Raw genomic sequence first — 144,179 nt, forward strand, 5'->3', positions numbered from 1 at the left:
GATAGAAAATAGGGATATTGTTGGCCCTAGCAATACAGAAATCCAGAATTGTTAATTTGCACACAAGGTTAGAGAAAATATGTGTAAATCTGATGGAAAGTAGAAATCCAGATACTAATAAAAAATGATAAAACAATATGAATACATGTAAAGATAGCATGTTCATAAGTGGAAAGACTCAATGTAATAAAGGTGTCAATTCTCCCCAGATTGGTATCTCCATGATATTGCTGTGAAGGCAGTGCCAACACCAACTAGAAATACCTAATGTGGCTGCAGGTTATCTTCCAGTCACGACCTTTAGGTCATTATAACGTCATGAAAGTAAAATAACCATAACAGATACTGACACACTCCTATTGGGCACCAAATCATGCAACACACTTCTGAGATTGATCAAAAGATGGGAAAGAATATGGGTGATTCTCAAGCCCTCCCAAAATCCCACTTGCTTTTAGCATTAAATCAAGCCCCATCTCAGATACCACCCGCTATGCCTTTGGAGAGTATGTGTGAAAGCAAAACTCCAAACCTTGTTAAGGGAAGTTAATTCTTTCTTGTGCCTACAAGTACTTATTGCTGTACTTTTGCTTCAAATAAATCTTGTCTCTCTGTTCACCTTTACTTATGTCTCTTTTTTGAAATTTCTTTTTGCAACACAGAGAAAAACCAGAGAAAGCATAGTCAGGGATCCCCCGACAATTACACACAATAATCACCCTTAAACAAAGGACATGTTTTACAATAATGAAATGAGACAATAAATTCAAGTTCATTTAATTCACTTGTCATGCCACAAGTTCCATCTCTCAGGAGATGTCATGGTGACTGATCCAAACTGCATTTAAAAATTTAGCTGTGAAAAATGATGACTATATCTGGACCCAGAGGATTTTATTGGCGCACTGTAGTGCTCCTTTGAAACCAAAGGGCAAAGTATTGAAGATCGGATCAGCAAGCATTCAAATCCAATGTAAATGTAGACTCAGAGCCCTGGCTAGGAGAGGACGGAGGACGGAACAGGTCAATCAACCACCTCAGCTAAACGTTGGGCAGAGAAATACTGGGCAAATGAAGACTCTGTGATGATCTATAACAATCAGTGGATTCTTCAATGACCTAATCGAGCTGGGAGTGATGTGACTGGCAGCGATCCATAACTGGAGGACTATTAAGACCACTTGAGCAAGTATCTCAGAGCATGCCCCACATCCGGGACTTTGGGCGGGTGGGAGACTGGGTGGGGATTCTCCCTCAATATCCCCCTTCACCTCAGATACATAAATAGTATAAAAAAATACAAATCCAATGTAAATGAAGGTTTAGGAAATGACATTAGATCAGTAATTCCAACTGGCCAAAGTGCTGCCATTTACTAAGGGGTACGTGGTAATGGAAGAAGCAAATGTAAATCTGTATTTAGACTTCATACAGACATCTATTGAAGTAGGTCTGTAACAATTTTATGTCCTAATACTGGTTTCATTTTTCCTCCATTTTTCCCACTTACGGATATGCCTAGAATTTTAGATTTCACATTGGAGCAGTTACAAATTGGAAATAGCTTTAGAGATCAAAACAGCGGGTAAGACGTGGTCCGCTGTATCTGCATCATATGTTTACATGAAGTTTCCACATCACATGTGTCTCCCTATACTCTTATTTTTTTTAATGTTAAAGCCATAGTAGAGTGATGATTCCTGCCTCATAATCCAGAGTGTTATTTTCTCTCATGATTTCCCCAGTTTGTCCATACCTTCCTAAATGCCCCTGCTCCCATAGAACCACCCTAAAAGACCTGAGTTGAGGCTCCAATTTTTCATTTCAGGACTCAGAAAGTGAGCTCTGCCATCAAGTACATCTCTTGGGCTCTCTTCTAGATTTGAATTATGCATCTAGCATTGGCATAGCTGGACTAAGCTAAGTGTCTTTCACAAACTACTTCCAGTAAGGCACAACACAGATCGGTGCCCAAGTCCCTCTTGTCTCCATAAAAGAGCTGTTCAGAAAGTGCCATACACAGCACACTCAGATCCTTCTCATGTCAGCACTGAAACTTTGTCTTGTTTTGTTTTTTCGATTACTCAAAAGGTTCATGTTTGTGTTTAATTTTCTAACTCCGTGCATGTGCCTTCGGCACTTTCACGGTGATTTTCTGCTCTTCATTAAAGAAAGCTCTTATCCGGTCTTAGACACATTTAGCACACATGGAGCCACTGCAGGTCTTGCCGACATGTTTTTCTGTTTTAGACAACCTCATCAGAACTTTAGGTTCCACAGCATGAATCCCTTGAAGTCTGCCTGAGAACACACAATATGCAAATATTGTTGCCTTCTCGATTTTCCTAGTGTAGTGTAAGCATTTCTGTTTCCAGGAGTTAGGAGAGTTTGGCTTTCTTGGAAGCTGCATTGCAGGAAACCTATAGCAGTATGTACAACGCTGGGCCATTCTGACCTCTAAGCATTGTCTCAGAAGAGAAAAACAATTTTTCTGTGCAAGAAAAATAACAAGCAATTAGAGAGATAAGTGGTGTCAAATTTGACAACTCTGTGTATAAGAAAATGAAACTAGAGAAGTGGAGGCTTTCCCTAACAAACCAGGAACATGAAAAATTTTACTAACCAAAAAGAAAAACATAACAGAAATGATTATCTTTCTAGGTGGCATAGTAAATCTTATTCAATGAAGTCACAGGTGTCATGATTTAGTTCTAAACATTAACTTATTATGGAAATGTCAAACTTCCAATTTGGGGGTTTTACGCATTTTCCCAACTCAAAAGGCAGAATAACAGAGGGCAAGAGAGAGAGATCTTTTATCTCTTGGTTTGCCCTCCACCTCCAGCCACTTCACCAAACGATGGCATAATCCAGAGCTGGACCTTATGGAAGCCAAGGGACAGGAACTCCACTTAGATTTCCCGCATGAGTGGCAGGATCTAAGTACTTAAGCCAGCAACTGCTAGACTGGAAGCAGAACCAGATTTGGGGGACTAGGCACTATAACATGGGATTGAGGTGTCCCCAGATGTGGTTTGGCCTGCTGTACCATAACACAATCACAACTACCCATAATGAAGAAAATATTAGTGTTGTTAACAAATAGGGCTCACTATGTGCCAAGCAGTATTTTAGGAATTTCACATAAAACAACTACTTTAATTTTTATAAAGGCATATGTATTTTTATTTGAAAGTTAATTTTCAGAGAGAGTAGGAGAGACCAAGAGAGATATTCCATCCACTGGTTCACTCCCCAAACTGGCTACATTGGCTGAAACTGAGATATTCCAAAGCTGAAAGCTAGGAACTTTTTCCAGGTCTTCTACATGAGTATAGGGAGGGGTCCAAGACTTGGGCCATCCTTGGCGGCTTTCCCGGAGTACAAGCAGAGAACTGGATCAGAATTGGAGTTGCTGTACCACAAACCATATGGAATCGGCACCTCAGGTAGAAGCTGAGCCTACTATGCCACAGAGCAGGTCCTTATTTAATCTTCATAACAATCTGATGGAGTGTATGATATTACCATTTCCATTGATAAGTGAGCAAACTGTGTATCCAAGGCCAGCATGTCAGGATCTCAACCACTCTACAAAACATTTCTTCTAATTTACAACTCATTCTTGACACAAACAGAATACAACCTATTTCAGTTATTTTTCTCCCAAGGATTTGAGGAACATAAATACTATAAAGGGAATGAAAACAAACAACAGAACTGATAGAAAATACAAATAGGGTGTAAATCATTACAAATCCCAGAATTTGTTTTAAATAGAACCTAGATGGGTATATTTAAATCTAAAATAATAGATACAACCATAGGGAGTCAAGATTCTGTTCCATCTTTGAGTTTCCCGAATGTTTAGGAAAGATTTAGAGATTTCATGGCCGTGAAAGGGCAAATTCCAGGCTGACACTACAGCCTGGCCCCAGCAGCCTATTTAAGGAGGTGAAGTTGTCTGCTTAGGATTTCCCAGGGAGATAAGCAACCCAGACCAAAGAAGGAGTACAAACTCAGGCTGACTGCTGCGAAACCTGGGACGGCATTTCAGCAGCGAGCCAGAACCACAGGAATGTGGTGCTTCCCCTGCAGGAAGAAAGAAAGGATTATTCCTCTGGCGCAAAAATGTCAAAAGCCCTATATACTAGGATGTAACATAAAAGTCATTTCCTCTCTGTTTAAAATATTTCATTGAATATGCCTGAAATTGGCAAACAAGTGAAAGACTGAGAAAAAACAAGAAACACAAAATGTGAATTGCAACTGCTTTTAACAACATGTTTGGGAGATGTTTTTAGTAAAAATATAAATATTCCTTAGCAGTAATTCCAAAGCTATTTTATTTATGTTGGTCATTGCTCTGTCCTTCTGTCATCATTGTATAGGATATTATATTGAGAAGATGCTCAATTACATAGATAAATAGATAGATATAAATATATACACATGTAGATATAATTTAATACAGGATTAGATTACTTAAATTAATGTAATTTTTTCAGGTTCTGCCTTAAGTAAGGTAGACTAATCATCCACTTGGGTTGCCTGTATCCCATAATGGTGCCACTTCAAGTCCCTGCTATCCTATTTTCAATCCAGTTTCTTGTTAATGCTTTTGGGGGTTGGGGCCTCTGCACACATGTGGTAGACCTGGAAGAAGCTCCTGAGTTCCAGCTTTGGACTAGTCCAGTTCTGGCCATTGCAGCCAATTGAGGCGTGAACCAACAGATGGAAAATTTCTCTCTTGCTCTCTGTCTTTCCCTTCCTCTCTGTAACTCTTTCAAATAGAATAAATAAATATTGAAAAAATATTTTAAGTTGACAAATCAAAGTAGTATGGATTTATGGGATACGATGTGTTGTTTTGCTAAAGCAAATAATGAGGAATGGTTAATAAAGACATATCAGTTACCTCTCTTCATAGTGAAGACTAACATTTTTCATCATCCCAATCATTCGAAATAACATTCATTTTTATTATAGTGAAAAGACTAGTGCTGCATTAATTAAGAGTTCAACAAGCTAAAAAGTGAAAATATTGTGGATCAGCAGGAATAGAGATAATCACTACAAATAATTAAAGATATATATGTCCGTCTCACTAACATATATTGAATTTTAAAATATTTGCTGCTGGCATGATGGCATAACAGGTTAATCCTCCAACCTGTGACACCAACAACTCATATGTGGAGTGGTTCATGTCCCTACTTTCCATTCAGCTCTCTACTTATGGCCTGGGAAAGCACTAGAGGATGGCCCAAGTCCCTGAGATCCTGCTTCCATGAGAGAGATCCTAGCTCCCAGCTTCAGATCAGCTCAATTCTGACCATTGTGGTTATTTGGAGAATAAGCCAGAACATGCTTCTCTCTCACTCAATAAAATCAATTTTTCAAATAAAAGTAAATAAATATTTTGTGTCTTCAAGGCTATAGTAGTATGTCATTCTTCACAATTTGGCAGATATGAAACAAAACAGACGAAAGTGTATTTGCAGCAATGCTGATATTTATAGGCACTTATTGCTTTTATTGCATAAGGTTATTTTTTTTCTTTAAAAAATTTTAAAAGATTTATCTGTTTTGAGCACAGCACAGTAGCCTAGTGGCTAAATTCCTGGCCTTCCATGTGCTGGGATCCTATGGGCATCGGATCGAATCTTGGCAGCCCTGCTTCCCATCCAGCTCCCTGCTTTCGGCCTAGAAAAGCAGTCAAGGACGGCCCAAAGCCTTGGGACTCTGCACCCACTTGGGAGACCCAAAGAAGCTCCTGGATCCTGGCTTTGGATCGGCACAGTGCAGGCCATTGCCGCTGCTTGGGGAGTGAATCATCAGATTGAAGATCTTCTTCTCTGTCTCTCCTCCACTCTATATCTGATTTTACAATAATAAATAAATAAATTTTTATAGAAAAAATATATCTATTTTATTGGAAAGGCAGATCCACAGAAAGAAGGAGAGACAGAGAGAAAGATCTTCCTTCTGCTGATTGGTCCAAGTAGCCACAATGATAGGAGCTGAGCTGATCCAAAGCCAGGAACCAGGAGCTTCTTCCGGGGTCTTCCAAATGGGTGGAGGGTCCCAAGGCATGGGCCATCCTCTACTGTTTTCCCAAGTTCCAAGCAGGCAGCTGGATGGGAAGTAGAATAGCTGGGACATGAGCCAGAACTCATATTGGAGGCCAGTGCTTGAAGGTGGAGGATTAGCCAATTGAACCATTGTAGTCTCTTCTTCTTCTTCTTCTTCTTCTTCTTCTTCTTCTTCTTCTTCTTCTTCTTCTTCTTCTTCTTCTTCTTCTTCTCCTCCTCCTCCTCCTCCTCCTCCTTCTTTCCCCTTTTTTCCCCTGTTACCCCTTCTTCCCCTTCTTTCCCTTCTTCCTCTTCTTCCTCTTTTTCCTCTACATTTTCTTAATTTAAATTTTACTTTCCATCTGTAAGGGAGAATACACAATATTAGCCATTCTGTGTCTGATTTATTTCACTCAAGACAGTGTTCTCGACCTGCAACAATATTCATGTAAATGGAAAAATTTTACTCTGTTTTAAAACCAAATAAAATCCCATTGCATTTATGTATATGCACACTCACACACACATAAGCATGTTTTCTTTATCCATTCATGTGATGATGAACACCTTGGTTAATTCCATATTTAAGCTATTGTGAGCAGTGGAGTTATACACATGGCATTTCAGGTTTCCCTTTGATACGGTGCGATTTTGTCTTTTGTGTATATAAGCAGTAGCGGAATTGCTGGATCATTTGGCAAGTCTACTTCTAGCCTTTTATTTGTTTCTTTGTTTACAACGGCTGTACCAAACTACACTCCCAATAGTAATACACATGCTATTGTGTTAATTTTAAAATAACCAATGTTGAAAGAAGAAAGGAAAAAGAGTAGTCTTACTCATTTATTATCCATTGCACCTATTTGCCTAAAATCATTGGGATCGTGTGGATGAAGCTGGTGTTTTGAATCTAGTTTTTGTCCTGATATCAGTTGGTTAAAGTATTTTTAGAATGACGAAGCTTCTTTTTCTTTTATAAAACTTATTGTTACTCTTAGCACAATGCACTAACCTTCTTGCATCCTCATCCTTAAATCTCTTCTAGTTTAACTATGGGAAATTTACCAACAACAATAACAATACTCCATTCTCATAGGCATGTGTCTACATTCCAATGTCTGGTTTCTTCATGTTAGGGCAAGAAACTTTACTCTGTCAAGTGTTCTTTTCCATTAACCCCTATTCACAGTCAGGTCCCCCATTTATTCAAGCGTCATTTATCTGTCCAAAAGAAGAAAAGTTCGGGGCATTGTTGAAAACCTGCAAAAACCAGCACAGGGCTACGTTTGAAATTGTCTGCTCCAGACCCTAAAACCACTGAGTAAAAGCATGTAAATCAAAGCTGCATGCTAAACTTCTCTGTCCTCTTAAATATAGCATGGTTTAGTGTCTGTGCTATTCCCAGAGGCTTCCCAGGACCTGCCAATAATAACCTGGCAAAGCTAAAGAGTCATTCCTCTCTGTTAATGCTGGTTTTAAATGAGCTAATGTGAGCACCATATCAGGTACAGTATCCGGTACAAAGAAGCACTTTGAGAATTCTTTCTCTTCCCAACTCTACATTCCATTTAAAAGCAGTTCAAGTACAAACAAACAAAAGCTATATATTTTAAGTTAATTGCAGGTGTCAAGAGATGAAAGACAGTGGTTTGGGTCCTTTGAATTTTGTTTTAGCATTTTGTGACAATGCTCGTTTATGTAATCAAACTAATATAGGCTGGTTAGATGTTACTTGAATAGTAAAATGAATGTATTACTTAAACACAATTTAAATGGAAGAGAGACAGTAATTTTTTTCATCCTATGATCTGAAAAGAAATAATGAAAATTAGCACTACAGCATATATTAGCATAGTATCCTCCTTACTCAATTGTGCCTGATCACTTAAAAAAAAAATTCTCATGGCCTTCTTTGGGACTGTCTGTGTTGAATGATTTTAAACCTAACGGTCATCTCTATATTCCAAAGAAAATTCATGGAAATCTGCACTATGACTCTCTTTGTTGTTATGTTATTGATAGTTCTCTTCTAAAACCTATACACTAAATACTCATGTTTCCTGATGTTTAGATATTTAAAGACTCCATTATCTGGCAAAATTAACCTTACAAAGAACTAACTATACAGCAAATTATTGCTCCATCAACATTTTAATTTAGTATCTAATATTTTAACACTAGCCCTCCCAAAACTATGTTTGAACAAGTTTTAATTGCTTGGCCTCTTTCCATAGTGTAAGCATTAGATCAAAAGTTACACAGAATTTTGTAGACATATTTGGACATTGTATAAACTGAATAAAAGGAACTTCTTGAAGAAATCTAATAATTTTCAGTAAGGTACCATGAGAGAACTTTGTAGAACTGAGTTGATGCCTCTGTTTTTTGATCTTGATATCTTTATACAAGATGTCTAAACCATCATATTTGAAGCCCTGCTTCCCTGAGGACGAGGAAAGATGGAAAAGAGAAAAAGAACATGAATCAACATCTGGAGAAAAACTTGGAGACACATGATTCCAAACTAAAGCCTCACCAGGGAACATGCTGAAAAAACATGAAGAGTTGTCTACATCAAAGTCTCTTCCTGTTTTTTAACAGTTGACCTTGGGGCTGCCTGAATATTAACACTTAGGCCCAGGGTTTAAGTCCATTTTTTCATCACTTCTCGGCCTTTTGGCTAAGATCAAGTGAAGTCCATTTTTTTTCCTTAAAGCAATCAGTCTCAAAGAAACAAAAAGCCTCATCAGTTGCTACTTTCCTTCTCCACTTACAAGAGAATGACAGTGGCAAAAATTGCTAAGTATCAAAAAGAAATTAGAAAATACTAAAATGTACAATTATATTAAATTAGGGAAAATCTGTGGGGGGGTGATTTTGGGTGGGGGAGGGGGAGGGAAAATCCCAGTACATATGCGATTGCAACATAAAATAATAAAATGCAAAAAAAGAAAATACTGAAATAATCTCTAAATAAGTCTATATTTCCAATTCAGCAAATTTATCAAATGCCATTGCTCATTTAAAACTCTTCATGAATTTCATATTTTTGATTGACAAATACGTACTATGGAAACTGTATAATTTCAAAATTGATTATTTTTCATTAAGAAACGTAAAATTTCATCAATTGTCTATGCTTAGTACACATATGTTTTTGAACTCTCATTCTCATGCAATTCAGTTGTAATTAGTTAAAGCAACAATAAAATCATAGTCTTCATTGTGGGCATATATGTACTAATAATACAGCTGCTGTGGGTTTGTGCTACAGAAAGTTAAGCGCACATAAAGGTGCCTGTGATCATCCCACCTCCATCTCCTACCCAGCTCCCTGCGATTGTCACAGACTCAGGAGGAGATTCTGGATCAAAGAGCTCTTTGCCTAAGCCTGTGTCTGGCAGTTTCCCCGATGTTTTCCTCTGGTGATCTGATGCTATCAGATTCACTAGGAGTTCTGCTTTAAGGCTTTTGTATAAGGTGTAAGGTAAAGGTCTCCTTTCATAATTCTGCATGTGGAGATTCAGTTTTCCCAGTATCATGGTTGCCGACTGTCCTTTCTGTAGGAATTGGTTTCCTGCTCATTGGTCAGACATGAGTTCCTTGTAGATGCTTAGATTCATTTCTGGGGTTTCTAATCTGTTTCATTGCTCTACACTTACTGTGCCAGTAGCTGGCTGTTTGATTACTACAACCCAATAGTAGGTCTTGAAATCTGGCAATCTGATGCCTCAGCTTTGTTTAAGTTGTTTAAGATCGCTTTAGCTGTTTAAAGCTTCTTCTATTTCCATATGAATTTTAGCATTGAGTACTTCTAGTGAGAACAATGTCCTTGATATTTTTTATTGGAATCCCATTGAATCTGTAAATTGCTTTGGGTAAGATGGACATTTTGATGATGTTAATTAGTCCAACCCAGGAGCACAGTGGATTTTTCCATCTTTCTGCGTCTTGTCTGATTTCCTTCTGTCCTGGCTTCATCATGCCCCAGCTCCAGATTTTACGGACATTTGGGGAGTGAACAAGCAGCTCTCATCCTCTGCCTCTGTTTCTCTGTTGCTCTGCCACTCTCTGTGTTTGTGTTTGCATATGTGTGTATGTGTGTGTTGCTCAAATGGATGATTTTTCATCAAGAAACGGAACAATTCATTCGGTTTTTTTATGCTAACTACACATATGTTTTCAAACAATAGTTCTCATACTGTTACGTTGTAGGAAATTAGCTAAAGAAAATAACACAACAAAAATCACAAAATAATGATATTCCTCATGATAGACATATGTATTTAGATTATTTATTTAGTTTGAATCTTCAGAGCAACCCTAGAAGTGAATCATTTACATCATAAGCATGAGGCTGTTCAGAAGCAGAGATGTTGAACAATTTGCCCATCGCCAAGCATTGCACAGAGCTGGAATGGTCAACCACCATCCATCTAACAGCCACCAACTCTTCCAGCAAGCCAACTTCATCAGGTAATGCATCAGAGCATTTGGAAGCAATCTCATTTTAGAAATAAGTACAAAAGAATTGAGAATACTATTGCTCCATTCACAATCAAGTGCTGAGAAAATGCACCAGCGAAATGCAGTTTTGACTGACACAGGGAATCAGTTCTCACCAGTGCCCCCAAAGCGTCATGGGAGAGCATTTAAAGCACAGGCAATGGAAAACAGAAAAAACAACAAGCTAATGAAAAACTACACGATTGACAATGGAAGCAACAAGCAAGACAATTGAATGCTTCTGATGACTTAGCAGGTTTACCAGTGTCTCTGCCAGTCTCACTGGAATGACTTCATTTTCTTTTATTTATTTTTCAAAAAGAAATAAAGCTTGTATCAGTAAGATTTTTTTTTATATTTATTTATAGTAACTCATATGTATCAGGGTATGTCATATCCCTACAGTGTGAGATGATCAGGTAAGAGTTACTGACATATCTGTCATCTCAGGCGTTGGTCATTTCTTTGTGTTGCAAACATCCAAAATTGCCTCCACCCACTATTTCTTATATTCAATTAATTGTAAATTCTGGTTACCTTGCTGTGCTACAGATCCTTCTATGTAACTGCAGCACATCACGTGTCCCCCCTTTCCCCTTCTCAGGCTCTGGTTAAACACTACTCTATTTCTGTGACAGTAACCATTTAGCTTATGCTTCTAAATGAGAACCTGTGATATGTGTATTTTGTGGGAAAACTTCTCTTATAATTTCAGGACATTATACATGTGTTTGGTATATTATTATTAGCATCTAATAATTATAATTTAATGCAAAGGGTTTTTTAAGATTTATTTTATTTTTATTAGAAAGTCAGATATACAGAGAGGAGGAGAGACAAAGAGGAAGATCTGTCTGATGATTCACTCCCCAAGCAGCGGCAATGGCTGAAGCTGATCCAAAGCCAGGAGTCAGGAGCCTCTTCCAGGTCTCCCATGCAGGTGCAGGGTCCCAAGGCTTTGGGCCGTCCTCTACTGCTTTCCCAGGCCACAAGCAGGGAGCTGGATGGGAAGTGGAGCTGCCGGGATTAGAACCGGCGCCCTTATGGGATCCCGGGGCTTTCAAGGCGAGGACTTTAGCTGCTAGACCACACCGCCGGGCCCGAACAGTCTAATTTATGATGCAGGTATCCAAACAGTAGATTCACCCATGGTGTCATAACACTTACCACAACCTAACATTTCTTTATGCATATGAACACACACAAAACTCAGAATGTCTTAAATTATAATAATTTTTCATTAGTATTTTAAATTCAATTATTAGTAAAAATCATTAAATTCAATAACATTAATATAATAGGGGTAATCATGTGATTCTAGTATGTATTTTTGATTATTGTTAAATTGAGACACTAATTAAGAATTCGTGACCCCATAATCTGCGCTCTCAAGTTTTATTTCATCCCATAAAAAGAGGAAAGGAAACAGACAGAAGCCATACAGATGTTTGTTGAATTTCTGGGATACTGATCTCACCCCGTTTTTATTTCCTGAGGAAATGCTGCCTTTGGAAACAGTTCTCTTTCAGCATTAAGTGCCTATTTATAATGTGCCAATGAGTCTCTGCTTACACTTAGTATGGGAAAAGATACAAAATAAGCACTACGTAGGATACTTGGCAAATGAAGCAAAGAAGCAATTGTGTGGCAGTAGTTGTTTCTAGTGTCCCAGACAGGAACTAAAAGAAAACCACATTCTTCAAACTAATAGTCATTGGAGCATTAAGAATAAAGATTCAGGAAAGCAAAGAGTTCATAAATAAATATACTTTGTATTCTAAGAAAACTATTCAGTACTGTCCTGAACTTGCCAATTTAACTCCCTTGATACTGTCACAAATATACATAGATTTTCAATCTCAGGGGCTATTATTGAATCTCATTATTTTTCTTTTTAACTAAATTTACATTTATTTCAAGTTAATTTTTAGGTAGTTAGAAATGCCCCATTGTTCCAACTCATTGATGTTCGAGGCTATCAGAAAATGGATATGATATTTCTTTGGCTTTGTATTTTCCATAAACTATATTTAAAGATTGTGGTTCCTTAAAATGTTTTGGTAATTCATTTTTTGTGTTAGCATCAAGAAAACTGAAAACTTCTAAGGAAGAATATTGCATGTGAGATCTACACATTTACCCTGATTGGTAATTACACAATGTATTTACATATCAAGATATTACACAGTGCCCCGTAAGTATGTTTAAATGTTCTATGTTCATTAAAAACTGGTTAAGTTTCACAGATTTATTTAGTTACTTGAAAGAAAAAATTACCGAGAGGAAGAGGATGAGAAAGAAGAAGAGAGGGTTTGCTCTCATCTGCTGATTCACTCCTTAAATAATCACAATGTCCAGCTAGGGGGGACCAGGACACTGTCAGGAGTCCAGAGGTCCATCCTGGACTCCCACATTAGTGCAGGGTCCCAATTTTCCTGGCTAATTATCAGGAAAGCAGATGAAACTTGAATTAGCACCCTGGTGGGACATTTCTGTTACAGGCAGTAGTTTAACTGATTGTGTCACAATACTGGTTCCCATGAAAGTATTTTAAGGGAAAAACTACTGAAGGGAATCGCAGACACATTTTAGACCTGGCAGGCTTTGGCATATCAATTGATAATACTTGCATGATAAGACAATTGTGCTTTATGACATTTTGGGAAAGATAGTACAATTAGGAAAAAGAAAGGACAAAATTTATCAAGAAATAAAAATTTCCATCCTATATTATTTTGTATTGACCAGCTTGTTTGAAAAACAACAACAAAAACCAACCAACAAACAAACAAAAACCAGAATGACGGAGAGGGAGACACAGAACTCCTCCACTCTTGGTTCACTTCCTAAATGAGTGCAACGCCCAGAGTGCGCCAGGCTGAGGTCAAGAGCCAAAACTCTACCTGTCTCCCTCACAGGGGGCATGAACCCAAATGTCTGGGACATAATCCACTGCCTTTCCGAGCTGCATAAGGAGGAAGCTTGATTGGAAACACAGATGATAGTGAATCTACAACATTTTGATACGGCATGTGGGCGTCCCCAGCAGCAGCTTAACATGCTGTGTCACACACACATCCCTAACCAGTAGGTTTAATTCTCCTTTGTTGAGTACAAATGAAGATACACTGAAATTGTAGCAAATAAAAATGAGATAGATGTCATATCACTCTAGCATAGAATAGACATTGGGACCAACATTGTGCTACAGTGGGTTAAACCACCACCTTTGTCACTGGCATCCGATATGAGCACTATTAAGAGTCCTGGCTGCTTCACTTCTGATCCAGCTGCTTATTAATGTGCCTGGGAGAGCAGAGGATGATGGTCCAAGGACTGGGCTCCTGCCACCCACAGGGGAGACCTGGATGCACTTTTAGGCTCTTGGTTTCATTCTGCCCTGGCCTTAGCCATTAGGGAAGTGAAAATACAGGAAGGAGATTCTCTCTCTCTCTCTCTCTCTCTCTCTCTCTCTCTCTCTTTCTCCCTCCTTCTGTTCTCTCTCCCTGTTCCTATCTCACCCTCACTGTCTCCAGCTCTGCCTTTCAAATAAATAAGTAAAAGAATAGACATAAGCAAAACCCCAGAGGGAGGAAAGCTTCCTCCAAGGCAAAATATTTGCAAAAAGAAAGAAGAGTCACACTTGTACTGCCTGTCCCCAGAAAGGAGATCTGGGCCCCATATAAGGAAAAAAAGGTCTTAAGAATCAAAGCTGCAACATTGTGGACTTTGTGGTCATATTCGTCAGACCTTTTCTGCTTACAAGTAGAAAAACAAGAAAGAGAAGGGAAATTAAACTATCCCACACTCTTGTGAAACCCAAGGGTGAAACTAGGCTGGTAAACAGATTTAGAAGTCTAAACAGTTGTCATTAACTTCTTCATAGTTGAGCTTTGCTTTCTTACTCAAATAATCTCTTCATATAAAAAAGCCAAGAGGGCAGATGGAAGTGCCAGGCTTACCAAAGCTTGAAATCACCTAGAAAAGAAAGTAACCTGCTCACCTTCCAATTCTGAGTGGCAAAGGGGAAATATGCTTGGTTCCAAAAGTAGTTGTATCGAGGCACAATGATTATGGGCAGGGAAGACATGCTGTAAGAGACCTTCCTTGGGCCATATGTCTATTCTTAAATCCTGATGGGGGATGGCACCTTGGATCATCAGCCTGGTGCCCTGACCTGTAGCACCAACATTCCATATGTGCACAGGTTTGGATCCTGGCTGCTCTACTTTCAGTCCAGCTTCCTGTGTGTGGTCAGGAGAGGCAGTGGAGAATGGTCCATGTCCTTGGGATTCTGAGCCTGCCTGGCAGACCCAGAAGAAACTCCTGGCTACCAACTTCAGCTTCAGCTCAGCTCTGACCATTGTGGCCATTTGGGGAGTGAACAAGCAATTGGAAGACCTTCTTTCTGTATCTCATGTTCTCTCTGAAAATCTGCCTTTCAAATAAAAATACATAAATATTTTTTAAAATATACCCTTATACTTTCATTTTTGCCTTGTCAGTGGTAATTATCCTACTGTATTCTATCTGTTCAATGAAGACATTGTGAGATGTAAGAATTTATAGTTCATCCATGGAGCACAAATACTTTGGCTTCCTTTTGAAGGTTTTTTAAGTAGTCAGTTAATTTTCGGAGGTCGGGGGAAGCACAACACTGGGCAAGAATTAAACACTTGTTGGCGAGGTTGTAGGGAAAAGGGAACCCTACTTCACTGCTGGTGGGGCTGCAGGCTGGTACAGCCTCTATGGAAATCAGTATGGAGAATATTCAAACAACTCAAAATCAACATACCGTATGATCCAGCAATAGCACTCCTAGGAATATATCCAGAACAATTGTTTTATGAGAAACCAACATGCACTCCTATGTTCATAGCAGCACAATCAGTAATAGCAAAAACATGGAAACAACCAAAATGCCCATCAACACAGGATTGGATAAGAAAGCTATGGTTCATCTACTCCATGGAATACTACTCAGCTATTAAAAAAAACAAACTGCAGTTCTTTGTGGCCAAATGGGCCAAACTGGAAACCATAATGCTAGGGGAAATGAGCCAATCCCAAAGGGTTAGATACCACATGTTCGCCTTAATTTAAGAAGATATGATGTTATGCATAACATGTTATGTTATGGATGTTATATCATATGTAGTATATAAACTAAAATGGAAATGTGAATGGGGTGGTCACAGAATGTGGTTAAGAAATTGCATTTATTTTTAACATGTTGGCTGCTCAATACTATGTCAATTAACTCCATACCGATGCTAATTGTTGCTAATAATATGTTAGTGCTTTTATTTGATCGGGATGATACTCTGCTGGCTCTGCCTTCAGACCAGAGAGGGTCTCCCCAATAAGTACTTGGACTTGACTGGACTATAAGATGCTGGACTCTATGCTTGGCATATGCTTGCTAAGAGGGAATCTCAACTGAACTTGAACTACGGTTACGCAACAGGGTGGTGGAACCCACCATGGGGGCAGGGTGTGGGGAAGTGGGGGGAGAATCCCAGTTCCTATGAAATTACAACACAATGTAATTGATGAATAAATTTAATAAAAAAACTATAAAAAAAAGTTGCTCACCATCTTCAAATCTACTACAATTATATCACTTGCAGTCTTTCTCAGAAACCTCAAAAAGCAATGTTGTCCCCTGATATATGAGAGGAAGTGGCCAGATCACAACAAACCTCTAAATCAAACAATGTTTCCCCCTAGTCTAGTTTCCAAACCATCTGATGGTAAATTTGGTTTGGTCAAAGGTTAAATTTGTTCTACATATGATCCTTTACATATTTCAGTCATCAACCAAGAGGGGATTTCCATATCTTCAGAATATTGATGTCCTATCTTCAAAACAAATAAACTGAAAATACTCTGAAGAAAGTTCATCTCATCTAAGGACTAAGGAAGCAAATAGGATGTAGAAATTCTGTTCAATAGATAAACTGTCTAGGAACAGTTGCCAAAATAATTTCCTGATGGGGGGATTCCCATGCAATTTAAATGCCTATTTTGAAAAAAATTACTTTGGCAACTATTTCTAAAACAACCAATCTAGTTGAGAAATGGGAAATCCCAGGAAGCCATGTCATTGGGGCAGATGGCACAAGGGTATAAGGAGGACAGCTCCCATGTTGATAAGGCTATGAAAGTTTCTGGTTACATGGCAAGGCCCAGCAGAATGTCTTTCTCATTACCTCATTGCTGCCTCACCCCATGGTAAGGATACACCATCACCTCCCCGATACTTCAAGGAATTCTCTTGAACGTGTTTTGCTGTCTTTCTGCAAATGTGAAATGGTTTCTGTAACTGCTGCAATACCTGAAGCTGATTTTATCAATCAAGTTGTGGTAAAAAGGTTTTAGCAACTTAAGACAGTGGCACATAATTGAAAGCATACAATATTGAGCCTATATTGTTCCCAGATGTCTTATTATGTGCCCACCTTTGTCCTGGAGCTTACCCTAAGTTGTGTAATGTTCCATTAAGAAATGGCTTGATAATATCTTAGAAACAGATGGCAATTATGGAGATACAAAGAGTTTATTTACCGCATAGCCTCGAACTGCTGCAAAACATGGAATGATGCCGTCATTTTGGCTTCCCACCATGTAAAGCAAAAAGTATATGTGGCATCTTCTAAAAGGGAAAAAGTGTTGTGAGATCCTAGCTGGAAGAAAATGGCTTGAAACGTATACCTTATATTAGCACTTACATTTAGGGAAAGAAAATAGTTTGAAAAGATAAAAAGAAGTTTCTTGTGAAGGCCTTCCATTCATAGAAAGGCCAAGCCACCCTGATCCTTCTCACCGCCCTTTAACAAAAGAACAACAACAAAAATACAATTGATTTAGTAATAGGTGAAGGTGATGGTAGTTAATATATGATCAATTATAAAATTTAAGAAGTGTTTATAATACTTGCTTTCATAAATTCCTTTCATTTATAACCTTTTCAAAATTTTATATTCCTGATTTTTTTAAGTAATGTTAGTTTAAGTTTAGTGAAAATTGATTTTGGATATATGTAAATCACCTGTCACTATGTAACCACATGTGCTGCCAACCATGGAGTTCCTGGCTTCAGCCGGGTGACTGCAGGTTTGAGTGAGTGGTGGCTTGCTGAAAATGTTTTCTTTAATGTAAAATGATCATAATGTTCTTTAGAATTGTTTTTACAATCATTCTTTTAACCATGAAGTAAAAATGAAACAACTGGATGTTGTGCAAAAGCTTCTGATGATTTCTGTATAAATAAAGAAGGCAATTTTTCTGAGTTGCCCGTTATGAGCATCATGCAGTTACTGAACAAATAGGTAATGTTACCCCTGGCATGGCATCTACACATACGCACACACATATGTATGCACTATGTCCATGTGGATGCATGATGTGAAACAAAAGCCATTTTGTGTATTTATAAATGTCCTCTTTAGTGAATCCAAATTTAATAAAATGTCATATTGAGTAGAATATTTTGAAATAAACATTAAAGAGTATTATTTTCTCAGGTGCTTTCCCTAGCAAGGGAAAGAACTCTTTCCAAATGTGTAATGATGTTTAAGATGGAGTCTACAAGAAATGAAAATACTTCTCAGGTTCTGATATTATCACAATGAAACATGTTGCTCTCTAAAATGCCCCTGTAAAATAATTGCCAAAATCTGAATACAGAGAATATGAGCTGTTGTTCCAAATACAAATATTCTTATCCTCATAAGGTTGAAAGAAGAGAACATAAAAATACCATGAAATGCATGAGATGGAATCTCACTTCATCAGCAGGCCCAGGGGGCTGACGTCTCTGGGAAACCCTTTGTTGTTCTTGCCAACCTCAGACTCTCCAGTGAACACTTGTCTGTCTTCATTTTTAGTATCATGGTTTCCAGTGTAGTTTCTCAGCTAAATGGAATGTTTCTTCTCAATATTTTTATACCTTCCCTTCTGTGTGTTCTAACAATTCTCCATTCAGTCTAATCATTACCACTTACTGTTGATATTCTGTTTAGTTCCTGATTGTATCATGAAAAAATCTTTTATCTTTGTCTACTTGGGAGCACTGCTTAAAACTCAGAAGATTTCGGAGGGCTGCGGGAGAGGACGTCTAGCTCGGATCCCGAACCCAGTCCACCATGTGCCCATGGCTCATGGCGGGCTGGGACCGGACATGCCTGGGTGCGGCCTGCTTCCTTCTGGGAGGCGAGCCGAGGGCTGCGGGAGAGGACGTCTAGCTCGGATCCCGAACCCAGTCCGCCATGTGCCCATGGCTCATGGCGGGCTGGGCCCGGACATGCTTGGGTGCGGCCTGCTTCCTTCTGGGGTGAGTACGCCGAGGGGGGAGGCCTCCGTGACTGGGCATGTCCGGGACCCACCCACCACCCTCATTGGGTGGTGGGTGAAAGGGATTGGGGAGGGGCGCAACCTTGGGCCTGCAGGATTTAACCTCCGGCTGCCAGAGGCGAGCCGAGGGCTGCGGGAGAGGACGTCTAGCTCGGATCCCGAACCCAGTCCGCCATGTGCCCATGGCTCATGGCGGGCTGGGCCCGGACATGCCTGGGTGCGGCCTGCTTCCTTCTGGGGTGAGTACGCCGAGGGGGGAGGCCTCCGTGACTGGGCATGTCCGGGACCCACCCACCACCCTCATTGGGTGGTGGGTGAAAGGGATTGGGGAGGGGCGCAACCTTGGGCCTGCAGGATTTAACCTCCGGCTGCCAGAGGCGAGCCGAGGGCTGCGGGAGAGGACGTCTAGCTCGGATCCCGAACCCAGTCCGCCATGTGCCCATGGCTCATGGCGGGCTGGGCCCGGACATGCTTGGGTGCGGCCTGCTTCCTTCTGGGGTGAGTACGCCGAGGGGGGAGGCCTCCGTGACTGGGCATGTCCGGGACCCACCCACCACCCTCATTGGGTGGTGGGTGAAAGGGATTGGGGAGGGGCGCAACCTTGGGCCTGCAGGATTTAACCTCCGGCTGCCAGAGGCGAGCCGAGGGCTGCGGGAGAGGACGTCTAGCTCGGATCCCGAACCCAGTCCGCCATGTGCCCATGGCTCATGGCGGGCTGGGCCCGGACATGCTTGGGTGCGGCCTGCTTCCTTCTGGGGTGAGTACGCCGAGGGGGGAGGCCTCCGTGACTGGGCATGTCCGGGACCCACCCACCACCCTCATTGGGTGGTGGGTGAAAGGGATTGGGGAGGGGCGCAACCTTGGGCCTGCAGGATTTAACCTCCGGCTGCCAGAGGCGAGCCGAGGGCTGCGGGAGAGGACGTCTAGCTCGGATCCCGAACCCAGTCCGCCATGTGCCCATGGCTCATGGCGGGCTGGGCCCGGACATGCTTGGGTGCGGCCTGCTTCCTTCTGGGGTGAGTACGCCGAGGGGGGAGGCCTCCGTGACTGGGCATGTCCGGGACCCACCCACCACCCTCATTGGGTGGTGGGTGAAAGGGATTGGGGAGGGGCGCAACCTTGGGCCTGCAGGATTTAACCTCCGGCTGCCAGAGGCGAGCCGAGGGCTGCGGGAGAGGACGTCTAGCTCGGATCCCGAACCCAGTCCGCCATGTGCCCATGGCTCATGGCGGGCTGGGCCCGGACATGCTTGGGTGCGGCCTGCTTCCTTCTGGGGTGAGTACGCCGAGGGGGGAGGCCTCCGTGACTGGGCATGTCCGGGACCCACCCACCACCCTCATTGGGTGGTGGGTGAAAGGGATTGGGGAGGGGCGCAACCTTGGGCCTGCAGGATTTAACCTCCGGCTGCCAGAGGCGAGCCGAGGGCTGCGGGAGAGGACGTCTAGCTCGGATCCCGAACCCAGTCCGCCATGTGCCCATGGCTCATGGCGGGCTGGGCCAGGGCGGCCAGTGCACCATTTGGCGCCAGGCTGTGCCTGCTGGCCGCCTGGCCGGGGAGCTCTGGGGTATTGGACATCTGAATCGCTGCTGAGATAGCTCTAGAGTGACCCCACTGTTTCTGGGATCTGAGTCAATCCTAAAGATTCCCAATGCCAGTAACTCTTCCTTTGAAGAACTTCCAATCCCTTAATAATGCTGAGCTTTGAACACCTATCAAGTAAAAGATAAGCTCCGGCTTGTGTAGCAGGCTGGCACCTAATGGTCCTCGGAGCAACCACGTGCAGGTGCGTGATTTACAGCTAGGAACGGTCCCAATCTGGGATGCCACAGCTGGGATGAGGTTCCCACCAAGGGGTGTATGTGCTGGAATGGGGGCTGCGTTCTATCTAGGAAACAGTTGCAGTCACCCGAGGCACTAGTGTGGGCTGGGATTGGATGCACCAGGCCGGTTCAGATCCCAGCACCATCTGGTGTTATGGAGAAACAGGGTAGATGTGGAACTGACTAGGCTGGGTCTCAATCCCCTTCTGAGCCATGTGTGAGCTGTATGTGGGTATGGACGAGCCATGGTTGGGCTGAAACATCCAACAACAAGAGTCAGAATGGGGTGAAAGCCAGCCAGGAAAAGCCACTGTTCCTGCTAGGACAGGAGGTGAACTGAGTAGGGTTGGCTCAAGAACCCCCTGGCAAGCGCAAAATCTGGCATTGGGAGGGGTTCTGATGGAGGAGCCTGGGCAACTCCTCTGGCAGGACACAGTCCCTGCAGGTAAGCGCGAGAAACATGATTGGAAACAGCCCAGAATAGGCCATGGAAAGTTTCCCACTGGCATGCATTCGGCATGGGTCAGGAGCAGACCAGGCTGAATCAGTTCATGTCATCCTCTGGCAAATCCGATCACCAGAACAGAGTGTGGAATGGGCCGGGTTTGGTTGCGACAAAACCAGTACACATTATGGAACGCCAGGGCGTGGTTGCCTGTACTGGATATGAATGCAGCACCCATCCAGCACACGTGAGATCCAGGAAGGGAGGGGCAGAGCTGGCGGGGGGGTTAAGGGGCTGGTCCCCTCGCTGGACAACCACTCCCACTAGAGAGTGTTGGCTGGGATAGAGACAGACACGACTAAGCAAGGCTACAACACCTGTGCGCTGCATGTGGACAAGATCAGGGCCACAGCATCAGCTGGCAGAAGCTGGCACTGGGGACTAATTCTGTCGAGTCAAATCACAGGACCACCTAAAGAGTTCATAAACCGGGACAGAGAGACCTGGGAGGGAAAAAGTGGGTTCCCCCTTCTTGGGTCACTATTCCCGTGGGAGGGCATGAAAACTAGGACGGGGGCTGGGATGGCTAGATAGAGAGGTACTCAACAATATCTGTGAGGGCTGGATGGTTTAGTTGGTTAGATAAAACCAAGCTTTAATACCCATTGACAAGTACCAGAGCCAAATGGGATGGGGGACAGATTGGTCTTCTGCTACACATACTGGCAAACCAGGGTAGGGGGCGGTCTGGTGGGGGTTATTGTGGGTCGCCCCAACTAGGCTACAGCTCCCACTGGTTGATGTAAGGGCCGAACCAGACTGGACTGCAACACCCATTGGTTCCAGTGCAACTCGGGACTGAAAACAGAACCAACACAGCAATTGCAACCACCAGCTGATCAGGGTGATGGACTGTGCCGGGCCCTGTGCTTGCTAGAACATACAAGAATCTGGTCTGGGAATACCTCAAAGTATCTTTGGAGATCTCCCCACTTGAACTGCTGGACTCAGAATTCTAACCAAGAAAAGACAGAAGACAGAATAGGACAATCATTCATCTCAGCTACATGTTGGCAGCGAAATATGGGACAAATGGAGACTTCATGATGGACCATATCAATCAGTGGACAACCTCATCGAGCGAAACTGGCAGTGACTCATAACTGGAGAACTATTAACTCCACTTGAGCACATATCTCAGAGCATGCCCCACATCCGGGACTTGAGGTGGGCGGGAAACCGGGTGGGGCTTCTCCCTCAATATCCCCTTTTACCTCAGATACATGATGGAAACAATATGGACATAATAGCATTGCCCACCTCCCTATCCCCCTGAACCTTTTTTTTTTTTTTCTTTTCTTCTCTTTCTTGATTTTCCTTCAACTATAGTTAACTATGTAAAGATTGTCAACAACAATACAATAAAATGGATTATAAAAAAAAAAAAAAAACTCAGAAGATTTCATCACCTCCCTGTTTATAAATCAGATTTCTATCTCCAGAGTCTCTCACTTCGCCTCCCAAATCACCTTTTGTAATGGTATTTATGAAGTTGAGTATTCAGCTTCTGAGTCCATCCTTGTTCTATGAGCAATGTCCTTCCATCGTGCAGATATTTCCTTTTGTGAAAATGACTGATTCATCATAGCTAAACATACCCATATGGCGTACCTAACACTGCCTTAAACAAATGGGTATGATCAAACACAGAAAAAGTCTGTATAGCACATTGGAACTCTAATACAAACGTTTCAACAAATAACCAGACTGCGGTTTTATTGTAAAGTACAGTGGTTAAAAAACAGAAATTCAGAAGGAGTGGTCAGGTTTCCAGGGCAACATCAATCTTTTCATTAATCCATCCATTCCTTGCATAATGACAGTAATATAACATTTTTATGAGTCACATGACCACTAGATTTCCACTTCCCTTTGCAGGTGGTTGTGACACATGCCAAAGTTCTGGCTAGTTGATTGGCTAGAACTTAAAGTGGAGAGGCATATTGTTGCCTTCCCCACTCCTCTGTCCAGCTTCCAGGAAAGCCTTGTGGTGGTCATGGAGGATAATGTAACCACGCATGATGAATCTGCCTCAGTCTCCAACATCTGAGCAGAATTACCTTCCTCCAACTTTTCCATGAGAAAAAGGGAACTCTGTTTTGTTTAAGTTTTTGCTATTTTAAGTCCTAAGTAGCTGTAGCCATGGCCTAATTCTTTCCATGACAGTCAGGACAGCATACTAGGTTTCAGATGTCTGAGAGTCACAATACACACAGTTCTGGCAATCTAAAACATCTGGAATTTATTGTAAGCATTAGTATTTATTTGAAAGTCAAAGTTACATACAGAGAAGGAGAGACAGATATTTCATTTTCTGGTTCACTCCACAAATGACATCAAGATCAGGTAAGAGCCAGCTCAAAACCGGGAGCCCATAGTATCTTCCGGGTATCTCCTGTAAAGGCATGGGCTCAAGCACTTGGACCACTCTTTACTACCTTCCCAAGTGCATTAGCAAGGAACTAGATCAGAAGTGGAGTAGCTGGGACCAGAACCAGCAGCCACATGAAACATCAGCATTACAGGTGGTGGGTTAATGCACTAAGCCACAGCACTTGCCCCAAACATCTGGATCTTAAAGCTGAACTAATTTAAATCACTTCTTCAGTGCTAACCACTCAATTGTGTGATTGACACACACAAGAAACAAGGATATGGAAAAAGGGGCCAAAGGCAAGGTGTATGTGGTAGATCAGGGACAGTTCATACTGATAATTACATTAGAAGTACAAAATACTTCAACAAGTTTGTAGACAAAAAATAAAGTTCTCCCAAAGCACAGCCTCATGTGGGAATCGTGAAGCTGCCGGGTGGCCCTTCTTCAGTAGATATGTAAAGGAAAAAATCAGGGGCCTGGTGCAATGGCTCAATGACTAAACCATCAGCTTGCAAGCACCAAGATCCCATATGAGTGGCAGTTCAAGTCTTTACTGCTCTGCTTCCCATCCAGCTCCTTGCTTGTGGCCTGGGAAAGCAGTAGAGGATGACATAAAGCCTTGGGACCCTGCACCCACATGGGAGACCTGGAAGAAGTTCCTGGCTTCTGGCTCCGCAATTGGCTCAGCTTCAGCCATTGTGGTCAACTGGGGAGTGAACCAGCAGACAGAAGACCTTTGTTTTTGTAAATATACCTTTCCAATAAAAATAAATAAACCACTTGAGAAAAAAAAGAGAACGATACAAATCAGGCACAAGATTTAGTTATCTGTGATACCTTTGTGTAGTCTTTCCCAACTTTTGCTTTGTATCCACTTCATTTTTCATACACCATACTTTATTTATATAAGGTAAATGAATTTAATGTATTTCACAATACAGATTTAAGAGATTTTACAGATTTCTCTCACGTTGGTGGCAGAGACAGTTACTTAAACTGTTATCTTCTGACTCCAAGTAGAAAACTGGGTCAGAAGAGAAGGCAGGACTTAACTCTCAGCACTCTGAAATGGGATAAAATATGGCATTCCAATCAGGAGCTTAACATATTGTGCCACAGTGCCTGCCCCAGGAATTTGCTCTGGTTATGAAAACAATTTAACATGATTAACTGTATGATTGAGTAGCCCAACTCAATAAATGTCCTGACCTCTTCCTCTTTGTCTCTCCTTCTCTCTGTAAATCTGCTTTTCCAATAAAAATAAATGAATATATTTAAAACAAATCAGGTCTTATCTAAAGTTTCAGTCTCATTGCTCCATAGACCAAAAAACAAATCAAGCAGCTCAAATATCTTCAAATGTCTTCCCTCATCTTACTTTTCAGGCACCCAGTCAAAGGATATCTCATAGCTTTGACATGCATATAATGAGTATCTGGAACTCTAGAAGATTGCAAAATTAGTATTTCCAAAATGCAAATATAAATCAAAGAAGTCTTTTATCTATTATCGCAAAACTATGAACTTTCAGAATATCATCATGTATACAAGTGATTAATAGGGAATACATGCAATTCTGAATGCTATTAAAAGAAACAGTATTGCTGGCCTGGTGTGGTAGCCTAGTGGCTAAAGTCCTCCCCTTGCATGCACCAGCATCCCATTTGGGCACTGGTTCTAATCCGAGCAGCCCCTCTTCCCATCCAGCTCCCTGCTTGTGGCCTGGGAAAGCAGTCAAGGATTGCCCAAAGCTTTGGGAACCTGCATCCATGTGGGAGACCTGTAAGATGCGCTAGGCTCCCGGCTTTGGATTGGCTCAACTCTAGCCATTGCAACCTCTTGGGGAGTGATTCAACGGACGGAAGATCTTCCTCTGTCTCTTTTCCTCTCTGCATATCTGACTTCCTAATAAAAATAAATAAATCTTTAAAAAAAATGCCCAACTGCATGACCTAGCTGCTGAAGTCCTCACCTTGAATGCCCCGGGATCCCATATGGGAGCCGGTTCTAATCCTGGCAACTCCCCACTTCCCATCCAGCTCCCTGTTTGTGGCCTGGGAAAGCATTCGAGGATGGCCCAAAGCCTTGGGACCCTGCACCTGTGTGGGAGACCTGGAAGAAGTTTCTGGCTCCTGGCTTTGGATCAACATATCACCGGCCATTGCAGTCACTTGGGGAATGAATCATTGGATGGAAGATCTTCCTCTCTGTCTCTCCTCCTCTCTGTATATCTGACTTCCCCCCCAAAAAAAAAAATCTTTAAAAAATTATATAAAAAGAAACTACTAAAAAGGAGCAAAATGCTGAGAGTATGTATTTTCAAGGACTATGTGATCTGAGCCACACTACAGCTATGATTTGGGCAAAAAAAGACATGGAAAAGTGGATGTTTTCTAAAGACAGAAAAATTTTGAGCAAAAAAGGTAGATACAGAACTACAGAATATGTTCCAATGTAACAATTAGTATCATTAATAAAATTCCCTTAATTTTGATAAAGAATAAAACAGGATAATGAGGTAAATAAATAAAATATACACCTGAGTCTCTAATGTTTGAGTAAATTCCTTATGTTTTATAGAGAGCCACTGATGATTTTCAAGATCTAAGGGGCTCAGGCACATCAGTCTGATAGCCATATACTGGTATAATAAAGGACAAGTCAGAGGTAGCTTCAGGATTCACTGTACTGTCCAAAAATCTGACACGGAGAGCCTAAAATACTCTGTAGGAACAGAATAGGAGAGGCAAATACATACAAGAGAAATGTAGAAAACAATGTTCTTAGCAACTTTAGTGGATTTGGGGATATCCAGTGAAAAAGAGAGAGAGAGACTGATAGAGACACACACAGAGAGCTAGAGATAGATATGGAAAGACTGCTTCCCATCTTAAAATTGACATTATTCAAAATTTATTGAATGTGTAATATTGATGTTGATGTGCCTCATTTTCTAGTTTAAATGGAAATAGAAATTAATAAAAATGTTGAAACTATTATACAGAAATAGTAAACAAATTGAGTGAGCAAATTCAATAGGGCAAATTTATGATAAGATACAATGCTCATAGTGTCCTAATTTAAAAATGTAGTTTTCTCACAAAAGGGGTGTTTTATTTACAATGTGAACATTAATGAAAAGAAAAAGCATACACACATTGTAGCAGGCAATAAATTCTGAAGACACTAAACACTCAACATTCATATAACTTTGTAACTTCCAGTCGAAATGATGATACAGAATTTATTTCCACAGGTAGTTATGAGCTTAATGCAAGACTAAGGCACCAGATGTTAAAATAATTAAACTTAAATCAGTAAAATAAGTTAAGATACTAAATCATTGCTTTAGAATAGTAAAAGGAGCAAACATGACAATACACTTTCAAAGTTTCTATTTTCTTTTCATTTTTATTATGAAAATAACCTAGAATTAAGTATACATCTGACTGTAGACAAAGTAGGCAATGAAAAACCTACATTCAGCTTTATTTACAGATGCAATATTTATGCTTAAGTCATTTTTCTATTATATTTTGAATAATTACTTTAAAATAAAGCTGTCTTCCAGATATTAAAGTATAGCCCTAGTTAATTTCCAGGAGGACAGTTCAGTGGAATTTCAGGATCACTATGGTATTTGAGGCCACAGACAAACAAATGGAAAGCTTGTTCACTATTTAGGTAGACTCAGAAGCTGAAATGAGAACCTGATGCTAAAACAAACGTACAATGAAAAGAATAAATAATATGCAAAAACAAATCAAGACTCATATACTGCATTTATATACCTCCAATACAGGGAATGTATAAATGTCCTTTGTGAAACGTGATTTTGCATAAAAATATGATTTTGGAAATATGTGGTTTTGTGCTGTTTGGTTCATATTACAGTTTTATTACTATGTGGTTTTTATTAACGTTGCAGACAAAGAATTATAAAACTTAAACAGAGAAGTGATATTGCAGGCACTCTATCAGAACTCTTCATGAACAAAAAACCTAAGGCAGAGGAAAGACTTTTTCCATCACTTTTTCCTTTATGCCCAGTTGTCTGGTTAACAGTCTAAGCTATCATTTTTACTTGAAAAGCAGAGTTAAAGAGAGAGAGAGAGACCATCCATCCACCAGCTCACCCCTCAATTGACGACAACTGCTAGAGCTGGGCTAATCTGAAGTCAGGAGCCCAGAAGCTTTCTCCATGTCAGCCCAATGGGTGCAGAACACAACAACTTGGACCATCTTTAGATACTTTCTATGGCCATTAGCAGGGACCTGTATAGGAAGTGGAGCAGACAGAATTAGAATCAGCACCCATTTGAGAAGTCAGCCCCACAGGTAGAGGCTTAACTCAGCAAACAATGGTTTTCAAACCCCCTATATTTTGACAGAAGGAACAAGCAGGAGTGGAATGCTAGCTGGTCTCTGAGATTTGGAAACAAACCCTGCATCATTATCATCTTTCACCATGAATGTCCCTACGTTACTAAAGATTCATTAATCAGTCTTTATTGCGGCTTCTGTGCCTTTTCCTGAACTCTGAATCCATCTGCTTTCTCTCTTCACATAGCATCTCTTCTGTGTCTTGTATATTAATATCTAATCAGAAGGATCTTTGCCTGTGAATATTTAAGTTGTTATTAAACTAGATCAAAGAATGGGAGAAAGCTATGGACCTAAAACCATGCTGTTCCTCATAAAAGCAAATGCACATGTACAGGGAATGCCAAATATTATAGATGGCAATCATTTCAATAAAACAGTATGAGCTTATAGCACACATTAAGTGGAGAATTTCCTTTCAAAGACAGGCCTAACCCATGTACAAACACCTAAAATAGAATAATTATACAAACTAATTTAGAAATATAAGGGTGTGGGAGATTACCCCTGGATCTCCACCTGGCTAGCCCCTATGGGAGCCCATAGGCACATGGCACACTGTTCCCTTGGCTAACAGACCCTAACATGGCCTGTTCACTGGACATGCAGAAGAGTGATGGACTGCACCCCAGTCTTCTCTGCTAGGATTTCCTTTGTAAACAACTTTAGGAAGTCAAATGTTACCTTAATCCTGATTTTTAGCAGGTAACCCCTCAGATAGAATTTCCTGTGCTTCCTGATCTTTAACTTCATTGGAGGGTCCAAAAATATAGGAATATCTGTTAGCCAGTCACAATGTTGTTGTTGGCTGAAAGTACTGTCAGGGTGCCCTTCTGCCTTCCCACTTCTCCTATATAAGTTTGTGACTTCTCTAAAATAAATGGACATTCTTCACCACCAGTTTGTCTCCAGTGTTTCTGCTGCAGAAGAGCACTGTCATCTCACCCCTCAGTGGTCTTGGGGCCTGCTGCTCAGAAAACCCTGAGATAAAGGCAGTCTTTTTACAAATGCTGTGTGACAAATGTATTTCTTTAAAATCTTTTGGCTGATTATCACTAGTTATAAAGTGAAATAGCTATGTCCTTTTTAATTATGTCTTTGAAATAAGACAATTTTAGAAATTGCGTGGCATACTAATTCCAATTCAGGGACTCATTAATACATTTCAACAAAGACATCAGTGTCTGATTTTGATATTATTGCCAAATCACATCACACCATAATATGAATTATACTTGACAGGTGATTATTATATTTTTCCCTTTTCCTAATCTTATTTCTATTTGAGTAACTGTCAGCAGGCAAGAAGAAGTGTGTTGACAATTCTAGAGAACTAGTAGGAAATTGGTCTTGCTGCTGACTGCATTGTTTTAATTTGCCCTAGAAAATAAAATAGTGAAGTTGGATGAAGAGCTGCATCCGTCAGACCTTTTTGAGCCAGTGTACCTGTAGGCATAATTAAATTGCCTTGCTTGAAATCTGCACTGTTATGTGAATATGTTGCATGCATTGCCGTGAATAATCATCACCAAAGATCCACAACAGGCTTCAAATGAGACAGACTTTCATTAGCCAGAGTATATTTTCCAATTGAAGACAGCATATCATATTTTTGAGTGAAAAAATGCTAGATCCTAGATAATTCAATGTCATTTCCTCAGACGTTGACAAAAAATATCCCTAGATAGAGGCATATTTTCTACATATTCATGGATGCACAACCCGTCTATTCCTTCGGTCAATGAGAGTGGAAGACTTCCCAGGAACCTGAAAAAAATTGCTGTCTCTAACCAAAAACGATTACATAATATTGTACAGTTTACTGTTTTAAAATTTCATCAATTTAATTTCTCTAAAACTCATTAATCCCTTTAATCATTTTTTAATTAGAAGATAGGACTTTGACTATTCTTACCATAAATAAATGTTAAGTATTTAAGGACATAAGTAACATTCCTCTCTTGGTTATTACAGATTTTATACATATTTAGATATATCAAATAGTAAGTCATCAACATGTACAATTTAATAAATGTGTTAACTTTTTAAATAAATGGTAAACTGGATTCTAAAAATAAAATGTCTACTTTGTAAGATTTGTATTCAGCATATTGAAAATAGTCTTCCTCCCTCTCTTCCGTCGCAGCTGGCTTCTCTGACCAAGATGGTCTCAAACATCCCCTTAACTAAACTTCCGATATATCTTCAATGCTACAGACCCTTGATCACCCTTTTCTTAGAGCATTTACTTTAGAAAATTCACAAGGTAGGAACTTTTTTTTGACTCCTTGAGGCTTAAATCTTACGGCTTCCATCTAACTTTATAATCTAGGTGTGTCATGCTCAAGTTCATGGGGATCATGCTTTTTAAACATGGTCAATAAAGAGTCTCTGTTTTCTAGTCTCTATGAGAGCATGGGAGTCCAGGTTCAATAAGCACCAATTAACAAAGGTGAATTTGTCACCCCTGTATAATACTCTCAATCCTATTTCTGAATCTGATAATCCAAGCCATTTATTAATTCTTTGGCGATGTACAGTCCGTTGTTTTATCTTGTACATTCAAAATACACAGTTACAAACTTGTTTTGACTTAAACATTATTGAATTTTTGATGGTACTAAATTCATATCTATTCAGTAAAATTGTAACTTCACATTTTTGATCTTAATCTTTGGATTGATATGTTGTCTGATCTTTGGCAATATTGGATAATGGGCAGCAGACACATCTCCCAGCTAGTTGTTCCTACATAAAAGCTCTGACCAGACTACAGAATAGCCTACTTTAGGAACTTTATGTTTTCATGTCCTCTAATGTCTATAAAGCACTCATTTTTGTGAATACGTGAGTTATTCAACAATCCACTGCAAAATATCCTTTATGTTAGATAATTTTGCCCAACTGTGGGCTAATAGAGTGTCCCATGCATGTTTAAAGTAGGTTAGGCTAAACTACAATGTTTATTCAACTAGGTTATTAAATGATGTTTTAAAACATTTATGTATCTGAAAGGAACATGTATAGAGAGAAAGATAGAGGGAAGCCAAAGGGAGAGAAATTGTCCATATCCTGTTTCATTCTGCAAATGATAACAACCGCCAAGGCCAGGCCAGCAACCATGGTCTCCACCTGGGTCTCACGTGAAAGTCATTTGGGTCAAGAATTGGACCATAGTTTGCTAATTCCAAGTATGCATTAGAAGGCAGCTAGATTGGAACTGTAACAACTGTTAAACTGGAACTCCACTGTCAGTTTCAGCTGTCCCAAGCCATGACTTAACCCATGGGCACAGCACCTGCCCTAACCACACATTCAATTCAATGTTTTCAACTTGTGATCATATCTCCATTGTGACAAGAGAAACACTTGTATTATACATTTCATTCCTAATATCTCCTTGTTCTTCACTACTATTTTGCTCAATTCCATATATGTAGTATTTTCTCTTAATCCTGACAGCTATTAATTCTGTCTTGAAAACCCTTATACTTTGTGGCCATTTAAATCTTCTGCTCAATAACATATTTCACTTACTTCTTCTTCTTCAAATGCTACTGGACTGCAATATGTTTCCAGAAATATCCATAGAAGTCAATGCTATGCTTATTTGTTTCCAGGGAGTCCTATGGGAAATGGTACTTTTCAGGGAGTTTCTACTGTAACACTGGCTTCTAGGCTCACCTATGTTTATTGGCTTCCCCTCCACTGGAAGAATGCTCTTTCTCCACTCCAACTTCTGTCTTCAGCTAGCATCATTATTGGCTTTACTCAGTAATTTGATTTTTTCCACACCTATCTAACTAACAAATCTGTGCAATTAAATCACGATGCATAAGCCAACTGAATCCTTTCCTTTGTTGAGTAAGCTTATACTTTAACTCTACTAGGGTCAGATTTTCCTGTCCCAGGTAGTTACATACACGTATCCACGTCTCCTGGAAACAAAGGTCCAAATGTAGGATATTTATCCATGAAAAAAGACCATGGAAAAAAATAGAGAAATTATAGAGGCTGGGAGAGCTGGTCAACTATTGTGTTCTGATATTTGTAATGAAAAAGGGGAAGGAGCAAGCATTTAGTAAAACCTTAAATATCCTACAAGTGCTTTTGCCATACTGAAGAGGAGACACCTGAAGTTAGAAGATTCTGCTGCTTCCCAGGTACACATCTGGCTTATTAAACCAATCATGTAATGATTGGTTGGGAGCAACTCAGGGGGAAAAATAAGTGGAAACATAGAGTGTACATTGTCAGAAAAATAAAGGAGGGATTTTTCTAGAAAAATGTTTCAAAAAAGCAGTATATCTTTACTGAAACGTGTGCTAGCAATACATGCTAAAAATAAATAACATAAATAAATAATAAAAAACAGATTCAAGTATAAATCAGATAGTTCAGAGAATATGAAAGGAAAATAATTTATAAACGTTTGCCTTTAAATTAAATAAAAACTTCCAAGATACTAAAAACTTGTGAGACATTTAATCATAGCTACATAAGGCATTGCTTGCAGATAAATTAATTTTTAATATATAGCATTTTACAATTTCTAAGTCATTTCCCCACTTCTAACAATCTACTGTATTCTGAGAGTGAATAGAAACACAATTAGATATCAGAAATCTGTTTGGTAAATAACAGGATGATATATGAATTTATCCTTACATTAAGATTTTATTATTAGCATTTTAAAATTCGATTTTTGTTTACTTTTGCCTTATTTTCTTAAGCAGAAATACTAACGTGTGCAATGAGAACGTGATTTCTGCGTGGATTTTGTCTTCCATGTCTCACTGAGGGCAGTTCCTCAGTCATGCAGTTCTCGATTCACACACAGGCACATTCTAACTAGGATTAAAGGATTTGGAAATGCCATCTTGTTTTATCACTTATTTATCTTCAGCAAGCATTACAAGCCAGACTTTAACTTGGTAACCATTAATTTACCTTGTCATGTTTGAGAACAAAGATTTTCCTTGGGGACTGCTGCAGAAACATCCCAAAGATTAGAACACAAGGCAGCTCCCTGTTAAAGGATGGCAGTTGATATTTCATTTCATGAATTCTGCCTTGTGTTCTATTATTGTGCTTCTTGTGAGGAAAGCAATGATATGATACAGATTTTGCTACTTGGTAAGTTACAGAGTTTCTTTGTAGTACAACATGGAATTCTTTTTCTGTCGTAAATGTTTGTTACACCTAATTCCTGGCTTTTCCTTCAGAATCTCCAAATTATGGAGAGACATCTGTAAAAGAAGAGAAATAAAGATTTCACTGGTCGAAGGCTATGTGCAAATACTATATGGGATGACTGAAGATAAACTGGACATGGATCAATCTAGAAAAGAAACCTAGACAGCAACAGAGAAGTGGATGATATTTAAACCATGTGATGTGACAATAAATTCCTGAGTGTGACACTATTGCCTGGGTAAAATTTTAAAAACAGACAAAAGTGACTGCATTGATCTGAAAATATTCTGTACAAGAAAGCAAGTAATCAATATAATAAACTATTTTTTTGCTATTTGCAAACCTCATATCTGATAAAGAGTTAGTAGTTAGGATATATACAGAACTAAAATTCAACAGCAACCCTTGTCCCCTAAAAGAATCCAATACCGTATCAAAGGTTTTGAATAGGTATTTGTCCCAAGAAATAATTACTGGATCGTTAGGAAAGATGGCCCACATGACCAGTCATCCAGTGAATGCAAATAAATTCACCTCAGACCTGTTGGGGTGATTAGTTTTGCAAAAAGCAGAGAATCAAAAGTGTTAATGAAAAAGAGGAGAGCTTAAAACTCACCTGCAGTCCTAAAGCAATGGCTGTGTGGCCAAATCCAGCAATGAAGCCACCTGTGCAGTGAGCCAGTGGATAGATCTTTCTGTCTCTGTCTCCATAAATCTGATCTGCTTTTCCAATAAAATAAACAAATCTTTTTTAAAAATCCTCTTGTGCTCCTTGGGGTAATGTAAAACAGAACAGCTACTATAAAAAATATTATGGAGATGCACAAAAATGTAAAAGAAGATTATTACATGATTGAGCAATCTTACTTCATGATGATTTAACAAACAATTTGAAAATAGAATATTAAAGAATTTTTGGCACACTGAAAATTCTTGCAGCGTTATCCACCTTAAGGGAGAGGTAGAAGAAACCTGGCTTTCTACGAATAGATAAAAAAAGAAGATAATTAATACATACAAATAATATAATAGCTATTCAATCTTGACAAAAGAAATTTCTGTCATAGCTTGTCCTGGTAAACCATTAGGACGTTATTCTAAGTGACATAGTCATCAAAAGTAATAAGTGTTTTGTGATTTTTAGTTACAGAGTGTATCAAAGGGTCAAACTAAAAAGAAAAAAACTCAAAGCAAAAAGTAAAATGGTGGGTTCTAGATGCTTAAAACAGAAAGAAAAGAAAAATTTTCATCAGTTAAGCATAGGATTGTTGTTGCTGTTTTGCAAAACAAAAGTTCTGGAGACCTGTTGTAGAGCAGTGTTCATGCAGTATATGCTATTTCACTACATAGATATAATTAATGGCATAAATTTTCTTACATGATTTTATGCAAGTAAAAACATATTGAAATATGAAGACTTCAAATGGGCATATTTTGTATAATTTAAATGTGAACATCACAAAATACAAAGCCTGTGATTAAGGAGTGGGTTGAAATTGCGGTTTTGCAAAAATTTTGAAAAACAAAAAAGGAAGCAGAGAGGGGAATGGAGGGTGGGACAGAAGAACAAAGGGAAATATGGTATCTTTTTAGAGCTGTGCCTACGAGATACATGAAAGCTATTCTCTTTATATTAACAGGAACTTTGAAACAAATAACAACATTAAGAGTCCATGCTTAAATAGGAACAGTTGAGTCAAAGAAAGAATCTGAAAAAGGGGATAGATAGATAGATAGATAGATAGATAGATAGATAGATAAAAAGCTAGAAGTATTTCTCCTTATAGAATACTATCAGCTATGAAATATAGAAAGAATGTCTGAACATATTTTTTTAAAAAATATTTATTTTTATTGGAAAGTCAGATATACAGAGAGGAGGAGAGACAGAGAAGATCTTCTGCCCGATGATTCACTCCCCAAGTGATCGCCAAGGCCAGTACTGCACATATCCGAAGCCAGGATTCCCCCAGGTCTTCCATGCGGGTGCAAGGTCCCAAGGCTTTGGGCTGTCCTTGACTGCTCTCCCAGGAGCTGGACAGGAAGCTGGGCTGCCAACGAATGCCCTCTAGTATGTTCACACAATGGCAAAACCACCTAATAATGTGCTTCTTAGAACTTAGCATCATTGTTAAACAGCAAAGGAGTATAACCGACTCTTCAAACATGTAAAAGTACTGGGTAAAATGTTGAAGAATTTTTACATGGACTCATAGTACAGTCATAAATTTTTTCATTATTAGAAACAAAAGAAGATTCTTTTATAGTAGAGAAACTTGGCATTCAACTACTTAACCAACTGACCATTATACATCTGGTCATCATTTGGTACAATAAAAGTTACATAATGTTACTTAGAATCTTATAAGAACATTTTTAATGTTAGTCTAATCATAAGGAAGCAATAATACAAACCCAGAATTGCTGTATTTTGCGTGACAATTGTCTGAATATCTACAAAGCCCATGTCTGAAAACTGTCATTGTGGTGTGATGTGGCAGCTGAATTTGCCAGTTGTGATGTCAATATAGAATATTGGTGCTGAATCATATCCCAGTTTCATTACTGAGCCACATTACAGGTAATGGACTAGAAAAAGCAGCTGACGATGACCAAATTCTTAGTTCCCCATGTTTCTTGGAAGACCTGAAAGAAACTCCTGGCTTCAGCCTGATTCAGCCCTGACTGTTGAAGCCATCCAGGGAGTGAATTTGGCATAGAAGATATCTCTCTCTTTCTCTCTCTTTCTCTGTAACTCTGATTTCCAAAAAATAAATAAATATTTAATAACAAAAAAAAGTCAAGTGTGCAGCATGCTGCTTTGATAGAAAGACTACAGAGACGCAAGTCCAATGAAAGATATAAGATGAATCTGAACATCAGACGCATTTAATTTGATTTTTGTATTGTAACAATGATAGTGTGGGAAAATCTTCATTCCTAGGTGCTATTTGGACTTAAATGATTCAGCAACCATTGTGTATACATGGATAGAGAGAAATACTAAGAGAAATGAACATAAATGTAGCATCATTTTAAAATTCATTAGATTTACGGGAGAGGTATATGAGTTCTTTTTTTTTTTTGATTTTCAAAATTTAACAAATGGAACAAATAATGAAATGGATTTCTCCCGTCTCGGGGATATTGTGTAGCAGGCCCTGAGACCACCAAGGGTGAGGCAGCAGTGTCATTCTGCAGCAGAAACACCAGAGACAAACTGATGGTGAGGGATGTCTGTTTATTTGAAAAAATTACAGGCTTTTATAGAGCAAGAAAAGGGGGCAGGAGGAAGGGTGATCCTGACAGTACTTCCACCCAAAAACAATATTATGACTGGCAAATAGGTAAGTCTATCTCTCTGGACCCTCCAATGAAGTTAAAGGTTATGAACCACAGGAAGCACAGGAGATTCTGTCTCAAGGCAGACTGTTACCTGATGAAAGGCAGGATGGATGTAACATTTGACTTCCTAGAGTTATTTACCAAGAAGTCCTAGCACAGGTCATTAAACAGGCAGAGAAGAGAGACTGGGACGCAGCCCATCGTTCTTGGTGCATGCCCCGTGAAAAGGCCATGTTGGGGTATCCATTAGCTGAGACCCCCATCAGGGGTTCCCCTAGATATATGGATATACCGTGTGCCATGGGCTGACAGCCTCCCACCTTGACTAGGCAGGCAGAGATCCAGAGGCGAGCTCCCACACTATGATAAACTGTTTTGGGGAATAATGTGGGGAAATACAAGTACAAAAGCAAACTTCTCAGATACACATTTTATCTGCCTCTTTTCATTCACACTATTATAACTAGAATTGATTCCTATCATTTTTCTCTTTTCTTTCTCCTTCCCTCTTTCTTATGCTGTATCAAGCTCTCACCAACATGCAGCCTACACCCACATTCACACACATATCTACACCCCAACTACACATTCTTTCCAAAATCCACAGATTGCCCACACCCTACACAAGTCTTAAAACCTCATATAATATGAGCATTAAAAGAAAAAGTGAGTATAAATTTCAAACTTTTTGTAGCAAAATAAACATGCCTTAAGAAAAATAAAGAAAGAAAGTAGGAAGGAGGAGAATGAGTGGGGAACACAGATGGGAGGGAGGCCAAGGAAAATCACCATGCTCCTAAATCTATATTCTGAACTGCATGAAACATGTTCACTTTATATAAATAAAATGGTACAAAAATGAAATTGCCTTAAGTCTCAAATTTTTCTTTCTGTAGGACAGCACCAACCACTTGGTAGAAATTTTATTGATGATGATTCTGATTACTAACAGAGTAAAAACAATTAAAGTATTCTTGGTAACATTGCATTTAGTGTTCTATGAGAGGACATTTTTGTTAATGAGTACCTAAGAAAACATTAAGCTCTAGTTAGCATTCAAACTATCGTTTTACGATTTAATTTGTTGTTGGTTCAGCTGTTTGTTGTGTATATGAGATGTGTCATAATCTGTTTGTTTAAATTGTTGATTCACATGTGTTGATTACATGACAACTGAGTCATCTGGTGTATTGTTGTTTCTTCGTTCACATAGATGCAAATTCAGAAATAGGAAAACGGGTCCATAAAAACATTGAAAATAAGTAGAAATCACAATCAGTCTTCAAGCCAGCCAGGATTTGCTCTTTTAGGACATTCCTTTTGCATCATATCACGATAAAGCTTTGTAAGAAAATGTTTGTACCAAAACTCTAATCTAGGCACGCTGATAAGGAATGCAGTTGTCCTAACTGGTGTCATAATCACTATGCCAACAACCTACTTCCTGACTTCTCTTTAAAATCATTTCCCACAAACATTTGAAGTACCTTTGTGTGAAAGTAAAGCTAGGAAATTTTCTCAACAGCTATATTACAGCATGACAATGAATATTCCTTAAAAACAAATTTAGAAGGTGAAGAAAAACCTTATCCACAAAGACAATAGCATAAACTCACAGGCAAGGGCCCAGCGGCATGGCCTAGTGGCTAAAGTCCTCTCCTTGAATGAGCCGGGATCCCATAAGGGTGCTGGATCTAATCCAAGTGCGCCCACTTCCCTCCGGCTCCCTGCTTGTGGCCTGGGGAGACAGTCGACGATGGCCCAAAGCCTTCAGATCCTGCACCCATGTGGGAGACCTGGAAGAGGCTCCTGGCTCCTGGCTTCAGATCAGCTCAGTTTTGACTGTTGTGGTCACTTGGGGAGTGAATCATCGGATGGAAGACCATCCTCTCTGTCTGTCTTCCTCTGTGTATCTGCTTTGCAATAAAAATAAAATAAATATTTAAAAAAGTTCACAGGCAAAGCCAGGTTCCTGCTCTCTCATCCCATGAGCAGCAGACCCCAAACCATGGCTACTCTTCTGGGAATCTGAGACCAACTTATAGAATAGCTGGAGGTTGAAAAGTTTGACCTTCAAATGCTGCCAAACCACTGACCAGCTAGATTAAGAATAGTTGTCATTTAAAAGTTATCCTCAGCAGCAAAGCAAAGAAAGAAAGACCTTAAAATGAAATAACATCAAGGGCAAAAATCTAAGCATAAGTAGTGCCAACACTGCAGCCATTACCTCTGGGCTGAAGATCATGGTGATAGATAGGCAGGCACACTCCTTCCCCCCTGTCCATGACATTCAGAATGGGGGTCTAGTGTGAACACTGCACACTGGTTCTTCCTCCTTCTAGCTTTTTAAAAACATGTTTACAATGGTGTAGTTTCATTTCAACATGCAACCACAGACTTAAACACTCCATTACATAAAGATTTCAGTATATAACCAGTAGGAAAGCAAAGGTCCCCTACTATTCCTCAAGGAGATAAACAAAGACTCTGAAAAATAATCAGATTTTAAAATGTCAGTCTCATTACTTTCAATAGTATGCTTATTTGGAAATGGTGTTTATAAAGCAAATTTTGTTTAAAATAACAATTATTATGCCAATAGTAAACATGTTAAAATATTAAACAGTAAAAAGTATGCCAAATCAGCTAAGTTTCCAATTTATTTGCAGAGGTAAATTGAGACAAACTGCTCTTTAGGTAAAACTCACTGAACATTTTTTTAATCTTCCATAGATGTAATTCTGACTTGAAACACAGCACAGCATGCCACATTAGTAGTCATTATATGTTAAGATATCTGCAGACCAGCAATTAGAAAAACACATTTGAGCGTATAAAGGCATTGTAAGTTATCATAAAGGTTATTAAAATCATCCAGCATTTGAAACATATATTCACAACATGAACTGCTTTGGGATGAATCATTTGTTAAATTGAAAACAACATTGGAAAGGCTTCAGTTTATTCCAATGCAGCTGCGTATACTGGGAGAAAAAAAAAAACTCAAGAGATTTTATAATGAAAAAGTGGTGTTTCTGTGATCACATGTGAAAGGAAGTTTGAGAGACAACTTTTTTTTAATGGTACATGGTAGAGTTCCAGGAGCTATTTGGCCATAAAACCCTCCTTTGTGGAACCTCCCGAGGGACTAATGTTCTGAAGGCACACACCACACATGGAAAAGCTTTATTCTGGAAAAACAGTAGGCTTCTAACAGTAGTTGAAACACTGCATGTGGATAAGATGCTGATTTGTTTGCTAGGGCTGCAGTAACACAGCCCTAGTGACTCAAACAACATGAGTAGTTTGTTGACTCATGATTCCAGAGGTGTCAGAAGCGTCAGACTCCCTTCAGACTCCCTCTGAAGATACTAAAGCATGGTCTACTCCATGCTTGCCTCTTAGCTTCTAGAAGTTTTTTGTTTTCTTCCCGTTTTAAACCATTGAATTCCCTAAAGAATCCAAAAGGTCTGTTCTTGGAGTTCCCACTATGTGCATGTCTCTGTTTTCTCCTAATTTTAAGCAAGATTTATTTCATTTAATTGAAACACAGGGTTACAAAGAAGAGAGTCTTCACCACTTCACTTCACCAATGGCCACCAATAGCTGGAGTTGGGTCTATTGAACACCAGGAGCATCTTCCACATCTCCCAAGCGGATGTGAGGTTCCAAGCACTTGAGGCATCCTCTGATGCTTCTCAGGCAGTGGAAGGGAGCTGAAGTGGAAGTGCTGCAGCCAGGACATGAACCAACATGGCCACAAAGAAGTAAATATGTTTTTCAGGAACAGATTACAACAATCAGACCAATTAACTTCGAAAGGGGATACACTGGGTTACAAGCAACTAATGAGGAAAGAGGCACAGGGAGGTGCTGCTCATTCCCAGCCAGCGAGGCAGCCACAGTCCCACCCAGGAAGGCTGCTTTCTGCTAGCACTCTCAGTCTGCTAAGAGTGTATGAGTTCAGGGGTCCTTGGGCGTCCGATGGACTGTTAGAATGTTTGAGTTCCAAATTTGATTCCACTGCAGGTTCCAGCTTCATGCTTATGGACCTGAAGTAGAAGAGACGGCTCAGGTAACTGGATTGTGGTCATTCATGCAACTGAGTTGAGTTCTCTGCTCCAAGATTCACCCTGAGTCAGCTATTGTAGGTATGGTAGGTATTTAAGGAATGAACTAATACTCGGTCTTTTAAGTAATTTTTGAATCAAATTTATTAAAATTCTATCACAGGAAGGCATTTTAATATTTCCTTTGCTGTGATCAAAATATTCTAATGGACTGTGCGTCAAATAGTGTGCATTTTATGTTTTGAATCCAAAAGCAAACTCTTCATTTTTCTAATCACAGAATTCCCAAAGATATATGATTTATAAAATGTGGTTCTTATTTATTTTATATGATATATAGCATGACATGTAATGTATGTTTTATATTATATAATACATGGTACACTTCTAGTAATTAAAAACTGTAAATCTCTAGAGAGCTACATGATATATTACATTTCTTTTCTGAGATGTCATCTCTCTTTTTAAACTTTTTTTTATTATTATTGTTATTTTTTATGATGCAGTTTGACACATATAGGGGTTTCTCCATCTCTCTTCTTTCTTCCCTCTCCATCTTCCCCTTCCACCATTTCTCCTCAATTTAGCAAAGAGGTACAGTCCCTTAGTAACAGTTATAGGTTTCAGTGTCTGTTATTTAAGTGTTTCATGGAATTGTAGGTTATAGGAAACGGCAAGACATCTAGCATCATACTGTGAAGACACATTTAACTGTTTCACTGGGAGCCCTCCTTTTTTTTTTTAATTGTATCTTTCATGATGTTTGCATAGTTGATCATAGTGGGAAGGATCGAGGTCTAGAGAAAAGTGAGTGTGACCATTGTTTCCAAATTTTCTCTCTTCTTCCTGTCTCTGGGGGAAGGGAAGGAAATAAGGGGAGAAGTCATTCCCAGGCTCCTAACTGCCCCAGTATCTGGACACGGGGAACAGCAGCCGATATCAGGGTCCTGATGTGGCACATACGCCAAGGGTTCTGCCCAGGTGGTTTCAATTGTTCAGAAATGCTGTCGATCTCGCCAATTCAAGGATGAAGAAACCCTTCCCGTGTCCATTGGTTGACTTAGTTGACCCTAGAATTTGCTTGACCAGATTTTTCTGTCATCATTTGGCTGGGGTAGTTGTCCAGTTTGCTCTGTTTACGTTCCTCTGCTGTGGTACCGCATGTTCTCTGCAGGCACGAATGGGCTTCCAGAGCCTCCATGTTCATCGGAGCCTGACACTCACTGCTCCTTTTCTTCCCCTGAGGTGGACCAGTTCCTGCAGGCAGACGTAAGTACCTGGGCCATGGGACTCAGGCCTGGCCGGGTCCCCACCCTGGGGCTCACAGATCCAGTGCCCACTGTGCAGACAGGCCCATGGACCTGAGCCAGACAACCCAGACCCTGACAGATTCCCTGCCCAGGGGGCTCATGCACCCAGCACAAACCAGGCAGGCAGGTCCAAGGACCCAGGTCACATGACCCAGGGAGTCCTCCTTTTACGTAGGAAGAAAGACATGCACTGCAATGCATTTTCACTTCCCAGTATGCTACATTACATTTTAAGAATTAATTCTTTGTAATTTAAAGGACGGGGTTAAAAAAGAGAGAGAGAGAGAGAGCTGCTATCCTTTGGTTCACTCTGAAAATGGCTACAATGGCCAGGCCAGGACCAGACCAAAGCCTGAGGCCTCAAAATCCATCCAACTGTCCCAAATGGCTTTAGTAACCCAAGGATTTGGTCCATACCCTTCCCAAAAGGCATCAATGGGAAGCAGAATAGGAAGTAGAGCAGTGGTTCTGGAACTGGTGCACATAAAGCATGCTGGTGTCATGGGTGGAATCTTCACCTGTTCCAGCACAGTGCTGCTGCCTAGGGCACTGCAGTTTTTACAAGATTTTTATTGGGCCCAGTACAGTAGCCTAGTGGCTAAAGTCCTTGCCTTGCATGCTCCAGAATCCCATATGGGCGCAAGTTTGCACCCAGCTGCTCCACTTCCCTTTCAGCTCTCTGCGTGTAGCCTCAGAAAAGAGCAGAGAACAGTTTAAAGCACTGGAACCCTGCACACATGCAGAAGACCTGGAAGAAGTTCCAGGCTCTTGGTTTCAGATCAGCTCAGCTCCAGGTGTTGCAGCCACTTGGGGAGTGAGCCAGCGGATGGAAGATGTTTTTCTCTGTCTCTACTTCTCTGTAAATCTGCCCTTCCAATAACAAATAAATGAATATTTTTAAAATTTTTTAATTTATTTGAAAGGAAAAACAACAGAGAAAGGGAGGTAGAGATAGAAAAAGAAAAGAGATTTTCTATCTATGGTTTACTCCCCCAATAGCTACAAAGGCCAAATTTAGGCCAGGTCCCCTGGGAAGTGAGAACTCCATCCAGGTTTCCACATACATTGCAGAGGAGTCCTATTCGGCTGCCTCCCAACATTAGTACATTAGTAGGGAGTTGGATCAGAGGAAGAGGAGCTGAAATGGAAACCAACCCTTGAGTTTGAAATGCCAGTGTCAGAAGTGATAGTTTAACATACTTCGCCACAACCCTGGCTACCACATTCTGTTTTTCATCAGCAGCATTGCTTACCTTGCATCTCTGTGCATAGTTCACGCTTAGTGGAATCTTGTTGAGTGAAGTAAATTATTACTCTCCAAGGAGAAATATCAATAATTGCAACAAGCAAAGTCATCAGGAATCTTACGTAGACAAAGGGAAAAAAAGATTGAAAAAAGATTACTCCAGAAGGCTTTAAGATTTTTCTATAATCATTATTTTTCATAATTGAAACTCTAACTAGTTCATGGTTTTTGCCTCCCTACCCAGTTGCTTTTTCTTCTATACTTTGTTTCTTCTTTGTTGGTTTCCTTGGTCAAGACATATCCTATATTCCCCTTAAGTATTGCCTTCCTGCCCTCATGAAGTGTCTATGGTTGGTCTAATTCAGTTCCCCTACTTCTAAATTATCTCTGTGATGATACCCCACACTTTGGTTGTTCTGTGCTTAAACTCATCAACATCCCTAAAAATATCACCTCTCCCTATTATAACTTACCTGAGCACCTTGGAGAAAAAATGATTCAAATTTCTCCCATTTGTCTCTCTCCCACCATATGAACAAAACATTATTCAGTCCATCCCAACATGCCTTCCATTGTTAATAATGATGCCTGGCTTCAACTCCTTAGCATTTTCTCCCAGGACTGTTGAAATAATGTCCTTCACTATCTGCTGGCTGACTCATTCTCTTGCCAACTAAAATTATTTTTTTCTTTTTTTAATTTTTATTTTTCATTATGCAGTTCCACAGGCTCAGGGATTTCCCCTTCATGTGCTCTTCCCCCACCTTGCCACTTTTTTCCCTTATTATTACAATAGGATAGTACTTCAGCAATACTCTTCAGTCCATCATTCTGTCAATTAATGTATCGTGACATTGATAGTCAATGTAGAATGGCAGCAATTATTTTTCAAATTGAAGCTATACTTATTTTGTTATCCCTTCAGATATACTCTCTACCATCTCAACACTATTCTGTTCTAAAAGCTAAAGAATGATGACTATATCACAAAGGGTTCCTGTCATTTAGCTTCTAGTTGAGTTTAAACACTAGGAAATAGTGGGAGTTAAAAGGGTACACAAAATGGGAAATATAAGTTATTTTTATCAGGTCACTTGATTGTACCATGTGATCTTACTATATCTCTGCCTCCCAATCTTTTCATTTAAACATGTGGATAATGAAACCCTGTCCCCAGCTCCAGGATCACGTGCCAAGTCACGCGCTCTTCTGATTACCATACATTCTGTCAGCATTCTTTCCAGAACCATGTTATTAAACTTTCTCAAGTTGTCTAACTTGAAAGTGACATTTGTTTTCTAATAATACTCCAAGTGCACTTATTTACCAAAACATCTAAATCACATTACTTTCTTTTCCCAAATCTCTAACTTTTATTCAGTCACCTAAATTCATTTACAGTCTTCCACAACATCACTGTACCTTTCTCAACACAATTCTATATCCTTGGTCTGTGCTCAGGTTTACTGAGCTTAACCAACTCCCTGAAATAGCCAAATATTTTTGTGTGAGATACTTAGTAAAATACTGTTGATTTTTCAGTGCCCAACTAGAAAATACTATTGTGATGATAAGTGGCTAAATCCTCACCTTGCACATGCTGCTGGACTCCCAAATAGACACCAGTATGTGACCTGGTTGCTTCACTTCCCATCCAGCACCCTGTCTGTGACTTGGAAAAGCAGAAGAAGATAGTCCAAAGCCTTGAGACCCTGTACCAGCATGGGAGAAAGGTTCCTGGCTCCTGGCTTCAAATTGGTTCAGCTATAGCCGCTGTACTCACTTGGGACTAATTTTCTAAAGAAATTACATTGTAATTTCAACACACAAAAATATTAATGCATGACCCATCCTTTACATAGCAATAACATAATGGTGTAAATCAAAATACATAGTAATTCAATATATTTCAAAGAACAGAAAACTCTCAACTGAGACATCTTCATTGCACAGTAGATTTTTTAAAAATATCTGTTTATTTGTTTGTTTATATCAGAAAGGCAAAGAGGATAATCTTTCTTTCAGTTCATCTCCAAGTAGTCGCATACCACAAGCAAGGAGCTGAGGGGGAAGTGGAACAGCTAGGACACAAATTGGAGTCTAGATGGTATCCTTGCATGTACAAGGCGAGGATTTGGCCACTGAGCCATCATGTCAGGCTCACAATGTAAATTTTGATATGTCTTATTTATAGCACTGATAATAGCTATATGTATTCCAAAGCTTCCAATAAGAATATGACCTGAAATGTGTGCCATATACAACTGTAATTCTGTCATGAATACAAAACACTGTACTCGGTGAAGTAATGATCTCCCTGTCATTAACATCATCTAAACTTGATAAGATGGAAGAGAAATGCAGATGGAAGTTCTAAAACAGGAGTTTAATATGTAGTTCTTTACAAAAAAGTCCCAGAAAATAATTAGTAGAATGTTATCTTAGTTTCATTGAAGGAAAAAAATTGAGGACCTGAGCAAGGTCATATATGGAGCCAAGGTGGACCAATGTGCTGTGTTTTGACTCATACATAACCCTGAGAATTAGGAAAGGAAGTTGAGAAATAAATCCCTTGGTATTTCTATGCTGAAATATTAAATAGCTGTTATTCATCTTTTTTCTAATTGCAAATATTCAGATTCCCTATGTTGCTGCGATCATAGTCAATTTGGATGCATAGATATCAACAACTGCAAAAGATGCCAATGAAGATCCAATTTCTCCCTCAGGCCAGAGTTAAACCAAGGTCAAGTTAAGCAACTGGAGTAAGGTTCAAAGTATATTTACTAAGCATACTAGTGCTTACATTACTTGGATAGTAATGATGAAATTTGAGAAAATCTTTTCTACACTAAGAAAGTATAACAAAGTCTTAGGGAAGTTCTGAACTTGAAGCTATATTTACTTAACTTGGTGAACAATCAAAAAAATAGTTTTTCACATGTGTATCTGAGCTATATGATGCAGTGCAAGTGAATATTTCCAACAATAAGAGTATTGAATAAAGCTTTCACATTCTGTCAAACTCTTAGGTGCCTTTATATTCCTAGTCAAAAAAGCATTGCTTAAAATCAGTACTGAAAAGGGTAACAATTATTGTCACGTACATAAATTGTTTTTTAATATATCTGGCTTTTTATTATTTATGTAATGAGCAAGATTCAGTGTGGAATTAAGGGCAAGGAAACAAAAATTATTAGTAAAGTTAAGAGTGGGCATTTTGCCTAACAGTTAGCATGCTGCCAGAATACCAGTTTACCACACTGCAGGGCCTGGGTTTGAGTCCCCAGTCTATTTTCTAATTCCAGCCTCCTGGGAGACACCCTGGAATGACACCCCGGGATTCCTACTGTTGAGTCCTTGCCACCCCAAGGGAGATCTGAACTAAATTTTCAATTCCAATATTGAGGGCATCTGAGGAGTGAATCACAGTTGAGAAACCTCTGTGCATCTGTACTTCTCTGTCTTCATTTCAAAAAACAATAACAATTAATTAATTAATTAAAATGACACAAAAAGGAAAAATATCAGCAGTGCATTTTGAACATCAAAGCTCATCTAGAATTTCCCTTCAATCAGGCCTTTCTTAAAATATGGGATAAGCATCCAAGTCACTGTGGGAATGATGACAGCATTGCATCCAGACCAAGGATGGTGGGAGAAAGCACACAGGCAGAGGGAGATCCCTCTCCTTTTACCAACCCAGGGCATTGCCATCTCTAATTTTGTGGAACTCATTCTTGCTTTTCTAGGCATTTATCCTCCCACAGTTTCCAGAGTATTCCACAAGCCAGAGCACTTCTTCATTCCCCACCCAAGCCACTGCTGACAGAACAGAGGATTAGCTTGAAAGCAGACTCACAAGTTGAACTCAGAGGTGGCCACACGGAAGTGACTCTGATAACTTTCACTGTAACAATCTTTTTTTAAACTGAGAAATCATAATACTTAGAGAATAATAACCAAAACATAAGATGCCCAGGAACCTAGGTCAATATAAATCTAGATACACACACACACACACACACACACACACACACACACACACACACACACACACACATGTGCTTGTGGTAGAAATTCAGTTGATGGTATTGAGGGCAGTAGTTACTAGCACTCATAATTATTTCTCTACGTGGGGATATAAAATCACATTTTGTGGAAGCCTGAATTATATCTTCTTCTTGTAAATGTGTAATTAAAACTTCAACTTGGAAAAGAAGCATTGCTTGAAAAAGAAATAAAACTGTATTTTAGTTAGAAAATAGAATAAAATCAGTTTTATGAACGCCAGCTATAGTCACTATAAAATGTTTTTCTTGAAAGCAATTGTAACACAAAATGTGAAATCCATGCATGGTTTATCTAAACAGTTACCTTCTTCTCAGTTTTCATAGAGTCTAACTCCCTAACAGCCAACAGAACAAGTTATCGCTGCACAGGTTTAGCATTTACTGTAGGAAAAGTCATTTCCATGTTTAAATTGAAAGAATACAAACACAAACCATTTCATCCATTACTTTTCCACTAATCTGCAAAAGCAACTTTGTTTTCTCAGAAAGAAATTCTGCTTTCTAGTTTATGATCACTTAAAACAACATTACTTTGAATTATGGTTATAAACAAACTAAAATATGCCTGCTTCTCTAAGGTCAACATATTAAAATATTTAAAAGTATGCGGCCACAAAAACTAAAAGAAAAATAAGAAAGCAAGGAGTATGAAGGGGAACAAGGCTGGAAAGGAGGGCTGAGTGGGTGAAGAGTGTCATTCCCCTTTAATTAAGTAAAATCTATATCATCTTTAGAAAAAAAAATGTGTTTTGTGAGCAGTGACTTCGTTTTAATTGCCAGAGAAAAATTCAGTGGTTAACACAAATATTACAATATTACAAGTGGATAAGTCTATCCTACTTTAATTGTATCATTATTAGACAATTGAAAGGATTTGAATTTTTTCTTTTGGCTTTAATTCCTTTGTTTGTAAGTGGGAAATCCTAAAAAAAAAAAAAAAAAAAGACACTAGCTCTTTCAGTATGCATCATCAACTGTGTTTTTATGGTGCTTAAACGTAAATAAAAGAAGTAAGATTACTCCAGTCTAAGTTTAATTTAATTCACATTCCATTTGGGGACTGGTGCTAGAACATAAACTGTAACAGCACCACATGTGGTGCCAGAATCCCATGAGAACACAGGTTCAAGTCCCAGCTGCTCCACTTTCAATCCCACACTATGGTAATGTGTCTGAGAGACCAGCTGAGCCTGGCCCAAGTCCTTGGATCCCTATACTAATTGGGAGTCCAAGAAATTCCAGGTTCCTGCCTTTAGAACACCCAACCTTCAGCTGTTATGGCCATCTGGGGAGTGAACACAGAATGGAAGATCTCTCTGTCTTTCCCTCTCTCTATATGTAACTTCGCTTTTCAGATGAATTAATAAATACTTTTAAAAAATAATGGGAGATTCTATAATCATTACATTTTTAAAATGCAATTCACTCAGATTGAGTGAATTGCTAGGGATGGCACAATTTAGGTAAGCTGAACCAAGTTGATTCATCTTAAAAGCACAAAACAAAGATGGTGTTATCCAGTGAGTTGGGCAAAAGATGTAAGGTCCTGAATTATAAAATCTATACCTGCATTTTACGGATAAAAATGAAATATCAGAGAAAATTAAAAGGACTATCCAACTTCCAGCAATGAAGATCTAACATGGTGAAGTAATTCACCATCCAGACATCTGTAAGCATGCACAGGACTGCAATTATTCAAGGAATCTGGTTAGAATTCAGATGCTGGCAGCCTCCCTCATCAATACATGTGTTATTTCAGGTAGCCGCATGGGAAAGCATCCTTAGTGTGAGCACTGTTCTCCTTGATAACAATCACCTTCACACAGTCACTAGAGCACCATGTAGTAGATACATATGCCCAGATAATTCATCTAGTGAAGATTAGGCTAAATAAACAGGAGTTAAAAAGGGGAAGTGTGTAAAGAAAGATACTGTTCCCATGGATTTGACGTTCTATCAAATTATCGTTTGCTATTTCAAGAACATGGGATGCAGGGGAAAGGACTTCACACTTGATACACTTGGGGAAAGCTGTCCAAGTTATACAGCAGGAGCACGCAGTAGATGAGAGCATGTTCTGGTACAAAGTTGAAGCCTTTCCCACAGGCCTCTTTGTTTTCTTGCGCTAGTCTATAAATGTCAAAGAAGAATTGCTATGTGAGTCGTAAAAAGTCCTGTAGGAGAGCAATACTTATTAGCACTCTCTTAAGGCACAAAGAATATCAGCCTGACTCCTGCAGGATGATAAATATTCTTAAAACCTTCATTAATAGGATATGGAACTCTTGAATCACCCCAATCTTTCTAAAATACTGAGAGAACATATAGTTAACATGTGTTAGTGAAGCTGATTATGGTAGTAGGATCTGTAGTGAAATATGGGAACCTTCCTCTAAAGCCATTCAAAATTATTTTTTATAGACTACTCAGGTTAGACTTGGCCAAAAGGCCACCAGATAAATAAATCTTAAAAGGAGAATAAGAAGAAATAGCATCTGGGTATCCAGATGTGTGTGGCTATAGCAACTTAACACCTCTGTGGTACACCTTCCTAAACTTTAAAATATATGAGTAACAAACTTTTATTATTTGATAGCTTACTAGACCATGTCTCATATCACAATACCTAGATTCATTATCTGACTCCTACTTCCACTGACTCCACTCATTGGAAATCAATGTTACTGGTTTAAGTATTAAGGTTCTTACCACACACCTGAGACTATGTTTCCCAGCTTTGACCCCATCTACAGGCATTGATACAATGAAGAAACAGATAGCAACACTCTCTCTCTTTCTAATTCTCTCTTGTACACATGCACTCTTCTCAACTAACTTTAAATAGTGATGCCAGAGTTGTGGCGCTGCAAGTTATATGTGCATCCCATGTGAATGTTGCTTCAAATCCTAGCAGCTTCAGTTCCCATCCAACTCCTTGTGCCTGGGAAAGGAATGGAAGATACGCCAATTCCTTGGACTCTGCATGCTCATGGGACACCAGAAAGACGTTCTGGACTTAGGACTCTTGCCTTCAACCTAACACAGCCCTGGCCATTGTGGCCCTTGGGGAGGAATTAATGTATAAAAGTCTCTATCTGCCTCTCTCTCTCTCTCTGTGTGTGTGTGTGTGTGTGTGTGTGTGTATGTGTCTCTCTCTCCCTTCACCTTTCTCTCTGTAACTCTGCCTTCTGCCTTTCAATTAAATTTAAGAAACAAATATTTTAAAAGTTAAACAGTAAAGCAAAAGAGATTGTATAATATGTAACTCCCAAATTGTCCTATCTGCAGATACAAACATGCACTTGCCTTCGGGGATAAGTGAAAGTCACCTGAAACAGCCTGGTATCAGTGCAAATATGATTTAAACTTTATGTTGTATTTTGAATATAAGCACCTTTTATTTTTCATAATGTTTATTTAAATATAAAAACTAAGCCTTAAATAAACTTTGGTGTTCCAGGAATATGAGTTACGGCTATCTAACTCTTGGAACATTGTTCTTTTTTTAAGATTTATTTATTTTATTGGAAAGGCAGAATTACAGAGAGAAGAGGAGGCAGATAGAAAGATATTACATGTGTTGGCTCACTCCCCAAGTGGTCTCCAAAGCTGGAGCTGAGCTCATCAGAAGCCAAGAGCCAGGCGCTTCTTCTGGGTCTCTCACACAGGTTCAGTGTCCCAAGGCATTGGGCTGTCCACTATTGTTTTGCCATACCACAAGCCGGAAACTGGGTGGGAAGTGGAGCAGCTTGGATACAAATGAAACAGAGCCTATATGAGCTCCCAGCGTGTGCAAGGCGAGGATTTAGCCGTTAAGCTATCACTGTTTTTGATCTGGAGATACTACAGAAGAAGACACCATATACAAAGAAAAGACTACTGTGACAAGCCTAGTGCACATTTTTGAACATTTAACCTTAGGCCAGACACAGTAGCCTAATGGCTCAAGTCCTTGCCTTGAACGCGCCGGAATTCCATATGGGAGCTGGTTCCAATCCTGGCAGCCTGCTTCCCAACAGCTCCCTGCTCGTGGCCTGGGAAAGCAGTCAAGGACAGCTCAAAACCTTGGAATCCTGCACCCTTGTGGGAGACTCAGAATAGGTTCCTGGCACCTGGCTTCGATTCGACGAAGTTCTGGCCATTGTGGTCACTTGGGGAGTGAATCAACGGATGGAAGCTCTTCCTCTCTGTCTCTTCTCATATCTAACTTTGAAATAAAAATAAATAAATCTTTTAAAAATAAAAATAATTTAACTGTAGATAAATGTTAATAATTTGTAGGTAATTAACAATTTAAAATTTCCTTTAATTTTATTAATAACATATTATCAAATAATTCCCCTTTGAAAATTGAAAGTTTCTCCTCTGCCCTCATACCTTACCACTGACATTCACAAACCCTGCCACTTTCCATTCTGGATATTCTAGTATTAATATGAATTTCAATATTGTATCTTAAGTAGCACACATTGGGAGCTCTGTCTCTCATACAAGTTACAAACATATGTATTGAGTATGTTCTTAAAGCAGATATTTTAGGTTTTCACTAGTTAACAGGCTGTTTTATCCATTTTATTCCAGTCCAAGGAGGTTTAAAAATGGGTAGGATGTGAAACACTAGCTCGGGACTTCAGAAGGGCCTTATTTGAAATTGTCCAGCTCTGGGAAGACAATGAATCCAATCAAACCTCAGGCAGAACAGCACCAGAAAGCGGAGGACATCAGGGAACCCAAGAGGTCGCGGTCGAACAGCATGTTTTGGAGACTTGGACAATTAAGCATAAATATTGCTGGGACATTCAACTTTGTCCAGACAAAAACAGAACGTTTGCAATTTGGGCCTCGTTGTTTGAAAACGGAAGGCTGAGCTCAGGATTCATAATCAGTGACTATGCTGCTGCTTGTTACACAACACTGGGACAAACCATAAAAGCACTAGTTGGTTCTTTCATACTGAACCATAAACACATAGTATGTTATGCGTAATGAATACCGTAGCATTGCACATCTTTTGAAGGGCAAGATGAAAGTTGTAACAGAATTTTTTTTACCTAAAAGAGTCTGGTTGTCATTTCAAATTAAAAACAGGAATCCATGATAGTACTATATAACTTGTACAAGGTATTAGCATTCTGGAGTACAAAAGCAAGAAAACTTTTGAGATGACCTAATGCAGCTCTCTCTCAAGTGCGACTTCAGGCTTTTTATCTCCATTCCACTGATTTTTAAATACTATGGGAGCTCTGGGGACCACCAGTCTTTCCTTTAGACGAAAATTCTGAACTATAGCAACGTCTGTTTTTTTTTTCTTTTGTGGGTTCATTTCTTTTTTTTTTTTTACATTTTATTATTATTATTATCATCTTATGATAAAATTCCATAGGCTCCTGGCATTTCCCTTATCCCCTCCCAAATTCACTCCCCCCCACCTAGTTCCTCTATATCATTACTAAAATATACTTCTTCATACACAGTCATACGTCCATCATTGTGGGCATGGACAATAGCAGAGTCCAGAATCCTATTGTCAAGATATAGTAAACAGTTTCATTGTAAGTCCGTCTTTGTCTGGAAGTAGAAATGCATACTACATTGTGTCCTCACATCTGGATATCAGTCTCCATTTCACAGCTACTGTACATCCCCTCAAATGAGAAGTCATAATACAAAATCAACAATAGAAAGAAAAATAGAAATTTACAATGCCATGAAGTTAAATGACATGTTACTAGATATGACAGTCTCCATTACACAGCTACTGTACATCCCCTTAAATGAAAACCCACAAAACAAAATCAACATCAGGGAGAAAAAAGAAATTAACAACACTATGAAGTTAAATAACATGCTACTAAATGACTAACGTGTAGCTGAAGGAATGAAAATCAAGAACCTTCTTGCAGAAAATGTCACTGTATGATCTATGAGTCATTGAATTATTTAATCAGAAGAAAGTGTTTTGAAGAGATGAAACTAACGAAACAATAAGACCCATGTGATACAGTTTCCGCTGATTTTTGTTGGGGAAGTGTGTCTCTTCTAGACAATAAATAGATGGGTTTTGTTTTTTAATCCAGTCTACTAATCTATGACATTTGATTGAGCTTAAGCCATTTACATTCAGGGTTAATATGTATGGATGGTACTTTGGTCCTCTCATTTTAGGAATGGGTTGTTCATTGGTTTAGTCTTCTGTTGTCATTTTACTGGGATGTTCTCCCTGTTTGCCTTTGGTTTTGGTAGGTGCTATTCCTCTTCTCTGTGAAGAGAACATTTTGAAGTGTCATTTGTAGGGCAGGTTTGGAAGAGGCAAATTATTTTACCTTTTCTTTACTGTGGAAGAATTTTATTTCATTTTCAAAGACAAAAGAAAGCTTTGCTGGATATGTTATCCTAGGCTGACAATTTTTTTTCTTTTAAAATCTGGAATATGTCACTCCATTCTCTTCTTGCCTGTAGAGTTTCCTGTGAGAGATCTCCTGTGAGTTTAATTGGCAATCCTTTATATGCAAGTTGATTTTTTTCACATGCACATTTAAGGATCTTTTCCTTATGTTCAATTGAAGAGAACTTGAAGATCATGTGTCTTGGTGAAGATCACTTTTGATCAAGCCTGTTGGGAGTTCTGTGCCCCTCCTGGATCTTGTTTCCCATTCTTTCTCCAGATTAGGGAAATTTTCCATAATTATTTCATTAAATACATTTGCAAACTCAGCTTCTCTTTCTGCACCTTCTGGGACTCCCATAACTCTTAGATTTGGCCTCTTAATAGTGTCTTTCAATTCTTGAATACTTTTTTTGGCCTGATCCAGCTCTGCTTCCAGCTTTTTGTTTGCTTCCCCCTGATGACAGGAAATATCTTCCAATTCTGAGATTCTTTCTTCTGCTTGCTTCATTCTATTTTGGAAACTCTCCATTGTGCTTCTGATTTGCTCTACTGTGTTCTTAATTTCTGATATATCAGCCTTGATTTGCTTTATTGCTTCCTTAAATTCTTTGAACTCTTTCATGAGCTTCTCATTGTTGATCAAAAGCTTTAAAATGAGTTTTATGAACTCTGTGTGCCCCATTTTCTCGATGTCTTCCTCATTTAACTCTGAGATTGGCATAGGGTTTTCCTCCCTTGCAGGAGAGTTTTTGGCAATATTCATTGTACCTTTGTCTCTTCTTTTGTTCTTGATCATTGCACTTCTGGCTAGCAGAGTCTTGGGGCAGGTTTCTAAGCTGTGTCACCCACAGGTCTACAATGTGATTTTACTTATTGTGGTTGGTACACAACTCTTTGCTTGCAGCCACTTGTGCCACAACCTCCAGCAAGTTCCAGGTTTGAGTTCTTATGTTAGATTTCCACCGTGGTCTCCACAGCCCCGGCTCCTGGCTCACCACTCTCTACCTCCTGTGATACCATGCTGAGGCTGCACCGTTGTCTCTGCAACCTTTATCCCACTTTCGGTTGGAGCAGGTACCAGGATTAGCGACACACCAAGCATCCTATATATTTAGGTTGTTGGTGGCACTGATCTTGTCGGAACCTTGTTGGACATTAGGTCTGGGTGCCACACGGACCTATTTTGACCCGAACGATGCCACAGTCAGTATTATTTTCCTGCGGGACCAGTGCTATCCACGGACCTCAGTGAGTTCTCGCGAGCTCAGCACATGTGCAGTTCACTGTTGTCCCCTGCAGTCCTAAAGCTATTGCCACAGTGTACAAAATGGCACCTGACATACCACTACTAGAGTTCTTGATCTGCTGACTGTCAGGTCTTAGGGCTACCCAGGCCTGTCTTGAGTGGAACCTGTAGACTGCCACGTTGCTGCAGTTCACTTAGTCAGAAATGAGTTCATTCCCAGCTCAGTGTATGCTCAGTCCTTTCCCTTGCCTTTGCCTCCTTACGCAAAATGACTCCCAATTCGGCTCTTGGGGGCTGACCAGGCTGTGAAATCCACCCTGTTCTCGCACTGTCCGTCTGGGATCTGCTGCTCTGTATCTGCTCCTGGTCAAATCAAACGTACCAGTAGAGCAGACAGTTCTTTGTCTGGGTTCACCTCCCAAGCTCCCAGTGAGTCTCTTCCCACCTGGTTTCTGGTGGTTTCTGGTGGAGTTCCAGCTGCTGGTGTAGTTCAGATCACCATTAGCTGAATGCTGCTGGAGTATCAGCCACTGCAACACTACACCGTTGTGCCCGCTGCTTTCCTGTGTCTGTCAGTTTCCAGGTACCCCCCACCCCCCGCTGTTGTTTTGTCCTTTCCTATTTCCTGGAATTTGTCCTCTCTGCTTCATCCTGATTAAATGTTTCTCCATCTATTTAAACGTGTCCTTACCCTATTCTGCCATCTTGATTCTCCACAATGCCTGTTTTAAAAAGAGGGAGGAGAAAATAAAAACTATAAATCAATAAACCCTCATGATAGTGTCAGTATAAATAAGAAACCCAAATTTGCTTATTTGTAAAGGCAGTTTACACCCAGCATTTCTCCATTACATTTAACTGGGACTTTGCTCTTTGGAATTACCCTACCTTATCTCCTCAGGCCTATGGGTAAATGCCTTTAGTTGAAACAGAAAGCAAAATCACAAGCGTTATTAATCCTAACTTTGCTGATTCTAGCAGAAGGATCAATTATGAGCTAAGAAGAAAGCAGTGGGCTATAGTGTATTAGTCATGTGTTCTAGTTTCTGTGTGTGATGCTCGAGATTTTGTAGCCCTTCAAACTCCAAAGACACTGTCCATCCCAAATCTAGCCAATCCTTGTAAGAGTGAATGGTGGACCTTCAAGTGTGCTTTCATAGAAAACCCATCAATTTAGAACTCACATCCCAACCATTTCCTACATTTGGCCCTTCCTCTTGGGTACTTCCTGTCGCCTCAAGGACAATATCAGACCGTTGAAAATAGCACCTAGAGCCCCGGAATCCTAAGACATGACCCAAACTATCAAAACCTAGGCCCATTTGCCTGTTCTTTCCTGTAATGTCCAAGGAAAACACAACTAAGACTCTTGCCCACATTTTCCCCTCATTCTTTCTGTCTCCTGACCAACCCAGGTGTTCACCATGTGACCCTCTATGATGCAACATTTGCTTTCCTCTTTGGAACTGCGAGTCAACAGTTTTTAGAAAGCATGCATGTCCCCTAGTTAATGGCCCTCCTTATATCTAACATGAAAACCTACATTTCCAACACAAAAGTTAGACATCAAGAAAGCTGAAGGCACCAAAATTAGAGACCTTTTTAATTAGGAGGAAACAAGAGAAAAATTACTAGTAGAGATAATCCTGTCTAGAAATATTTTCAAGAGTCTTTTTTTTTCATTGTGCCCTCTTCCTAATGTAAGAGTCAGCCATGCTAAAGAGGCACAGAGACAGATTTTTCAACTGCTGGCTCACTCCTTCAAATACCCACAACAGTCAAGGATGGGCCACGCTGAAGCTGCCACCTGAGATGCTGGTATCTCATATAGTTCTAGTTTCAGTTCTGGCTGCTTCCCTTCCTTTCCAGCTCCCTGCTCATAGTCTAGGAAAAACAGTAGAAAATGGCTCAAGTGTTTAGATCCCCGTCACCCATGTGGGAGACCTGGAAGAAGCTTTCCTCTTCTGGCTTTGATCTGGCCTAGCTTTGACCATTGCAGCCATTAAACAATGAGCAAGAGAGTGGAAGGCTTCTCTCCACCTGTCCTCCTTTCTCTGTAAGTTTTGCTTTGGGACATTCCAAGCCATGCCTGAACAATTGTGCCTAACCACCACCCCTGACAATTTCCTTTTGAATACACTACTTGATAGTATGTGGGCATATCACAATTCCTAGACACAAACTCATTCCATTGGAGTCCAGTGACCAGTTCCCTGGCTTCAGTCCACAGCACAATATTAAAATAGCATCTTACTCACTCCCTGCTTTCTCTTTGTTCAGCTTTAATTCATTTTCCATCCCTTTCTAGTCTCAGCTTGTATATTTATAAAAATCTCCCATAAATCCTCATATTTTTCTCCATTAAATATTGAGCACTTACCAATATGCTGAGTTCTAACCATTGCATCCAAAGTTCACCAGGGTGTCTCCCGTCCAACTCCCAGCTTCAGCTTCCATGATTGCACAATATTCTGTCATGCATTATCCTCAGCACATTTCTTTTTTCCATTTTTTCCCACTCAATTACCCACTCCAATTCTGGAAGAAGAATAAAGCATATTTTATAATACTGTCTTTGACAATAAACATGCTATGGTTTAATTCTCAGTTTCTACCAATTTTTGTTGTGTCCTTAGAATGCTACTTCTTTTTCTCATTATTAAATGCAATTAATAATATACATGTTACAGTATCATGAAACACAGTAAATATTATGATATATGCAATGATGTCATCACAGTTTTAGAGCTAATTAACACTAATAAATTCCAAGTATTCTATAATTAGTCACTTTTAGGCATCTGTTAGTTTTGAACAACATCTTGTGAATTATGTCTTTTCGCATTCACAGAATTCTGACATGTATTATAACTACATTTCTATCAACTACAGTGACATGCTGCAAATCATACTGCCAGTTAAGAATTGCAAGCCTCGGGCCCGGCGGCGTGGCCTAGCGGCTAAAGTCCTCACCTTGAATGCCCCGGGATCCCATATGGGCACCGGTTCTAATCCCGGCAGTCCCACTTCCCATCCAGCTCCCTGCTTGTGGCCTGGGAAAGCAGTCGAGGACGGCCCAAGGCTTTGGGACGCTGCACCCGTGTGGGAAACCCGGAAGAGGTTCCTGGTTCCCGGCTTCGGATCGGCGCACACCGGCCCATTGCGGCTCACTTGGGGAGTGAATCATCCGACGGAAGATCTTCCTCTCTGTCTCTCCTCTCTGTATATCTGACTTTGTAATAAAATAAATAAATCTTAAAAAAAAAAAAAAGAATTGCAAGCCTCACAGCCTTCTTTCTTCTCCACACTAAGGCTGACATCATACCAAAGACAGGGGCTGGTGCCTTCTCACAATACTTAGGAATTCAGCAGAATTTTTATTTTGTTTTGTTTTTTGTTGTTGTTGCTGCTGATGTTTCTTAAAGACTTATTTTTATCTTAAAATTCAAGAGTTACAGAGAGAGAGAGAAAGGAAAAGACATAGAGAGAGAGATTCCATCTGTTGATTCAGTCCCAAAACAATTACAATGGCCAGAGTTGGGCCAATCTGAAGGTGTGAATGAGAAATTTCACCTGGGTCTCCCACATGGGGACAGGTGCCCACAGCCTTGAGCAAATCTCTACTGTTTTTCCAGACAACTAGCAAAATTTGATGACGGCAAAACAAAATTTCCTGAAAGTATTATTTTATTTGTTCAATGGAAAGACAGACATACAAAGAGAAGGAGATACAGATAAAATGATCTTCTGTCCACTGATTCGCTCACCAAGTGGTTTCAATTGCCAGAGTGGAGTTGATCCAAAACCAGGAGTCAAACACTTCTTCAGCATTTCTCATATGAGTCCTAAGGCCTTGGGCCATCCTAAACTGCTTTCCCAGGCCACAATCAAGGAGCTGATGGCAAGTGGAGAGGCAGGATATGAACTAGCACCCATATGGGATGCCAGTGCATGCAAGGCAAGGATTTGCCACTAGCCTGTCACACCAGCCCCAATAGAAATATTTTGAAGCACTTTTATTGAGTGTTTCTATGTGTTCAACATTATATTTTGCATAAATTATGTTACGTAAACGTAGTGCATCAATGAATTATATGTGATTACATTAATGTTCAGATAAGGAATTGGAGAAAAATTAATTAACTTGTTCACATAATGACTCTCAACTTCACACTCAGCTACAACAAAAACCAACTCAAGATGGAAGACAGGCAAGCAATTCATCTCCATTCAATCACATTTTAATTCACACAGAAACCATCTGCCCCTCCCTGTTAGAGTGTAAAAGGCTGAGATTTATCTAGAATGTATTTATGTATATGTGTGCATGAACACTCTCTAGAAGATTTCCTTAAATATTCAACCTTTCTCTACACACAAAAAAAAATAGAAAGTTTCAGTTTGCATTGGGCTCAATGCTACTTAGAAGAGGAAATGAGTGGTATAAACATGATATCTTCAGCCTCTCCTATGCTAGCTGTGACCATGTGCAAGGCCATGATCAAGGAGATTTTAGGAACAATAAAGTAAATAACTTATAAACTGGACAGCAAAACAGATGCAGTCCATATTCCCCTTCTCCAGCTCTGCTTAGAACTTGGAAGTACAACATCGACCAGAAGCAAAACTGTTTTCTTGGAATACTACCATGAAAATCAGAAGTTTTCTGAATTATATACAATTACTGAACTCAAAAAACTCAGGCCCCCAAAACTTTAACTTTCACTGAAAAAATACGAATCTATCTTATTTTGTTTCTCTGTAATGTATAACCAGACAAATTATAAGAATTCTGATTTCTCATCAGAAGAAAGGTAAGGAACCCAGCACAATGACTCAGTGACTAAATCTTTGCCTTGCATGTGCTGGGATCCCATATCGGCACCACTTCCTGCTCTGGCTGCTCCACTTCCCATCCAGCTCCCTGCTTGTGGCCTGAGAAGCAGTGGAGAGTGGCCCAAAGCATTAGGACCTTGCACCTGCATGGAAAACCAGGAAGAACCTCCTAGCTCTGATTCGGATGAGCTCTGTTGAGACCACTATGGGAGTGAACCAGCAGACAGAAGACCTCTCTCCCTGCCTCTTCTCTATGTATCTGTCTTTCCTATAAAAATAAATAAATCTTAACAAATAGGAGTAAGATAAAACTTAAAAAGAAAGAAAGATTTAGGCATTTATTGCCAAGCTATAGAATGAAGAAATCTCAGGGTTGTGATGGATATTAACTGGACTCTGACCTGTTTGTAGAAATGATCCTTAAATCCAATAAAAATTAGAAAAGACAAGCCACAGGCAAACCTCAAACAAATACATTGAATCGTAGAGCCAAATCTATGTAGTTCAATAACGCTTACTCGAGTTAAATATGAGTAAGGGCAGTGATAACCAACTAAAATATGTTGAACAAAACGAAGAGCTATAGGAAAAGCAAAACTAAAGTCATTGTGGAGGACCAAAGGAAATAATAATCAAAAGGAAACTGCCAGCTTTGCTGCATCTAAAAATCCTTCATATAATTAACCTACCTCAGAAATTTTTGTCTGATTTTAGGGATTTTAGGAAGCGTCATCACCCACACTTTCATAATTGCACATCTTTCTTGGGAAACAGGACCAGATCACATGAGATTCATTATGGTTTTTCAAATGAGTGTGCTAGAATAATTATATTTGCATTGTTATGCAGGCAAATTGGGAGTGAAGTCATTGTTGCTGTTTGAAGAGAAATTGTGGTTTATTCTCATGTTTGTGAGAGCAGTTCAGAAGGAAAACAGAAAAATCAGACACACTTTTTCATAATGGTTTAGGTAGCAGAAGGTTCAGTATCATGATCGTGCATGTTGGTGTGCTTTCTCTTCCCAGAAGGTTGAGATGTTGTGATACTCACGTGTAGGCAGAGTTCAAGATAGAAAAACTAATTACTTCTATCTGTCCCTTTAAGGGACAAGGTTGGATGTGAGGAAAAAGCAAATGTTTCTGTATGGCCTCAGTTTAACTTACCCCTTATCCATCCTCAGCCCCACACCACCAGAGCAGGGCTTCTCTCTCTTCCTGGAAATGTCCTAAAACACTCATCCAAAACGGTCGGTTTAAAAGATGCTTTAAGTGGTGTTGAGAATTCAAGCATTTCCTCTAAAGCAATTTATTTTCCAAGCATAAGTAGGATAAGATGTCTATCAGTATAAAATAAAGATTTTATACTGCTCTCAGAACCCAAAGAGCATGCTAAGTCCATAGTTAGTCCAAGAAAGTAATAGTAAAGACAGATTATAAACAAATCAAGTATTGTAAAAAAAAAAAAAACTAAAGATTTAGATTTTGAGAAAAAATACAGTTAACAAAACATTAGACTGACCAAGAAAAAGAAAGATTAAAATAAATGAAGTCAAAAATAAAAGAGCAAATATTACCATGGATATGTCAGGTATTATATGAGTCATTGGGACAATTACATTATTTGTCAACAAACTGCACATCCTAGAAGAAATAAATACCCAGAACTGTGACTCATACCAAAACTGAATAATAAAGGAAAAAAATCTTGGCAAACTTACAAACTTTTAGAATACTCAATCAGAAATCAGAAACTTCCAAACAGAAATGACAAGTTAAATTTATAATGCAATGCTTATTAATATGACTTGGGACTCCAGCTTCAAGTTTCTGCATTAAATGTTACTCTTCCACCAAATGTTTGCTGTAAATGTTTGCTGTAAATGCTCTTTAGCTATTAGTTAAGCACACTGCATTTACAATTGAATCCACCGCTGTCATCTAAATCCTTTTATTTTCCACTTCCCAAATAATGATATTTAAATGTATTCAACAATTAGTATACATGGGCAATAAGCTGCTTGACGTCATTCATGTCTGAGAAGCTCTTAATGTTGAATATCTGTATTAATAGAAAATCAGTTGTATATTAACTCCTTGATTCAAGGAATGTGTTTTGCTTCAGTAGCAAACTTAAGCACAGATATTTTATTCTCTAATTATTTTTTAAATATATCATTAATTCTTCCCATGGGGGGACCTGAGTTTGTATAATATGAGAAAAGTTTATAACTTGACATCCACCTTACTTCTCCCTTAATGCTTGAATTATCTGTGACTTTTATGCAAACAGTGACTAAACCACCTGGCACAAGCCATGGGAAGTAGTATGTGAGTTTATCCCTGTGTAATAAACAGTAAGCTGAGTATATCTGTCCGAATCTCTATTTGTCTATTATTTGTAAACAAACCATGCAAAATAATTCCAAAAGAACACGATGTATTGTGCCAATCAGTAAATGTGGCTGTGCCTATATTCCTTCTCAAACTTAGAAAATAAAATTATTTTTGAAATATAATTTATTTAAAAATTTGTTTATAATTGCCTTTTCTGCATGATGCCTTCAGGTCATTCTGCTTACGTAAAATTTACACAAAAAAATGTTATCAGGCAGCATTAGATGAGGTCAAAAATTATCATATTTTATCCAGTAGGCACAATAAGTAAATGAATACTTGTGAACCCATTACCCCACGGTAGTTCTGGGACCTTGTGTCTGTATACCCCTGCCTGCTTCCTCATCCTTCCACCAACTTCTTAATTTTATGTTTGACAATCCTTTTTTTCATTCTGAGTGTAGCCACTTTAAGATGCAGTCTAATGCATCAGCTTTATCCAGTGAGTTTTGCCCAGCATTTACTCACCATCACAGTAAGGGTGTAAGGAACATGTCCATGACCCAGAGGTCTCTCTTCCCCTTCACAATCTCGCTTTCTGATTCTCTGGTATCAGAAACACTGGCTTGTTAACACTTTCCAATTAGCCTTTTCTGAATTCGTATCAATGAAATGGGCTGTATATACCGTGTGTGTGTGTGTGTGTCTGTGTTTTCACTTACCACACTGCTCTTGAGGATTGCCTACAATGCTGCATGTGTCCGTAGTATATTTTTGTTGTTGAGTAGTGTTCTGCTGTGTGGAGATGTCCTCATTGCTTCATCCATTCAGCTTGTTAATACAGATCTGGATATTTCCTTTGGAGACTATTATGAATAAAAGATGATGCTAGGAACATTGAACTAACAATATTTTATATGGCTTTAACAAATTGTAGTAGGTATTATAGATGACCTAGAGCTCACTTAAAGTACGCAGGAGGAATGCTTAAGTTGTATGAAAATTCACCATTTGTTTAAGAGACATGAACTTCTGCAGATTTCCCCACCTACAGGGCATCCTGAAACCAATCTCGTCCAAATATGAAGGTATGACTGTGCTTGGATATTAAGGTCTCTGGTTAAGATACATTTTTACTTATATCAGTTATTTCATTTTACTTTCAGTTTGCATGTTTTAATATTTTCTTAAAAATTCATGATTACATTATTGCCTTTGGCATATCAAAACGTCTGTTAGCAGGTCGAATCTCTATGTGTACATTCTCAGCCTTCAAGTCTTGGGTAGTTATCCAAAAGGCAGACTTTCAGAGAAGGCAAATCAGAGAGAAAGAGATGCTGATTCACTGCCCTGCTGGCTGCAATAGCTGGGCCTGCGAGGACAGAACAAGGAGCCAGGAACTGCATCCAGGCCTCCCACAGGGAAGGAGCACTTGGGCCATCACAGGATCTGGATGGGAAGGGAGCAGCCTGAACAGTAGCTGGAGCTCACATCAGTAGCCACTAGCAGAAACTGTGGTGTAACTGGCTGTACCTCAAGCCTTCCCCGCTCATCAGCCTTGCTAAGCTGAGAATTCACTTTCTGGTAAGAACGTAATTATTCAAGCCTACTTTTGGTACTCTCTTGGAAACCATACCCATTTCATATTTTTTAAGGTAGCTCTTTAATGTATATTCTTTCAAATGGGTTTCTTGGAGTAGCACATGACAAGGATTTGTTCTTTATTATTTCAGATAATTGCCACCTTGAACAACCCAATTATAAATAATGTAACTAAGTTCATTCAATCATCTTTCTTCCCTTCTATTCCATTTTTTTCCTTACCCCTTTTCTCCATTCTTTGATATATTAAAATTAAATGATTTGGCTTTTTATTTCTTATTCTGCTTTTTAGCTTCTAACAAATGTATATTATTTTTATTACTATTTTCCATGAAATAGTTTTGTAGGTGTAGGAATTCCTCCCTCCCCATCACCATTCACCTTCCCTTCTTTCTTTCCCACCATTTTCCCCTATATTATCACTGTTAGTATAGTCATTCAGTAGCAGTGCCAAATTTAATATTCTGTTATTTAAGTGTTTCACGGCATTGTAGATACAGACAAAGATAGAAAACCTAGGATTGTACTGTTCCAGTATATTTAACTATTTTACTGGAAGTCCTTTTCTTTGCTCTTCTCGTTTCAAAGGCGATTATCCTTGATGGGCCAGCACAGTGACCTATCAGAGTAGGGCTCTATCTGTAGTGCTAGCATGCCATATGAGAGCCATGGCTCAAGTCTCAGCTGTTCCACTTATAATCCAGGCCCCTCCTTATGACCAGGGAAAGCAGCAAAGATGATTCAAGTCATTGGACGTCAGCAGCCATGCAGAAGATGTGGAAGAATTTCCTGGCTCTCTGCTTCAGACTGATCCACCACTCTTGGCTGGCCCAGCTCTGGCTATAGGGGCCATTTGGGGAGTGAACCAGCAAATGGAAAATCTTTCTCTCTCACTCTCCATGTGCAATTATATTCAGGTAGAATAAATAAATCTTTTTTTAGAAATAAATTAAGGTGGTTACCTTTGAAATGTAATTATGCATGTTTATTAATGGATTCTGTTTGAAGTTAGTATCTTAAATAAGTTAGAAGCTTAAATAATATAATCTTAGAACATGTTAACTCATTAGAGGAGTGACTGCTGAGACTCAAAACTAGAAAGAATATGATTTAAAAATATTTTTTCAAGGCCTGGCATATCTCATTCTCTGTAAAATATAAATCTCCCCAGATATTTATCATTACCATGTCCCATCATATTTAACACATATGATGGTTTCTTTATGCCTATCACATTAAAGTGTAGCTTGAGGATTAAAAAAAACCCTTTTTATTACATGTGTCACATACGGTAATATACACTTTGTCAAGTAATTTAAGTTTTTGAAGTAAGCCATCGCAGATTCCTATACATTTACTACTTTTCATCCCCTTCCTCATGAAGATAATACACTTCTTATATTAAATAAAAGAAAAAAATTTGAAAGAACAGAATTACGGAGGAAGAGAGAAAGAGATCTTCCATCTGTTATTCACTCCCCAAATGGCTCTAATGGCCAGGGTTGACCAGAGCTAAAGGAGAAATTTCATCCTGTTCTTAGGGCATCTCCTGCTGGTTTTCACAGCAAATTGGATTAGAAAAGGGGCAGGCAGGACTTGAACTGTATCCACTTGGGATGTTGCTGGTAGCTTAACCCATTATATTATAACACAGATACATGACAATTTTAAAAATAGAAAGTATTATTTAAAATTTATTGAGCTCCAAACAGCAATTCACATCTTTTTTTTTAAGAATTTTATTTATTTTTATTGGAAAGGCAGATATACAGAGAGGAGGAGAGACAGAGAGGAAGATCTTCCATTCGATGGTTCACTCCCCAGGCTGCCGCAATGGCTGGAGTTGTGCCAATCCGAAGCCAGGAGCCAGGAGCTCTTCCAGGTCTCCCACACAGGTGTAGGGTCCCAAGGCTTTGGGCCATCCTCGACTTCTTTTTCCAGGCCACAAGCAAGGAGCTGGATGGGAAGAGGGGCTGCCAGGATTAGAAACGGCGTCCATATGGGATCCCAGTGCATGCAAGGCAAGGACTTTAACCACTACAGTATTGTGCTGGGCCTGCAATTCACATCTTTTTATCATATATAATATGCCAATCTCTGGTCATTAATTAGAATTCTGATAGTTGATCCTAATTAGTTCAACAGTCAGCTTGAGTATAATGAATTTGGTGTGAAAGGAATGGGATTGGGCCTTTTGCAGAACTGTTCTATAAAATTAAATTTGTGTCATAAGAGTTTCCATGTGTTTCAGCAACAAAGAAGGAGATGACCTAAGTCTGATTCATTAAATGAGCTGTGGTTATTCTTATGTTTATCCAAATTATTTTGCAATAAAAATGATAAATATCACATGCTTTCTTAGAACATTCTCCTCTTCAGCTATTCTTCAGATTTTTTTTTTTTTTCCATTTTGGAATTGTCATACCGTCTTCGTTCTCAAAGTTTTTCCAAGCTTCCATATGGGGGGAAAAATCATGTAACACAGGATTCTGCAGACTTCCAGACAACCAACATAGCAGGCCGTGGGTCAATTTGTAGTCACTGTGTCGATGAACAACTAAAGGCCAAGTGAGAGAAGGAAAGAAGGTATAAGAGAATAACTAAATGCAACAGCCTCACTTTTTTTACGTTTTCATTGCTGTTGTTAATAAAAAGAGAGATTTTATGCATTCCAAATGTACAGTTCAAAAGCACGCTCACACTGCCTTCACTCCTCCATTCCTTTCATTGTTTCAACTAGCACTTTTATATAGTCTTTTCTCTAATTTCAATATTATTTAGATGTTGAATTATTATTTAAGTGTATATACATTTATTTAAAATATTATTTTTTAAAACATATGAGTCTTTTTTTTGGTTGTTTGATTGCTTTTAGCCCAAATTTTTCAAAATGATATACATTAAGTCTATGAAAGCATTCATTAATAAATATTCCTTTCTGCCTACTAGAAATCAAGTTGATCGTGCAATCATGTTTTGAAGAAAAATCAAAGGACTGGACAGAAGAGAAATTTTGGAAAAACAAACAGAGCCACGGTTACAGATGGCATTTCAATCTCATTGAATCTGGGCACTCAACTCCAGGTAATCTTAAACAAAAGTTACTTCACAATATTTAAAATCTGCTTTTCTTCAAACAATTCTAGCAAATCAGGCCCAACACTATCTGGCCTAATGAAGTTGAAGTGAATATAATATAAAATATGTACAAATGTATAATATATGTATATTATTCACTGGCTGATAACCTGTCCTGAAACCACTGCAAGGGGAAGAATGGAGCAGCAATGACGACCCACTGTTAGTGGCTTTTAAGCTTACACTAGCATGAAAAACTACCAACTCTAAGCTAGTATTGGCGCAAGAACAAGACTATGCAATGAACTAAGCTAACAATGGTGCAAAGTGATGAAGGAGAAACTGGCAGGAATTCTTGTTTTCTCAAGGTTGGGCACTTGTCTCTCCCAGGGTTTCTCCTGGGGTCTAATCGGATGCATGGGAACACCCAAGACCTGTGTTTTTCCCTGGACTGTCAAAGAAAACTTTGTAGCTAAGTGTTAATCTGAGGCTAAGGGGAAGGTCCACCACCTGCAACCCAATCGCCAATCACTGATAGGAGAAAGCATGAAACTTGTATTTAGGTAACTGTGTCTGTAATCTCTCTTGTTCTCCAGGAGGCCTGTGTCAAGCAGGATGTGACTTTCAGAGGCTCTGTCAGACAAAGAAAAGTGAGATTCCATCCTGGAATGAGATATTTTCTTGGAAAATACTTCTCCCTTGGAAGTTCGCTCCCCTAGAAGTTGAAGTCATGAGAAGGGTCAAGTCAGGGACATAACAGAATTTTTTAGGGAGTCTAGCTTGACTGTAGCTATTTTCTATTGCCAGGACCGCCAAAGTTATGAACAGGAATGGCTTCCCAAAATTCTCCTATATGAGAAAAAGATAAATGGACTGATTCTCTGACAATTGCCTCCCATATATAGTTCCATTTATTTCTCAAAATTCTATGATCTATGAAGAACAGAAACTAAAACCTTAAAGAGTCTATAGAATTGGTAGAACCAATGTCTGATTTAGGAATTATGACATCAAGTTCTGGCAAATACTATTTCTCTAAGATTTCCTTAGCTGTAATATTAATAACAGTCTTCTCTGCCATCTGAGAGTGTAATTAATCAACAACACAGATCTCCATCCCCACAATTTAATGGGTATTCATATATATAAAAATATATTTTAGAGAAGGAACAAAACAGGGATAAATTTTAGCCATTGCTTCTCCAACACCCACCCCGGCTTTTTGATGACCTGGGCAAGCCCAGTATTAATATACAAAAGCAGGTCTTGGATTCCCACATTTTTAATCATCGATGCCATTGATGAAACCAATGTAGATATTTAGTTGCCTTTTTCAACATCTTACCAGCAATTTCCATTTCAAAATACCCCTTTCAGCTTCTAAAAATAGCTGATCCTCCCAGAGTAGAGCAGGTGGACAGGAGGAGGCTTGTATCCCAACCCTGAAGACTCCCAGATCCTCACCAAGAACTATCAGTACCGGCACCAAGGACTACATCCCGACTGCCAAGGAGACCATGGGGAATTGGAGTGCCTTCAGAGGCCGAGAACTCTGAGGTTACCCACCCCCATTTGGTTCTACCACATGGGATGGAAGAAGCCCAAATTCTTCCTTGCAGGATCCAAGGTCATCGGAACAACAGCCAGGAGCCCTGAGTGGTCTGCAAAAATAGAAGAACAGTAAACTTCCTTTGGGACTAGGGAGAGGAGCTTTCTCTGGTCCTTGCCTGGTTCCAGCTTTGGGTCCCCACCTTCTCTTGCAATGACCATCAGGATCGCTCCTGAACCCCCTCAAAACAAACAAACAAAACTAGAATAGATAGACAGAGAACAAAAAGGAAAGCTTAGAATCAGATGGGAAACGGTCAGCGTGGATTCACATATACCTTACCAGGTAGGACACAAAGATTAGTTACTCTCAGTGGCTTTTCTCAAGAGAGTCATTATAAACTACAACCATTCGAACACCAAGTAATTCTGTAATTGAATTTCTTCAGACATTGCTTTTTTTAACCTACTGATTACTCAATACCATGTCAATTAATTCCATAACATTGTAAAATGTTATTGATGTTATGTTGGGGCTTTGAATTGATCGGGATGATACTCTGCCAGCTCTACCTTCAGACCAGAGATGGTCTCCCCAAGAAACCACTGAATTTATCTGGACAATAAGATACTGGACTCTATGCTTGGTATATGCTTGCAATGAAAGAATCTTGACTGAATTTGAACTATAATACTGCAACAAAGGGCATAGGGAGGGGTCAGGGGAATCCTAGAGCCTATGAAACTGTGTCACATAATGCAACTTAGTTAATAATAAAAAATAGCTGGTCCTATGTATGTGATAATTTTAATAGCCATGTATTCCCTTAACATCTCCAGGTTTAATCCATATATTAAACTAAATACCCATAAAAACACAAAATTAGAACCTGTTGTAAGCTGCTTCTATAAAAATATAAAGTGAATCATTTACTTTGCAAATATTTCTGTATAATAAATTTCTCTCTAAATTCAGGGAGAAGCTAAGAATGCAAATATATGTGTATATGTTCGGCTTAGTAGTTGAACCACCTGTTGGAAGCCCCCAACATACAAGAACACCTTGGTTCAGATCCCAACTATGCTCTCAAGTCCAGCTTCCTAAAATAGAGATTGTAAAATGCAGCAAGTCATAAACTCAAGTGGTTGACTCCCTGACATCCACATGGGGCACCTGTATTGATTTTATGGCTACCAGATTTAACTTGACCTAGCTTTGGCTGTTGCAAATATGTAAGGAATAAAAAGGCTGGTGAGAGAACTCTCCTCTCTCTCTCTCTCTCTCTCTCTCTGGGTTGTGTCTTTCTCAATTTCAGATTGATAAATAAATAATTTTAAATAACTATGTGTCTCTATATATGCACAAGCTTACTTGAAAACTGCAAAGATTAACATTTTTGTGTATTGAGAGATTTATAACTTTTACAGCTACTACGATAAGACTATAAGTTAATTTTGAATCCAAATACTTCAGCTTTCCATCACCATTTTACCTTAATTATAGTAAATAATTTGATGCTTATGAAATATTTACCTTGTTTTCAGGTAAACCAATAAAAAATATATTCATGCACTATTCGCTGGCTAACTCAGAAAGCACCATGCTTGTGATCTCAAGTCTCATGCAGCCATTCAGCATTCACATGCTCGTGCCTATGCCTCGTCTAGCCCATCAGTTCGCACTTTGCTAAATTACAGAAACAAAAAAACCATTCCTGATATGGTTTCCAATCCTGAGCTCTAGCTTTCTGACACATCCCCATTGCCTGTTTGCTGCCCTCCCATTTTCTCTGTTTTTGCATTGAATCTACAGTCAGCATCGTCAGTGGTGCACCAGTCATTTTCTGTAAACACATTAACAACTTCACTGTAACAGTTCATTTTAAGGTTTCCAATGATTTCCCGGTTATTAAACGTAATGCTTGATTTTCAAACCCTGCCTTTCCGTCTTCAGCATGTAACACATGTGCGCAATGCCTCTTCCTAGATATGTGCCTCTCAGAGCCATCTGATCTCTTCATTATAGCACCTTCTATCACCTTGCTTGACTCTTCACCTCCCTTGATAATTGAAGAATTCTCCAAAACTTACTTTTTTTATCTATATGCCCTCCCTGATAATCTCATCCAGACTCAAGGCTTGAAATGCTATCAATCTGTCAGTGGCTTTCCTCAAGAGGGCCATTATAAACTACGACCATTCGAACACCAAGTAATTCTGTAATTGAATTTCTTCAGATCTCAAACTTTTGAAGCCATCCCTGTGTCTATTCTTTCTCTTGAACCTTGCATCCAATCTCTTGGAAAGCACTATTGGCTCTAACTCAAGACAGATCCCACCATTTCACTCAATTTAGACCACCACTGTTTTATTTCACATGGGTTGTCACAGTATCTGCTAACTAGTCTCTTGCTTTTGTTATTCCCTACTTCATTCTATTCTTGACAAAACAAACTCATAGTTTCTTTTAAAGTGTTAGTAAGACTGTGTGATACTTCTTAAAATTTTGCTGTGCTCTATTCAGCTGCAGTATTAGCCAAGTTACTTACAAGAGTGTATCATTTCCTCTATGGTCTTGTTATTTCACCTGTTTTGCATCAGTGTCTGCTGTTTCTCCAGCACACTAGGTAGGTGCCCACCTAAGAACTTGTATAGAGGCTCCCATGTTTCCATGGGGTGGATTAATTTCTACTTTTTAAAACCATTGTTTAATCTTTTCTGTGTAATGAAGGTATATCTAATCTATAAAATAATCTAAAACTTCAACCTAATTCCTCAGTATGATTTTCCCCATTTTCTTAATCTATTCGTCAATTAAAATTTCCTTCATAGTAGTTTTAAGCTTGTCAAATACAAATTGTGATGCTATACAAACAGCTCCCATAAATCATACAATTAGCTTCCTTCTTATTCCTATGTGGTATTATCACATTTATCACAATCTGTACACCACACTCAACATTGTTCATTTTTTAAAATTCAATCTCCCTAAATCCTTTTTAATTCTCTAAGCCTCTAATAATCAATATTTTTATTTATATTCAGGATTTTTCTTATCTAAGTTCCATCATATATGGGGAAGCATGACATATTTATACTCACATGTCTGAATTATTTCACTCAAGTTAATGTTTCTGGTTACATCCATTTTACTACAAATTACAGAATTTCCATATTTTAATTTCAGTATCTTAATAACTGAAACGTATTCACACTGCATTTATTTATCCAGTGTCTCATAATGGACACTTTTATTGACCCCCTTTCTTGACTATTGCAAGCAATGGCTTCACCAACTATAGTACAACACCGATATTCTTTTGAGATGTGTGTATGCAAATGATTTATCTAGCTTGAATCAGATTATTATTATTTCCTGCTGTTAGAGTTACTTATATAATTTGAATATTAACCTCTTATCAGTCACATGGCCACATACATTTTTTCTCCGACTTTGGATTGTCTCTTTCCTGGTCAACTGTTTACTTTGCTCTGTAGAACATTTAAAGCATTTTAAATTCACATAACAAAATGATTAAACTGATTTTATAAATCTAGAAAGATAGCTACAGGAACATAAAGTAACCAGCAACATCTACCACCCTCTGTATACACTGTACCATGTAATTTTTATAACTAATATATGAAGTAGAATATACATTTGGACATTTTAAGGGGATAGTGTTGAACTCCCAATGATTTGCTGGAAGGATGCTCTCAAAACTCATGTAAGTGAAGAAACAACACAACCAAGACTAAATAGGGTAACTAAGGGATTAGAAAGAGCCTACTTCTCTGCTGGTGGGAGTGTAGACTTGTGCAACCACTATGGAAGACAGTATGGAGGGTGCTCAGGCAACTGAAAATCCATCTAGCATATGACCCAGCCATCCCACTCTAAGGGATATTTCCAAAAAAGTGATACCTACATCCAAGAAAGCTACCTACATCCCTATATTCATTGCTATAAAATCAACAATGGCAAAGACATGAAAACAACCTAGATGTCCATTGAAAGAGGATTGCAAAAAAAAAAACAAAAACTGTGGTGCATGTACTCTATGGAACACTGCTTAGTCATTAAAAAAGCATGAAATGCTGCCATTTGTAACAAAGTGATAAATACAATATGTTCTTTCTGATATAAGACAACTTTCATTCAAAACACAATATGAAAACATATAAAGGTAAACAAGTGTGTGTGTGCATGTGTGTGTGTGTGTGTGTGTGTGTGTGTGTGTGTAATCTCATAAACAAATCATGTAATAGAGACAAGGGTAGCGGGAATCAAAGAACAGTAATATGCATCTCTACTCCTGAATAAAATAAGACCCCAAACAAAACTATTAAATACACTTTGACAACAATATACTGGACTCTACCATTGCTTATACCTACAATGTCATAAAACTGGCTTGTGCCATTAATTAAGTACCTCCTCAGAACAGTGTGTATAAATGAATGAAATGATCTATGAAAAAGTTAAAAGAAAACGAAGGTATGGCTCTCTCTCCACTGGCTCCCTCTATTTTTCAACTGTGCTTCCTGAAATGTCCACACATCCTTATAACTTCTGGTCCTATGACTCTACATGATTTCCTTAACTTCTCTGAACCAAAGTTACCACAGCTTGACGAGGATTCATTCAGAGGTTCTTTCCCAGTTCACCTGAAGGCCAGGTAAGTTCTGGTACATTCAGGCAGGTAATTCAAGAGGGACACATTGCGGAGGTCCAACGTTTGCCTTCTCCACAAAAACAATCCAAAGGAGCTCTATTTTTAAAGACTACATTCTCACAGGGTAGAATTGAGTCCTCTGAGAACAGGTGAGCCAGACAGGGAAATAGCAGTCCCCGGTAATATTCTGAACTACAACAGGAAGAGAGGCTAAAGTAGAAAAGATAACACCTAGTAATTTGGAAATAAGGAGGATGTTCTGTTGGAATCAATAACTGTCCTTATTCTCATAGCCTCCCTTTTCCTAGCAACTTGACAAATTGCAGGTTGCCTCTGGGTTCATATGTACCTGCTCCATCTGACTGCAAAAACTCAGTCCCTAAACACAGCAAATGGATTTCACACTGAGATTGGAGCACACGGTATAGATTCAGTTAGTGCACTAGATGTGTTCACACCACACCTGTGTAGGTCAATTGTGTGTCATCATGAGCTTACCATAAGCTTTGAATCCACCAGTTCTTCCTGGCACAGAGAAAAATTGGAACCACAAACACTCCGGATCTAGAATCCACTCCCCTTGCTGACTGCAGCCAGAGGCATTCTACCACACCCACCTTGGGTGTTACTCTGGGCAACTTTCCCAACTAAAAATGACAGAACCCAGACTCCACCCCTGGAGCTCAAGTGTAAGCCTTAGGCATTCAGGAATAAAGCGCTGAATCAGAAAAAAAAAAAAAAACAAACCTGTCCAGAAATGATAGAGATAAGGCTCCCACAGGTGCAGAAAAAGAAACGCAGAAACATAGTAAGCAAGAACATGGAAGACAATGTAACCACTCAAAATGAACACAACAAAGCATCAGTTTTGAACAGGAAGAGAGGGAGATTGAGGAAATGCCTGAAAAAGAATGTGAAGAATGATTGTAAGGTTACTCAGAACTAGAGAAACAATTCAATAAAATTAAGAAAACAATATACAACATGCATAAAGAATTCAGCAGATATTGAAAACAAAACAAACAAAAATTTAGAAATGATGTATTTAAGAAGTCACATTTTAAAAAAATGAAAAGACTTAGCAGCAGGTTGATGAGACAGAGGCACAACATCAGATCTGGAAGACAAGTCTTTGAAATGTCTGTCACAGACACAATCAAGGCAGCAACAAATTAGAAAGAATGAAAACTGTTCAGAATCTAAGAGATATCAACAAAATACCAAAATAAACAAATCTTAGGAGAAGGTATGGAAAAGAAGAATGGCCAAGAAAATCTATTCAATAAAATAGCCAAAATTTTTCTCAATTTGGATAAAGGTAAGACATTGAAATATAGGAAGTGCATGGAACCCTAAGTAGGATTGATCAGAATACAGCCTTAGCAAGACACAGTAAAGTCAACATTTCAAAAGTGAAACAAAGACAATATTGTAACATTTGCAAGAAAGACAGGGTAACTCAAAGTTTGAGGAAGAACAAATTTATCAACAGAAAGCCTACAAGCCAGAAAAGAATCCACAGATATAGTTCAAATTCTAAAAGAAAAACAAAATGAAGCAAACAAAAGCCTGTCAACCCAACTAGAAAAGAACTCATTTATAAATAAAGGTGATACAGGGCGCAGGGTGATGAATCCCATATGAGTGCTGGTCTGTGTTCTGGCTGCTCCACTTCGCATCAGACTACCTGGCTGTGGCATGGGAGAGCAGAGGAGGATGGCCCAAAGCCTTGGGATCCTAGATTTATGTTGGAGACTGGAAGAGATTCCTGACTCCTGACATTGGATTGGCTCAACTGCCATGTTATCTGTGGTTAAAAAAAAAAATTAAATTTTTAAAATGAAGAAGAAAATTTGGGAGGTAATCAAGAAGAAACAAAATGGCAAGCAGTAATAATGCACAACTTTTATTTGGTGATATTCAGGCAAGTTTCCAGGGGTGAAGGTGGTCCCTCACAGTAGCAGTCTGTCCAGATGCTGAGATGCAGCAGCCTCACGCGGGAGTCAGGAAGAGGCACTGCACAGTGCACTCAGGGGTCAGAGGGATGGAGCAGCAAAGGGTGGAGTCCCTGGACCAAGAAATTCCAAAGACTAACAGCAGTGTGGAGTCTTTCTGTCCTGGAGATTTGCAGACTGGAACATGCTAAGTGTTTCAGAAAGCAAGCAAGAAAGCAAGTTCTGAATATCTAAAGTTGTTCTTTTCAGGACTACTTTTTAAAATAATTAAATATGGATTTTTAAAAATCTTATTATTATTTAGCTTGCTACCTATTCTCAGTTTTCCTCAAAGAAAGTAACAACCTTGGGACTAACACACAGAGCCATCTTTGCCACATTTATATTATTTCTCAACATTCCCTGACAAAGAATTTTCTTGATCCCATCAACTGAACCTATTTGGCTTTTCCAAATGAGTGTTTTACTTTCACACATTAGTACTATTGCTTAAAATGTTATCATGGGGCCTAGTAGTTAGCAGAGGGCAAAACACATTGAGATTTGAAATCTCCAACAACTATTAATTGCGAAAATTTGCATTCAGGTGTAGTTCTCAGTAAAATCTAATCAGTGTACAATCCCAACATGTTTAAGTAATGCCTAATGAAAGCAGTAGAGGAGGCCTTGGTTCCAAGCTGTTAGTAATTCTGTGAAGGTTCTTGGTCTACTTACAGGGATAACAATATAACGAAAGGTTCCATTTCTGGTAACTAAGGAAGTAAGGAGGAAAAAAATCTAAGCTTTATAGCAGCGGAGAAATACACCACATTTTTTCTTCTCAACACAATAAATTAACTTTTTATCTTAAATATAAACAGAAATAGTTAAAGTATTACAGCATGAAAGTTCCCAGTTGAATCTATGCTTATGTGTATTAAGAATACAAATAATTTTGTTCCCAGAATTTAGAGACCTATGCCTTGATTTGCAAACAGATTGTAACTGGTTTCAGAAATTTCAAATCTTAGAAATACATCTTCCCAAACTATTGTAAAGTCACAGTAGTGACTTAATGTTTGGAAGCAGCAGTGGAAAAGAATCACATCTCCAGAAACTTTTACACAGCGTGTCAAAGTGTTGGTTCCTTCATTCATCTGGAATGTACGATACTGGATAAATGTCACAGAATATGAAATGATTTTCTCTGCAAAGGTACTTTCCATGTCTGTTTTCTTGAAAAGTACCTCCAAACACACAGATCTTTTGAAACTTATCTTTTAAATATTAGGAAATTGTTAGCAACAATAACTATGTATAGTTATATTTAATTCAACCATCAATTAAGCATAAGGCTTTTCTTTATGGGGAGATCTATTCTGGGTGACTCTTTTGGAAAAGTGCAAAACCGACAGAAATGTCATCGAAGACCTGTCACCTTTGTCCACGGTATTCTGAGACAATATACTGCAACATTAACAATGGCTCAACATCATGAAGATGGAAAACAGGCAAGAGAATTATTCTTACAAGGGGGCCTCTTTCTGTTATGCTTCTGGGTGCTCATAGGCTTGTGTGATACTCTGATTTAATCGTTCTGGTGAGGTAGTAGAGGAAAGTTTATAGTAGAAGGGCATTGAGAGAGTCCAGGATTAGAGTTACGCTTGTGTTTTCGTTTTTCTCCTTTTTGAGAAGTAGTGCAGCCATGGACAAAACACAGAAAACATATTTTAGGTAGAAGAGAATCAAACTGGGTTCCTCATGGCCTCCTTACACTTGATTTCAGACGTAATGAGTCCTAGACTCATGTTAGTATAACAGAATATGGTCTCTTGGTTTCAGAAAGGCTCAACTCTGGCCATTGCAGCCATTTGAGGAGTGAAGCAGTAGATGAAAGATCTTTCTGCCTCTCCTCTTCTCTGTAAATCTGCCTGTCAAATAAAAATCAATGCATCTTTAAAAATAAGTAAATAAATAAATATTAGAAGCATTAAAAAAATAATTATGCAATGTATTATTAAATGTACAATTTTCCATTTTCTGAGAACTTCCTCTGCTCAGTGCAAAAGTACCTTGAAGTTAGTGGAAATAGAGTTGAAACACATTATTTTGGTGTAAAACAATTCTGAAATACATGTATACTTTTTCATAGTGCATTTTTCCATAATCCTTCTGAACACCTCTCACATTTGAGGAGTAAAAACAATAATAGACTACTTCTGTACTTTTTAAAAACCTGATTAAGTAAGTTGTGTGTGTGTGTTTATGTGAGTGTGTGTGCGTGTGTCCAGAATTCAGATAATCTGAAACTTGGATCCAGGAGCTTCTTCCAAGTGCAGGGGCATGAAGAAATTCAGCCATCCTCTGCTGCTTTCCCAGGCCACAGAGAGCTGGGTTGGACATGAAGCAATCAGGACACGAACCAGTGCACATATGGAATGCCCATGCTACAAACGGAGAGTTGGCTTACTGTATCCCCCAAAACTGGTCCTGTGTGTGTTTTAAAGATGTTATTTATTTGAAGGGCAGAATAAAGAGAGAGAGAGAAGAGAGAGAGAGAGAGAGAGAGAGAGAGAGAGAGAGAGAGAGAGAAAGAGAGAGAGAGAGAGAGAGAGAGAGAAATGACTAAAATAACCAGGGCTGGACCAGGCTGTTTCCAAGAGTCAGGAACTACTTCTGAGTCTCCCAATTACTTGAGATATTTTGAACAAGAAGGTCCCTATGAAAGGTAAACTGACGTTTTTAAGAAAGTTCTGTTAGTTTCAGCTCATCACTTATCTCCAAACTAAATAAATAGAAAACATGAATCTGTCAAATAAGTATTCAAATAAGACTTTGAATACTGTAAGAGTAAAGATGCATTTGGGGGATTTCTCAGTATGATACCTTTTTTGTCATCTTTAGGGAGAAGAAATGGATGGCTTTAAACTATGAAAAAAAATATGTATTTTGCTAGGCATTCTGTAAAATTTCAAGATTGTTTATACTAGGATTGGTCTCCTTTCCACAAGATACACACTGAGTTAGTCAATTGCTATAAGGCACCATTGCAAGGAAAGCCTGTTATTCTAGGAATGGCCTGTACTTTCAACGCTGTGTGATTTTCTTTGTGGTTAAATGAGGATTCCAAACAAGGAAGATGCCCTGAGTCACCTGAGTGGACTTGGATGAAGGGAAGGTCGTGGAGGTCTAAAAGGATCCAGCACAAATCTTCAAATCCGTCCACAAGAATCACAGGAGTCTTAACAGGAAGATTGCAAGTAGTTAGCAAGTATCTCAGAGCATGCCCCACATCCGGGACTTTGGGCGGGTGAGAGACTGGGTGGGGATTCTCCCTCAATATCCCTCTTCACCTCAGATACATAAATAGTATAATAAAAATATATATTAAAAAAAACAATAGTAGGTACCCATCATGTCAAAGGAACTTAGGGAAGGTCTTTCAAACAGTAACACATACTCCCTTAGAAACAACAACAATAACAACAAAAATCACCATCATTTTGAACCAATAACTTCCAGTAGACATCAGATATAAGTCAACGAGATCTTTTTATATATTACATCTCTTCTCACTCCTGTCTTAACACAGAAGAGCCACAACCCTACAGAACAATGAGTAGAAAGAATTTGGAAAGACAGAAAAAACAGTGATGATGGTGCCTCCCTTGAATAACAGCCTGAAATTCACCTCCATTGTAGCAGAGAGGAATCTGTAAATGCTCAAAAGTAGGGGACACTGTGATGACACTGAGATGGATTTCTCACAGTTTAAGATTAACCTGAAATATCCTACTGGCTGAACAAGAGGCAGGCAATGAAAGAACTATTTGACAAAGAGAGTCTAGTGGAGGGTTATGAGAAAGAACAATATTGCTATCTTCTTGCAACAGGTATCCAACTTGTTCATGAAGTGATAAAGGTCCAAAGACACCCTCTGCCCTACAGCCATCATAACAAACTACAAGTGAGATTCAAAAGAATCCATTTTGTAAATCGCTCTCTCTGGATTCATTCTTTTTCTTTTTCTTTTCCGGTAACAAATGAACTTTTAATTGCTCTCAAGTAAAAATTACTCAACGAAGTCCAGGAATCCATCGGACCCTCATTCTGTTAAGAACCCATGCTGCAGAGTCCTGGAGTGCGGACTGGTTTAAAACTTTTCTTTGATTATTTCCCTCATGTTTGCACTAGTCTGATCTTACTTGGGTAATTTTGGTCATGCAGAGCTTTAAATGGATAAGAAATAATATTCCCCAAGGTTAGAAGTCGTGATTGATTAGGATTAAATCTGTGGGAGAAGGTGCGCAGAACAGAGTAAGGACTTTATAAAATCCAACGGCCCCGCGATATATTTGTATAGGTTCTCCCTATACAAGCTCACATTGAATTACAGCAGTTGCAACAGAGCAATAAAAAGTGTTTTTATTTATGAGAATAAACACTAATTTTTGAATTAAGGAAACATCACCCAATGCCCTCAACCCAGGCACATGAGAGCATAGGAAAACACAAGAAATCCATTGTGGCTGGAACTTGAGATTACTGGCAGTAACGTTTCCTCTCCACGCCAGCTTCAACGACAGGATCTGAGATTTATCTGTGTCTTATGTGACTATTTAGAGAACAGTAACACCTCTCAGTGCAGTAACAGGCAAGGACCACTAGACACACATTGTACCAAAAGACAAATAGAAAGCAGTTACTAGAATTGAGTCATAGGTCAGGCAGGCATTAGAAAGCAAATATACAAACGCCTCTCATTCCAAAGTAAATGTATTTTCTAGGTCACACATTTTTCTGAAACTGGACCTTTTGTTTCTAACAGGTTAGCAACAGCTTAACTGCAAAAGCTGAGAGCTTTTCCAGTTATCGTTGCATGTTCTTGGTTTCATATTATAATCAATCATTTGAGAGACTATTTTCTTAATGTCTGCCTCCCCACAGGAGAACATAAGGTCTCCAGAGGACATATAACTCTAGTTAATTTATCTAGACCCAGCACGAACACCATCACACAATATGAAACAGTATTAAAAACCAAATTGTTAAATAAACAGGAACCTTGTGGGCTACATTGTAAAGAGTTCTGAGTATTGAGCTTAAATCAAAAATCTTATGGAAATATGTTCTAACCTGTCCAATGGGTTCTGTGGGTTAGAAAAAAATGTATCAAATTGATCTTCAGATTTGTAAATGTCTAGAAAAGACCAGAGCATTTGTCCAATTTCTCTTTCCAGTAATTTTATAACCTTTCAAATAGAAACTCATTAATGGCTCACTTTCTGGACTGGACTGGACAATGGCCTCTCCAGGACAGGAAAAGCCTGTCTGGCTGGCAGCACTCTGGCCGCAGGCTTGGCCGTCCCTCAGGAAACAACCTTGTTACAGGAGAAAATGGGCCAGGCTCTGGATCAGTCGCAAACAGATTATGACAGGTTTATGCACGGCAAATAAACATTGCCATCAATATGCCTTCATGTTACCTCCTGCTCCATCCCTAAAACTCCTTCTCTGTTAGAAGCTCAAGTTTCTTCATCCCATTAGATTTAATAAGGCCTACCTTGTCTCATGAGTTACGAAACCATACTTATAAACTAAATGGAAAGGTAAAAATGCAATTAATTTCTTTTCAGTCACTCTTGGCCTGAACTATAATCAATTGGCTCTCATTTCTCCAAATTTTATTTCATAAAGACAATTAGCCAAGTATTATAAAGCCAAGTTTTCCTTGAACCTTCAGCATTCTAAGTCTGGAAGACTAAAATAAAATATATCCTATTTCCTGTTATTTGAAAATAGTTGATTTTTTTCAAAAATACTGAGCTCTACTCACAGCTTTAACATATTTATTTTCAAATATGATTTCTACTCAGGTAATCACTGTTTTATAGTCAAAACAAGCATTTAGAGCCATACATTAGGTAATTTCAACATCACATTATTTGCCATTACCCTGTAAAGGTGCATAAGTTAAGAGACAGGAATTATGGGTGAAATAAATCTATTAAGTTCACATTACTATCATAGTGGACTTGTATCTTTTAATTGCACTATAGATGGACTTTATAGTACAAAACCATTCACACAAGCATGACTCTTGTCCCTCATTGTGTTCTTAACAGCTGACGCTGTGCATGATGAACACTAAATACGTATCTAATGAGTATGTAACTCAGTGAGTTAGAACAAATGAATTGCTGATTTTATACGAAATAATTTGCAAATAATGTGAGATAAAAACACCTTTTCCTGCATTTTTATTTTACTCACAAACTGTTGTCATCCGAATTTCATGGTCTGTGAGCCTTCCAGAGACCTAAGCTAGCCCCCCAGCCTTAGTCACAACCTGAACACACACTACACCCACTCCAGGTGGATACTTTTCTTGAATCTTCACAATTATACATCTAACTACCCACCCAAACATTTCTATTGCCTTTAAAAGATTTTTCGATATTATTTTGAAGGAAAAGTGATGAAGAGAAAAAAAGATTCAGAGAAAGAGATATTTCATTCACTGGTTCACTTCCTAGATGAGCATAAAAGTGGGGGCTGGACCAGGTTGAAGCAAAGCTCTGAAACTCCATATAAATCTCCCACAGTCAGGGGCTTGTGACAGAGACCAAGGAACTTGGATCACCTCCACTTAATTTTTTGATTCCATTACCAAAGGGTTGGAAGGGAAGCAAAGCAACCCAAACTCAAAGTTGCATTATGTTTTGGGATGCCAGTGTAACAGTCAGCAGCATGACCTGATACATTACAACTCCAGATCCACAAAACTTCCTTTTATGTATGCCTGTGTATATGTGCAAACTTAATGCACTCAAAAATGAACTTTTTCTTTTTAAAGATTAATTTTATTTATTTAAAAGGCAGAGTTAAGCAGGAGGGGTTGGAGAGAGAAAGAGAGAATTCTCCAACATTGTGGTCCATTCCCCAAATGGCCACAATGAACAATGCTGGGCCAGGCCAAGCCACAAATCAAGAGTTAGCTACATTTGAGTCTCCCAAAGACTTGGGCCGTCATCTTCTGCTTTCTTAGGCACATTAGCAGAAAGATGGACAAGACGTCTAGCCACCAGAACTCAAAACAGCACCCATACGGAGCCCAGTATTGCAGGTAGTGGCTTAAACTTATGCCACAACATGGATCTCTGAACTCTTGATTTCTAGCCATGCCTCAGACTTCAACCCCTCCTTTTCTCAGTGTTTTCTTATAAGCAAACTATAATCCCCCATCTCAGACAAAACCCCAGGACTCATTATGACTCCTGTTTTCCATGCATCCTGTATCCAACCATTCAGCAAGTCTTCTTGTTGTATCCTCAGACTAAATCCATAATCCCACCACTTCCCACTCCAACACTAATCATTTTCATCCAAGGTAGTTAGCTACTTGGTTTGGATTACTACAACAGTTGCCAGATGTTCCTCTCACTGGCACTTTGCTCACTTACATCCCACAATACAAAGATTCTTGCAAAACTCAAATCACATTCTGATCACATGCTTTCCTCCCATACCTTCCCCTTCTTTGTCCTCAAAAAGACCAGTTTTCTTTACCACTGTCTTAAAGGTCTTGCAGGATTGGATCAGTAGCCACAACTCAGCATCACCATGTATCCTTCTGCCCCTTATTCACTATATTCCCATTGTTTGAGCCAGTGTGCCACTTTTCAAGATTACCAAAAATTATCCTGCCTTATTGCATATACTCATCTTTGACTGACATCGAATTCACCCAGGTATTTCTGTGGCTATCCTTGTAAGTTCATATCTTACCCCATCAGATCACCCCACATAAAAAATCACTGCTCAAACAATTCTCAATATCTTTTTCAGCACTCTTTGTAGTTCATTTTGTATATTCCATACTTAACATGGGTATAAACAGTTATTCAATAAAGATAAATAGAGGGGTTAGCACTGTGGCATATCAGGTAGAGCTATTGCCTATGGCACTGGAATCTGACATAAGCACTAGCTCAAGCCCTGACTACTCCACTCCCAATTCAGGTCCCTAAGAACTTGCTTGGGAGGGGTCAGGCATGCAAACCTGAACCTCTCCTCCATCAGCCACTTTTGGCTTACAGGTGAGAGTTAGGGTTAGGGGTGCATAGTCTGAACCAACTGCTTAAAAAGCAGCCAGCTCTATCGTAGCTTGGGCCAGGTATGCGGACCAAAACCTCCACTCCATCAGCTGTTTTTGACTGATGGCCAAGAGGTACAGCCTGACTCAATTGCTTAAAAAGCAGCTGGCTCCATCTTAGCTCAGGTGGCCAGTGCAACTATCAGCACCGGGCTCTGCCCCTGGCTGCCCACTGATGAGCTCTGGGGACTTGAGGTTCAGGAATTACTACTACCTAAGGACATCTATGGATAAGGCCATAATATGTGTAGGTGAGGAATGAATCCTGAGAGACACCCAAAAAGAGGGCCACTGTACTTGCAGGTAAGTGAAGGGACTGAGACCTAGTGGTTTGGAGGGTAGAAATTGGAAGATCTTTATGGGTCAGACTGATTATGAGCCCACATGGGAGTCCTGAGATGGGCTTTTTAGTGCAGAATATCACTGACCACCACGCACCAGCCCACGCAAAATCTAGAGCTGTTGGCCTGTCTGGCAGAACTAGATCCCACTACCTATCAGAACAAGGGACAGGTCACATTAGGCAGAGCCATGACACTAACCAGCATATAAAAGAACGAAGTCCGGGGGTAGATTCTGCAAGTGATAAGTGGACCCAACCCTGTGGAAATACAGTTTCCACTGGTTAGCTCAAGGGTTGGTTGGTGATGGGCTGAATTAGGTATGATCATGGAACCCGCCAACACTCACAGGTACTGGGGCCGAGAAGAGGCAGGGCAGGTCCAGGCTGTAGCACTCACATTTGCATCTTAAAACAGGGTATGTAGTGGGCTGGGCTGCAACATCTACCAGCTCATACAAAAGCCAAGATGGAGGGGCAGTCTATGCCAGGCAAGGGCCTAGCACCTGCTAGCACATGTGAGAACTGGGTCTGGGAGTGGGCCAGGTTGGGAACCTGGGGAACTCCCCTGCAGGGTCATAGCTCCCACTAATGAACATGTAGTTCAGACCTGAGGGTCAGGCAAATTGGGAAAGGTAGCTCCATTGGTTGGCAAGTGTGTAGGTTGATTTTGGAAGGGGACAGACCAGGCAGGACAGAGCAAACCTTAACCCACTGGTGAGTGCAGAAACCAAGCTGAAATGCAGGTCATGTAGGGCTATGTTGTCACACTTGCCAGTGTGCGTGAGCCAAGAATGGGAACAGACTAAGTAGGGCCAGGTGCCAGCACCCACCAGCAAGGGTTGGGACTGGGGACAGGCTGGGACAAGCCAGGCCGCAGCATTCAAGATGAAAGCCAAGAGAGGTAACAGACTGCATCAGCTGGGTCAGAGCAACCACTGTTGTATACAAGATATATTTATGTTTGGGAACAGGCCTGGTTGGCGAGCTAAAGGGATGTCCTGGTTGGGTTGTGGTTCCCACTGGATAAGTGCGAGAGCCAGAGTGGGCATTACTGTATGTTCTGGACATGACTGCAGCATCCCTCAGCACAAATATGGACCGGATCTGTGGTGCGCCAGACTGGGCTAGACTCTAACACTCACTGGTGCTCATGAGAACCAGAGTGGGTATAGGACAGGCTGGGCTAGTGTCCACCCCTGCTGAGCCATGTGTGAACTGTGTCTGGGTATGGATCAGGCTTGGATGGGCTATAACACCCAGTGGTAAAAACTGGAATCAGTGAGGGTCAGTCAAGAAAGGCCACTATTCCTGCTAGGACAGGAGGTGGACTAAATATGGCTGGTCCATGAACCTACCGGTGGGCATGAGATCTGGCATTGGGAGAGGTTCTGATGGAGGAATTTGGGAAACTCCTCTGTTGGGACATTGTCCCTGCAGGTGAGCACAAGAACCATGATAGGGAACAGCTCAGACCTGAACAGGTAATGGTACCCACAGGAATACATTTGGCTCAGGTCAGGGACAGACCATGCTGGGCCAGTTCGTATCACCTGCTGGTGAATCTGAGTGCCAGAATGGAGTGTGGATCAAGCCAGTTCAGGCCATAACACAAGCCAGTTCACAGGAGGTCCAGGACTAGGGCACGGCTGGGCTGGGCTAGGCTATATCCTCCACCAGCATGAGCTGGAATTGAAGGTAGGCTGGTCCCAGCCAGGCTATGGCACTCACTGGTAAATGCCAAGGTGAGATGGGCCATGCCAGATTGGGCCGCAGCACCCAACTAGCACACATGAAACCAGGGAGGGTGGGTGCAAATCCAGTAGGGGGGCTGTGTGGGACTCCCCTGCTGGACCACCACTCCCACTGGAGAGCGTGAGAGCTAGGATGGGGGCAGACCAGGCCAAGCAGGGACACAAAACCTGTTGACCTGCATGTGAGCTGGATCATGAGAAAGCCAGGCTGGGTTGACTACTCCTACTGGTGCATACACAAGCCAGAGTGGGTGTGGGTTGGTTGGACTTTGCTGCAGCATCAGCTGGCAGATGCTGGCACAGGGTGTAAATTCTGACAAGTTACACTGCAGAACCACCTGGAGAGTGCAAGGTCCAGAAGTGGGAGTGGACCCATTAGGAAAATAGTGGCATCTCCCTCTTGAGTTGACACTCTGACTGGTGAGCATAATAACCAGGACGGAAGCAGGCATGGCTAGAAAGAGTGACAACCCCCAACAGCTGTGTGGGATGGATAGTGGGGCTCATTGGGTTGAACTGGGCCATCAGTGCCTATTGAGAGCTGAATGGGATTGGGGACTGACTGGACCAGTCTATTGTACAAACCAGCAAGCACAGGAACCAGGGCAAGGGGTGGGCCTGGTGGGGGTTATTGTAGGTTGCTCCGAGTAGGCTGCAGCTCCCACTGGTTTGCGTGAGGGCCAAGTGTACAGTAGGCAGGATCGGGCTGGGCTCCAACACTCAGTAATTTGCCTAGAAGACAGGGCTGAAGACAGAACTGACCCAGCAATTGCAACTACCAGTGTGTGCAACAGACAGTGCCAGACCCTATATTGGCAAGCACACACAAGAATCAGGTCTGGGAATACCTCAGATGAAGTTTCCTGTGAGGATTCCCCCAACTGAATCACTGGATTCAGAACTCAACCATGTAGAGAATTGCAGGTTCCATGATCTTACCGCGGAGTGCATCTGTCAGAGCTGAGCCTCCTCAGTGGCTTAGACGGAGCAGTGGACAGCATATCCAGGTGCACATGGGGATTACAGCAGTGTGTTGAAGCTTGCAGAGGACATCTGATACAATAATAGAGGACAGAGGATGGAACAAATTGATCAACTACTGCAACCAAGTGTTAGCAGTAAATATCCGGGCAAACAGAGACTGAAAGGTGAACTATATCAGCCAATGGATTCTGGAAAGATTTCATCGTGCTTGGAGTGGCAATATCGACAGTAATTCAGGACTGTGGAACTATCAAACCCTCCTGAGCAGACCCTTGGAGCTTGCCCCACATCAGGCACTCTGGGGTGATGTTAGGTGGCTGGTCTCCTTCTCACAGCACAGAGGCCTTTGAGAGGCTGGGGTGGCTGCTCCCCTTGTCTCTTCAGTTCCCCCAGAGGCAGGAAGAAAACAAAACAGAATGTGGAAACAATGTCTCACCCACTTTCCTGTAGCCCTTGACCCTTTACCCCCTAATCATTTATGTAAAAATCACCAAAAATAATTTTAAAAATTAACAAAAATCAATGACCATAAAAAAAAAAAAGAATTTGCTTGAAAGGCAGAGGAGGATGGCCCAAGTCTTTGAGTCCCTGTATCCATGTGGAAGACCCAGAAGAAATTTCTGTTTCCTAGGTTTGGAATGGTCTAGCTCCAGCCACCTCTCTCTCTCTCTCTGTCTCTCTCTCTCTCCCTCTCTCTCTCTCTTTCTTTTTGAATTCTCTTTTAATTCTGTATTTTTAATGAAAAAAATGAATAGGTTTAAAAAGATCAGTTGAATGAATGAATCTATTAATCATGAGTACTTAAACCTAAGTTCACTGAGGTGGTAGTTGAGCAATAAGATCAGATGTGATCCCTAGTTCAAACAAAAATCCTTGCTCTTGCTTGTGAGTAATGGATTGTTTAGAATCAAGATCTATCTAGGTTGTAGCTCCGAAAGAGAAACCCCCATCCTTGCCAGTACATGTCAGACAGCCCAGATCTATGTTTTGGACATAATGATATTCTCAGTTTGTCTTGAATCTGACCAAAATTACAGTGGGTTAATGATTTCTCCAGAATTGTCTAGGTTTTCAGAGTCTGTTTTTCCAGCATCTTCAACCATGGCTGAAGACTCATTTTTCACAGAAACTTATCCTGTGTTAACCAAAAAAAAAAATGTGGAAAGTTTTAGTAACTTTACGGACGCACTAGTTTCTTACCTCTGATGCTCATGTTGCATTCATCTTACTAACATTACCTAAAATCATACCAAATCAGTTACTTGTGACTTGAAAGGAAATAAACTTATTAAAAAGGCAACTTTAAAAACTCCTTTGAATCCTGTTTATAGTGTCTAGCATGCTGGCCAATCTTTATATTTATTTGTTACATTCAGTCACATACTCTAACCAACAATTCTTAGAGGTTTAATTTTTGAGAAGTTTGTTCTTTAAGAATTAATAGTAGAAATAACCACAATCTGAAAATAATCTCCTACTCAAAACACACTAACATTCTCCATTATACTCATTGGAGAAAATTCTGTAAAATGTTAATGTACAGGGCCCAGCAACATGGCCTAGCGGCTAAAGTCCTCGCCTTGATCGTGCCGGAATCCCATATGGGCGCAGTTTTAACCCCGAGAGCTCCACTTCCCATCCAGCTCCCTGCTTGTGGCCTGGGAAAGCAGTCGAGGATGGCCCAAAGCTTTGGGACCCTGCACCCGTGTGGGAGACCTAGAGGAAGTTCCTGGCTCCTGGCTTCGGATCTGCACAGCACTGGCCTTTGCGCTCATCGGGGAGTGAATCATCGGACAGAAGATCTTCCTCTCTATCTCTCCTCCTCTTTGTATATCTGACTTTGTAATAAAAATAAATAAATAAATAAAGTTATGTAGACTATCTACACAATGCAAAGTTTTCTTCAATATCTGCGATAGGATTATCTCTCAGGAGAATTTTTTAAACCTCAATTTTTCTTATGTGATCTAGACTACATACCAGAACATGATTGACCAACCGAGCAGCAATTTTTTATAATCCAACAATCCCTTTAACAATTAGTTCTTTTTTAAGATTTATTTTATTTTGATCACAAAGTCAGATATACAGAGAGGAGGAGAGACAGAGAGGAAGATCTTCCGTCCGATGATTCACTCCCCAAGTGACCACAATGGCCAGAGCTGTGCTGCTCTGGAGCCAGGAGCCAGGAGCCAGGAGCCAGGAACTTACTCCAGGTCTCCCACACGGGTGCAGGGTCCCAAGGCCTTGGGCCGTCCTTGACTGCTTTCCCAGGCCACAAGCAGGGAGCTGGATGAAAAGTGGAGCTACCGTCATTAGAACTGGTGCCCATATGGGATCTCAGTGCGTTCAAGGCAAGGACTTCAACCACTAGGCCACTGCGCCGGGTCCAACAATTAGTTCTATGACTGGAATTGAGCAGCCACTTTTGTAATGAATCAGCAACTGTCTATACAATTGGGGTATTTAACCATTAATACTAGAGCACCAAAGCTATTTATTTTAGTTTTGTGTTACATTATAATTAATAAATAATGTTGAAAAGAATTTGTAAAAAGTTAGAACACAAAATACTTACATTCAGTGAAAACAGTATTCAATCCATGCGAAAGAATCCACCAGGCACATGTGGCCTGAAAACTTAACCAACTGTTCTTATAGTTCTATCATTGGCTTATTTATTTATCATTTATTTTGGACAATATTGGATTCAAGCTTCCTGCTGATGTGGACCCTGTGAGACAATGGTGGGAGCTCAAGGAATTGGGTTCCTGCCACCTGCATGGAAAACCTGTATTGAGTTTCCAGCTACAAATTTGACCGACACAGCATCTGCTAATGCAGATATTTGCAGTGTGGACCAAAATATAGAATCCCTCCCTCTCATTCTCTCCCTCTCAAGATCCTTTCCCTTTCTCTAGTCTTCTCCCTCTCCCTCCTTTCCCTCCCACCTTACCAGCCTCCATCTAAAATATTTTTTCAAAGGTATGAAGTTTTACACTAGATAACTTGGATTTGAACACAAAACTAACTACTTTGACCATCATGCAATATGAACAAGTGGATTTTCCTCACTCCCTATTTCTACCATTATCACATGTGCAAAGCATCCAGGGTGGAACTGCATGGCAGAAGCTCCATCTGCCACACCCCCAATACATTAGTTATCAGTGTAAGAGCAGAGACAATTATCTTTCTAGTATTTAGGAAAGGAAAGATGAATCATCCCAGGATGGACAAGTCTGGGAAGATCTCTTGGAAAAGATAACCTTGAACTATATTTCCAAGACTGGAAAGAGGTCAACATCCTGAGGGTGATAAATGGAAATTGTATCCTGTGAGAAAAGACAGTTATCAAGAAAGCATTCAGGTGGCCCTTTTGTGGAACAGGAGGCTATGTGAGAAAAGGATAAAGAGAATGAACACAGATAATAACACTAGTGAGTTTCATCTGGAAAACTTCTTCAAAAAACAAGACTCAGGCTTGGCGAAGTTCTCATGTCATATGCGCCGGGATCCCATATGGGCACCGGTCCTAATTCCCAGCAGCCCCACTTCCCATCCAGCTCCCTACCTGTGGCCTGGGAAAGCAGTCAAAGACGGCCCAAAGCCCTGAGACCCTGCACCCATGTGGGAGACCTGGAAGAAGTTCCTGGCTCCTGGCTTTGGATTGGCTCAACTCAGGCTGTTGCAGCCGCTCAGGGAGCAAATCAATGGACTGAAGATCTTCCTGTCTCTTCTCCTCTCTGTATGTCTGACTTTGCAATAAAAATAAATAAATCTTCAAAAAAAATAAGGGACTCCCTCACCCGTGAACAGGGAGGGGGGTGTGCACTGGTGGTCAGCCTGCTGTGGATACAAAGCAGAGGTAGCTTTGACAGGAGGTGACAATGATAGATGATGAGAAGAGGGGATGTGACCTGTCACCTCTCGACAGGATCAGGTTACAGGACATAAGAAAAACAGGAGGCAAAGCAAAATGGAAGTATAGTTACGCTATTTTCCGATCTTGCTGGAGAATGGGTAGGTGAGTATGGAGAAATGAAGATCTGAACCCTGCTTTGAGATTGAAGTTAGAAATTCTCAATGTGTGATGCAGATATTTGAAAATTCTGAAACTATAGATTTATCACTTGTCTAATAGAACAGGTTTCTTGAATGTAAAAATACTAATAGTTATAACTACAAAAAAACTGTATTTCTTGATTCCAAGAAGGAACAAGAATTCTGTCTGAATAAAATACCCAGTGCATTATCTGTAACTATGGCAAGAAAATGATTTCACTGCTATACAAAAATATATTTGCATAAAACAGTTTGAACAGATTATTAATTACACTGGATCATATTTATTATCTGTAATTGCCGTGATGGTTTCTAGAGATGATCACCACTTCCCAAAACACGACCATTTCACAATCATCTATCCATAGCAGATGTAAATCTGATTTCCCAAGAAATGCTGGAGGGATTGGCTTTTGCACAAGCCAGACAGATAGCAGATTTTTATTCTAATTTTTGCTGATCCAAAATTGTCTCAGTAACTGGTGCTATGATTCATTTTTAAGTCTTCAGTTAAATTTTTGCTTATTTGTGGCATACTAAAATACATATATGTATATATAATGCACATTGTTTTGAAGCATTTGTTAAAGTTTAACGATAGATTCTGATATTTAAAGAAAGTTCAGATCCCACTCTAATTCACTCAACCAACACGGAATGTCAAGCAGTTAGAGGGAGGAGGCTATCGATGGTGTTGGACACAAACCAAGCTCTTCAAGAAGTCCTAAGCAGGAACATAGTTTTTCAATCAAGTCCCCTCATCACAGTGAAACAAAGTGAAAATCACAAAGGCTTTTCTGATTTACAGAGGTAAATAATATTGTTTGTTCTTTGAGCCACTAAAGTACCTAAAGCAATTTGGAAACTTGAATAAGCCATGTTGATTTTCTGTTTTAAAAGGCAATCAACCTCTCCATTTCTCTCTTCACTTTACTACTTTAAATTGAATTTGTTGCCCAAGCAAGTCTAGAATCTCAAAATGATAATTACTCATTTACACTTTCAGATACTTTCCTGAAATTTCTGACTTTTTGGAAAGGTCAACAGTACACTAACAAGTGAAAGTATATTTGTTACTTATTAAATCCTAAATTTAAAAAAGAAAACATTGATTTGGGAAGTTATAAATAAAAACCTGGGAATTTCTCATTTAGTACAAATCAAACAGGAAAATGTGTATTAAACTATATATAGATATATTTATATTTATTTATAGCAGATGTATATATATAGAGAGAGAGAGCGAGAGAGAGATAGATACTTTACTGGGTCTTGTCTGTCATTTGCAAACCATTGACTGCTCTGAACAAATTGTATGTGTTGGTAACATCACATGTGGTTCTCACAAACTTGAAAACAAAAGGCTTAAAGATTTAATAAATTATTTTAGACCACTATTATTATCATTCGCTGAATTAACATGTGCCACTACTTCATTACATGCAAAAGTCTTTAAAAAAAACTCTTGAGCAGGAAGAATATTACTTTGCACATTTTACAGATGGATGAATTTGGACTATATAAGAACAGATCGGGCCCGGCGGTGTGGCCTAGTGGCTAAAGTCCTCGCCTTGAAAGCCCCAGGATCCCATATGGGTGCCGGTTCTAATCCCGGCAGCTCCACTTCCCATCCAGCTCTCTGCTTGTGGCCTGGGAAAGCAGTAGAGGATGGCCCAAAGCCTTGGGACCCTGCACCCGCGTGGGAGACCTGGAAGAGGTTCCTGGTTCCTGGCTTCAGAGCAGCACAGCATCGGCCATTGCGGTCAATCATTGGACGGAAGATCTTCCTCTGTATCTCTCCTCCTCTCTGTATATCTGACTTTGTAATAAAAATAAATAAATCTTTATAAAAAAAAGAACAGATCACATTCACACAGCAAAACAGTTTATAAGAGCAAGCTGAAAATAGTTTACTAATTACAATGCCAAATCATGATAAGAACGAATACTTGGTTCTACTTATGAGGAGAAGAGGAATTCTGTAGCTGCCACTGAGAGGTTTGTATAAAGTTAAAATTCTGTTAGCAAAAATGCAAGTTTTCCAAGGACTCCCACAACTGTCTAATCCAAAGTAAGATTTAGCAACCATACCCACTGGGAAATGACTTTGTACTGGGATTGATTTCAAACTCACTGTGTATGTGCATGATATATGTAAACGTTCCAGGCAGAAATTCTGTGAAAATATATTCACTACAAGTTTCTCAAAATATGACAATTCATGTGTTTTTCAAAAGACTTCATGCAAGAAAAAATGCTTCCACTTTATGTGAGGGCTTCTGTCCAGGAGTATCTGTCAGTTAAAAGCTTTCTTCATATATTCACTAAGCTCAGAGATTGTACTGCTTTCTGGTTTCCTTTGCTTTCGTAAAATTACCATTGTGCTCATTGTTTAAATGGGACAAAACACAGTTTATTTTGTAGTCTTAAAACCCAAATCTAGAATTATCATCCTATTCCAACTTTACTTACAAACCCAGACCACTGAATTCCACTTAAACAACAGTCAATTTTGTCACCTAATAGTTAATAAAACAAAAAAAGTTTATAAGGAAAATTCAAAAGACTTAAATGATTTCTCAACATGCACAAACTTTCTCTATGATCTCCAAAGCTGTACACCCAAAATAAACGCTGACATTTAGAAACAGTGAGTAAGCATTTATCAGAAAACCTGCCCTGATAAAACTGTTGGCATCAGGCTCAGATAAGGCCAACATTGCACCCCCATAAATTACTTTCTCTCAAAAGGTACAATAATGTAAAAAAAATCACTGAATAAGGTGCACCAAATTCATTTTGTGTTAACATTCAAAAACTACAAAAATCATACAGTGATATAATCCCACATCTATGTAATGTAATAACAAACAGAAAAACATGATAGAACACTTCAAAATAAATTTCCAGAAGGAAATCTAACACAGGTTTGGAAAAGCAACTCACATAGTAATTTTAATATTATTATTTTAATATTAGTTTTATGCTTTTGACCACAAGACATATTGAAAGGAAGATTTAATTACTACATTATATTGAAATTACCTAATTTTCTTGAAAACAAGGAACAATTTTTACTTCCTTGTGTGCTGCCAGATTAAGCATTTTGACTCCTCCCACCACAAGTTGAACCACCTGCCCTGAATTAAACAGGAAGTTCAAGTGAAGATTCATAGTCCTTCCACCCACAACCAGCAGAGAACCTCAGGTATGGATCCCAGAAAACTGTGCTTTCAACAAGTACCTCCAGTATTCTTTAACACATTTAAGTTTGACAGATATTAGCGGAAGAGTTAGTATATATCTGGAAAATTTTGGAGGTTAATCAATGGAATCTAGAGTAGCATTTAATTTGGTTATTGGAAAAAATGCTATTTAGACATTAATACGGAGATTCCCACACTCAAAGAGAAAGGTGAGACTAATGCACTGTGTTTTTTATTCTTGTTTTTATTGACTGTCAAGAACTGAACCCATGCTTGCCTCGTTTTTCAAACCCTATTATGAATTGTCTTTGAATAACCAAAACAAAAAAAATGTTTTTCACTCATGAGCCCCCTTCCCATTTCCATTCCAGCCTTCATTTCTTGAGGATCTCATTTCCCTAAACCCCCTCAAGTGATGTTTCATGCTACGTATCTCTATGTGTGGAGGAAATGTGGGTTTTGCAGACTGATCATTTTTAGTCCTCCTCCCCAAACTCATTTGTTGAAATCTTAATACCCCGTTGATGGTATCTAGAGAGAAGTCTTTGGAAAGTCATTAGACAACACTGGCAGAGTCCTCTGAGTGGGATTACTGACTTTATAAGAAGAATCAAAGAGAAAACATAATCTCTCCAACAGGTAAGATTACAGAAAGAAGCGCTCTGTCTGCAAGCCAGGAAGCGAGCCCTCAGCATGAACTTAGTTGCGCAGCACCTTGAGCCTCCGGTGTCTATCTGATAGAATGGTGGGGAATTTATGTTCATTATTTAAGGCACTAGTCTGTGGCAATTTTGTTGCAGCGACCCAAAATAAGAGCTGGTGATATACACTTAGAGCAAGAAGGTTGCTCCAATAAGCCAGGTGAAATATGTTGGCAGACTGGGCTTGAATTTTAGCCTTAAAATATTGGAGAGACTGCAACCAGTGAAGACCCCTTACTCAATTGTTTTTGGCCTCTGTGATTTCTTTCTAATAAAATATGCTAGTTTGGTAAAAACAGATTTTAAAAAGAACAGGATCAAAAACTCCCTGAGCAAAGCAATGTGCGTCTCGTAAATTGCCTTAATCTTGTGTGTACTGCAAACCTAAGTGAAACATAGCTTAATTGAAGAAAATCAGCTTAAGCTCAATCAGTTATAAACAGAGAACAAACTGGCCTAAGGGCTTTCAAATGTTATATACCAAATGGGATATACGGTAGAACCGTAAGTATTCAAATACATTTTTGGTTTCTTTTCGTGTTTGTGCTATGAAAGTTTCCCCTTGCATTCCTTCATCAAGGTTCCAAAAACCTCACAGTTACAGAATGTGTTAACCATCATTTACTAGCATAAATTCTGTATATTTGTTCTGTGCTTCAGTTTGCTTTAATTAACAATTTCAGGGTCCACATATAAATTGATGAATCACATTGCATTTTTATTTCCCACTGACAACTCTTTCTGATATTGAAGCTCTTGTAATCAATTGTTTGTTTGGTATCTCCACTTAGCTTTCTTAAAAGCACCTCAAAATGAACAGTTGAAAAGTTAATGTTATTATTTTCTCCCCCTAAATCTAATACAGCTCTAATCTGCTATCTTCCAGGGATTCTTAGAAACGGCTGCATGATCTTGCAGTTATACAACTAGCACACCTACAAGGTAGCATGACTCCTCCTTTCTCCTTAGCCAACCATAGTGAGTGCTCAATTCACCACCCTCCCTACCTCACAACTCTGTCATCATTCCTGCAGTTAAAGCCAGAATTTTCTCTTGCAGTTTTTCACTAGCATGCAAATCTTACTCTTGTGAATCACTATTACTCTTCTACATAGAGCAATAAAAACCACATAAACAAGTGTTAATGGATTCCCATTAATTTTATAATTAAAGCAAAAAGTTGGTTGTAGTTACCAAGGGGCCAGTCATACATACCTCTCCACATGTATTTAATAAATAACTTTTTTCAGACACAAGTAATTAGACCTCTACTGGGATTCTCACTTTAGAAGTTCTCACTCTCTGTGTATAAATAAGGTAAGTAATTTTAAAAATGAAATAAATGGAATACATTTTATAACAGTTCTAAATATTTGAATGTTTAATCAATATTTTCCCCTAATAGAATGCAATCAGCATGAGAATGTGCTTTACTTATTCTTTTCCTCCTTAGTCACATGAGAGTAAACAGTTTAGGTTACATAAATAACTTATACCAAAACACAACGGAAGAGAAGCTTGGGAGGGTTATCTAAATTTCTAAAACTTATCAACCCAAATGAAGACAACATTCCAACTTCATAAGGTCGTTTAAAACAACAAATGTCAGGACAAGTACATAAATCCTGCACATTGCTGTTAAATATATTAAGAAAGATAAGTTGGTCTTTACCATGATCACTTCTTCTCATAGTCCACTACATTTGATACTTCTATACTTTTTTTCTGAGTTTTGTAACAGTTTGCCTGAAAAAAATTTAGTGTGCAATTAAACTGTAGAACTACACCCAATTTTGTTTGCTATCATTGTTTCTAAAGATGAGAAATATAATGAGCCAGTGCAACTGACTTTTCAACATAGAAGTGACATTTTATCGGGTGAGTATATTGCATTGACATAGGAACTGATGCTACACCACAGTGCCTCTATAAACCCTTCACTTGTAATTTAAATCTCTTCAACACTATTCTAGTTATTGGCAGGTGGTGTTTGAATAGAACATCAGAAAATCACATTTGAAATCATATTCTAAGTTGGAGAGAATTTACCTTGATTTACTAATGGAAATCCTATGGTAAGTCACTTTACCATACAGATCTTCAGATGTAATTCTAATTATGTGTGTTTGGCTATAGATGCCTTTCCAGCATACTGGCTCTCAGTACCCTCACTTACCCCTGCACAAATGACCTTGTCCCTTGCCCCATCTCATTAAACATTCTCATGGCCACAGTTCCAATTTGTCATTACCCATGTCATTGCCAATGTTTACAGACCTAACTAAACTCAATTTCTAGCAATTTGCTTTTGCCACTTATCTTTATATTAAGATTTTTATCTTACATTCGCTTTCTATGGGAAAAAGTAGTAACAACCCTTCATTCTTCTATCAACACTGTAACACCCAAGTTGATCCCATTAAAATGGCAATCTGTGTCATTTTCTACTTAAAACTCATTCTTATACTGTACTCAGCCTCTCACTGTACTAAACATAAAAAGCAAACCCCAAAATTATGTATGAGTAGAGTGAAGATAGAAGTAGCACCAATTGAATAATGTCAGGATAATAACTAGAAACTAGATATCTAGGAAAATGGAAAAGCAAATTTCAACTGCAAGGATATGGTGTCCATTAAGTCTCTGACCTACTTCCCTACTCATTTTTCCCAGCTCATGCTAAAACACTTGCATAGTGTCCTTTGCTTTTTTTTTTTTTTTCAAGAAAAGATAATGCTTATTAAAAAGACAGAAGTCACTCCATGACTAGAGCTGGACTGAGGCTGAATCCACACATTCCACATGGATAGCAGAAACCCAACAATATAAGCTGGCACTACTATTTGGCAGTCATCCACGTTAACAGGAAGCTGTTGTCAAGAACCAGAGTTGGCTGTCAAACCATCAGTTTATGATGTGGGACACAGGACCTTAATCAGCATCAAAATCTGTAAGGCCAAATCACTCTACCCTACTGTTGGTTGACTATATCTAAGCATGCTTCTCTTCAGCACATTTTCAACACATTTCTCTTTGGTGTAATATTTACCAAAATATTCTCTTGATTTCTTTCCTGACCTATTTCATCTTTGTCCTCCAAAATTAGGCTTAATTTTCCCTTGATCCACCAGCCAAAAATTCCACATAGCTAATCTCCATCTCCCCTCTGCATTTGTATTTTTCCTTATAGCCATTACTGATATCTAATATATATTTTCACTTTGTTTTTCTGTGTTCCAATATACATATTCAAATATAGAAGCTCTATTCAGGCAAGGATTTTGGAAACAAGATCATGTTCATTCCAGCAAGACACATATAAAATCTCTCAACATTTACTTTAAGGTTTAATGGAGGATGACGTCTCTCAGAAAACCAGATTTTCACCAGCAAGTTTTTGTCTAGCAGATAAACTGCTGATTGAAACATATGCATAACACATCAGAGTCCCCAGATTCATGTTGACTGTACTCCTTACTTCTGGCAATACAGATTCTAAGAGATAGCTGATGATTCAAGAACTTCTTGTATCCCATATGGGATAACACCTGGGTTGCATTTCTAGTGATCAGGTTTATACCCTATTCCATTTGAGAGCAATTGGGCAGTGAACCAGCAAATGGAGTGCAGTCTCTTTCTCTCTCTCTCTCTCTCTCTCTCTCTCTCTCTCTCTCTCTCACTCCACAAAGTAAATAAATAAATGAATAACATTGAAAACAGAAGTAAAACTTTGAGCATCTGAAATCAGACTGGAAATATTAATCACGTAAAGCATACAAAGAGTAAAGTTTATGCTTGCAGCTGGAGCAAAGGGAGGTAAACGAGCTTCATAGAGAAGCAACTGTTTCTTAATGTGATCATGGATAAACTGGAGTGAGGAGAAGAGAAAAGGAGAAAGAAGTTTCCAACATGGAGAAAAATTTGGTAAAGCTGAGTGCCAGAAATGGTGGATAGCATCTTAGACTATGTCACAAGCAGATTGAAGTGGAGGTGGTTTATGTCAGTGGAATTTCAGCAAGCACATGTGTAGGAGATAAAGTGACATACACAAACACCAGAAACCAGAGTCAAGTATGTTAAAGAGGAGAGCAAGTATGATGGGTAACTGGAGTCAACTTTCGAGAGTTCTAAGACACTGGATTAGTTTCCAAAGGTTGTAACCAATCACCAAAACTTTAGTGACTTCATACAACTCACTCAAAGGAGCATATATGGGAAGCCAGTGGGAGCATTAATTGAACATATAAATCTGGCACAGATAATGCAGCCACTAATAACTTACCTTAGGAAACACAATTTTTAATAAGGACAAGTAATAGGGAAAGGCAATACTTTAGGGAAATACACCTCACATAAATGTGAGATTAAATATTGTCTTCAATGATCCAGATGTACAAGATGGGAGCCAAGACTGAAAGAACACACTTAAAACTTCAAATGATGGGAAAGGAAAAAAAATGAAGATTTCATTTATAACAGCAGTGGTCAAATTGAAAGACATTACAGGTGTCTTAAGGTTGCCAGTTTACATGACTGAAATGACAGTGATTAAGAATCAAAATTCATCAGGAAGAATCTATAAATTCAATTTCAGTTTAATTAAGCTTGAGATGAATACACCAAAATTGAGTCATCAGGACATAAAAACTTCTGTAAACTATTCCTTATCTATATTTCTCCAATGTAATTGCAACTTTTTACATTTTTATAGAACATATTTTAATTTAGAGTCGAAGATTTATAGTCAAAGACTTCATATTTCACTAAAAAAAGTCCAAGTTTAAAAAAAGTTAAAAGAAACAAATAAAAACATTCTCATTCAGCAGGAATAAAGGACTATGAAAAAGAGAAAAATGGAAATATAACCATTCCACTCATAAGCATTAGATTTTAAAATAATCATGAACCATTAAAATATAGCAGTGTATTATTCATAAACTCTGGTTTGCCAAATTTGTAAAACAGCATTTCACAAAGCAGTGTTTACAGAAAGACTGATGCAAACAGGCACTTCTTCCTCTTTTTTATTTTTAAATTTTGTATGAGAGATAAAAGATTTTGTATGTGGCATTTGCATGAAATAAGCCAGACGAAGAAAGACAAAACGTTGGAACTCTTCTTCAAAACAGCTAAGACCATTATCATTTCATCTTACATGTTAAAAGGCAAATATTTAGACATTTTTCATCATTCCATTTCCATTAGTGTATTTCCAAACAGCTCTCCAGTCTCAGTGATATCTGTTCTATGTAACATTTAATGTGTAAGCAGAATTTATTGAAATCAGAATCTCAAACTTGGTTGTTAAGTTGTGGATCTGTTTCCCTTTAAACTTTTATTATTAATAATTTAAAATTTACAAAACAATATTGTGAGATAATTCTACAATAAGTCCCCATAAACTCCTCACCCCATTTTCCCTAACGCTTCGTGTTAGTGTGCTTGTCACAATGAAACCCACTCCTCCTCCTCTACTTTTTTAAAAGATTTATTTATTTTTATTACAAAATCAGATATATACAGAGGAGGAGAGACAGAGAGGAAGATCTTCTGTCTGATGATTCACTCCCCAAGTGACCGCAATAGCCGGTGCTGTGCCGATTTGAAGCCGGGAACCTGGAACCTCTTCCGGGTCTCTCACGTGGGCACAGGGTCCCAATTCTTTGGGCCGTCCTCAACTGCTTTCCCAGGCCACAAGCAGGGAGCTGGATGGGAAGCTGAGCTGCCGGGATTAGAACCAGTACCCATATGGGATCCCGGGGCGTGTGAGGACTTTAGCCGCTAGGCCACGCCGCCGGGCCCATCCTCCTTCTCTATTTTTACATAAGCTACTGTCAGTCTCATTAAGGTATTTTCTAATCACAGACAAATCTGGAAAGCCGAATAACTTATTGAAAAGTCCACAGGTCTTTGAGTCCACACAGCAGAATTAGAATCTTATCTAGCCTTTATACTTCATAACTGTGCAAACTAGGGTGAGCAGCTTGAATGCTTTATCTGATTCATTACTTCATACAGAGAACCCTGGAATACATTATCTTTAAAGTTTATCCTTAAGAAAAGTTTATTCTGGCTCTAGAAGAGTCACCGCTCAGTGCCCAGACTTTTAAATTATTCACCAATTTTACTAAGTTAGACTCATCCAATGAGTACATATTTATTCCTTACTGTTAACATATTTACTGTTTCCTTAAAGTCAAAATTAAAAAATAAATGATAAAGAATGTTATTAATGTATAAATCAATTCACGTATTTTGAATTGGAACTTCCATATTGTAATCTGCATCAGCATTTTTGATAACGTATTAGCTCTGGTATAACTTTACACATATCATATATATATTCTTTGACTTAATTTTGAAACTATTCTTTGTGTTTTAATATTTGCTTCATTTTACAGTAGAATGAATTTAATAGTTGAGCAAAATCCCCAGATTAAGCAACAAGTGATAGAGTTTGCACTCAAACTCAGCACCAACACCAAGTCCAGCAACATTACATAACACTAAGACACCCTCTTTTAGGCTAGATAGGTAGTATCTGAACATAATTTGAAACTTGAATACATTTGTGTTTGTTTAGATGAAGGTAGTTTACTTAGTGTTTATATTTGTGATAATGAATTGCTGTGTCCTAGGGTCTATAGCATGACACTTTAAGGGTTTACAGTATTTACTCGAATGTGTGGAAGAGGAGCTTCGCAAGGATGGAATGCATGTCTCTCATCTGTGTCTAACAGGTAACTGGGCGAAGAGAAGGTTCTAAAAAGAGGTCAGATTTGAATGAATATAGTGACTTTAACTGCTATCTGTTGAATATTGCATTGCTGTTTAATCCATATAAAAGTTGCCTACTGTCTTAATTATACGAAAGAAGCCATAAGCCAAAGAATCAACAGTAACAGCTGAAGATTTAAAAAAAACGAGTTTTTTAACACTTACCAAAAATTGTTGAGAACATAAAAGCCTGCATTTAATATCTTTAAGTAATATAAATCAAATAACTAAAGAGAACATCTTTTCACATGCATGTGGAACATGTATTGAACTGTAAAATAATGAAGAGATATATTGTAGATCTTATATGAAAATCCCAAAACACAAAGCTGATAGAAGATTAAGAGACTAACTTTACTAAATGGAAGTAGACAAAATATTTAGACAGGAGGCAGAAAATGATAACCATAAAGGAAAATATTGACATATTGGAATTCATCAAAGGTAAACCAGTTGAGCACCGAGAGAGATATTGCTCAATGCAGGCATTTGGCACAGTGGGTAAGATGCCGCTGAGGACACCCTTATTCCAGTCAGAGTGTCTCACTGAGCACTGGCTCTTCTGTGCTTGCTGTAGCCATCTACCGAATGCACCCTGAGACGCAACAGATGATGGCTCGATCCTTGCATGAGAAAACCAGGTGAAGTCCTGGCCCCTGGCCTGATCCAGTCATCCCTACTGCTTGGCCATTTGTGGAATGAATCAGTGGATCAAATAAAATCAATATTTCTCTCTTTCTCTCTCTCAGTATTTTTCTCTTCCTCTCCCTTTTTCGATAAAATACCTGTAACTAATTTTCAAAAGAAAGTTTTTTTTCAGTATGTGGCTAAGACACCGAACAGCCAGTTGCTGCTAGGAGAAAATATTCACATTTACAAAACATGTATCTGATAAAGGACCCAGATCTTATCAAGAATTTATACAACATAGAAAGCACGAAGCTTTAAATAAGCAAAACTATGAACACTTTTCAAGTACTTTTGATCATTCTCCTCAGGATATTCAAATTAAATTCACAATAGCATATCATTTTATAGTCACTAGAATGGCTAACATATACAGAAAATATCAAGTGATACATAGGGTACAAATGTAGTTGGAATTTTTGTGTATTGTTGATAAGAGTGCCAATGCATAGTTCTCTTACAGAATTCTTTGCATTTTCACAGAAAGTTAAAACACCATCCCTACCAGAACTTAGCACTTCCTCTGTTAGGTATTTATGCAGGAAATATGAGAATACTCAATCATACAAAGACTTGTACAAAATCATTCATAGTACCTTTATTTTTTTATCTCCAAGAATGGACAACTCTAATTCCCACTGACAGGAGAATGGATAAACAAATTATCCTCAATGTTCAAAAGGAGTAATGTGCAAGTACACTCCATTTTCCTTGCCACACTTTCCATTATAAAATAAAGGCACCACAAAACATGTGCTGGATTTGGGTTATATGCACTGCTTCATCACCCCACCAAACTAACTTCTTAGTCCTACACCCCCCCAAACAAGGGGGGACCAATGAAAATGGCAGCATTAAGATGAAACCGGGTGGACAGGGAGGAGCACACAGAGACAAGCCCCCCCAACCTACATCACAAGGGCAGGTCCTGGACCCTAAAACAGGTTGCCATTTCCTGTGCAGACATTTGTACACTGTAGGTTTTTTTTTTTTCAAGCAGTCCTGCAATCTATATCAAATAGTAATTTTGACCTCAGATTCAAAACTTCATTCCCCAATACAGTATGTATTTTGGCTTAATATTCATAATCAGAGGACAACAACATTCCCAGCATTAGATAAAAGACCATTGAATTCAGGAGTAGAGGAATAAAGGTGAAAAATGTTAAAAGGAGGATTTTCAGTGTGGACTCACGCAACCCTGTAGTTTTCAACAATTTCTCTGCTACAGTTACAGAGAGCTGAAATTCAGTGCACAGTCAATCCATCTAATAAAAAGTCCCTGGTAATCCAGCTTTGAAAATAAATTTCCCTCTAGCAGAATGTCTTTAGTCTGACTAGAATCAGACAGAAATGCTTTGGCAGGACATTCTGGGAAAGAAGCCACGCCACAACATACATCCTCCACCCACGGCAGTCGGAGAAGGGCCGCTTGCTCCTCCTATCCGTCCATCACTCACCCACAGTGGTCAATGGCACAGGCAGGGAAGCAGCTTCATTATTACCGCATGACTCAGACTTCCCTTCAAAATAATCACTTCCTCATTAACAAGTCATATGTTTCAGAAAAGCAATTAGACATTAAACAGCATGGAGGGCTCTTTGTTATCTAAGGTAAAATTGTCACTGATACCTCTCATTAAGCCTATATATGTAATGCATCCTCCCCCCTTAGTTTTGCCTTTTCCAACATCAGAATCTAAAATCGACACCAAATTCAAATCCAATATTCCATCATGCTTTGACTAATATGTTTTCTAGCTCCCTCTGGGTCTATGACATTTAAAATCTGCCCAAAGAAAATCTGTATTTGTAGGTTGCAAAGTTTTCAGATAACTTGCTGGTTTCTATTGTTTACATGAGAATATTAATAATTAGGGAAAATGCCAAAATATATATCAACTCAAACTAGTGCAGTATTAGTGTAGAATACAGAATTTGATATGCCAACACGTCATGAGGACTAAAGCTTTTGAAAAATAAATGACTGTGCCCGGTGTGGTGGCTCAATAGGTTGTCCTCTATGAGCACTGGTTGGTGTCCCAGCTGCTACACTTTTGAATCAGCTCATTGTTTATGACAGGGGAAAGCATGCCCAAGTACTTGAGACCCTGCACCCACATGTGGGACCTGGAAGAAGCTCCTGGTCCCTGGCTTTGGACAGGCTCAGCTCCAGTCTCCTGTGGCCTTTAGAAAGTTAACAAACAAATGGAAGATCTTTCTCTGTCTTTCCTTCTCTCTGTAATTCTGCCTTTCAAATAAAAATTAAACAAAATCTTTTTTTGAAATAATGACTAAAAAATGGAGTGGAAACAAGGAATTCATGTCCTTGACCTACCTAATAAACAATGCTACACGCAAATTTTGATTGTAATGCTGACTGAAATTATATTCTACAATTTCATAGAATGCTACTAATAAAACAAGAATGTATTCAAACTATTTCTTCAGACTAACAAAAATTGTTTACAATGTACATAGTCAATTTCTTTACATAAATGATCACAATGCTTGTACCTTCCCTGGACATTGGTTGATGTCCATCTACTGGGCTCCTTTGGTTTTTCTTCAAAGGCATATGAGTTCACTCAGCACACAGTTGATCAATATCTGTTGAATAAACAAGTGAATTAATGATTACATATGAAACATATTCTTCCTTGCAGGAGCAAAGATAAATAGTTTGAATTTTTAAAAAAACTCATTTTTTAAGTGGCAAAGAATTTTGCTTTTTTTCCCCCGTAAAACAACACTTCTGCATTCTTTTTTCTTTCTCTCTCTCTATCTCTCTCTCTTTTTTCTTTTTTGGAAAGTCAGATACACAGAGAGAGAGAAAGATATTTCATCCACTGCAAGTGTTCGCAAAGGTCAGAGCTGTGCCGAACGTGGATGCAGGGTCCCAAGGCTTTGGGCTGTCCTCAACTGTTTTTCCTGGCCACAGGCAGGGAGTTGGATGGGAAGCAGGGCTTCCGGGTTTAGAACCAGCAGCCATAAAGCATGCTCGAGTGATGCAATAGGTTAGTGCGCAGTACTTATACAGAACCAGCAGTCATATGGCATCCCGGCATGTGCAAGGCGAGGACCTTAGCAACTAGGCAACAGTGCTGGGCCCTCTTTATTTTGCAAAATATGCTGCAGGGGACTACAAAAATAGGGTTCTGATTGTTAGTTATGTGACCCCAAGCCTGTTAAACCATACAGGGTTTTTGTTTTTTGTTTTACTTCATCTTGATGGTGTTTACACAGTTATTAAGGTGGGAAGGGTTAAGAACTAGGGGATAGCAGGTGAAACCACTATTTCCACAACTACCTTATCTTCTTCCTATATCTTAGGGGAAGGAGGAGACAAGGGAAAAAGCCACACCAGCTTCCCATGGGCCCCGGTACCCAGTGATGGGGAAGGGCCACCCAATGTCATCTCAGGGGTCCAGATGTGGAGCATGTTCTGAAGGTTCTGTATAAGTGATTTTGGTAGTTAACTCAAGAACTCCTTACAATTTGCTACACACACACACAGGAGCTAACTCCATCTCCACTTCCATAACCCCTGAAACAAAGATAAAGTAGACTTACAAAGAAAGCTCTGTTAGGCCAAATAGGCAGGAAATTACTAATGCTTTGTGTGTGACATTCATTCTCAGAATGAATGTCCCAGTTATTGCTCTTTACCTCAAATAAAAACAATTGTCAATCAAGAACCTCTGGCATTCAGTAAAAGAATGTTTGGAGAACACATTCACTCCATGTTGTGTTGACATTTGTACAAAAACCACATGGTTCTTAAAATACAGCTTAAATTGGAAATCTAGAAAACACACATCTAAATTCCTAATAATTCAAACTTATATCCGCATTAGAAGTACTCTTTCCCAATTAATTCTACTGAGCCATGGAGACTGCTTGATCAGATTTATATCTGAATAAATAATAAATTATTTGTTTAAAACATAAGTTTGATATCACAGATGCTTCAGAAAATTCCTCGCACTTAGAAGATAGACTTAGAGACTATACATTCTATTTACCTGAACCACATTTGCAATTATCTGGATTTATTCCTAACCTTTATTAATTTCCTTAAGGAAGGGAATAGACTTTGAGTGAAATAGAATTGACATTAAGTGAAATGGGTAGATAAAAATTTAATAAATATTGCGTAAAATCTACATGTCTCAACAAAATGTGGTTTATAGGTGGAAGCATTGGGCTGGTAGCTCAAAGGCTTACATCTCACATCAGAATACCTGAATCTGACAGGTGCTTGCGTCTCTTGACTCAGCTTCCTGCTAATGCAGACACTGAAAGGCAGCAGTGACGGCTGCCTCAGTGATGAGATTTCTCTCCACTCATATGAGAGACCTGGATGTCATTTCCAGTCCTTGGGTATCATGGGTGTTTAGGCATCTGGAAAGTGTACCGGTGTATGGGAGTTCTTCTCTCTTTGTTCCCCCGCTCTGAAAAACAAACCAAACCAAACTGGCTGGTAAGTAGAAACAAAGTTTTGAAAGACATCTACTAAGTGTTGTTTGTAATTATTTTCTAAATAAATGGATTAGAAGTGATTTCATTTATATAGTCCAATTTGTACGTTATCAAAAGTCCTTAAAACGTTATTCATATTCAAGATATTGCTTAATCGTGTGATAACTGGAGATTTTATAAATATTCACTGTCATAAATTTAAGAAAAGAGGGTCATGGTTACATACACATGAAACTACAACAAGAAATCTGAGTCTGGAAAGCCCTGTCTTTCCCTCGTGTGCTGCCAGCTTCAGAAACTTCCTTTGTCCATTCTGGACTCCTCAGCTGCTCTTTTAGCTCTGTAGATCAATGACGGAGCACAAGTGCACGAATCACACCTACCACATCTTACTCATTTGATCTAACTAGATGTTTCTTAGCTGTGGAATCTACTCGACTTTCGATTTTCTGTGAATGCCAGAAAGAAGAACTAGTTGCAAATGGATTACTCCAAACCTCCTCTTACTGATTTTTTGTATCTTTTGGAAAATCCCCCACAGAAAAAAGGACAATTTGACAATCTGATTGAAGTTCTTCTGTAGGAGAGACCTTAGGCCTAAACACCAGTGTGTAGTTGATGGTGGCAATTTTTTACGTCAGTTTTCATGCCTATAAGCATAGGATACTATTTTCTCAATTAATAATTCAAAACCATCTTCTTGTATTGAGTTCAATGGCCTCAAAACTCAGAAAGAATAGCTATATTTTCTCCTCTGTGCTCATCCTGTATTATAATGCAGATAACTTCTCCAAGTGGTTCTATCTTGGATGTTCCAAGGAAAGTCCTCACAGTCTGTGTAACCAAAGGTGTTGCATTTGGGAAGTGTGAAGTCCTGGGGTATCGTGGGTATTTGGGCGTTTGGAAAGTGTAACTGGTGTGTTGCTGGGACAGATTTATGTGTCCCAGTATCTTTAGTCCCACACAAAAAAATGACACTTCTCTACGTGGTATGAGTCAGAGAGCTAAATGGATTGCAGTTAGTCATCAATCCCACAAAGGCTCTTGGGCTGGACAACCAGACACAAACATAAAACAGAAGAAAAACCCAAAGATTTTGCTCAACATATCTTATCAACCTTTTTTTTTTTAAGGTGATCCATGTGCCTAGCTTGAAAAGATAAGACTGTGAAGTTCAAATGAAAAGGGGAATATCCTAGTACATTCATGTAAACCTCTGAGGGGCTCCTCCACAGGAATATTTTTTTTCTCCTCCACAGGAATATTTTTTTTCTCCACAGGAATATTTTTTCTGTGTTTCTAAATGAAAGGGTTATGTATTCCTTGATAGTTTCAGACACTGTCCAAGAGCTTCTAAGGAGAGAAATTTCTATTAGATGTTTTGTATTCCCACATCTCTCCCACCCCACTACCTCTCCATCAACAAGCTCCAGACATCAAAAGTGATAAATACATTTTCACAGTTACTATATTAATGTGCTAAAGTGATTCCCAGGCCTGGCGTAATGGCTCAATTGGTTAATCTTTCCCTTGCAAGTGTCAAAACCAACTATGGGCATCAGTTCATGTCCTGGCTCCTCCATGTGCTATCTAGCTCCCTGCTGTGGCCTGGGAAAGCAGTAGAGGATGGTCCAAAGCCTTTGGACCCTGCACCCACATGGGAGATCTGGAATAAGCTCCTAGATCCTGGCTTCAAATGGGAGCTCAGCTCTGACCATTGTTGCCATTTAGGGAGTGAACCAGAGGATAAAGGATCTTAGCCTCTCTTTCTCTACATAAATATGCCCTTCCAATAAAAGTAAATATATCTTCTTTTTAAATTGGGTTTACTATTATCTGCATCTGATCAACAATATGTGCTGAATATTTTTTTTCCTGAAATTGCGGTGTTTGTGTGGTGTTTTTGTGGTTGTCCTGTTTTTTTAAGCACTTACCATCTATTCTTCCCTGATTCTCTGGTAGAACTGCTTTCACCTCATCCAAAATCCCAAGTCATCAGTTTCACATTATCTTTTTGGCCTCTGCTACTCCTGTCTTCCCTCCTCCTACCCCAGTTGCCAGCTGCTGCTATAATATTTCCTTTCATTTCTCCTACAGTTCTCTCTGCTCCTGAGTTTCAGGTCTTCTTCATCCATGGCCTCCTCAGACATAATACACTTGCTTCATAACATAAAGTGTTTGGAAGATATGTACATTTTTCTCGAGTTCCCATGACTCAGATTTTTTAATTCTAGCTATACAATATGCAGGTTAGCTGGATACAGAACTCCATACAGCCAAGCTAATTTCCATGGTCAGCTTAATCCTCTGTCCATTAATTTCTATTGTTTCTCTTAAGACATTCGAATCACCTGGATTCCTGTTTTTTATGTGTATCAGTGAGGATCACCAGGCGTCATGTCTCATTTATTAGGATGGATGCATAGCAGGATCTTTCAATCTAAACATTCATGGCTCCTGTTAGGGGATGCTTCCTGGTATTATGTGTCTGTTTTTATTCTATCTGTAATAATTATTTTACTTTCGAAACTAGAATTACCAATATATTTAAGATCTCCAAATCTGACCATGCCCTGCCTTTTAATCTTTCATTCTATTGCTTACAGTCTATCACTTTCCCTTCATATTATTAGGAAATTTTATTTTCATCCAAACTTTTCTAAACGTTTCATGTCTTGTCTGGTGCTACTAGCTCCTAAGATCCTTTTCAGTCTATAGTAGTCCTCACTAACACAGGGGATGCAGGCCAAGACTCCAAGAAATGAGTGAAATTTCAGAAAGCACCAAATCCTATGTTCTAGATCTCTTCCTATACAAACCTGTACTGAAGTTCACCTTATAAATTGTAGTCAGAAACTAACATATAACAAAATAATTATAGCAATAAACTATAATAAAACTCAAACAAATGTGCCCTCTTTTTTTGTTTTTCTCTCAAAATCACTTAGTGTACTAAATGCATTGTTGACCACAGGTAACAGAAGCCAGGACAGTAAATCTTTGGGTAATAGTGCACCACTCTACTACTTTCTACTTTTCAAGCATTCTAAGCAACTTCCTAACTATGTCTGAAAAAGCAATCTTTGTGCTGTTTTATTTTCCATTTTTAAATTTTTTTTATGGTAACTGATTTTTCTTCTTTCCATTCCAAATTCTAACACTCTTCAGAAGTTGAAATTTCACAAATTGTTTTTCTCTGACAAAACTGAGTAAGTACCATACACCTGAGAAAAATGGATTACTAAATACTTTGTAGATTATTCTAGTAATTTAATGTCACAATAACTCAATACATTTTATTTATGCCTTTATGAAGGGCACATACATAAACAAATGGCAATACAGGAAATCAGATTCTTTGACCTACAAAAGTGAACGAGAACATTATAGTGACCAGAATATTGCAGGGGGCAGTTTCAGCAAGAGACATCCCCTTGCTTTAGAATTAATCATCTCATATACGAGTCAGTACTTGTTCTGTCTACAGAAGCTGGGGTATCCCCAGGAAAATATGGCTAGGTGATGCAGTATTTTATTTTTTTATCTTTTTTTTGAGGTTTTATTAAGTGTTTGCTTTGAGTTATACATATCAAGATTAGACAATGTGGAAAAATGATTTTCTAAACAGGAAGAAACTTAACATGTTGACATTTTCTCTGGAATTCTGAGATGAGGTAGGGTACTTTCCAACAAACATTCTCACATATTCCCACAGTTCAATCTGATCTATCCAGAAATTTCCCTGACAGCCAAAGAGGATACTAGAGTTCATTTTTCTGTTTCCAAGAGCAGTTTTATAACAGGCTTTCAGAGGATGAACTCTGAGAACATGCTCTGCTTCCTCAGGAAATGTGGCATCTTCACTTAAGTCAGTTACACTTTAATAATGTGTAAAAAGAAAAACAGCAAAGAGAGTTGCAAGACAAACTGAATAAAAGATGAAACTGACTCACAGAAAAGCATATTTTCTTTATTGCTTTAAACATGTTACTAATACACTTCTACTTCAGCACATGGACAGTCAGAAACACCCTATTCCATAAAGACAATCCTATACTTGACTTGTCTTGCGTCTTTTAGCACATCAGTTTACAATCAGATAGTAATTTTTAGTAGTATTTAATAGCAGTCCATTTAATAATATTATTAGGAATTCTTTTTAAAATAATCATATTGCAGGAGTCAAAATACTTATTGTCCCTCAGTAAAATAAATGATTTCTGAAAATGTAAAAATCAAAAACTGGGAAGATAAACAATTGTTCAAATTTATGATTTTCCCTTTATACAGAATAGTGTGTTACTCAAAACTAGAAGATAAAGTTCCATAGCACAATGTTTCTGCAGTCTGTAATCATGATTTAAAAGTCCTTTTTTTTTTTTTTTACAATCTTTACATAGTTAATTGGGGCACAAAGGTTGAAGGGCTACAGGAAAGTGGGTAAGACTATCATTTACACATTTTTTTTCCTGTATCTGAGATAAAGGGGGAGGTAAAGGGAGAAGCCCCACCCAGTCTCCCACCCATCCCAGGTCCCCAATGTGGGGCACGCTCTGAGGGGAAAGTCTTTATTAAACCCTAAATTTGTGCCTAAGATACTTTTCATAAGAAGTTTTGGAGCCTCCCCCGTTACAACAACAACAAAAACATTATAAGAAGCCTACTGACTTCATCATTTAGATGAAATAATTAAATAATAATGGAAGAAAAAAATGACAACAGCAAATATATAAAATAAGAGTGATGATACTGAGATGCAAATTAAAATGCTTCAGTCCCTGTCTATCCCTGACAGACTATATTCTAAAATTTGAAATATCTGTGTACTCTCTCAGCAATCACATGTTTGCTACCCAGCAACATCTATCTACTACAGACCACATGGCAGCCATGCGTATAACAGGTTGGTAGCATGAATATGAATGAAACAAATTTTATCCCTTCCTGAAATTTCCCTTTGATTTACAGTGTCCACAGAAAAGAACATCCCGAGATTCATCTATCAGTCTGAACCATTGTTCTGTTCTTTCAGTTCTCGTTAAGAACAGACAGATAATCTGATAACACGCTTCTATTTTGGCTTCTATTTTGTCATCTACATTCTGTCCATAACTGACCATCTTGGGAAAAGAAAAGTTTACTATTTTATTTTGTTTTTAATTTGAAAGACCAGGAGACAAAAATAGAGACAGGCCAGCATCATCCCAAAGACTGCAAGTTTGTTGATGGTTGGACAGTAAACTCAATCTTCCAGTACAAAAACCAAACCCAAACACACATGAACGTGCTATCAGAGGGTTCAACTGAATAGGTTCTCTCTTGGTTTTGATACACTGACTTCTTTTTCATCTTTGACTATTTAAATCCCTGAAGTTGGGATTCATCTTCTTTTTTTTTTTTTTTTTTCATTTTTTGGCCCCCTCTGCAGGCTTCGTTTGTTTCCTTTGCACTCACTCCAATTCTAGTTTTTTCTGAGTTAAATTGCAATGAGGAATCTGCTGCTGAGATAATGGGAATGACCCCCAGGACAACAAAATGACAGGAATAAAAGTGCCAGAGTGCAGCCAGCAGCCCAAGCTGTACGTATAGTGGCAAGCCAGTGGATTGGATCTACGGAATGCCAACTTGAAAATAGCAGTATTCTAATTCTGTTGAAAGATACAGGCTGCTTAAAGCTTTAACCAATGTTAGAAAGTCTGCAGCCTAATATGTAGGTTTTCTCAGTCCCTCAGACCCCACATTTTTCCTCTCTTCCTCCATGAGTGTATCTTTTGGTTTTTTTTATAACTCCTCACCCCTGAACCCTCAATGCATGTCACTGAATCTGATAACCCACTCTCAGTTCTGGATTTTCCTAATATTGGACTCTTACTGTCTCTGATTCTAGATTTCCAAACCTTCTTAAAGGCACCCAAACACTTTGTTCAGCCCTATTTCACAGTTATAGTTTGTAAGTTCAAACAGACCTTCCAGAGCTGCTAAGTAATACTTTCATTCATCAATCCCATGTTACTACAAATGCTATCCCCAACTTTTCTCACGCTTCTCAAATCTCTGATTCAGACACAGACTCGTTATAAGCAACTCCTCCAACTTCTCTCCAAATTTATTTCACCTCCCTTGACCTTTGAAGTCCTTCTCTCCATCTCAACAAGTTAGTAGAGAGTACAAAGCATGTATCCAAACTGACTGGAACATTCTAATCACAGCTTCCAATTCTCAGGATTCCCCCCTCTCAGTTCCTTCATCTAAAAATATTATTTAGTTCGTGCCACTGCAATAAAATTTAAACGAAATATTTCAAAAGTGCTAGCAGAATGCGTCTTATGAAAACTGTGACTGAGTAAGTCCTCCTGCTATCCCATACACCATCGGAAGTCCAGAAAAATCACAAAAACTAAGGTGAACTGGGGCCCAGCCTGTGTCATGTTTATAACGCAATGAAGACTATAATTGTTAAATATTAAGCATGATGCAGAAAGGGCAAATAAAAAGTGCCGTGGGAACATTTCCCAAAGATGCTTAAAGGTCAAAGATGAACTTCCTGAGAAAGTGAGTAATCTGGAGCTTTCTAAAAGATAAGATAGAGTTGGAAGAACTAAGCAAAGCCAGAAACAGGACACAGAATTAAACAGATCTCCAAGTACACTGGCCAGCTGTGTCAAGTCCTGGTCTGTCAGGAGTCCTGTATCCAAAGCATAACACGGAAGCCAGAGTGTAGGTTAATGCAGAGTAGCAGGAGCCAGGGAAATAAAGTACAAGGTCACACAGTAATTCACAAGTGGGACAAGAATGTGGGATTGGGGCAGGCCTTGCAGCTCAAACGCTACATATATAGCACCCACATCCCTCATAAGAATACATGAGTTCAACTCCCAGCTCCAACTCCTGAATCAAGTACTCTAAAAATGTGCACATTGGGAAGAAGCAGACACTGGCATGAGAACTTGGGTACCTGCCTTCATTGTGGGAGATTTGGATGGAACCTCTGGTCTCTAGCATCAGCTTGACGCAGGCCTGACTGTTGCAGCAGCCACATGAGAAGTGAAGCAGCATATAAGATGTTCTCTCTTTTCAAAACAAACACATGGGACTTTATCCTAAAGCGATGAAACAACTGGGGACTTTAGTACAGAGATGATGTTATCAGATTTCCGTTTTTTAAAAGATTTATTTTATTTTTATTGGAAAGTCAGATCTATAGGAGGAGAGACAGAGAGGAAGATCTTCTATCTGTTGATTCACTCCCTAAGCGGCCGCAACAGCAGAGGCTGAGCCAATCTGAGGCAAGGAGCCCAGAACCTCTTCTGGGTCTCCCACGTGGGTCCTCGCCTTGATCACACCAAAATCCCTTATGGGAATTGGTTCTAATCCTGGCAGACCTGCTTCCCATTCAGCTCCCTGCTTGTGGCCTGGGAAAGCAGTTGAGGATGGCCCAAAGCCTTGGGCCTGTGTACCTGCAGGAGTGCACCTGGAAGAAACTCCTGGCTCCTGACTTCGGATTGGCTCAGCTCCAGCTGTTGCAGCTACTTGGGGAGTTAAGCATCAGACAGAAGATCTTCCTCTCTCTCCTCCTCCTCCTTTCTGTATATCAGCCTTTCCAATAAAAAATAAAATAAATCTTTAAAAATATATTAATTTGCTGGTCATTCTACATGTGCATTATGAGTAAGATTTTGAGTTCCATCCATCATTCAGTGACTGTGTGGTATAGATCATTAAACCAGAAGGAAAAGAGGGTTAAGGAACTAAGACAACATGTACTGTGTGGTAGTAAGTCTCCAAAGGGTCCCTAAATTATCGTTACCTAGCATATTCACACACACACACACACACACACACACACACACACACACACATTGCATCAGGGTTTGGCTGTATGAGCAATAGAACACAGCACATCTGATAAGTGCATTGCGACTTTCTCTCTCTCATGCTCTCGCTCTCTCTCCCTCTCTCTCTCCTCTCTGCTTCTCTCTCTCTTATCTCACATCTTTGTTCTTTTCCCTCTCATTTATGATGTGAGAGAAGTTAGCTAAGGTGATGTGAACACACCTATAGAAAGACTCAGATCATAACTAAAGTCCCCTACCAACAGTCACTAAGAAACTCAAGGCTCTAGCTGCATTTTGGAGGGTCTTCAGACTTCAACTGGTGACATTCTTGGCTAATATTTTGAGTGATACTCTGAGAGGCTCTGAGAAATAAGCATCCAGCTAGGCAACTCTCAGGTTTATGATCCAAAGAAATTATGAGATAAAAATTTGCTGTGTAAGTTCTGTATTCCATATATAATAAAAAATAAAAATATGCCCTGCCTCTGAATTTCCATCTAATAATAATAGCACTTAGTGACAAGACCACACTTTGTGAACTGCATGAGATGGTTCAGCCAAGGAAACTAAGTTGAAATATTTGGTTATTGTGTTATCAAAAGGTCATTCAGACTGCTACATGGCAGGTGGACTCAGATGGACTAGAGTGGAAAGAAGGAGATCAATTGAATCAATTTGAACAGTACTGGTTGACAATGATGGATGCTTCAACTAAGGATACCAACTGAAATGGTAACAATGATTAGAAGTTTATCAGGCACTTCACTAAGAGGCATATCATTGAATCGCAAGGCCCAAGTCTGAATTAATTGGAAATAAGAAAAAGAGATGGAAGCTATAGATACAGATACAGATATAGATGTATGCCCTATTAATAAATTTTGCAGGTTGAAAAGAAAGAAGGGCATTTGGCATTGAGATTAAAAACTGCCTGAGATGCCCACATCCTCAGCTCTACTTCCCGCCAATGTACATTCTGAGAGGAATTGGAAGATGACCCACCTACTTTCTTCATGCCACCCATGTGGGCGATTTGGATTGATTTCTGCCCTCCTGGTATTGATCCATCACGGTCTCATCTGCTGTGTGCATTTGAGCATAAACTAGCATGTAGAAGAGATCTGTGTGTTTGGGGACCTGGAGCTCCTCTACTTATTAACTAAATGGAAATAGAAAACAGACAGATGGCCGACATGTAAGGAGCTTGTGACTCAACACTGCCATGCTCACGAGAAAATCCCAGAACAACAATGAAAAGCAACAGCTCCCTTAGGGTACTAGAGAAGTTAACTCATGGAGCAACATAAGAACCCTAAGTCTCCCAAGTGTGTACCTAAGACCCAGGTAGTCAATTCATCACCAGCCTTTCACAAGAACGTGCTTAGCAGAAAGCTGGATTTGAAAACAGGACAAAACAGGATCCAAGATTTTTTGCTATGCCATGTGGGTTTCCCAAGAGCGAGCTCAATTCGTTATGTCACAAAGGCAGTACCCAAAATTAAGATGTTGAAAAGATATTTTCATTTTCATGTTCTGTAACATTATTCACAATCCACATTACAGCAGAAAACTAAATGTCCATTGACAGACAGATAAAGTGTTAACCTACATACAAAGGAATGTAGCTTCACCTTACCAAAGAAGCTAATCATTTAATGTATAACAACGGGAATGGCCTTGGGAGTATTAATCTAAGTGAAAGAAATCAGACACAGGATGACAAATACTGCATGATTCCTTTCACATGAAATATCTGAAGTAGTTAAACTCTTAGAAATGAAGAGTAGAATGGTGGTTGTCAGGGTCTTGTGATGGAGGATACTGGGGACATACTGATCAAATGATTGCTAAAAAGGAATAACTTCAAAAGAACTTCTATACAAAACAGTGACTATAACTGGTAGCAGTGTACTATGTGCTTGAAAATGAGAGAGCAGAATTCAAAGATTCTTAGTATAAAATATAACATATAAGGTAATGTGCATATTAGTTGATTTGATTCAGACATTCTCATTTGGGGCAAGAAGACTTGGCAGTAACAGTTGAGCTATAATCACAAATTATCCCTCTTGCCACACATTTTACTTCCAACCCCTTATCTGTCAATATAGTATGTCCCCTTTTCCACAAAGCATCTTCGTCTCGTCCAGAATGTGACCATGTGGAAATTAAGCTCCACATAGAAGCACCATGAACTCTTAAGAGTGTCTCACACCCACTGAACTCTACACAAAACAAACTGGTCCACATGAGAGTAGCCTTTTTCTTGTTAGCTTCTATATACTGCCTATGAGTCTTTCTCTTTCTCCTCATAGGGAACTCTTATAGAGGGCTCTGAATGTGGACTTGCCCACATACTCCCATGTGGATTTATCTTCACACTCTTTTAAATACATCCTGGTGTCATTTGTGAACTGTATTTATGACTGGTTTGAATTCTTCACATGGTATGGACAGCAACTTGAAATAAAAATTGAGACACTTATGCCCATAGCAACTCTAAGATAACAGACATTTCAAAATATCATGCTGTGTACCATAAATATGCGATTTTACTTTTCAGCTAAAGTTATTAAAAATAAAAATAAAGTTACTTTTAAAACAAAAATAAACTTAACACCAGTATTTCAGTATTTGTTATGAACAAAATAATGGAAATTAGATTGTTACAGCATTCAAAAATAAATAACAAAGTAAGTTCTTTTCTACATATGTTAGGCTGCTTTAGCAAATAAAAAAATCAGTTATTTTTCCCATCACATCAATAAGCTAAATGAAGACAGTTATATGATGCTTATCATTCAATACAGACAAAACAGTTGATAAAACCTAATGCCATCAGTGATATTAAAACATTAAATTATTAGAAGAAAACATATGAAAACTCTGCAAGGTGTTGCTATACACAGAAACTTCCTGAATAAAACCCAAAAGCAAGGCAATAAAAGCAAAAGCAGACAACTGGGGATTACAACAAGCTAAGAAGCTTCCACACAGCAGAGAAAATACTCAACAAAATGAAAAGGCAACCAGCAGAGTGAGGGAAAACATTTACATACTATTTATGTGATAAAAGGTTACTACCTAAAATATATAAGAAACCCAAGAAAATCAACAACAAAATAAGCAATCCAGTTAAGAAACTGGCAAAAGAATATAAATGGGCCTATTTCAAAGGATGATGGAATAAAAATAGTCAACATTACATGAAAAAAATGCATAAGATCACTAGCCATCTGGGAAATTCAAATTTTAAAACACAATTTGGATTCACCTCACTAGAGCTAGAATAGCTATCATTGAAAAATCAAAAAAAAAATAATAAAATAACAAATACTGGCCAGAACTTGGAGAGAAGGGTGCCCTAATACATACACTGTTGGTGAGACTATAAACTGGCACAATCATATGGAGGAGAGTATGGTGAGTCCTCAAAAAGTGAAATATATTTATCATATGATTCACCCATCCCACTTCTGGGAATTTAGCTCAACTCACAGTAGTAAAAATATGGAATCAATTCAAATTTCCATCAAGAGCTGACTGGTAAAGAAAATGAGTTATAGAAATATGATGGAATACCACTCAATTTTAAAAAAGGATAAAATGTTGCCAGTTGGAACAACAAAGATGCTGCTGGAGATCATTACACTTAATGAAGTAAGTCAGCCCCAAACAGAAACATGGTTTTTTTTTCCCTCTTAGGTCTGTGGCTAATAAATTTGGTACAAAAATCTAATGCATACACATGAAATTAAATCTTCAGATCTGATATTGTCTGTAACTCTTGTCTATACTCATAAGGATTACCAGTCTTTATTCTTTCTACTTGTTGCATTCTTTATTTAGTGATGGATTAAATCTGTGAGTATAAAGTAAATTCAAAGAATGTTACTGTAAAAGTTAAAAGAAAAAAAACAAAGGTGAAAAGACAGAAGCAAGATGAAAAGTATCATAATGGGTTTAAAATTACATATATGCAGTACGTGAAATTTGTTCTGTTTATATAAATGTTTACATTTTTAGTGAAAATTTAAATCATAAAAAAGTATTACTAAAACTATGGAAAAGAACAACTGTATTTCTACAGTTCCGTGACACATAATTTGTGGTAAAGAAAGTTAAGCTTATTACCTTCTTAATACTTTCCAATATTTTATTTACTTGAACAAATGTTTTAAATAAATGGGGGAAAAAGTAATAAAATGTTCCCAATAAACTAGAAATAGAGGGGAACTTCTTCAACATAACAAAGAGCATTTGTTAAAAAATCTAACATTATTCTTAAAGACAAGAAGTGAGACATTTTCCTGCTAATATCAGGAGGAAGATAAGGACATCTTCTCACCACTCCTAACCAGTATCATTCAGGAAGACTTTGGCGATCTAAGAAGACAAGAGAAGCCAGTGAGGGATATAGCTGACCCCGTAATATCCACGAGAGATTTATTCCAGTGCTCATTCCGACACCAAAACCCACAGACTCTCCTTTACATAAAATGGTGGAATAGTGGAAATTTATTACAAATTGTAAATTTCTTGTATACTTTAAATCTCTTTACTACTTCAATACCTGACACCATGTTGTGTAAGAAACAGTGACAAGAAAGAAATAAGAAATCTATGCATTTTAAGAACACATGCAATGTTTTTTTCGAAAAACTTTGTGGTTAATTGAAGCAATAGATCTAAAATCCTCAGATGTAGAATACCGACTACATAAGGACACGAAAGGTAGAAATAACAGAAAAGAAAACAGAGTGGGATTGCAAGTTAAAAGGACAGAAGAAAAGTGTGTGATCAGGTAACATGTTGTTTTGGTGCTGAAACGCTTTGATTATGCCTATGAGGACTGAATTAGAAGAGTTAGGGTGACGGGGGCCTAAGAAACACACGACAAAAACAGGCATTTTCTACAGCCATGCCCTCAGAATCACATGAGACAGGATCCAGAATATCAATGAAGACCCAATCTCTGCTAAAGTTAAATATTCCTAGAATTGTCTTCAATCAGTAACAAACATAGTAGAAAGAAAACAGTGAGGTCTCTGGTTCTCCAGGATTCAAAATTTTCCTGTACTTCAAAAAAAAAAAAAAATCTAACCCAGGATACCCTTTTTCTTTACTTAGAATGTTTTTTTTCTTTAGATCCTCCAAAACAAAATAGTCACTCAAAATTCTCCTTCTGCATTTTAATCCTACCTTTGTTTTCACTCATGCCCAACATAATCATCACAGTAATTGAATCATGTGCATGGTTTTGAAATATTTTATATCCAAATATTAATTGTGCTGAACTTTATCAAAACTCAACCTCTAACAGATAGGTATCACTTACCCAAGGTTGACTGACAGACAATCCTGTTTGGAAACATGAGTAACATCATGCATATGAATAATGACAGCTACAGCTTGCTGAGAACTATCCTGTGGCAGACATTGTGTCTGCTCTGATACTTCACTCACTCTAGCTGAAAACTGGACACTGATGTCATCCTCAAGCCAAATTTTAAAGTACAAACTTTATTTTGAAACTACTCATACATTACTCTGTAACTTGAGGTAAATTTATTAGGCCTGGCTAAATGGAGGAAAGGTAATTTTAAAACGTTTTATGCCTTTTAAACATTACTGGTAAAATATTACTGAAGAAATATTTGGCTCACTAACCTTAACAGCCCATTAGAAGTTGGACAGTAGGATCTGCTTCATAGCAAAGGTTTCCTCCAGAAAACTGGAAGGCATTTGCCAAGGCAAAAGATATCTCCAGCATGCCATATTAGGAAATATTAAGTAGAAAACCCTTTAGTTGGATCAATCTTTTTGTTAGCATAAACAGGTGTTGGACTAGTTCATTATCATTATCATCGCCAAAATTTAATTTTACTTTTACTTGGCACACAGTTTGGAGGCGATGTTTTCACTCACACAGTTATATGTGGCTTTCCTATATTCCTAATGATTAAACCACATTTGTGATAACTCTCCTTATTTAATTGCTAAAGCCTGATCCATAAAATAATTATTTTGATATAATGTAATTATCTATTTGACCATTGCAAATATAATGCACTCTTTAAATATGTTTTAATTCTTTAACACATAACAATCATATGTTTTATATATATATATAGTGTGTGTGTGTGTGTGTGTGTGTAATAACCAGGTCAAGGTGATTATCATACCCAGTATCTGAAGTCTTTATCATTTCTTTGTGATTCAAATGGTCACAATCCTTTCCATCAGCTATGTTGAGATATAGAATTATTTTCTTCAGTTTCCCTCCTCTACTATAGAACATTGGAAGCTATTCTCGCCATTCAACTACCCCCTCTGATACCCATTAACCATCCTCTCTGTGTTCCCTCCTTCCTCCTACCCTTCTAGTCTCTACTCGTCACTATTCTACTCTGTACTTCTATGAAACCAACTTTTCAATGAAAACCTAAGTAATAATGTATGGTGATTCCCTTTTCATACAAGACTTATTTAACATAATGTCTTCCAGGCTCATGTACGTTGTTGAAAATTATTCGGTATTCTTAAAATTCCTTTGCATAAATGTAACCATGCTTTTTTCTTATCTGTCCTTAGTTTGAGAGAAGGCAGGATTAATCATGAATGATATTAATGTTCTTGAATTTTATGATGCTCTCTACTCAAGTCATCAAATCAGAATATGATTGGCTTTCAAATCTACATGGGTAGCAAAATCTAAGTGGGATCATTGTCTTCAGAGATGTTTAATAACTGGAATGGATTACTGACCCTAGGACACCTTCTGGAGCCACCAGCTGTCAACAGGTCATGGCAGCTGACAACAAATTAGGGAAGGGAGGCAGCCAGTTCAGCACAGTAGCTGCCTACACAGCTGGCAGGCAGGGCCATGCTGACAAGGGGACGCTTATCCAGAATTAGTAGGTGCAAAAGAAAGACTTGAAGATTCTTGCTGCATTCACATGAAGCAATCCATTTCAATTCATTACCAGATGGCGCCTGTAGTTCCCAGCTCATCTTAGCAAAACAACTTGTTGGCCTTTTGTTAGCAGGAAGCAATTAAACTTTGCCAGAGTTCTGAACTTCTCAGTAATCAAAACTAACTGCTCTTCCAGGGATTTCTAAGTCATGTGGAATCTCACCCAGATATGATTAGGAATTTGGTTTTGGTCTCTTTTGTTACAAAGACTAAATGATTAGCTGCAGTCTGAACAAAAAGCTCATGTTTGAAACTATTGCTGCACTATTTGCAAATGCACTAAACATTACTGAAAACATAAATGTTTAGATATGAGCTAGTTAACCTTAATTAAGGTCGTTTTTCTGTTATGGAGAAAGATAAAAATCTAGTTTTACTATTTGACATGTGGATATTTAATTTCCCCAGCATGATGTACATTTTCTTTTTTAAATAAAAGATTTATTTTTATTAGAAAGTCAGATATACAGAGAGGAGGAGAGACAGAGAAAAATCTTCTGTCTGCTGATTCACTCCCCAAGTGACCGCAATGGCTGGAGCTGAGCTGATCTGAAGCCAGGAGCCAGGAGCCTCTTCCAGGTCTCCTGCAAAGGTGTAGGGTCCCAAGACTTTGGTCCGCCCTTCACTGCTTTCCCAGGCTACTAGCAGGGAACTGGATGGGAATTGGACCTGCAGGGATTAGAACTGGCACTTATACGGGATCTCAGTGTGTTCAAGACAAGGACCTTAGCCACTGGGCTACGGCACCAGGTCCTATTTATATTTTTGTTTTACATTTCCCCAGCACTATTTCCCAAATGTACATTGTTGTTACCCTTTAATTAACTTATCAAAGATAATGTGAATATACTTCTTTCATTAGTCTAAGTGCCTGTTTTTATGCAAGTACAATGTTGTTTTGGTTATTACAGCTTTGTAGTGTGTTTTAAAGTCAGGTATGGTGATGTTTCCAAATTTTGTCTTTTTCTTAGAATTACTTTGGCTATTGAAACCTTTTTTGGTTTCATAAAAACACTAGGATATTTTTTCCTATTTCTATGAAACATGTCATTTATATTTTTACATGGATTTCATTAATTTCAAATAGAAAAGGTGTTCTGTGTCTATTTTCAAATTCTAGCTTTTCAAAACATACCAATAAAAGCACAATTAAGATATCGCATTTCAACAATGTAGATTGCTAAAGGATTTCCCTTTCATTTCTTGTGGCCTGGGAAAGAAACAGAGGGAAAGCAGTAGAGGAAAATAATAGAGGATGGACCCTGTGCTCATGTGGGAGACTCAGAAGAGGCTCCTGGCTCCTAGTTTAATATTGGCTCAGCTCCAGCTGTTGCAGCCACTTGGGACATGAACCAGTGGATGAAAGACCTTTCTGTTTCTCCTTCTCTCCATAATTCTGATCTGCCACTCCAATAAAAACAAATAAATCTAAAAAAAAAAGAAAAGAAAAGAAAAAAGTTGATTGCATCCTGAGAAACTGATGAGACCCAAAGATTGAGTGTCAAAAAGAATGACAAAAGCAGCATGAGAATTACAGCAAATGAAAATGCAGCTCAATAGACTAAAGAAGTGACAAATTTAGACATTCAAAAGAGAATAAAATAGGAAACCAGAGGAACAAGAAAAAAAAAAAACAGGATCAAACAACAGAAGTCATTAGATAACAGGCAAATGATCTCAAATCCAAAACATTTTCAGATACAAAATTCCAGAGTATTCACTCCTGTTGATTCAAAAAGTTGTATTGTCTCTGGGTAAAGACAGCATGGGAACATTTGGAAGGCTGCTATGGCCTGTAAAAAATTATGGTAGACATGTGTTATACAATAGCATATAAAACAATTACTTGGGCCCACCACGGTAGCCTAGTGGCTAAAGTCTTCACCTTGTACGTGCAGGTATCCCATATGAGGGCCAGTTCTAATCCCCACAGCCCTGCTTCCCATCCAGCTCCTTGCTGTGGCCTGGGAAGGCAGTCAAGGGCGGCCCAAAGCCTTGGGACCCTGCACCCGTGTAGGAAATCTAGAAAAGGCTCCGGGCACCTGGCTTCAAATCACTGCGCAGCTCCGGCCTTTGTGAATCAGAGGACGAAAAGCTCTTCTTCTCTGTCTCTTTTCCTCTCTATATATGACTTTCCAATAAAAATAATTAAATTTAAAAAAAACTACTGACAATGCTGGCATCACATATCCAAATGCAAGGTCAAGTTCTGGCTGTGTTTTTTTCCTATGCAGCATCCTGTTAACATGCATAGGAAGGCAGCGGAAAACAGTCCAAGTAATTGAGCCTCCACCATTTATATAAAACATTGAGGTGGAGCTTCCTCATTCCTGGCTTCAGTCTGGCCCAAGACTTGGTGCGGGCATTTGGGGAGTGAAGCAGTGGACAGATCTCTCCTTCTGTCACTCTACCTATCAGTGCAAGATTTTAATAATTAAAACAGTGATAGAAATTGGTGCTTCCATTTCACTGAAGTATTTCCTTATCAGCAACTATCTATCAATCTTCATAACGGGTAGAAAAGTTACAAAAAACAGAGTCTATTCAAATACGATTTCTGAACTTCTCAAAGATTCCTGATTAAAAGGCATTGCAACTAAAATGTGCCAGTTTTCTTTTCTGGGGTTTGTTTTTCAAATACTACATTTTGGAATGTAGATAAGAGACTGAACGAAACTATAATGGTTTCTGAGTATCCAAAGGAGAATGAATCATGCATTTACTCATGTTGTTCATTTGTCAGACAGTCGCGGAATAATTATGCCTTGACTCTCAGAAGCACAGTGTGCAATGCTGAAAACATAGATGCGTAAGAAAACACTCCTTATCGATATATGATTTGTACTCTGGTGGAGAATACAATGCTGTAACAGGCCATAAAGAGTTTTCAGAGACACATGTTGGAACCCTTTCCTGCAAAACTCCTTGAGGAAGATATTAGTGCAGGGGTGGAGGAAGACTTGGCACAGGATAAAGCCGAGTTGATGCTTAGATGATGCTGTTGCTAAGCAAAGGAGGAAAAGGTAGAGAGCAGTGTTGCTTTAGGCAGAGAAACAGGTGAAATATAGTGCATTTGAGGAACTAAAAAAAAGCATTCATTCATTAATTCAACACATTCATTGATTTCTGTGTGGATATGCAAGCTGGAATCAGGTTTTTTGGGACTTTGTTACTCAGAAAAGTGATGTTTTGTTTTATTAAGAAGAAAGAAGGAAAGAAAGAAAGAAAGAAAGAAAGAAAGAAAGAAAGAAAGAAAGAAAGAAAGAAAGAAAGAAAGAAAGAAGAGAAAGAAGAGAAGAGAAAGCCACAGATTTCAGGCACAAGTGCATAATCTGATACAGATTTTTTTTAACATTATCCTATTTATTATGTAAAAAAATAGGTCATAGGAGTGACAATAAAAGTAAATACTCTGGACCAGTTTTCTACAACTACCAGTGAAAAAGATTAAACCACATCCAAATATACTTCTTGCTCAAATAATCTAGGAACACATGTGATTGTAAAATAACAGTGAAAAACTTTCATTCAAGAAAACATAGTAGCATGGGTCATAAAATTTAATCAACAGTAATTTATGCTAATATGTCAAGTGGTTCCTTTCCACTATTTATAAATTTTACTTACATGGAATATTTCATATCCAAACAATAGAGATAAATTAACAGAACATTTTAATAGAGACTTAGTTAAATTTTCATATCACAAAATTTCCTGAGCCCAGGGCAATGATTCAGTAATTAAATGCTCACCTTGCAAGTGCCAGGACCCATACGGGAGCCAGTTAGTATCCCAACTGCTCCACTTCCAATCCAGCTTGCTGCTTCTGGTCAGGGAAAACAGAAAAGAATGGCCCAAAGCCATGGGTCCCTGCACCCACATGGGAGGCCTAGAAGCGGCTCTGGGCTTCTGGCTTCACACCTGGCTCAACTCCATGGGGACTGATCTAGCAAACAGAAGATCTTTCTCTCTGTCTTCCCTCTCTGTAAATTTGCCTTTCCAATAAAAATAAACAAATCTTTAAAAATAATAATAAAAAGAAAAAGAAATTGGGGCCCGGTGCAATAGCGTAGTGGCTAAAGTCCTCAACTTGCACACTCTAGCATCCCATATGGGCACCAGTTCTAATCTCAGCAGCCCTGCTTCCCATTCAGCTCCCTGCTTGTGGCCTGGGGAAGCAGTTGAGGACGGCCCAAAGCCTTGGGACCGGCACCCCCAAGGGAGACCCAGAAGAGGCTCCTGGCTCCTGGCTTCGGATCAGTACAACTCCGACTGTTGCAGCTGCTTGGGGAATGAATCAATGGACAAAAGATCTTCCTCTCTGTAGCTCTTCCTCTCTGTATATCTGAGTTTCCTGTAAAAATATCAATAAATTTTTTAAAAAATTTTTTTCTAGAGTCCACAATTCAGCACTCTGTTATAGAATACACTCTGCTAATTTTACAAGCTGCTCCTTGGTTTTATTAAAAGTTCCGTCCAGGCAACCTTACCCAGGGGTTCTCTTTTCTTACCCAAGATCATCTTCACACTCTAGTTACACACCAGACACTTTATAATTTTAACATCCAAAATAAATAAAGACAAGATCTGGAAAACATCTTCTAAAAGTTTCACGAGAAAATGTGCATGAGTTTACGCTCACAAGGATTAGCCTGAGAACTACAGCCCAGAGCCTGTAATCGCCTTATCTTCCAACAGAAGAATATTTAGTGAGTTCCTAATATCCCTCATTATCCTCATAGGGGATTTTTCATGTAATGCTTAAATGGATTTTTGCACTTCAAACAAATATATCCTTAGCCTTCCCTACTTCTGGCTTATATATTCAGGACTGCAAATCTATGCTTTCCAACGAAGAACAAGAAAGTATTTCAGAAACAAAATCCCTGGAAATTGCCACCACACCCAACCAAAGACATCACACTCAGATTACTCTTATCTTTCCAAGCGTTTTCCAACACAGGTCACCAACATACATGACTATAAAGGAAATTAACAAATGAGCACTGTACATTTTAAAGAAGGCAAAAAAAGATATTAAGATGATAGTAATTCTTTATTCCCAGCTTAAGGCCTCATTGAACAAATGACTCCAATCTTCTACTTCCAAGCAAACAAAGCTACCCCTCAAGGAATAACAAATAGCACCTTGAGCTTATGGCTTGTGTGCCACATTCCTGTTATTGACTCTGTTGGCCCTGGCTTGTCTCTTCAAAGAACACAAAGAACTCCTCCCAAGAACTTCAAAAGACTCTTAACAGCAAAAATAAAACACATGTCTGAAGAACTGGGCTATTGATTGAACAAAATTTACAGCATTCTCTGCCATAGGAGTGGAACATCTCTTAGTCTGTGAGCTTTGTTTGGCATAAAAAGAAAACTATGATTCCTCATTCATATTAGACTGCAGAACCTGAAGTCATTTCAATGGATGATCCAAAAGTCAACACAGCCCAAATTTGGACACAGATTCCTTTTTCTTTCAATCAACATAGTTCACAGTCACAAGATATTAAAGATACAGAAGAATAGGAACAAAATCACATTAAAAAAAAAAAAGCAGAAGCCCACATAACCAAGGAATAATCATATAGTAAATGACACGCCCAGGGATAAACCCAAGATTCCTAATGAGAACCTCATTTTTTTTCTGCTGAGAAAACAGATCTTGATTGTGTCAAATTACGGCAACATACGTGCAAATAATGAAAATATTCTTACTCAGAAACTGACAGAATTAAAGTGTGGACAGCCTTTATACAGTAAAATAGTAGCTAATAATTTTATATGTTAAGTTCCTATCCTGACATGTGCTTATTAAAAATCATAAGAATATTATGATTAACTCATTTATCAGTTAATCTGAATTCATTATAATTGTCCTATAAATTTATAGCAACAGAAATGGAGTAGAGAACATGACTTTGCTGATGTTATAACTTGTACAAAATCCTAATCCCTAGGTCCAAAAATCACAAACTGATACTTCACTAAATTCAGCAATTAAGAAGATGGTAGAAGTCAGTTCTCGGAACACACATGTTGTTAATGCTTGTTATAGACAGTGGTGGACCTGTGTTGTGTCACAGCAGGTTAACCTGCCTCCTACAACGTCAGCACCAGTTCAAGGAACAGCTGCTCCACTTTGGACCTGCTAACGTGTCTTTGGAAACAGTGAAAAACAGTTCAAGTCTTTGGGCTCTCGTACCGAGGTGTGAGAACTGGAGAGAATTCCAGGCTCCTAGCCAGGGCCTGAGTCTCAGCCCTGGCTGTGGTGCTGTGGCCATTTGAGTAAACCAGCAGAAGATCTCTTCTCTCTCTCTCTCTCTCTCTCTCTCTCTCTCTCTCTCATTCTCTCTCTCATTCTCTCTCTCTCTTTCACTTCCCTGACCTCCTCTCAATTAAATAAATAGTAAATCTTTTCCAAAACATAGACTGACAGTATTTTTAAGAATTATCAGAAATATATATGTAAATATATATGTGTATGTATATATGTGTATGTATATATATATCCCTAGGATTTCCTTGTTGAGCTTAAAAGGTCACCACACTTTGAATCTATAAACAATGCCAAAAATGAATAATTTCATTTCTAATATGCCAAGAAATTAAAGTATTATGAATTAAGCAGAAAGAAAAATCCATAATGCATTCATAATACTCCCATTGATTAATGTATTACAAATGATGTACCAGTGGGTCCAAAATGTACCACTCAGAGGCTTGGCATATCAGATACCTACATACAGTTAAGGGCATTCTACTGTATTATCAAAAGATGATGTCTCATTATTCCATCCAGAATCCACCTCACAAAACACTAGAAGTGGCATTTGATTCCATAAACATAGTTTTAACAATCCTTGGGGAAATATCACATATTTTGAGACCAAAAGGTATTCCAAGATATTGTTACTGCTACATTTTCCAAGTTCTCCTCAGGCTTACACTAGAGCTACTGAAAGTTGCTAAATATTAACTCTCCCACTCTGAGTCACCAATCTAAAACTAATCTGATCACACTTTTTCCCCAAATCCAGATCACATTTAAAATAAATTTAAAAATAGCTTAGCTATGACTGTGAAAATATTTTATATTTACTATGCTATAAAAAAATCTCTAAGAATTTTCTCAGGTCCAAGATGTGACAAAATTAGATATAAAGAACCTCTTGGAAAAGAAAGTATGATCACTAAAAGTAAGTCTTTTTGAAGGAGAACTACATAGTACACCCAATCTTACCAAAGCATTAACATTTCTGCATTTTGGTATTCATTTCTCCAGTTATTTCCAGGAAACCACCCTGTCTTCTCCATTTGTCTCTTGCTTTCCCCTCAGTGTCCTTTAGTGCGTTTCTTCCCCTGCCTTCTTACAGAGGTTGGCAAAGCTGGATGCCTCGAATCAAGAATCTTTGGGATTTTATTGCATATCCTCTTCTTGGACAATTGCATCTATTTTATGAAGTATCTGTTCAACTTTATGCTGATAAGATCACTAACTGCACACTATCCCTTTCAGGGTACTTTTCATTCATTTAATCATTCCAGCATTGTTAATTCTTCCTATGGGCAAGGAGATATTCTAGATTGACAAGAAATAACTATGAATCAGAGGGGTAGGGAAATGACTTGTTGTCGTGGGGAGACACGCTGGAGGAAGGGGGAGTTCTAGATGGAAAGGAGAAGAAAATCATAAAAATAAATAAATAAGAAAAAATACATAACATATTGGTTGGTGGTAAAAGCTGTGATGGAAAGAATGCAGAGGAAGGAGAATAACACTTTTCAAATATCCTATAAATTATGGATTTAAATCTAGTGAGATAGTCTTTCTGTAACAAATTTTGTGATAATTCCTGTATATTCAATGGACCTCATAAAATAAGGAAGTACAATATCTCACACTACAAATTGACTCAGAATAATCAAAAGTGAGGGCAAGTATTTGGCCTAGTGGTTAAGACCTCACTTGGTATGCTGTATTCAGTAACATGGTCGCTGGATTCAAGCTCCACCTCTGCCCCCGGAACGCAGTGGGGAGGCAGCAGCGATGACTCAGCTAATGGCATTCCTGTCTCTCCTGTGGGAAACCTAGATTGAATTCCCAGCTCCCAGCTGTGGCCCCCAATTTCTTACAGACATTTGAATCTGAAAAAAAGAAAGAAAGGAATCTCTCTCCAACTCAATAATTTTTCAAAATGCAATATTCAAACTAACAATCAAACTCACAGAAAGAGTGGAATGGCTCAGGTGCTTGGTGGGAGCAGGGATAGCAGCTTGGCAGAAAGGCACAGCATTACAGTTAGGAGGAATAAATTCAAGAAACCCATTATACTGTATTTAATATTCATAGATTCTCATACTTGATCATTGGTAAAAGAGTACATTTTTAGTGCTGATGCTGATGATGGAATACCCAGAAAATAAGAAGGAGTTGACACTTTGAAATGAAATAATCAGAAATTAAAGGAGGGAGAAAATCGCTAGGTTATCTCCCAAATAGCAAACTTCTCTCACAATTTTACTAAGAGGCAACTTTAAATTGAGTATGTGCATACAATTAATACATATTGGCTAATCTTCTAAAAGCCTTCCTTCATATTTAAAAACTCAAAGTGCCATAAAAGTATTTGCCAGTCACTTGATAATATTAATAGCTATTCTCTAACTCAATAAAAAAAAGACCCAGAGGGCAGGCTGGGCATACATTATTAGTAAACTACTGACTTAGGTCTATTACCCGCAAGGGAAAAATTTGTTGAATCCAAGTTGAGTTGGGAACATACACAATATGCATAGGACACCTGAATTAGTTTCTGCTTCTTCTAGATAGTTCTGAGACAAGTAACTCTTGTCCTGACATACACAAATGTTAAGTATGATAATAATGTGACCTACACAAACTGTGAAGCAAGTGGTCTATTCAAAAGTAGCTATTTTACCTTTTTTCAACATCAGCGGAAATCAATTTTTTAAGTTGCTGTTTTGGGTCAGCACTCTGGCATAGAGTCTAAACCTCATCCCATGGTGCTCCTGGCTTTGAATCATGCTGACTCCAGCCATTGTACCCACTTGCATTTGGTGAGTGAGCCAGCATATGGAAGATCCTCTCTCTCTCTCTCTCTCTCTATCTCTCTCTCTCTCTGTAATTCTGCCTTTAAAATAAAAATAAAATAAATCTTTTTTAAAAATATAGCTATTCTAAGATCTCTGACTACCCACAGATTTAATTAACTAGGTATTTTTCCACTTGTCACCTGACACAGTAATGAAACATGTTAATGTGCTTCTGTGGAAAGTATGCATAAGCTCTATGAATGAAATTGGTATCTATATAAAGCAAACCACATTCTCTTAATTAGTTACACCTGTGGAAATTTGGCAGGGCTAATTTTCAAAGCTACTAGGATTGCAGCCAGCTATTTTCCCACCACCTCCCCTACCAGTTTTATAAACCTACACAATTTGAGCAAACCTAGAGGAAATTATACACTGAAGAAAATGTTGCTGATTAGAGCTTCTCAAAATTCCTTAGTGACATCTTCCATGAAAATGACTGTCTTTTTGCAACAAAGTAAACTGCAATGCACTGGCTCAGTCATTAAATCCTACAATAGACAGGACTGAATCAGGAAGCTGAGAGGCAGGAATTCAATCCAAGTACCCACATGTATAACAGGGACTCAATTAGCTGACCATCCCCACTGCATCCAAGTTCGAGAAAGCAACAAGTTGGAGACAGAAGCCAGGGCCAAGAACTGAATGCACCTCTTCTTTTTTTAAGATTTATTTATTTTTATTGCAAAGTCAGATATATATAAAGGAGGAGAGACAGAGAGGAAGATCTGTCTGCTGATTCACTCCTCAAGCGGCCGCAATGAACAGAGCTGAGTCAATTCAAAGCCAGGAGCCAGGAGTCTCTTCAAAGACTCCTGCACAAGTGCAGGGTCCCAAGACTTTGGGCTAGTCTCAACTGCTTTCCCAGGCCACAGACAGGGAGCTGAATGGGAACCGGGGCTGCCAGGATTAGAGACAGTGCTCATATGGGAACCTGGTGTGTGCAAGGCTAGGACTTTAACCACTGGGCTACAGCACTGGGCCTGATACACCTCTTCTGATAACAGCAAACAAGCCCCTTCACTAGAAACTCAATCAATAAACCAGACACCAACACTTGAAGGTTTGGGTTGTATTTTTTTCTCCTTTGACACACTATTTGCAAGCCATGCAATAATGATACCATAATTTTTGCAATAAATAGAAATATATATGAAGATTAAATGTATACCTGAAAACTTCTGACATCAGAAAGAACATGACAGAAATGACACCACAAATAAATTGAAGTTCAAGAAATCTTTCCCAATAAAGGACATTTCTCTCTTGACTGCTTGAGTCCGTGTTTTAACTTCTCCCTGTGTCTCGGCTTTAGTGAAGATGCAGAGCACCACGCTAATATACTCTTTAAATTTCATTTTCCCATAAATTCCTTGAAACATTCTCATATGTTTATATTTATATGTATGTATGTGTGTGTGATATTTTTCCATTGAGCCCTACCTCAAGAAATGCATTTTATAAGCATAAGGATTTATCTGAAAGTATTACATCTCAGCTTAGAAAAGTAGATTATCCTAAGTGTTGCCATGTGCTATTTTAGCTGTATCATTTAAACTGTGTCTTTATAAATCAAGTAGGTACTCTGAAGTATAATAAATATTTTCTTAGAAATGGACAATAAGATGCTGGACTCTATGCTTGGTATATGTTTGCAATGAAAGAATCTTGACCGAATTTGAAGTGTGATACAGCAACAAGGTGGAGAAATCCACCATGGGGGGTGGGTACTGGGAGGGGTTGGGGGATTCCCAGAGCCTGTGAAACTGTGTCACATAATGCAATATAATTAATATATATGTATATATATATTATTTTAAAAAGACAAATAAAAGGATTTAAACAACTATGCCTTTAAACAGACACCCTACTTTAACACATTTTTATGGTTTTTAATAAGGTTTCCATGAAAAGGATGTCTGTTCTTTTCACATTTAGTGTATGTTTTCCTGTTTTTCATCAGTCAAATTGGAAAACTTGATTGAGGGTTAGTCATGTTGTTGAATGGAAAATTTCATAATACCGAAGAAACTTTCTGTACTGTTTCTTTAGAGCCAACATTATTGATTAGTGAATGCATATTTTAAGGAGTTCAGGGAATATTTCCATTGAAAGGCTGATGGTGTTTGCCCCGTCATGTATATGTGCACACACATGCACATGGTAACCACACCCTCTACAGTTATCTTGATGGGAAGAGTTTCAGTGCAGAGATGAAGTGACTGCTTTTACCAAAGGAGATTTGAAATAATTTTTTGAAGTTACAGTACCAACACTATTAGATTCATAAGGCATGTGAAACAGAGAGCGCTTGTTGAATTTTATTAACAAGTACAGTTATAAAACAGTTAATAGAATAACCACCCTATTTTATGTTTTAAAATTTGTTCGCAAACCTTAAGAATTAGAAATCTATAGGAAATTGACTTTCATTTTCATTCCCATTCTTGTCCCAAAGGTCTAATAAAGCACTTTTAATAACTTCTTATATTTCTGCTGAAGTCCTTATCTATCCCCAGCTTCCAGCTACTTCACAATGTTTTAAGCATCAATGACTAAATGTATGCTTCCCAAAGTCAAAGTAGGAAAAATGTTTTCTGTGAGAGCCACTACTTTTTCTGTTTCATAATATAGGAAACAATGTTGATCATTTAAAGACAGCGTACTTTATAGAATACAAAACTTCCTCATTTACTCAAATTCTATATATACTTTGTAGTCTTCTGAAACTTTATCAATACTCCTGTTAAGGTCATTTCACTTTTCCCTTCACCATGTGCCAAGAACTATACAATACTTAGTCTAACACTAGCCTTAGCAAGGAGTGTCATCATATTTTTGCATTTTCGGTTCTCTTTACTTTAAGTATTGGTCTTTGATCCACTTTACATATCAGAAATTTTATATATCTCAATGTGACTTCATATATAAAATTTTTCAATTATAATGCATTACTATATATATATATATATATATATATATATATATATATTCATTTCTTTCCACTTGTCTTGACATTAAAATTAAATTAAGGTTTTTCACAACACACTGCAGGACCACTATTATCAAAACAGCCTGTTACTGTCACAAAAATAGACATAGTAAACCAAGAGAAGAAGAGATTCCGCAGGTATTAATCTGAGCATCTACAACCAAGAAATGACCTAAAATCAATCTTTGGGAAAAGAACAGTCTTTTCAACAAATGATGGAAAAACTGGATAGTCACATGCATAAGTATGAAACAAGACTCCTATCTTATACCTTATACAAAAATCAGTTCACAGGGAATATAGAGGAAAACACTGAGTAGCTTCTGTAAGACGTTGGCACAAAGATTTCATAGAAAAGAAGCACCAGCAACTGAAGCAAAAATCAACAAACAGGATTACTTCAACCTAAGACGCTTCTACATGTCAAAAATACAGTAAATAAAGTTAAGAGGACAGAAAAGGAGAAAAAAATTGCAAACTATGCACCTTAACAAAGATTAATATATCAAGGATCTATAAAGAGTTCATGAAACTCAATAATAACAAAACAGTCCAGTTAAAAAACGGGCAAAAGGGGCCCGGAATGGTAGCCTAGTGCCTTAAGTCCTCACCTTGCATCTGCCCAGATCCCATATGGACTCTGGTTTGTGTTCCACATGCTCCACTTCCCTTCCAGCTCCCTATTTGTGGTCTGGGAAAGCAATGGAGGATCGCCCAAGACCTTAGGACCCTGTATCCACTTGGGAGACCCTGAAGAAGCTCCTGGCTCCTGGCTACAGATCAGCTCAGTCCCTGCTGTTGTGCCCACTTGGGGAGTAAGTGAGTAAACAGAGAAAAGTCCTTTTTCTCTGTATCTCCTTCTCTCTGTAAATCTGACTTTCAATAAAAATAACTAAATCCTTAAAATCAAATATTTAATAGATGTGTAAATTACATGTATAGGGAGGCTATATCACATATAAATTTAGTAAAGGGAAGTTATAATAGTAGAATATTGGTCAAATGAAAGTGAAAAGAACATTGTTTAACAGTGTAAGATTTTTTTAAAAAGACTAAAATGTAATTTTTCAAAACAAAAATTGTTCACGAAATTTCTTTGGAAAATAAGATGAGGTAAAGCAATAGATTATTCCAGATAGAGTAGATAGGAATTCATTAAGATGAACTATTAAATGTTCAGCAAAAGCAAATAAAAAACATAATAGAAATGCAATAATCAATTTAAATGATGTTATAATTTCAATGAATATTGTTCCTAAATTTTAAGTTTTTAAGTTATAGAAATAATTTTAACTAAAGAAATAATTTCCTTTATCAATAAATACAATTTTTCATAATGAACAGTTGCCTTAAACTCAAAGAAAACAAGGGCTGGAAGAAGGGGTCCCAGATCCAGGTCACCAAGGCACTGGCCCTCTGTTCCACACTCTTGCCTATCCTCAACCACAGGAAATTTGCACTCTTCCTGGAAAATGTTCCCTTCACCTTTCCTGGCATGCACAGCAACTACCCATCAGCAGCTGGAATACCATCTCCTTCAGGGAGCTCTCGCTGAATAGCTCCCCAACAGCACTGGCTGATCACTGAAATCCTGGTGGGTGAGTGTAGTTCCCATAGGTCCCTCAACCACAGAATTCACATGAAGAAACAAATAGCTAGAGAGGTGAGGTGCCTGAGTTACTCAGGCCCTGGTTGCTCTAGGGTTGCTTTAGATGAGTCCATTCCCCAATTTCCTCATCTGCAAGACAGGAAGGACGGGTCCCTCACACGGGCTATTGTGAGCACTAGAGGAAATAGCGTGATGAAGCACTGGAGTGCAGACTCACTCCCAGGAGGCGGCTCCCACATCAAAGCTACTGATCTGAACCAGCCCAGAGTGCCTGTTACCTTGATATTGTATTGAATTTGTGAGTTACAATACTTAAATAATGCTCTACTTTTATTTTTTTGAAGATTTATCTATTTTTATTGGAAAGGCAAAGTTACTGAGAGAAAAAGAGACAAATATCTTCCATCTGTGGATTTACTCTCCAAATGATCACAATGGCTGGAGCTGAGCTAACCCTAAACCAGGAGCCAGGAACCTCCTCCGGCTCTCTCACATGGTTGCAGGGTCCCAACAACTTGAACCATCCCCTGCTGTATTTCCAGGTGATGAACAACAAGCTAGATTGGAAATGCAGCCACTGGGACTCGAACTGGTGCCCATTATGAATGCCAGAGCACAAAGAGTAGCATGTTACTCCGTCACACTGGTTTTAGTAATAACCTTATATTGCTTCCAGTACTTCACTGTTTCTGTGTTAATTTTATTAATTTTGTTCATTTGAAAAACACACAAACAGAAGGAGACATACATATGTAAAGACAGAACCAAACAGAGCTCCCATCTGCTGTTTCACTCCCCAAATGCTCCCAATATTCAGAGTTAGGTTAGATTAAAGTCAAAAGCTAGGAACTCACTCAGATCTCCAGACAGAGTGCCAGGGACCCTGGGTGTGCACCTCTGGGTATAAGTTAGTAAGAAGTGGAATCAGGGCAGAGCTCAAATGAAAACCAAAGGATCTCCAGTATGGGATGTAGATTTCCCATATGGTACCCCTGCTAGCCCAAATGTCGCTCCCAACTTACGTGCTGTTTTAAGTAACAGTACTGTAAACTTATTTACCCATTTGCATTTGCTCCATATTTCACAAGTAAATCACTGAACTGGATAAATTTTTTAAATGTTACCTTTATTGATAAATATTGCCCAACAGTTTGTACCCACTTACTGATAATTATTACCTAATTACTAAATTACTGTCTCAACACTATTTTCTAAAAATGGAAATTCACTATTTTAATTAAAACACTCATTAAAGAATAAGCGGCATATCAATTTCCCCTAAGCAGAAACAGATGTCTAACTAATCAACATGTAGCAGGACAACTGTTCCAAGGAGTGTTACTAATTTATAACAAAGGCACATATAGAAAGATAAATAGGGGCAATCTTTAGGAAGCCCAGGAAAATGCATATGATGGAAAAAATACGCATTTCAACAACAGCTCACACTGATACAGACTAATCATGTAATCCCACTTTCCACAAACTTTGAAGCATACCTCATATGTACGTATGTGTGCATTAATATGTGTATGTAAATGTATACAAATGGTAAGGTTTCCTAGGTATTTTTAGCTGTAACAAATATTTTCTAAGTATGTGCTGGGATTTCAAGCAAGGGCTTATGGCATCTAAGAAAAAATATCTCAGGGATTATTATGATCCTATTTGATTCTAAAATTCCCATATCATGCAGAAATTAGTGACGTATCACATTAAGGCTAGCAAAAGTAGACTTATTCATTCTTTTGTTCATTTATCTTCTAAAATCAGAGTAGCCAATGTTCATACCTAAAAGTTAAGACAAAAGATGTGTTTCGTTGACTCAGTCAATATGTGTGTGTGCGTGTGTATGTGTGTGTGTGCACGTGTGTGTGTGTGTGTTGTTACATTCTTCCAGAGGACACAACAGGTGCAGAAGTCTCAGAGGAAGCTGTGTTTGTTCCAGTATCTAAGAGGCTGTCAGGCATCCATGAAATAGAAGAAACATAAATTTTGTTTATCCCTGCTTATTTCCTACCTTTTATCTTTTCTCAAGTTGCTTGAAACATGCCTGCATTTGTGAAACACATCTTATTTGGCTGAGTGAAATATCATTTATAGATAATGATACATATGGATTTCAGAATTAGAACAGTAGAATAATTCTCAGATAGCCCTGCCAAAAGTATTACTTAAAAAAAAGTATACTCACAATAACAGTGCATTTTGTACACACCAATTTAGTATGACGAAAAAACAAATCTGACCCTACAACTGTGGCAGTACATTTAAGTGATTTGGGGAATATGTGTTGGTTTGCCATATTAACTACCTTTTATCTTTGTAATTCAGTACACTTATATGGAAAAATGTAGATGAATAATGAAAGCAAGTAATGCCAGAACTAGAAAGCATTCTTCCATGCTAAGTCAACGATGATACATGCCAGAACTGGCCTTGAAGCTCTAAACTAGGTAGTGTTTTTGGAATGCCATAATATGTAACATATTTCTTTGATTTCCCTTGTGAGAACAAGTTAAGATTTTCAACCTTACATTTTGTGAAACCTAACAATAAAACTCCTAAAGATAGTCTTGTAACATTTTCTTCAGCCAAATCCATATTTATTTCATATCTGACTGATATTGCTTTTAACCATTATTAACTCCCAGTAATACATTAAATGGTATTCACTCCAATTGTCAAGTAATCAAATCCTTATAGTGTGAACAAGTTTTGCCTTTATGATACACGCATGTCAAGGATATTGTTCTCCAATATCAGCAAAATTAATTAAAATTAGGTACTTAAAAACACATTTCAACCTAACATACAATGAGTACTAAGATCATTCTCAAATATAAAATAAACAAAAATTTCCTATGTATTATTTTTACAATGCAATTATATTGTAGAGGAGGTAGTAGTAGGAAGTTATATAAATCACAACCATATTCAGATAGTTGAAAAGAAATTTCATGCTAATATTTAGCTTCTATTTAGAAAATCCTGAAACGAAAGGTGAAGCCCAGGAATTGCATTGTAACATAGCAGAAAAAGAGAGAGAGAGATCTTCCATCTACTGGTTCACTCCCCAAATGTCCACAGTGGCCAGAATTGATCTAATCCTAAGCAGCCAGGAGCAGCTTCTGGGTCCATATGGGTTCAGGGATTCAAGAACTTAAAATATCTTTGGCTGCCTTCCCAGAACTTAAACAAGGAATTGAATTAGAAGTGGAACAGCTAGGGAGTGGACTAGTACCCACATGGAATGATGGTGTTGCAGGAGAGGCATAATTTACTATGCCATGGCACCAACCCTGCTGCTCTATTTCTGATTCAGCTCCCTGCTGATGGTCCGGAAAAGGCATAAGATGGCCCTGGACCCCCATAACCCACAAGAGAGATCCAGAAAAATCTCCTGGTCATGGCTGTTGACTTCACTTCAGCCTGGCCCACTCTCAGCTATTGCAAAGCACCAGATGGAAGATTCTCATTTTCTCTCTCTTTCTCTCTCTCTCTCTCTCTCCCCCCTCTCTCCCTCTTTCTCTCTCCCTCTTTTTCTCTCTCCCTCTCTCCTTCTCCCTCTCTTAGTAGCTCTTTCAAATAAATAAATCTTTTTTTTAAAAAAATGCATCCTTGAACCCCAAATTTTATATAGAAAGTTTAAAGAGAAATAAGTAAATTCTAGATACACATGATAATTAAATACATATTTCTCTCTGCTTCTTGTTAAAAATCACACTAAACAGAAAACTAGGAAATTCTAAAGGCAGATGTTGAGGTGATGAATTTGGCTAACTGAAGATCTCTGTACCTCTTGATCTCTGTACTCCCAAATCTCTATATCTCTATGGTAACTGGTGGCATCGTGGGTGGCAGGTCCACCTGATTGGCTAACTGCCCATAAGTTTTATGCGATGATTTCACTCTGGGAAATTTCTGTTTGTAAACTCATAGAAGCAGCAGGGTGGGGTAGGTGGGCATAAGGCTGTCTGTAAATGAATGTGGATGCGTTCACAGGTGCTTATGGATGTGTGAGAATGTCTGTGTGTGCATCCACCTGCCTCCATGGTCACAAAGGCAGGTGTCTCCTGTGGCCCCACCACCATGGGAAGCAAGTGGTCATTTCTTGTGCATTTCTGACAACCATTGTGTGTAAACTGAAAGTAACCAGATAACGGCTTCAAGCTGTCATATGACCTTCTGGCATCTGGATCTGCTTGTCTTGGACCCCAAGGCCCAGGAAAACAAGAAACAATACCATAAGGTTAAAATGAACAGGAGTCAAAGCCACAGCAATAACAAGTGAAGGTAACAAGCTTTCTGTAGAGGAGCAGGGAAGCAGGTGTTATCTAACTAAGCTCATCTGAGAGCACCTGCAGAAGAGTGAGGCCGGCACACTGCAGCCACTCTTGGAAACATCAGGCCCTCCGATGTGAGTGGGTCGTGACTCACATCGGGAGAGATGGTGTGAACTCTCTCTGATGAGCTTACCAGCAATCATCCCTCCACTACCCTAGCATTAAAATGTGAGATTTACTCTCAGGAAACACTGATCTAGAGCTGAAGGACCTCGAAGAAGAAATTTCAAACTACAGCAGGCAAAGCTAGAGAATAGTGACAAGATGAGTGTCCTTATACACCCAAGACAGAAAAAGATCAGTTCTGAAGAAACAGATGAGTCCAAGGGAGGAAGCACGGATGAAAATACCCAGGAAGTTCTTCAACAAAAGACTCGCATGTCAGCTTTACAGCCCTAGAATTAAGCCTACCATGGCTTAAACCCACATGACTTCTGATTAAAAGTTGAGTCCTTAAACTCAAATGCCAGTCTATTATGACCAGATACGTAAGGATCCCATCCAACTATAAAGAAATTCACTAAAACAAAGAAAGAAAGATGGTCCAGAAAGGCAAAAAAAAGTTGTGTTTTTTTTTTCAAAACATTGAGATATTCAGATACAAAAAGATCATATGTCTATGAAATAAGGGAAGGATGCTATAAATTTTTAAGCATTCACAATTCAACAGTTTGAAATATTTTAAGTGTATTAAAAATTAAAAAATTCAACATATGTTTTGCAAAGTATAGTACAGTAAATCAGTCCTATAAACTAGCAAAAGACAGGGGTAGAAAATTGGACAGAAGACTAAAGAAAATAGCAGTTCCAGTAAGGATGTTCAACTAATCAGAATTCCAGGAAAGCAGAAACAGGACAGAATGATGAAGAACTGAAAAGAAATATGTTTTCTGGCTGAAAGACCCAGTAATCTGTAATGCATCTGAAATATCAAGAGCAATAACAGAAGCTGGAAAGGGGGTATTTAGAGACAATAGAAGAACAGATGGGTAGGGAAGTCGTCAAAAGCCCCATTCTTCTATAACAATAAATTTACAACTATAAAAGCTAAGTCATATAGCTCTTCCTTTTTGTACGGATTGTTTAATTCAGTCTTCCCAACATTCTCAAAAAGCTGGCACTATTATTCACATTACACTTAGCCTTTACAAATACAAATTAAAGATAAGAAAAGTTCAAATTTTTCCCCTTTAGGGCAACTCTAATCCACACAATGTTGTAGGTTATAATTTATGTTATAACTCTCTGTAGATAGATAGATAGATAGATATCAATTTTTCATTCATTCATCAGTACTTGGACACTTAGAATGTTTCACTGTAATAAACATAGCAGTGCAAATACCTCTGAGAGGGACTGATTTCATTTCTCATGGATATTGGCCTATGATAATTCTATTTTTGTTTTTTTGAGACTAACCCCTTTAACAAACATATTATTCTTTATCACCGATAGTAATGTATGTAAACTAAGCATAAAAATGTCTTGATCCTAAACAAAATTTTACCATTTGATACCTTATATAATGTGATATTCACAACTATTTTATAATGATCCTTACTTCTTTGTAATAAATGTGTTCTCGTCACGAAGTGCTAACCACCATTTAGATCCTGATCTTTTGATCTCCTATCACTTTATAGATTCTTTTTTGGTGATCTCATCTGGCCCTACAGCTGAACACTCTCTTGTATACTTACGATTTCCACACTCCCTTATCCAGCTTCGATCTTTCCGTTAACTTCTGGAGTCTTCTATACAGAGTGGTCATTCACGCTTTGGACAGCTAAGGTTCATGTATATTGCCTTGACATCCTACCTAGTTAGTGTCCCCTTCAGCTCACAATGGTTCCTGCTCAAAAAGATTGATCTCACAGTTACCTCAGCTTGTAATATAACTTAAAAATTAAAATTTCTAATTGGATCTCAAATAACTCTCTGAAACTTAAATTACCAAAACAGAACATTTGGTTCCCTCCCATCTCAGAAATCTAATAGCATTCACTCTGTTATTTAAATCATAGAAGACTGGAGCCATCCTTTGTTCCTTGCAGACTACAAAATCAATCACGCTTCCAAGCAAACCTAGAATCTGAGTACTTCACTGTCTTCCTTCCTCTGCAAGCTTTGTCTCATTCTCTACCATAGTTCTCTAAGGCAGCACGGCTTCCACTCCTCCTCTGATTGTAACTTTTTAATATGTTTGCCATCAAATGACCAGCTCAGGTCACACGCATCTTCAAAGCTTCTTCATCCATCACCATACATACCGCTAATATAATTCAAAACCATGCTCAATTGCTTCCTGGTTCTCTCTCTTTCTCTCTCTCTCTCTCTCTCTCTCTTTCTCTCTCTCTCTTTCATCTTTACTTCATTCATTCTGCTCCATCCAAACTCACCTCTCAGCTGTTAAAAAAAAAAGAAAAAAGTATGCAAAACCCTCACAATTTGGTGGGAATAACAGCATGGTTCACTCCCTCTTTTAAGCCTCTGCTCAGACATACAAACTACACAGAGCCTTCCGTCACCATCTAAACCAGCACTCCCCACTACTCTCTGACTCTTAGGTTACATAAAGTATGATACCACCACACTTACTGTCATGTGCATTGTATCTTTAGTTCTTTTTCATATACTGTATGATCTCATGGTGGGACTTAGAATGCATTTAATGCAGAAGGAAGTTCATTTATTTCATTTCATATTATAATCCCCAGCACTCAGAATGGTGCAGGATAAAAATATTTTAAAAGTACCAAAATTTCAGAAATTAATGAGATTCCATGAATATTTTTTCTGTGGGCAAAAGCATAATTAATATTTTATAGTTCCTATGAAGTCACCTTGTTGATGTTAATGATGAGCACTTATTTCATGTTTACAACATACCAGCTACTTTGCTAAGTGCTTTACTTTCATTTTCCCACTAATTCTCACAAAAACTTCCAGTGATATTTTGCTTTTTTTTTTGAGATGATTAGACAGGCTATGAGATGCTAAGAACAATCACAGTTGCTTCACAGTTAAACAACTGTCAAAGCACACCTATTGGATTCATGACGTGCGGCAAGAACTGATAAGTTTAACTGCATAGATGAAATGTCATTCAAGGCCCAAACAAAACACTTCTCTCATCTGAAAAGAGAAAGAAAGAAACAGAACATAAACATAATGGAGCATGCATTTTTAATATGACTCTTGCCGAAATCTCCTAAACTCCTTATTAGTATTATTTCACTGTCACATTAAATTATGTTATTGAAATTAGTGAACTCCTGGAGGGGAATGCACAGAATAAAAGCAACCTCTCATCATACCTCTTGAATTCCCAAATACCTGGAAACCAAAGATGATGACTGCGTCCTTTTTCATATTCTTACCTTCAAGCATATACACAATCTGATTCGTTCATATTAATAGTTATAAACTGTTCACTGTATTGGCTGAACTTTTAAAATTTTTACTACTATAAAGAAAATCGACATCACGTATTTCATAGATAGGGTTCTAAGACCACAGTGACACTTCCCCGTGGTTCTTCCAGTGCTAATTGAGTGAAAGACATTTACAGCTTCAAAGTGGGATGTTTTATTTGTATAAATATTTCAACATTGTTCTAATATCTCTGTTACAAGTTAGTCATAACAATTGTTAGGGATGGAATGGACTGTAACATTTTAATGCATGTATATGTTATGCACTGATCAAAGCAGAGTAATAATTACATTCTTTTGCTCTTATTTTACTTTATGATTAGAACCTTATAATTTTTCCTTCTATTTCTCACAGACTATTAAAAAGTTATTGTTAAATGTCTTTGAAATATGCTCTTACATATACTTGTTTTAAACTTTGAAAAATAGATTTCCAAAAATTATATATATATATATATATATATATATATATAATTGTAATAGAACTTTCTAGTTGATATTTAAACATATTGCAGAAATGTATAGGATACAGAATATGTATATTGATTCTGCATATTATTCTTTTTAACCCTCACAAACTTGATGGGTAAGACATAGCATATTATTCTGTCTTTAATTTTCATTTTCACAAGAGCCAGTGAAGCTGAGGATCTTGGCTCATTAGTCTTTTTCTTCTGTCAAATGCCCACATCATATGCATTAAACATAAAATGAACTACCACAAAATATCAGTCAAATAACAGATAATATTTTGTTATTTCTTTGGGATTGGTTTATTTCTATCTAGAATGGTAGACTTGGCAATGTGAAGTCCCACATATTTAGTGCTGTGCGACAGATGTCTGAAGCCACACCACTTAGATTTCACACATTTTATCCTGTATGATGACTATAACTAGACATTCTCTATTAGTGTAAAATCCTCCTTAATAGACTAATCACAAGACAAATTAACAAAATTCAAACATTTAGGTCTCTGAAAACCAAAATTGTAAAGAAAATAGAAATCCCTTTCTTAATTATAAATATCAAAATCAATCAGTAAAAAGTAATTTTGATCCCAAATTTTATTTTCAATAAACATAAAAGTGCTAGTTAGACTCCTATCCATCCCCACCCCCATGAAGGGGCTGCAAGATATAAGTTCTATCCTTCCTGGTGACTGGATTTCAGCCAGTTATCAGGTCTTTCAGAAAGAGCTTCCTGGGTTTGAAAACTGACTAGAAGACTTTCAGGAGACTATAGCACAAAGGACAAAGAACACATTTACAATGAAATGTTTTCTGAAGAGAATGCTCTAACACAGAGCTCAGGGTCCCAGAGTCAGGAAGAGGCCCATGCAGTGTCCAGTGAGGTATAATCAGGGTCAATCCTGTCTTAACTTGGACATAATAACATGCCCTCTGCGGAGAGCAGTAAGAATTGTACAATATCCTGTAGATGCATTTTGTTCTTGGTGTGGCACACCATGAATCGTCATCTGCTAACGGTATGATTGTCATTATAAGGAAAGCATTTCATAAGGTTTCCCAAGAAATCCTTAAAACCCCTTTCTCTCGCACAACCGGAGAAACACAACAATGCTTCAACTGGAACATCAAGTAGGTATATGGTTACAGTGCTTTTATGACCAAGAATCTGAAACCAAGAAAGGAAAACTGACCATGCCATTTACTTTGGTTCAGTGGGAAACAAGAACAACCTGAATTATTGTCCGAATACTTAATAACGTGGTCGTGCGTATCATAAGTAGAACAATGACTGCTAATATGAAAATGTATGTGTTACACCAGAGTATATTGTTTCCCCAG

Source organism: Ochotona princeps, chromosome 12 (assembly GCF_030435755.1).
Source record: "Ochotona princeps isolate mOchPri1 chromosome 12, mOchPri1.hap1, whole genome shotgun sequence".
In the NCBI taxonomy this organism is placed as follows: domain Eukaryota; kingdom Metazoa; phylum Chordata; class Mammalia; order Lagomorpha; family Ochotonidae; genus Ochotona; species Ochotona princeps.